The sequence below is a fragment of the Apium graveolens genome, chromosome 10, assembly GCF_009905375.1.
Source record: "Apium graveolens cultivar Ventura chromosome 10, ASM990537v1, whole genome shotgun sequence".
NCBI classification, from domain to species: Eukaryota; Viridiplantae; Streptophyta; class Magnoliopsida; order Apiales; family Apiaceae; genus Apium; species Apium graveolens.
This window is the reverse complement of record NC_133656.1, coordinates 178,461,547-178,603,982: the sequence shown is the minus strand read 5'-3', so window position 1 is coordinate 178,603,982 and position 142,436 is coordinate 178,461,547. Positions and strand designations below refer to the sequence as shown.

The window sequence follows — 142,436 nt, the reverse complement described above, 5'->3', positions numbered from 1 at the left end:
ATCAGCTTTTAGATCAAATTTTGACAGCTATTCAGGATGAGTCTTAAGAACAAAACACTTGCAGCAAAATACATGAAAGTATTTCAGATTTGGCTTCTTTTTCTTCACCATCTCATATGATATTTTTCCATGCTTGTTTATGAGTGTAGCATTCTGTGTAAAACAAGCAGTCTGCACAGCTTCAGCCCAAAAATAGGTTGGTAGCTTTGCTTCATCAAACATAGTTCGTGCAGCTTCAATAAGAGTCCTGTTCTTTCTTTCTACAACTCCATTCTGCTGTGGAGTTCCAGGTGCAGAATATTCCTGCTTTATTCCTTGCTCTTTGCAGAACTCTTCCATGATTGAATTCTTAAACTCAGTGCCATTATCACTTCTTATTATTTTAACAGAATCTTTGACTAACTTATCCAGCTGTCTAACATGATCAGTTAGAGTAGATGCAGTTTCATTCTTCTTGTGCAAGAAATACACCCAAGTGTATCTTGTGAACTCATCCACTATAACCATAGCATATTTCTTTTTTGCAATACACATGACATTTACTAGACCATGTTAGGTCACACAACACTGTAGAAGGGGGTTGAATACTGTGTAGAATACAATAATATCGATTTCAAACTCAACTAACAGTAAATAGATATATTCGATATAATAAACTCTGTTACAATGGAACTGTTCTCTCTCAGTGATGAACAAATATCACGAGAGCTGCTAGGTTACAATGTATGATCTTCTCGATAATGATAACACATATAGTGTAAATCTATGTCTGTGTTTATATAGTACACAGTTACAAGATAACTTCTAATTGATATGAAATATAATTCTGTCTCCTAAAATATATCAATCAGATATCTTATACAATTCTTTAAGTCCTCTAACTCTTTCCATGCATATCTTTTTTTTGTATTAGTCTCGATCTTCTTTCTTGTAAATCAGCTTCCTTCCTTGACTATTAGTCCTCCCGTACTTAAGTTCTGATATCCATATTCTGATATTTATCTTCTGATAATCTAAGTCCTGATATCCTTAAGTTCTGACTTCCAGTAAGTACTGATTTCAGTAAGTACTGATATTTCCTGTTTGTTAAGATCTGAAAACTAAACATGAAACATATTAGACATGACATCTCAAATATATCTAACAATCTCCCCCAACTTGTAAATTGTGCAAAAAAATACAAGTTAATAGAATTGATGATGTCAAAAACATTTAAGTTTAAATGCAATAAGAGTTTAATAAGACTATTAACTACAACTTACAGTCCTTGTAGCTTTACCAACTTCACTGGATCAATCTGAATCCATAATGATTCTTAACAAAATCTCTTACCAGCTTGTCTTTAGCTTTCTTCAGAAATTCAACTAACTGTGCTTTCACCTGCATCAGTTCTTCATCTTTACTATCACCAATTTGATAAACGGCTGTTCTGAGAGCTTGAATTGATGTTCTTACAAGTCCATCACCAAATCTGATAACTCTAGGATGTGAAGAGTTTTTATTATAACATAAGCATCTTCCTTTCAGAATAACTTCCACCTTAGCAGAATTCTTCAGCATAGGAATTTCTCTTCCATCATCTTCAGTAATCATTGGTATATACTGAGAAGTCTTTGTACCAAAGATTCTAAATAGATCTCTTATAGCCTTCACAATATATTCTGACCATCTTCTTGTAACATCAGATTTTACTTCCAGAAGATAGTGAATATGTTGAAGTTCTCTGACAGACTTCTATAGCACATCAGTATCAGCTAGTCTGTAAGTTAATCCGTCATAGAGAAATAAAATCAATTTCTCCTTTAGATTTTCCTTATCATGAGCATCTATCACACTTTGAGCAGATAACACTTTGTCAAGGTGCTTTTGTTTGATTTGTTCATATGGTTTGTCTGTCAACATGAAAGGATCTCTTAGAGTAACTTCTACTCCTGTTTGTATCTTCTCTTCATCAGAACCTAATCCAACTTTATCTCTAGGTTGCTTGGATCTCAACCCAAATGTTGCGAGTTGATTCATCATAGGATTGGATTTTGGTTCAACTGGAGTAGCTTTCTTCCATAACAGCTTCTTCTTATCATCAATTGTCATCTTTTCCAAATTAACCTGATCAGAATTTGTTGTTTCTTCTGTATCTTGCTGTTCTCTATTCTGAACAACTTGAGCAGTGTTAGAGGTTGTTTTAGATTCTTCAATTACCTTTCTTCTCTTCAGAATTTGAACAGTTTCATCTTCTATCAAATCATCATCATGCATTGTAGTTTGATAGACTGGAATGAAAGAACTTATCTTTTTCTCAATCTTTAAAGGTTTACTAACCTTTTCTTTTCCTTTTGATTTAGGATCAATCTCAGTTTGTGATCTAGTCTTGGACTTTGAAGTCTCAGAATTTGACTTTTCCCTGATCACAATGTCTTTTTCCTTAGGCCTTGGAGGTTTCTTTGCATCAGAAGCTTTAGACTTAAGATTTGTCTTCTCAGCAGCAAATCTAGCTTCTTCCTCCTTGGGAGTTTCCAAATCCATTCCTGGATTTTGTTTCAGAAATAATATTCTAGCTATCTCCTCATCAAGTGTCTGGATTTTAGGATTTTTGTAATAAACAGTAGTTTGCTTCCCCTTTAGCTTCAGAGTTTGTAAAAACTTCTGAGAGTCTTTAGATCCTGACTAGATCAGAATATCAAAACTTGACATCAGACTTTGTTTATCAGAACTTGACTTCAGACTTTTAGCATTCACAGCATCATAACTTGACTTGTTCTGTATAGAAGATTTTCCTTGAACTTTTCCTTGACCTATACTCTTATCAGAGTTTCCCTGGTCATCACTTTTATCATCCTTTTTCTTCAGTATTTCAGTAGGTGAGCATTTGGACTTAACTACTTTCTCCCCCTTTTTGGCATCATCAGGAAGTAAGAGAGAAAGAAGAAGTTCAACTGAAGATTGAATTTCTTCCAATTGAGCTTTCTGAGAAACTTGGTTATCCAGGACCTCATCAATTTGGGCATGTTGCTTCTCTTGAATCTTCTCAATGGCTTCAATTTTCTCAAGAGTAGGTCTGCTATATCTATTCTTGTCAAGCTTAAGCTGTAGATCTAGCTTATCAGCATGTTCCTTTAGTGTATCAACCTTTTCATAAGTAGAAGAATGTAGACCTTGAAGATGTTTGGTAGATAGAGTAGTGATCTTGAGTTGTGTCTTTAAATCATCATTTGTGAGCAACTCATCAGCTTTAGCAATATGCTATGTCAGAATGTTAGAACTTGGAATAAAATCAGTGTCATTCCACTTCTTGGTCCACTCCACACCTTTGTGAGTATCCTCCCAAGGAATAGTTGCTTCCTTTTCAACAAATTTCTTCACCAATTCTTCCTTTCCTAGTATAGGAACTGGAGTCTCAGCAGAAACACTGTCTTCAAAACTTGAGGAAGACTCATTATGTTTTGACAGCAGAACAGTGTGTGACAACTGGAGATTTAGGAACAACTTCATTTAAATTCTGAACATCAGAATTTATCTCCAGAGCTGGTGTGGTTGATGTAGATGGTATCTCAGCATTTAAAATTGGAAAATGAGTTGGAGATTGCTGAGCATCTGTATATGGAGCTTCCAGATAAAGAACATTTAGTATATTCAAATTATGAATATCTATTTCAGAGTTTTCAGTTTGTTCTTTAGCATCATCTGTAGCTTTAATAGGTGAGACATGAGGGGTTACAACTGTATCAGTAGCAGTGTCTTTGGCTTGAGTTGTAAGGGCTTCAATGATAATCGGTTCTTGTGAGATCAGAGATTCCTGATCCCCTTCCTCAGCTTCTTCTGTATCTTCTGATGGAGCCTTAGCCATATACCTCCTAGCCTTCATTTTCTTCAATCTCTTTGCAAATGAAGGAATTGCTTTAACAGCTTCAGAACTTATAGATTTCTTCTTCAAAGTATCAGAACTTTGAGCTACAGTTTCTTTCTGAGAAGTAACATTCTCAGCTTCAACTAACACAGGTTCTGATGCATGAACTTGTGCTTTAATTGTTTCCTTATCACTAATAGATTCATCTATGAGAATCATCTTCCTTCTCTTTTGTGGAGGTTTAAATAGCCAATGGAATACCAAGGGATGCCAGGACTGTTTAACGAGTAAGAAAAAATAATGATGCCTCGTCTCCCTAGACCGATGTGTAATAATAACAGTCAGTAAAAATTAAAACAAGAGTTAATGAGCACATAAAATAAAGAATAATTACTATGCACATGCAATTTTTCAAGACAAACACGTTTATCACTAACCCATAATGATTATGACTGTTTTTATCTTACCCAAATATATTCTGATTTGATATGACCATTTCAGTTTTTATCACAAATAAGTCAAGTAAATAAAAATGCCACGTAAGCATCAAGGATTCCATCAGGATTTAATATCAGAACTTAACTTATATTAGATTTTAACAGTCATCAGAATATGGCTTCTGAACTCAAAAGTGAATATCTTTTTCTGTGATTCTTCATACAAATACTGACTTGTTTCCTTCAGAGTTTAATCATCAGAACTTCCATCAGAACTTGTCCTCAGAATTTATGCAAATGACACTTAACTGTTTGTCAAAAACAACTTAATCACCACATTAATTTTCATCATTCATATGGAGTGAAAGTGTGTGCATTCAGCAAAATATCAGATAAAGATTAAAGTCTGATAAACTTCAGTACATCTTAGAAATAAGGCATAACTAAGAAAAGTGCTTAAAGTCTGTCATCAATCACGAAGTCTACTATAGAACAAATTTATGCAAGAGCCCACCTCAACTGTTTGTGCTCATTTTATGCATCTTTTGAAATTCCTTTTTACAGTGGCTTCTCAGTGTAAGTGAGTCATGACTGCTTATCAGAATTTATGCTGTTGTCAGAGTATTTCTCCAGTAATTAGAGAATGTGAAAAGTCACCAAGAAAATTTATTTGTTTTTCTAATGCATATTACTTAATACCAGCAATGCACTTGGGTCTTCCCTTCCACATATTTACTCTAGATCTCAAAGGAGTACCTGACTTTTATTTCATTTTCTTTTCTTTTCTTTTGATAAGTGGGGCTTATCAGCATTTAGTTCATCCTTAAGATTTACTGACATCAGAATCTAACAGATAAGAAGCAAGAATCTCGTTTGTGACTTAGTAATAAGATACACAAAGTAAACTTGACTAAGCTCAAAATCAGAATTTGCTTGTGTTAATGAGTTTCCACATAAACAACTAATTCAAACAAGGGATTTCTAGTATGTTAAAGACTACTAGGTCAACATCTAGCACATTTATCCTCATTGGATTGAATAGTCACAGAACATTCAAAATACTATCAGAGTTTAAAGATCCACATCAAATAACAATCAGTATTTAATGAATTTCAATTAAAGAACAGATTTCATGAAGATAAGACAATCTGTAAACACTGATCATAAAGTCTGATGCATGAGAACAAAAACTAAGCAGATTTAGAGAAAGAACCTGAAACCATTCCAAGTTCATTTACCATTCTTGTGAAAGTAGCTTCACATAGTATTTTTGTGAAGATATCTGCTAGTTGTTGATCTGTTGGAACAAAATGCAATTCCACTGTACCTTCCATCACATGTTCCCTTATGAAATGGTACCTAATGCTGATGTGCTTTGTCATTGAGTGTTGAACTGGATTACCTGTCATAGCAATAGCACTTTGATTATCACAGTAAATAGGGATTTTAGAAAATTCTAACCCATAATTCAGTAACTGATTCTTCATCCAAAGAATCTGTGCACAACAGCTTCCTGCATTAATATATTCTACTTCTGCAGTTGATGTGGAAATTGACTTCTGTTTCTTGCTAAACCAAGCAACCAATCTGCCTCCAATAAATTGGCAGCTTCCACTAGTGCTTTTCCTGTCTATTTTGCATCCTGCAAAATCTGCATCTGAGTAACCTATTAGCTTAAAATCTGATTCTCTAGGATACCACAATCCCAGATCAGCTGTACCCTTAAGGTAGTTGAAAATTCTTTTCACAGCTTATTAAGTGAGGTTCTCTTGGATCAACCTAAAATCTTGCACAAAGACAGGTAGCAGACATGATATCAGGTCTACTTGCAGTTAAATAGAGTAAAGAACCAATCATACCTCTGTAGTTAGTAATATCTACTGGTGAGCCAGTATCTTTATCTAACTTGGTTGCAGTGGCCTTGGGAGTGGATGCTGTTGAACAATCTTGCATTCCAAATTCCTTCAGTAAATTTATGGTGTACTTGGATTGACAGATAAAAGTACCTTCTTCATTCTGCTTGACTTGAAAGCCCAGAAAATATCTAAGTTCTCCCATCATACTCATTTGATATCTTGACTGCATTAGTTTTGCAAACCTCTCACAGAGTTTGGCATTTGTAGAACCAAATATGATATCATCAACATATATAAGTACCAAAAGTAAGTCCTTTCCATGGTTGAGGTAGAACAGTGTTTTATCAATTGTACCTATGTGAAATCCACTTTCCAGAAGGAATTGAGCTAAAGTCTCATACCATGCTCTAGGAGCTTGCTTAAGGCCATAAAGTGCTTTGTCAAGCTTGTAGACATGATTTGGAAATTTTGAATCTATAAAGCCTGGAGGTTGTTCAACATAGACCTCTTCTTCCAGTTCTCCATTAAGAAAAGCACTTTTCACATCCATTTGAAAGACTTTAAACTTTTTTTGAGCAGCATAAGCCAAAAAGATTCTTATGGCTTCTAATCTAACAACTGGTGCAAATGTTTCATCATAATCAATACCCTCATGTTGAGAGTAGCCTTTAGCAACCAGCCTTGCTTTATTCCTTGTAATTATGCCATCACTTTCAGTTTTATTTCTGAACACCCATTTTGTGCCAACAACTGATCTGTTCTTTGGTCTTGGCACTAGGGTCCAAAATTTATTTCTTTCAAATTCATTTAACTCTTCCTGCATTGCTTGCACCCAATTAGCATCTTGAAGAGCTTCTTCCAAATTATTTGGTTCAGTCTGAGATAAAAAAGAATGATAGAGACATTCATTTGATGTTGCAGTTCTAGTTCTGACACCTGCTTCAGGATCTCCAATAATTAAGTCAGGTGTATGTGATTTGGTCCACTTCCTTGCAGATTGAAGTTGACTTCTAGAACTGGATCCTCCCCCATGATCCATGCTGTCTTCATCAGCATTTTCTGATGCTTCCCCTGTCGTTATGCTCTCCTAGATCCTTCAGGATTTGAAGTATCAGAGCTTCCAGAATTATCAGAATTTGGCTCATCCGAACTAGATGAATCAGAACTTGAAGAACCAGTGACAGGTTCTGATGCTTCTTGAGAGTCTTGAGATGTGGTAGGATCTTCAGCTTGCTCCCCATGGACAGGTGCATTTTCCTTTGGAGTTGTTACCACAGATTCAATGACATCAATACTTACAGGTTTAGAGTTTAAGTCATCAGAATTTACAGAATCAGAATTTAAGTCTTCATTTTCAAATCTCAGCCGATCGTGATCATTAAAATCTTCAAGTCCAGTAATCTTCTTATCATCAAAATATACATTGATAGATTCCATGACAACCCTTGTTCTTAAATTGTAGACTCTGAAGGCTTTTGTGGAAAGTGAATATCCAACAAAGATTCCTTCATCAGCTTTTAGAACAAATTTTGACAGTTGCTCAGGATGAGTCTTAAGAACAAAACACTTGCAACCAAATACATGAAAGTATTTCAGATTTGGCTTCTTTTTCTTCACGGACTCATATGGTGTTTTTCCATGCTTGTTTATGAGTGTTGCATTATGTGTAAAACAAGCAGTCTGTTCTTTCTTTCTACAACTCCATTTTGCTGTGTTCCAGGTGCAGAAAATTCCTGTTTGATTACATGCTCTTTGCAGAACTATTCCATGATTGAATTCTTGAACTCAGTGCCATTATCACTTCTTATAATTTTAACAGAATCTCTGACCATCTTATCCAGCTGTCTGACATGATCAGTTAGTGTAAATGCAGTTTCATTCTTCTTGTGCAAGAAGTACACCCAAGTGTACCTTGTAAACTCATTCACTATAACCATAACATATTTCTTCTTTGCAATAGACATGACATTGACTAGACTAAATAGATCAACATGCAGTAGGTGATAAGGCTCAAGAATTGATGACTCGGTTTTGCTCTTGAAAGAAGATTTTCTTTGTTTTACCTTTTGCAGAACCATCAGAACTTGTTGAAAGTCTGGCTTCATAAATGTTACCATGCATGTATCCTTTCAGAAACACTTTGCCTGTAGAATTGCTTAAAACTTCACAGTGTTCTTCAAAGAAATCCACATGATAACCTCTGTCACAGATTTGACTCACACTCAGCAGATTGTGTTTAAGTCCTGAGACAAGAGCTATTGTTTCAATGATGACATTCCCAAGATTAATATTGCCATATCCCAAAGTTTTTCCCATGTTGCCATCTCCATAAGAAACTCCTGGGCCAGCTTTCTCCACAAAGTATGAGAGCAGGGCTATATTTACAGTCATATGTCATGAACATCCACTATCCAGTACTAGGATATTTTTCCTGTTGCCCTGCAATCACAAAGACCACTAATGGTTAGTTTTAAGGGCCCGGACTTGCTTGGATCCTTTGGCCTTTTTAAGTTTGTTAGTATTTGCAGTGGATTTAATATCAGAGTTTATGCTAACATGTTGTTTATCAGAACTTATATCAGACTTTGCATCAGACTTTACACTAGAAGGAATTAAAGCAACTTTCTTCAAAGAAGGTTTTATTTGATAATAATCATAGTACAAAGTATGATATTTCTTACAAGTATAAATGGAATGCCATAAATTACCAAAATGAAAACAAGGATTTTGTGGCTTAAACCTAACAGACTGACTCTTAACTCCTGACTTATGAGGTAAAGAGTTTATATTCTTATTCTTCCTGCAAAAAGAAGCAAGATGGTTAGAGTTTCCACAGTTATAACATTTCTTTCTAGGAGCATTAGGAACATGCATATAATTATTTCTTTTATTCACACCTTCCTTTCCATTCCTATTTTTCCTAGCTGCCTTAACCTTGTTGACATTCCTTATTTCTTTTAGCTTATGCTTAAGCTGCTTCTTTGTCATTAAGCCTATGTTGACTTCAGCTGGTTTATCCTGTTCTAATTTATCAGAAGTTGACTTCTTCTTAACTTCTGTCAAAGACTCTTTCATTTTTTTAGAATCAGACTTTACAGTTTTAGCTACAAACTTAACAGGATTACCTTTTTCTTAATAGTTTGTTTAACAACAATTGGCTCAATTTGTTTAGTTCCTTTTTCACTTTTATCATCTCCATAACCTAAGCCCTCTTTCCAGTTTCCACTACTTAATAAATTCTGAGTTGTTCTGCCAGAGTTAGTCCAAGTCCTGATAATCTCTTTTTCTTTTCTAACTCAGGTTTGAGAGATTTATTCAATTTTAGCAATTTATCTCTCACATAAAAAGCATCATCTCTCTCTTTCTGAGTTTGATGGAACATAACTAACTCTTTTTCTAAATAATCATTCCTTTTCTTATAAGCAAGATTTTCAGAAGTTCATCTTTCACATGTTAAAGTTTGATCTCTGTAGCTAATAAACATGGTTTTAATATATAATCTCAACTCAGTAATATCATCAGTATGAAAGGCATAAGTTGTTTGAGGTACCTTTAATTCAGCAGTTTCAGGGCTGCCATCAGCATTTTCCATTAAAGCATAATCCACCTCGTCTTCAGAATCTGAAGAGTCTGTCCAGCTTTTCTTCTTTGTGACAAGTGCCTTACCTTTGTCACTCTTTCCTTTCTTGCAGTCAGGAGATATGTGGCCTCTTTCACCATAATTGTAGCATTTGACTTTTGAGTTGTCTCCTCTGTCAGACTTTGCACTTTTGCCGTCATACTTTCTGAAACCTTTCTTATCAGTACTTCCACCTTTCTTGAAAAACTTATTTCCCCTTCGGAATTTCCTGTAGGCTATCTTTGTGATACCCTTCACCATAAGAGCACACAATTTCATCATCTCTTCATTAGCATCTATTTCAGGTAAACTTTCAGTTTCTGAATCATCATCATCAGAACTTGATGATTCTGAATCAGACTTTATGATGAGAGCCTTTCCTTTGCCTTTCTTTGAGACAACCACTTTAGGGAATTCCTCTTCAGCCTTAAGAGCAACTGTCCTTGACTTTCTCCCTTGTCTCTTGCTTCTTTAATCCATCTGAAGTTCATAAGTCTTGAGCATACCATAAATTTCATCAAGAGTAGTTTCATCAAGAGCATAGTTATCTCTTATAATAGTAGCCTTCAAATCCCAAGTTTTAGGAAGAGCTAAAAGGAATTTTAGATTTGAATCTTCAAGATCATATTCCTTGTCCACTAGTGACAGATCATTCAAGAGTTTGACAAACCTGTCATATAAGTCAGTTACTGACTCATCACTTTTTGAGTCAAAGTGCTCATACTCTTGAGTGAGTATAGTCCTCCTGTTCTTCTTGATTACATCAGTTCGCTAGCATCTTGTCTCTAAAGCATCCCATATCTCCTTTGCAGTCTTGCAATGAATTACCATGTTCGACATGACATTATCAATGGCACTATGCTGGAAATGCCTTACCTTTGCATCCTTGGAAATGGATGAGATATCTTCAGCTGTATACTCACTTTTCTCCTTTAGTATGGTCTTTGATGGCTGATCTGCAACTACAACAGAGAGCTTGGTTGGCTTATGCGGTCCTTCATTAATTCTGTCAAGGTATTCTGGATCTGTAGCTTCTAAAAACATAGCCATCTTCACTTTCCATATGGGGTACTCAGAAGGTCTCAGTATGGGAACCCTAATAGTCTCTTATCGACTGTGGATCTGAGACTTTTGAGTTTCTTCAGTTTTGGCGGGCTTGGTTGGATTTTCTGCTTCTTCAGACATGATTGTTTTGGATCTTTATTGTATGTGTGTTAACAGATAGGCTCTGATACCACTTGTTAGGTCACACAACACTGTAGAAGGGGGTTGAATACACTGTAAAATACAATCAAATCGATTTCGAACTCAAGTAACAGTAAAAAAATATATTCGATATAATAAACTCTGTTACAATGGAACTATTCTCTCTCAGTGATGAACAAATATCACGAGAGCTGCTAGGTTACAATGTATGATCTTCTCGATAATGATAACACATATAGTGTAAACCTATGTCTATGTTTATATAGTACACAGTTACAAGATAACTTCTAATTGATGTGGAATATAATTCTGTCTCCTAAAATATATCAATCAGATATCTTATACAATTCTTTAAGTCCTCTAACTCTTTCCATGCATATCTTCTTTTTGTATTAGTCTCGATCTTTTTTCCTGTAAATCAGCTTCCTTCCTTAACTTTTAGTCCTCCTGTACTTAAGTTCTGATATCCATCTTCTGATATTTATCTTCTGATAATCTAAGTCCTGATATCCTTAAGTTCTGACTTCCAGTAAGTACTGATTTCAGTAAGTACTGATATTTCCTGTTTGTTAAGATCTGAAAACTAAACATGAAACATATTAGACATGACATCTCAAATATATCTAACAGACCAAATAGATCAACATGCAGTAAGTGATAAGGCTCAAGAATTGAGGATTCAGTTTTGCTCTTGAATAAAGATTTTCTTTATTTTGCCTTTTGACATGAGTCACAAAGACCATTAGGAGCAAATATTAATTTTGGCAGTCCTCTCAAAAGATCTTTCTTTACTAGCTCATTTATGTTGTTGAAATTTAAATGAGAGAGTCTCTTGTGCCAATTCCAGCTTTCTTCAATTGATGCTCTGCTTAACAGACAGATTGCAGAACCATCAGAATTTGTTAAAAGACTGGCTTCATATATGTTACCATGTCTATAACCTTTCAGAACCACTTTTCCTGTAGAATTACTTACAACTTCACAGTGTTCTTCAAAGAAATCCACATGATAACCTCTGTCACAGATTTGACTCACATTTAGCAGATTGTGTTTAAGTCCTGAGACAAGAGCTATTGATTCAATTATGACATTCCCAAGATTGATATTGCCATATCCCAGAGTCTTTCCCATGTTGACATCTCCATAAGAAACTCATGGGCCAACTTTCTCCACAAAGTGTGATAGCAGGGCTTTATTTTCAGTCATATGTCCTGAACATCCACAGTCCAGAACCAGGATGTTTTTCCTGTTGCCCTGCAATCACAAAGACCACTATTGATTAGTTTTAAGGACCCAGACTTGCTTGGATCCTTTGGCCTTATTAAGTTTATTAGCATTTGCAGCGGATTTAGTTTCAGAGTTTATGCTAACATGCTTTTTATTAGACTTTATATCAGACTTTGCATCAGAATTTACACTAGAAGGAATTACCGTAACTTTCTTTAAAGAAGATTTTATTTCATAATAATCATAATACAAACTATGATATTCCTTACAAGTATAAATAGAATGCCATAAACTACCACAATGAAAACAAGGATTCTGTGGTTTAAACCTAACAAACTGACTCTTGACTCTTGATCTAGGAGGTAAAGAGTTTATATCTTTATTTTTCCTGTAAAAAGAAGCAAGATGGTTAGAGTTTCCACAATTATAGCATTTCTTTCTAGGAGCATTAGGAACAGGCATATAATTATTACTTTTATTCACACCTTCCTTTCCATTCCTATTTTTCCTAGCTTCCTTTACCTTGTTCATATTTTTAATCTCTTTCAGCTTATACTTAAGCTGCTTCTTTGTCATTAAGCTAATGTTTACCAAAGCTGGTTTATCCTGTTTTAATTTGTCAGAAGTTGACTTTTCTTTGACTTCTATTTTAGAGTCTTTCATCTCTTCAGAATCAGACACAACAGTTTTTGCAATAAATTTAACAAGATTTACCTTTGGCTTTTTAGTCTGTTTGATAGCAATTGGCTTAATTGGCAAAGTCCCTTTCCCAGTTTTACCATCTTTATAACCTAGCCCCTCTTTCCAGTTTCCACTACTTAGCATATTCTGAATTGTTCTGCCTGAGTTAATCTAAGTCCTGATGATTTCTCTTTCTTATTCTAATTCAGTTTTTAGAGAATCATTCTGTTTAAGCAATTCATTCTTAACATACACATCATTATCTCTCTCTATCTGAATAGTGTTCATCTTGACTAACTCTTCTTCAAGATAGCTATTTCTATTTTTGTACTTTAGATTTTCAGATTTTAATCTTTCATTCTCTAAAGTCTGATCTCTATAGCTAATATAAATGTTTTTCAGATCATTCAACAGCTTTTTGAATCTTTCATATGTATTAGTTAATGACTCATCAGATTTTGAGTCAAAGTGCTCATACTCCTGTGTGAGTATTGTCTTCCTGTTCTTTTTTATGGCATTGGTTCCTTGACATCTCACTTCCAATGCATCCCATATTTCTTTTGCAGTCTTACATCCAATCACCCTGTTTGACATGACATTGTTAAGTACACTATGAAGCAAGTGTCTTACTTTTGCATCCTTGCATAGTGAAGAGATGTCTTTAGTGGTGAGTTATCTCTTTTCTTTAGGAATTATCTTCTATGGCTCATTCCCAACTGCAACACAAAGCTTTATGGGCTTGTGTGGACCATCATAAATTCTGTCTAAATAATCTGGATCTGTAGCTTCCAGAAACATGGCCATCTTCACACTCCATACAGGGTACTCAGACACCCTGAGCATAGGAACCCTGATGGTTTCATATCTACTGGTGTTTTGAATGGGTTGAACCTTTGCAGGTTGTTAAGGGTCTTGTGTTTTTGATTGATTAGACATGATTGATTTTTTATTTGGATCTTAACTGTTTGTAAGCTTAACAGATTGGCTATGATACCACTCGTTAGGCCTCAATAATACTATAGAAGGGGGTTGAATATAGTATCTACAATCAATTCAATTATGAACACAAGTATATAACAGAAAACAAGTTTATTCAATATATCAAACTTTGTTACAGTAGGTTTAATCTACTCTCTCAGTGATATATAATATTACTAAGAGCTGCTAGGGTTAAAATGAATAATATTCTCGTGAATGATAACACTTATAGTGTAAATCCTAATTTGTGTTTATATACTACACAGTTACAAGATATCTCCTAATTGATATGATATGTTCTATTTCCTAAAATACATCAATCAGAGATTATCTACTGTAGTCCTTTAGTTGTATAACTCTCCAAGCATATCTTCTTTTGTTTAATCCAGATCCTCTCTTGTAAATCAGCCGCTTTTCATCCCTAAAGTGTATCCGCACTTAAGTTCTGATGTAAGTTCTGATGGCTTAAGTTCTGATAACTTCCTGTCTTCAGTAAGTTCTGATTTCCTGTTAAGTTCTGACAATAAGTTCTGAAACTAAACAAATCAGATTAGAAATGACATCACAAATATATCTAACATCCTCCAAGACCAGGACGTGTCCTCACCTTGTGGAGTACACACATTCTCCCTTTTGTGACCCAAATATTCATATCTTGTATTTCATCTCACGAGGGTGCATCCCTAGGATGCGCCATAACTCTACAGGATGCACCCACTTCCTCATGCTTTGCCATCTTACTTCCAAACGACCACACCATGTATTTCACCCAACAAGGGCGGGTCCTCCCGCTACAGCGCATCCACACTTCATGCATGCGGCCTAAAACCTAGTTCTTCATCTTTTTGCCCCATTTTTATTTCAATTGACCCGTCCTTGACCCGACATGATCCAATACCAAATTTTGGCTATAACAGTTATCATTCGCGTACTATCAATTTAGTATAGACCGTTATATTTTTAAATAAATTGATCATATCAGTTGGATCTAAAATAAAGTAATATTCAACGATAAATAGGTATTCTAAATTGAATAGAATATTCCACTATTTCGGTGATTTAAACCAAAAGGAAGTAGATATCTTAAACCGAATAGAATAATAATGCAAAATTCATAAATATTTATTTCTTCAAATTCTGGAAAATATCAGGATAGAAACTCAGTATTTTTTTATTTTTTGAACTTTAATTTTTTTTTAACTATTTCAAATTAATAAACATTTGTTAAATAAAAAATAAAACATTTGTACCTTGCACGCCGAAACATTAAAAATTTGGTAATCGGTACCGTATTTGAATTTATATAATACTTGTGTTTATGTTATACACATGATTGCTTTTGTATCTATGTTATTAATGTTCTTTTTTTTCAAAACTTAAATAGAGATAATTCGATCGTTGGTATAATGATATTGAAATAAGATAAAATAATATACACTATTCATCTTGACTAAAATAAAATTATATAATTGGTCTTGGTTAAAATAAATTTAAAACAAACTAAGTATAATCAGTTGAATTTAGTCGGTGTAATGAATTTCGGACTGAAACAAAATCATAACTACAATTGATTCGGCTAAAAAATTATATTAAAGACTTCGTCGATCGGAATAATATCATCAAGGTAAAACAAAATAATATAAACTGTTCATCCAGGCTAAAAAATTATAGAACTAATCCATGGTAGAACAAAATTAAAATCAAAATAAATTTTGAAAAGCCAAAACAATATAATATATAATAATTATCCGAGTTAAACAAAAATATATTTTATCCGATTTTAAACAAAATAAAAAATAAAAATAAATATTATTAGTTGGATTTGATCAGTATAATGGGTCTTAACATAAAAAAGTTTAAAATAAAACTAAATGTGATTCGTATATTATTGGATCAGGATAAAACTTATGGTTTAAATTAAAAAATAATTATATTTCGTAAACACATATATAAATAACAATAATACTATGTATTTCAATTAGTAATATATATTTTTTTCAAATTTAAATACCTCTAAATAAAAATATCAAATTATATCATTATATTATATAATATGCAAAAAGAGAATCTTATCCAAATTTTCACGTAATGCTAATTTAATATGTATCGTTAGATCTTTTTCCAAATATTTGTGTTTATGTATAATTATTATTAAATCATATCATATAAATAATTGTGTATAAATAAACTACGCATATTAAAAATTGAAATTTAATTTATATTTTAAAAATTATGTAATATTAAAAAAAATATGTGCATTTGCACGTATTTTAAGCTAATAAACAAAATGAATAAATAAATTCTTCGAATTACTATGTGCACAGTGCAATGTGCAGGTATGCAACTATTAAACAAAATCAAACGTTATTGTATTTCGCCCACTTCGTATTCAGGGTTCTAGCCGCCACTCCTTCACACTCTGATCTCTCATCCCCTACCCTCTTCGTTCTTCTCCACCCTCATCTATTTATCAATATTTTCAATAAAATTGAGATATATTTTTTTGGATGAAATTTTGTTGAGTACCTTAGTATCAAGATTGTTATTCGTACTCATCTTTTTTGGATGTTAGTGTATTTTGTTTTGATTTTTTTGTGTGTCATGTTACGGGTTTCGATAGTTCTTCTGAGAATGATTTATTTGATATTTTAGAAGATCTGTAAGACTCGTATCGAATCTGGGACGGTGATGGATATCGCAAGAGCTCACTTCACAATAAAAAATTATGCATATTTTGGGTTATGTTACTCCAATAACAGTTGATGTAACTGATAGTTCTGAAAATTGGGTTACAGATAATGCTTATTTAAAGGCTAATTGTGATTCTACTAGTTTTACAATTGGTGTAGGTCAGATTACTCGAGATATCATTGTAATACTTTTTAGATAGAAAAATTTACAAATTCTATGTGTTAAACGATCAGAAATTAAAACGACTACTTGTTTAACTTGTTTTTTGTTTCCCAATCAGATTGTAGTTGACAGTTCGAAAGTTTGTTACAGTTGGTTTCTAATATTTTAATAAATTTTTCGCTTGTTCATAAAAGGGCGTAATAATACTTTGTTGGGATGAATTTTGATGTTTGATTGTTATGCATAATATATTTTTTAAGTCTTCCTGCATAGCTAATTTTTTTTTTATTATATTATGTTAGGTCCCAATGTGTTTGTAAAGGGGGGGTTGAATACAAACAGTACCAAATAATCGAATAAATGCGGAATAAAAAAATGTGAAACAAAATTCAAGTTAAATAAAAATATTATTAAACTTAAAAGGTGTTACAACAACTGTATCGATTACAAGGAATTAATCTCAAATTAATTATCACAAATTTAAAATAAATTCGACATGAACTTTTTCTATTTTTGTAATAATTAGAATCAAATGCTAAACGCAATTTGAGATTAAGTTCTAGGGATTTTGATCCGCTAGATTGTTACACAAGAACAAGATAAATAATTCTAGTGGTTTGGATTTAACTTTATAAACTAGAAATTTGATCTTGAAGTTTGCAGAGAAAATGAAATATTGTTCTGCTTCTTTTTCTTTTGTTCTTGGGTGTTGACTTCTGTTTGATGTGTATTGGATGGATTGATGAACTGCTGCTTGTCTGCTTCTTTTTAATCAAGAGAATAGAATTGAACTGGCAAGACAATCCTGAGCTCAGCAAGACAATCGGTAGGACTATCCTTAGAACTAGCAAGACAATCAGAATGAACTAGCAAGACTATCAGAATGAACTAGCAAGACAATCCTCTTAGCTGCTAGGACATTCGGTGAGACTATTGAAAATGGCCTAGCATGACAATCGGTATGACAATCCTGATTGTCATGCTAGTTCATTTTCAATTGTCTTGCTGATTTAATGCAGATTTTAATCCAATTAAAATTCTGAAAAACCTTAATATTAATTCAGAATTAATTAATCAATTAATTCAATTAATCAATAAATTAATCTTTGCAGATATAATTTATTTTCTTAATTAAATTATATGACTTAATTAATTAATAGAGAATTAATACTAATCTTGAGCAGCAACCATTCTTCTGAAGATCTTCTGAAAATCACTGAAATATATGAATCAATTCCACCACTTCAATGTTGACACTCGATGTACTGTCTGGTTCATGAGTGACTAACTTCCGTGACGTTTCTTCATATCTTGACTTTGATACTCTGATTTTCTTCAGATTAAATCCTTGTAATTAATGATACTCTGACGAGATCTATGTCACTTGATTAAATCCACACTCTTGATTTATATCACTGAGGCATGATCAATTTCTTGAACTTCTTCCAGTGAATTAATTCCTCAAGTCTGTAGATAAACCTTATTTCTGAATCCTTTGACAGATATTACTCTGTGAGATCTCTTTTGACGGTAGATCCACTATTTACTTATTACATTCTTATTTGAGTTGAGTTGAATCCTCGAATATACAAATAGGCTATGACATATGACTTACAATCTCCCCCTATTTGTTTGTTAGACAATAACACACAAATACCTAGAGGATAACTCAACTAACAAATAAGAAAAAGATATAAACAGAGATGCAAAGTAAATAGCAGAAAAGTTCTGGATAACATTTAACCTTTTCCAGATTCCAAATAGATGTTCCTCTAGACTGAACATATCTTCAAGTAGTTCCATCTTCATTTGTACAACCACATTTCCTGTTGAGAAGCCCATATCTCTCTTGCTTCTCCCCCTATGAGAATCAACTGATTAAAGAAGATCACCTTCGTTAACCACCTCTCCCATACAATAGGATCCGCAGATAAAAACCAATGGTACTCCCCTTTTGAAAACAGCTTCTTCCCTTACTAGAAAATCACCTTGTGTTTACCACCTCTCCCGTACAATAGGATCCGTAGTTACAAACAACAATGGTGTGGTGTAGTGTACATATGTAGGATCTTTTTCTTACTCCCTGCTATTTCTCCCCCTTAGTTGAGGAATCCTCCAAACTATAACTTAAGCTTTTATCTCCCCCTTAAAGAAGGAATGTATGCCGTCGTCTGAAGGAGTTCTCATATTTCACTAGGTTGGAACAGAAATAACAAGTAGTTTCTCTTTCTTCCTCACTGTGAGTGTGTGATTCTGTTTAGTGTACCTCACATGTGTTTCACTCTTCTCTCCACTCGTGTTTACACTCTTTCTCACAAGTGTATCACTCATCTCATAGCTCCATATTCCAGCTGTACCTGCAAGGAAAATCACCTTAGTCATCCTTAAGGAGGTCATAGGTGGTGCAATGGGAGTTCGCAAATCCCCATCCTTGTTAAACTCGTCAGATGAATCTGAGTCATAATCTACAAGTTGCTAGTTTCCCTTTTAGGGTTCCAGATTTGAATTCTGGGAAGGTAAACAATGATCCAAAGAATTTAGCATAAAGATCAAAGTTCCCTTCTAATGCCTGTGAAGACATTTCCTTGTGACTCATCTGGTAATATCTGAATCATTGTCAACAAGTTGCTGATCTGCACCTATGTCAGATCCACTATCCGCAGATGCATCCAGGGGATTTAAGCCTGGGGAGGTAGACACTGACCACTGACATATGGCTTTTGGATCAGTATCCTCTCCCAACACTTGTAAAGGCAATTGGTCCATTAACGAACCTTGAACAATCGAATCTGACCTTAAAATGGTCGAAACTCTTGTTTCCGTCAACTCATCCTTTGTGTGTGTAACCTTTCCTTGTGCATCAAGAATTATTTATGTTTGAAGTGGTGACACTACATCGGATACCCTGGCCGACAGGCAAATTTCAATAGACACACCCTGTTGAGAGAATGATTCTAGTAACTGTTTTTGTGCCTTTTCAGCCATTACATCTTTTTGAGAAGATATATGGGGGTTAGCAGTTGTCTCGGTTTAAATACTACTCATCTATGTAGGAGACAGAGCTACTGGGTTGACTACAGAACCTTCCTTATGTGGTGCACTAAGGCACTATCTCCCTCACGCTCATTCATACTACATTTAGTGGTAAGAGAGTGTTGGTTGGTTCTGTTTTTGTGATTGTCTTTACAGTTTGGGATAGACGTTGTGGGTTTTCAACCTCATGACTGTCAATGAAAGAAAGTCATTGGAGACTGAACCTGTAACACAGAACATATGGTAATAGAGAGAAAATGATTTACAATAGTGATTTCAAAAGATTTTTCATGAAATAAGAAATCACTAATGTAGAAAGAAGTTTGATTTTGTTTTTCAATATGAATGAGTTTTTGATAAAACATTGATCACTTAGGGTAAAGTCTAAGTAATTCTCATTCATGTCAAAAGCTTACAAATATCTGCAACATAATGTTAACAATATATCATTAACCGATACTTGTCAAGTACTTTAGATACTAATTGTTATGTTGCATAATATTTAAAATAAAATAAAAAAAAAATAAAAAAAATAAAAAAAATAATACAATACAAATAATAATAATAAAAACAAATATCAATGAATTAAATACCAAATATATATCAACAAGATATCAGCATTCAATTTCATATATCATACAATTTTTACAATTATATAAAAAATACAAATAAAAACTTATATAAATATAGCAAAAATATAGAAACTATTTACAAGTTCAAGATAACATTACCAGCTTGCAAACAGCCATATCCCTCGGATAAACCTTTGCTGTTATCTCCAAAGATAACCAGGAGGCCAGCTTTCTCAATCCTCATTTGATAGCAGGGCTCTATCTCCGGTCATATGTCTTGATGATCCACTGTCAAGAATCCACACTACCGGTTACACTTGTTTAATGCCCTGCACTTCAAATGGATTAGACCTTCGGAACCCAAACTTGGTTGGGCCCGGCATACTTGTAGAATTGTCCTTTGTCAGGCAAAACAACATTTTTAATTTTAACGATCTCAACATCCTCAATGACTGAACATTTGACCTTGTAAGGCTTAGGCACAAATGTCTCCTTTCTAGCCTTAGAAGGACTAGCAGTCTTAGACCTATCATGCTTCTTGTTATTCACATGCTGACGAGGAGTAGTCTTATCATTAGACACATGCTTACCATTAAAATAAGCATACATCATATTAAAAGCACAAGACATACAATTAGCAACACTACATGCTTTATGAGAGTGATTAACAGCAGGAAATTTATGCATGGTAGACATGGCATTATTGTTATCCAACTCATGTGTGTCTGAGTTAGTCTCAGTTGCTTTCACAACTTTGACTGGAACTTTCGACTCACATGACTTGGAAACAATCTTCTCATAAGCATGATCTTCAGCACGTATTTCTTCTTGAATAACAGAAGAGGTCGCATCAAATGGTTCAGCAATTGATGGTTTATAGAGGGGTTCATTAACACCCTTAAGCATATGTGGTACTTCCCTCCCTTTTGCACAGACATGAGGAGGGGAGTTTATGCCTAATTCTCCAATAGCAACATTGTAATCATAACCTATTCCAGATGTTTGATTAACAGCTTGCTTACTGTAGAACTCTTTAGCCTTCGAACAAGAATTGAAGTAGGCTCTAACCTTAGTCTCAAGACCAGTGATCTTGTCTTTGAGAATAGTTTCGAGTTTTCTATAACAGTCAACTCTATTCTCTAGAAAAGATACTTGTTCTTTTAACTTGTCTTGATTAATATGCACACGTCTTAATTCATTGACCTCTTTCTCAAGGTCTTTGATCTGTAAACTTAACAGTTCATTATCACGATGTGCATTATCTAAGTTGCCTCCTAGATGATATACTAATTCAGCATCAGTATATTTTACCTCTTTTCTTGACGATGAAGCTTTTCCCTCAATAGCCATAAGAGCAAGATTCCCTTCTTCTTCATCTTCACTATCAGTATCATCCCAGCTTCTTCCCTTTGCCAGATAAGCCCTTTCAGAGTTACTCTTCTGATTGGAATCATAAGAGTTCTTCCTTACTTGCTTTGGCTTCCTGCATTCTGTGGCAAAGTGTCCCAACTCATTGCAGTTATAGCATCTAATGGTGCTCCGATCAACCATCCCTGTTTTGTATCCACCACCGCTGGTGTTAAAGGATGAATATCCACCTTTCTGGAATTTGTTGTAGTTGGACTTGTACTTAAGCTTGGGATTCCTCCTGAATCTGACATTAGAGAATCTCTTGACAATTTGGGCCATTGATTCATCTTCCAATTGCTCTAGCTCTTCCAAGGAATAAAAATCATCACTTGATTGATTTGTAGTAGGAGGATCATATATCGCTACTAACTCATTTTCCTCACCCTTGGAAAACTGTACCATTCTTTCTAACTGTTGAGATTGTTGTTGTGGTTGACCTTCAGCTACAAGTGCAGTAGATGTGCTGACCATTCTATCTTTCCCGTAGACTTCCTTCTGTTGAATCTGCTCCAACTCATAGGTTTTTAACACTCCATAGAGCCTGTCCAAAGAAATCTCACTCAGATCTCTAGCTTCTCTAATGGCAGTGATTCTATGTTCAAGATGAGCTGACAGTGTTAAAAAGAACTTTTTGTTGACCTCCCTGATTGAATAATACTTTCCATTGATGTTCAGGTTGTTGATCAACGCATTGTACCTCTCAAACACTTCAGTAATTCCTTCTCCTGGATTTGATTTGAAATGTTCATATTCAGAGGTTAGAATTTCCAACTTGTTCTCCCTAACTTCCTCTGTACCTTCATTAATTACCTCAATAGTTTCCCACATGTGTTTAGAATTTTTACAGTTCATCACATGTCTGTTCATCAAGGGATCAAGGGAATCAATTAATATTAATTGAAGGCTGGCATCCAAGGAGGCTTCTTCCTTCTCAGCAAGAGTAAAATCTTCGGGCTCTTTTGGATAGGTTCTAGCTTTAGTAGTCACCACATCATCTATTATCACCTCCGGTTCAATAACCATCGGAGTTTTTATACCCTTCTTTAATAAGATTGAATATTTGGGATTTGCAACTTGTAAAAACAAGAGCATCTTCTTCTTCCACATAATATAATTCTCTTTATCAAATTGTGGAATTTTAACGGTTCCAACTTTTTGTGAAGTCATTATGAATTTTTGAATGAATAAAAATTCAAAGAGTTGAAAAATCACAAAAGTCTAGGATCTTGATTTGTTCGTTAATCAGAAGGCTCTGATACCAATTGTTAGGTCCCAATGTGTTTGTAGAAGGGGGGTTGAATACAAACAGTACCAAATAATCGAATAAATGCGGAATAAAAAAATGTGAAACAAAATTCAAGTTAAATAAAAATATAATTAAACTTGAAAGGTGTTACAACAACTGTATCGATTACAAGGAATTAATCTCAAATTAATTATCACAAATTTAGAATAAATTCGACATGAACTTTTTCTATTTTTGTAATAATTAGAATCAAATGCTAAACGCAATTTGAGATTAAGTTCTAGGGATTTTGATCCGCTAGATTGTTACACAAGAACAAGATAAATAATTCTAGTGGTTTGGATTTAACTTTATAAACTAGAAATTTAATCTTGAAGTTTGCAGAGAAAATGAAATATTGTTCTGCTTCTTTTTCTTTTGTTCTTGGGTGTTGACTTATGTTTGATGTGTATTGGATGGATTGATGAACTGCTGCTTGTCTGCTTCTTTTTAATCAACAGAATAGAATTGAACTGGCAAGACAATCCTGAGCTCAGCAAGACAATCGGTAGGACTATCCTTAGAACTAGCAAGAAAATCAGAATGAACTAGCAAGACTATCAGAATGAACTAGCAAGACAATCCTCTTAGCTGCTAGGACATTCGGTGAGACTATTGAAAATGGCCTAGCATGGCAATCGGTATGACAATCCTGATTGTCATGCTAGTTCATTTTCAATTGTCTTGCTGATTTAATGCAGATTTTAATCCAATTAAAATTCTGAAAAACCTTAATATTAATTCAGAATTAATTAATCAATTAATTCAATTAATCAATAAATTAATCTTTGCAGATATAATTTATTTTCTTAATTAAATTATATGACTTAATTAATTAATAGAGAATTAATACTAATCTTGAGCAGCAACCATTCTTCTGAAGATCTTCTGAAAATCACTGAAATATATGAATCAATTCCACCACTTCAATGTTGACACTCGATGTACTGTCTGGTTCATGAGTGACTAACTTCCGTGACGTTTCTTCATGTCTTGACTTTGATACTCTGATTTTCTTCAGATTAAATCCTTGTAATTAATGATACTCTGACGAGATCTCTGTCACTTGATTAAATCCACACTCTTGATTTATATCACTGAGGCATGATCAATTTCTTGAACTTCTTCCAGTGAATTAATTCCTCAAGTCTGTAGATGAACCTTATTTCTGAATCCTTTGACAGATATTACTCTGTGAGATCTCTTTTGACGGTAGATCCACTATTTACTTATTACATTCTTATTTGAGTTGAGTTGAATTCTCGAATATACAAATAGGCTATGACATATGACTTACATATTATTTTCCAAAAAAAATATACACTGAGAATTATAATTTATAAAAATAATAATTTTCGTGGTCAATAGAATTTGAAAAATTAAATGTCAAATATAAATAAGCGTGAGGAAATATTATTTGGTAAATGAGAAAAAAAGGGAGATATGTGACAATTCGGGTAAAATCTCGAGTATTTTCCGAAAATTGGGTCTTGTCCCGATTCTGAATCCGAAATAAGTCGAAGATTATAAATCAAATATAGGCAGGTAAACAACAATCCCACCACAAGCCCCCAAAAAGATCATGATACTTAAACTCCCTACGTCCTCGTCAAACGAGAACATACAACCCATAGGTCCGGATCATTCCTCTCTAGCCATTATGGGATAATACCGGCTGGCTTCGTGTCCCCACCTCCGGACCTCTCTTTATTGTAGGATAATACCACCAGTCTTCATGTCCTCACCTCCAGCTATTTGAAGTATCAATTATCAGGCAATTTGAAGTATTTTTTGAAAATGTGGTCAAGTTTCGATTTCGATTCTGAAATAAGTCGAAAACTACTGGATGAGGAAGCCAATTTGGATAAAAAAAATAAGCCCATCACAGGCCCTAAAATATCATGATTTATTGATGTACTTACTAATAATACTTTGACTTATATACTGAACAAAAGTATCAAATCTTATCAATGAGGGAGTGGGGTGTTCAGGGTCAGTGCTAGTCGTGTATTATTTAATCGTGGAAATGCCATGTCAGGCGAGGTGAATCTTAAATATGAGGCCTTATTGTAATAACTGGGAATTTCGCGACGTAATTAAATGAATAAAGTATGATTTTGTGGTGTAATTATAATTTATGTGATCTAATAATGGGATTAAATGATTTTGATGGTTAATTATCTTTATTATATATTAGTAACTGGGAACGTAAAATGACGCGTTCCAATTGATGAGTCAGCTTAGGGGATAAGCTGTGTTGTCGGGCCGTCAGGTAGAACGGGACCCATTTTAAAAGAGAATAAAAGTATTTAAATGTGAACTATGTATTGTTATGTGAAATGGAAATGTTTAAGTAAGTCTTTCAGTGACGTGTCAGTTGGTATAAAGGATTAATTGTGAAGCGTAAATGAAACGCTCAGCGTCGGGCCGTCAAGTAGAACGCAGCCTGTTACGCGAAAAGGGGAATAATAATAAAAAGGGAAATTTTGTGATCAAATATGAGTTGTGATGTGTGAATATATGTGTAAAGTTGTCTGTATGCATGATTACGTGATCTGTTGATTTTTCTTAAGTGATTTAAGGAATTTATTTGATTTAAAATGAGGTTTATTGAACCTTTATATATTTTTATAAAATTATCCGAGTATGGTAAATATGTGAAATTTATTTTGTTATCTTCAAAATAGTCCTAGAGACTTTCTAAAAATGATAGAAGGATTTATTTCGTGATCGGTGCATTTTAAAATGATTTTATGGAGTTTAAATGCTATTTTCAACATAATCTTGTAAAATCCGTATTAAATCAACCGTTCGCTCAAAAATTATTTTTAAAATATGGCTGAAAAGCTAATTTCAAGATCTTTATTCTAAAATTGTTATTTGTGACATTTTCATTTTTACTGAGAGAGCTACATAATATTTAAATTCGTTTTTGAGTAAGAAGAAAAGAAAATTTGAAACTCATTTAACCAAATTACCAAACTACCCTTCCTTTGTGGTCATAAATCCCCACACCCCCACCCCCTTCGTTTCTTTCCTCACCATCGACCTCTCTCTTCTCTCTTTCTTTTCTCTCACTCTTGAAGCTCTCTCTCTCTCACATGTACTCTCTCTCTCTCTCTCTCTCTCTCTCTCTCTCTCTCTTTAATCTTTTCTTCATTCTTCATCATTTTCCGATTATAAGACCATGAACATGCAAGATTTTGCTTCCTCTATTCAGATATGTAGATGCATGTTGCTATCTCCAAAGTTTTTGAAAAACCCAAAGTTGGATTATGTGGTTTTGGTTCGGTTTTGATGAAAACATAAGGGGTTTTTTATTTTCAAATGATTTTGAAAGATGATATATGATTGCATGCATGTTTTTGATGTATAAATTGGGGGTTTGGGTTGGAAACCCCCGAGTGGGGGCACCACCGTGAAGCCACCGCCACCGGTGATGAACTCCGGTGAACCGGTGGTGAGTGATGATGTTGAAACTGAGCTCTAGTATCCCTAAACTACATTTTTATGTTTGCATGTGTTGATTTCCTAAAACCCGAATGGGTTCTTGATTTTGAGAAAATGAAATTGATTGTTCATTGATGAAAATGACTTGTTGATGTTTATTCTTAGAAGTAATTGAGAAATTAGATTAGTTGATGATTTAAAGAATCAAAATTGATGGTTGCATGTGTTGATTTTGGAAAAATTTGAAGGTTATAGGTTGAATTTTAAGATAATAAGTTGAATTGTGTGTTAAGGTGAAAGATCAATCTTGTAGATTCCAAATTATGTGTTTAAATGAATTATAGAGTTGGTTTTTGGATGAAGTATCAAATGCATGTTAAGTTATAGCTTTGCATGTAAAGATTTGAGTTAAAAATGATGTAAAAGGACGAGTGAAGGCTTGATCTCAAGTTTATATATGATTTTATTACTTGCATGTCGATGTTCGATTTTTGATTGTGTTTTGTGATTATAGACGAATGGAGTATATGTATAAAAGGTAATTGATTTGATTCCAATATCTTACCAAGTGAATGTATGTGAGATTTCTAAGAATTATTTGGTTTATTTGGTGGTTTTGGTTCGAATTAAATGAAATAAAAGGAAGGATTGAGTCTCTTGATATGAGATTATACAATTGTTAATATAACTCGAGTATAGAGTTTGAATACAAGGATTATATGCTATGTGTCGTAATTGCGTCGCAATATGTGATTTGATGGCTATTTGGTTAAATTATACGAGTTTTGGTATAAACAGGCTTTGTGTTTATAATTTAGTATGTATATATATACTCTTAGGGTTTCTCGATAAGGGTTAATTGTTAAGCATTCTGGGAACGTCGAGTGAGAATCTAATTAGGGTTTGATTGTTGAATTGTAGATTCGGAGCGAGAAGGCATTCGGGCTTGGAATGGGAAAAATGTACTAGGTGGCAGTAGTTCAACCCTTATGAAATAGGAAAGCGAATTCAGGCAAGTAACTCTGCTTACTTGTATAAATTGTTTATAGAGATGATATTGTTCATGCCATGATAGAGTATTGAACTTTTATAGAACTTGTGAACCTGTTATTGTTCCTTGTGAACCTATTATTGAATTTTGAGATACCCTGTTATTGTTCCTTGTGAACCTATTATTGATTCTTGAGATACCCTGTTATTGTCCTTGTGAACCTATTATTGATATGATTATTGTTCAAACCTTTATAGTAACCTTTTTTATTCATATCCTGATCACCTGTTGATACCTTGAATTCTTATAAACCCTATAAGAACCTTTATGAACCCCCTTGCGTAATGGTCCTTCATTCCTTTGTTTATCTTATTCCATGATAATCCCTGGAACTGTTTTGATTCCCTAACTTGTATACCTTATGATCATTTGATCAAGATCCTTAGTGTTGAACCTTGCTTACCTTTGATTCATTCACTTTCTTTGAATTCTTGAAATTGAACTTAAGAATGAGTTTCGACTTGAAAGAGTCTGAATGATTTCATATTCTTGGTAATGTTAAAACGAACTTAGTAATACCTTTCTATTCCAACACAAGGTTTTCCAAATGAATTCCTGATGGATTGGATTGAGACGTAAGAGACTAGTGGGACTAGTCCGGTCATATAAGAGACTAGCGGGCTAGTCCAATTTAAGGCTGAAATTATGCCATAGGTACCTTAAAGACCAGATGGAGGTCGGTACGGGTTGATCACCTATATTATTATTATAAATTGAAAGTTAAAGTAGTCCAATCAAGGATTCCATATCATTTAATAAAGATAAATTGAATTCCTTATTTAACAATTAATTCTTTGAAAATGAAATGGTTTAAAATGATTTGTGATGAATTGATTGAGATATTTTTTGGTATTCAGTTTTGAGAACCCTGATTCTATTATGATATTGTTATTAATCATATAATTGATTCCCAGAGTTGAATAGATTCTTGCTTTCCACTTGAAAGTTCCTTTGAGATCATGTTAATGATTTGTGATGAATGTCGGCTTCCACCCTATCTTGAGCTTTGATTCCTAAAAACCCAAATCTTTCTTCATAACCCTTTCATAGCCCAAAGACATAAATCTGTCACCTAGAGATTTGAAGTAGAATGCCTTAAAAGCAGTATTGGTATATTATGGATATTGTATCATAGAACTGTCATATAGTTACTTGCTGAGTTTTATACTCATATGTTTTGTTTTGTTCTAACCATGTCAGTTAAGCAAGAGGATGTTCAGACTTAGGCACACTGCTCGTAAAAGTGTACCTGGTGGCCCCTACCGTATTGCAGGCTTCCAGATGCCAGAGCAGGTAGTATAAGTTATGTGTGAGCAAGCGCTTAGTCGGAAAGTTTGTAAAGATACAATGGGTTATATGTCGGTTCCAAGTCGTAATCGATTGTGTAAATTAAATATTATTTTGGGTTATAATTTATATATTATGGTTGGTAGTTGTAATCTTGTCTCAAATTTTATCTTGTTTTTTTTTCTGTTAATAGTTAATCGGGGTTTATGCTTATTTATTGTTAGTCTAATGTTGTGTGGGTCCTCAATTCCTAACCCCGAGATTAAGGGTGTCACACTTATTTTAAAAAATATATATTAATTTAATGATAATCTGTATCCCATTTAACTAATATTTGAATTTATGAGACATATTTTAAAGTGACAAAAAAACAGGTATACTCGATATTATTTGTAATTTTTATGTCAAATTAAGGCTTAGATTCTGAACTTTAATTTAATATAGGTATTAAAAATGACAATTATGTTTACGTATAATTTTTTTAACATTAAAAGTCATTATTTACTTAATATTTTGTAATAAAATTTTTAGGTTATTCTTTTGTATTTTTTATTATTAATAAATTTTTCTCTCAAATATTTTAAATTCTTTAGGTTTTAATTATATATATATAGGCATACGAGTAAACAATTTTAGTTCAAATATTTAATAATTTTATAATTTTAAATTTAACAAATATTTTAAAATAAAGAATACTAAATACTATTTAGAAGTACTTATCAATTGAAAGTGCAACATTGAAATAAAATAAATTCTAATAGACCTAAAAATAATGTTAAATTATTTACATTTATAATAACTAAAATTATTTTTTAGGGCCTTCAAATATAAGTATGAACATAATTTTTTAAAGTTTAATTAATAATTAAAAGTATAGATATAAGTTCATATTTTTTTGGGACCTTTGAAAGTTGAGGCGTTAGGCTTTTGGGGCCTTTGAAAGTTGAGGCGTTAGGCGACCATGTAATGCGCCTGCGCTGGCCATGTGTGTGTTACAAGATCGACCTTTCATTTTTTTTTCTTTTTCTTTATTGGACCAAAGTAGCTAACTTTCCTTTTGTTAAGAATTGAGATTGAGGGTAAACTGTCCTACACTTTGATAATTTACTTTAATATTTAGGGTTATTTGCACTTTGTACACTCTTATTTTGTTGCAAAAATAAATGTGTATCAGGACTTTGCATAACTTAGGTTGCACCCATCAATTTCAACCCGTCATTTCAGCTTGCACCCCTTACGTCAAATCTCGTGGTTAACGTTAAATTCTGCAGGGGTATAATGGGAATAATTTTTATAACGGTTATATTGTCTATATAACCTCTTCTTCGTCTTCTTGTTCTTTGTACCCACATATGCCTCAATTTAATTCCCCTCCCTCACTATTTTCATAATCTAGTTTTGGGTGATTTTTGTTATTGCAAAAAATGGTCGTAATTCAAACAACATGGAAATACACAAACGCAGGCCGACGATTTCTTACTTGTACTGACCTGAGATGCCATTTTTTCAGGTGGTTGGATGCACCCCTTTGTCCCTGAGCTGCAGTGATTATTCCAGGCCTCTTACGAATGATTAACAACATGAAGCTGAGTTGAAGTCCGTTAAAACAACTAATATGCAATTGGTTCAAACATCTAATTCTCCTAAAATGTCAAAGTTACTACTAGCAGTGACATGAATTATGATTTTAGCCTATATCTTCTCCGCAAAAGAGTGATGGGAAAGTAGAATATCATATTATAGCTTATGGAAATGTAATGTCATCTTGGTTGCAGTTGTAAAGCTTATTATGTATGTTTATTAGTTATGAATATCTTGTTTTGACAAGTAATGTAATGTTTTGATCCGGTATTATTAATTTTACTTTTGTTGGATGCAATATAAATTGAAATTGGGATAACAAATGCTAACAACAAAATATAAAGCAAGTAAAACAATAAATTTGGCACCAACCAGAATCTTCATTATGGCACATAAAAACTAAGAACAGAGCAGTAATTGTGAGTTTACAAACACCAAAAGACCCAAAAGAGAAGTAGTTGTGCCCTTACATACTTGTCAAAATATAGAGTAATGGTTCAACTACTTGCCAACAACCATTGTGTCACATACATGGATAAAAGTTAAGGTCAAACAAGACATCCATAAATAGACATAAAGAGTGAATATCTAAAACATAAATAAACACCAGGTAATGCATCATCTTAGTCTTTTTTTAGACATGGCCATTTATTTCTTCAATCATGCTTCTTTTAGCTTCTTCAAAGAGGTAGACTGTTGTCCAGTCCTTGATTTCCAATTTTCAATCTCAACCATTTCATCTGTTGTTTGTGCTGGTGCTTTGAGCTGATTTATGATTCCACCATGACTAGTTTTTAGTTTCTTGGAACTTTTCTGGACATCTGAGTCAGACTCAGCCATTGGTACCTGCTTTGTTGGCTCTTTTATGGCAACTTGAAGTTATCTTGAAAGTCAGAATCAGATTTTATTTGTCTGTCCATTGCTTTCTTCTTCAACTTTTCTATTGCATCCTCCCTCCTTTGAACAATCTCAACTGCTGACCTTTTCTTTTGTGGAACTTCTTGAGTCTATTCATCAAGTTTCTATATAGACAAGTAAAGAATAACTGAAAAAGAGTATTTTTCAAATACTCGTTTAACAAAGTCTAAAAGTCCAAATAATGACTTACTTTGGATTCACAACCCCTTCTTGTATGACCAATCTGCTTGTAGTAGGAACATTTAATTAATTTTTGGCTTGTGGAATTTCTGATGTGGTTGTGTTTTCTTTAGGACCTTCTTCTTGTTCCTTTTTTTTGGTCAATTTTATGAAAATTAAAAGTACATGTAAGATAGAATACATACACTACATATAATATTGTTGAAAATTGAAATAAGCTATAACATATCAGGTACCTTATTATTGCAGGTTCTTGTGTTATGCCCACGTTCTCCATATTAAGAGCATCTAAGAGATGTTCCTACCCTCTTTAAAATGGTGGGATCCCTTTTTCTTGTTTTAACCTCATCATTCTTTGTATCTCTTTTCTTTTTGGGCCTTTCAGGCCGAGTCCTTTTTATGGGAGGCAAGGGACGGGCAATTTGAGTTGTTTCTTCCCAATATTGTTCTCCATTCACAGGTTCAATGAAATGACTGTAAACATTCAGAAAATTTGATCTTCTGTAGCAGTCATGAAGGTAATTCTCTAGATTCTCAGGCTTGAAGAAGATACAGGCACAAGCGTGGAAGCATGAAATCTCGCTTAATTGCCACTTCCTACATGCACGGGTCTTTTCTTCAAGGTCAAAAACAATTTCATGACCATTTACTGACATTGTAACAAGGTATTTGGTGCCACCGTATTGGACTTCATTTGATGCCTTTAATATATACCTAATTATATACACAAAAAAGTATACATATTATATGCAATCAGATGTGAATTTATAGACCATATTTGAATAATAATTACTTACTTTTTGAGGGGTTTCATTGCATTTGGACACCATGTACCAGTTCTTTTTTCCATTTTCTGTATCTTTTCTGAATCCTATACATGCAGCTATTGTGGATGCCTTTAATTACTAAAATTAGTCCCAGCTCTCTATACTTATTGATAGCCTTGTTACATGATTCACAATTATTGTTCACAAAGGTATCACTTTTACAAGTGAACCTAAACCCTGACCTACTCCATTGAGAAATAGGCTTGGCTGACAACCACTGATGTGCCCTAGGTATTATCTATTAATGATAAATGTAATCATATGAGTGAATCATACCTTAGCTGATACATAAAAAAACTGAGTTAGTAAGAGCATATCTTCTTTAAATGATCCATATTCTTGTTACAAAAATAAGAAGTATTAGACTTGGAAGCTGACCACATAAGCTTTCCAATGCCCATACCTCTATATTCATTGGCTAAGTTTTTTGACAGGTGCATAGAATAAAACCTGTGCTCAGACTGTGGAAACATGCTCTTAAATGCATTAACCAACCCCTGTAATGGAAATCAAGAAGAAAGTCAATCAAAGCTATGTAGGAACAAGTAATCTCAAAAATAATTGAACAAAGTAAAGGAACATCACCTTTTGTCTATCACAAATAAATGTAAAAGCTGTAGCATTACTTAGAACATTTTTCAACAGTTCAAGGAACCAATCCCAACAACCTTTAATTTTTACCTCCACCTGGGCCCAAGCAAGTGGATAGATTCCATCATTAGGATCAGTTACAACAGCAGTTAGTAGTATCCCTCCAAATGGTATCTTCAAATGGCAGCCATCTAGGCCAATGATTGGCCTGCATCCATGCATGAACCCTTCTTTTTAAGGACCTAAACTGACTTACATTCTTTTAAATCTCATTCCAACTAATCCAAATTCAGCTGGTTCTGTTATGATTTTAATAGTTGAAGTTGGCATGACTTTGAGTATGTCATTGCCATGATCATAAACCTTCCCAAATTCTTCCTCATGTTTTCCAGTGACAGCCTCCATTGCCTTTGTCAAAGCTCTATACACCATTGAATGACTTACATTACACTTCAAATCATTTATGACTTTTAATTGAAAAGCTGCAACTAGCCATATGGGATTCATCCTAATTTCTTCCTCATATTGACTAGTTAACCAAGTTGAATTTACTTGCTTTTGATCCCAAATCGGAGTACATGTATGCTTATCATTCTGTCTTTTAATCTGAATTGTAGTTGATCGTTGTTGTTGTCTTTCATAGCATTTCCACTCACAATCTTCCATACCTATCCACTTAATCTTATCTGACAAGTTCATTTTCAATCTAACACCTCTTTGATGAATTATTGCATGCTTCCTTACTGCTGCTCTGAATACTTGACCACTGTTAAATAACAATCCTAACTTGAATTGGGGATCATCCATGTCTGTAAACTCATTAAATTCTGGAAATTGGGGATCAGCTTCATCACATGAGGAAACAACCATTCTTTCTTCATCACTATTAAATAAGCTCTCACTACTGCTACCATCATCTTTCCATTCAGGATTTGTTTCTCCATCACTATCTACAACATCTTGTTTATTACCAACATCATATTCTTCTTCCCATGGATTATTTTCATAATCAGACCGGTCTACTTCACTCTCCATATTATCAGTATAATCCCCTCTGCAATATTCTCTCAAGTGTGCTTCCTCACTAACAGCTTGGTCTTTTTTCACACCACTTCTTCCAACATCATGACTATTTACATTCTCTTTCAAACCACTTTCACCAACATCTTTTTTCAGACCACTTTCACCAATATTAGTAGTAGGGTATTCACTATAGACATGTTTCTTACCTTTCTTAAATCCTTTAGCTGCATCTTTGTCATCTTTGTCGAGTTTCTTTGTCTCACCTTCTTTAACTTCCTCATCATCCAACACCACAGGTGCATTCTCTGTGTTTTTGAACAATCCCGGCAAATAGCCATATACATTTATCAGATAAAAAGTCATATAACACTACAAAAAATACGTAAAGTTGCCAAAATTGCTTACTCTTAACATTGAGTATCTCCCCATTTTTCTTGTTCTATTCAGAGGATTTGGTGGAGGTACTTTTTTTTATTGTTCTTTTTGACAGGTACCATTGTCTTAGTTTCATTAAAATCCCCCGAATGATATACTTTAATTGAGAAGTGTTCATAATCAGCCGCTGTAATCGAAATATAATAGAGATACAAATATGAAAATACACCCACGACATTTTGGGACCACATCAATAAACAATGGCAATAAAAATCCTAGAATACTAAAACATGCATGCATACATATACACACAAAACTAACAATAATATGTCGATTTATAAACACTAAAATAACAGATTAGACAAAACTAACAATCATAATTAGGGCATTTTTTATTGGTGCCTTTGTTAACACCATTGGGAGGGTCTGGGCCAACATCAGAAGCATCTTGAACTCGTAATCGACCTCTAACCATCTCAACAGCTGCTATGTAACTAGATTACCTGTCATTTTTATCATTCAATTTTAGGAATTTTTAGGTGTTTGATGGATTATAGGGATTGAGCAAATGAAAAAGCAGTAATGTATAGTCCTAAATCCTGTCATTTCTTTTATAATTGGAAAATACTCAATTACCCCTAAAAATTAACGGTAACGGAAGGAATTAACAGGAATTCGGGAAAATGAGTGCAATTGTTGAAATTGAGGGGTGCAACCTGGATTATCAAAAATCCTAATATATATTTATTTTTGCAACAAAATAAAAGGGTGCAAATGTGTAATTAAGTCTAATATTTAACGGTGACATTATTTAGTTTTTTTATTGACGGAACGTGACATTATTTAGTTGACTTGTATAATAAATTTTGAAGTCATGGGAGTCTATGCTAAATGCTGAACTAGATTTATCTGCTTCAAGTCTTCAACGATAAATCCATCCAAGTACAAGGGCTTCGTTTCATCTCACTACTCAAGCAATACATATATGCTTGCAAACAATTTGTGCTAGTTCAAGAAACTTGTCTTAACAATATTTCAAGTAAAGGTAAGTTCCTCCTACTGTTCATTTTCTTGAAAATGTCTACTAAAAACTTGATTCATATCTGCACTCCATTTTAAATTTGTGTGATTGTATCTATCATTGAGGAAATGTGTTTGCATATGCTTATGTTGATCAAATAGGATAAAAGATATGAAAGGATCAAACTCAGCAGCTGAAATGGAACTACAGCAACATCACTCTATTCATATCAACACTACACCACCCCATCCTCATCACCCTGTCTCTCCTTCTCCTGCTTCATCGCAGCATCACCGCGCTGGTCCTAGTTTGCCTTCTGCTGTCTATCTTTCCGGTTAGCCCCTTTTTCTGTTTGCATTTTTATATTTTATATCTATGTATGTTCGTGTCATTGTAGAGATTCTTCGATTTAGTACAGTTGCATTATTAGTGCGCTAACGAATGAATTACAAAGCTAATTGATCTTGCGATTATTAGGTAATAGGCATGGACTTTATGCAATGTTGTAAATGTTTCCTAAAAGTCAACACGGATTGGATGATTTAGTTTTTGTCAAGTAACCACCTTCCTCTAGAACCTTAATTAAGGGTGTTGAAGGCATTAACCGGATCTTATAGTTTCATTTTTTCTACTTGTTTCATGATTATGTTTGTATTGATCATTTGATTATTTACTATCATTTTTACTTTATATTTATGAGATTAAGCTAGTGAAGGGTAATATTAGTTAAATATAAACAAATTAATGAAGTAGAAAGTAATTTGTAATATTTGTGACATAATTTTAAGTAATTAGGTGTGGTAACTGAGTACAAATCATAGCCTAGGTGCATCAAGGTTTCCTTAATAATAAACAATTTTCCTAATAATGTCCAGCTCGTTATATTTGATTGATATATACAGCAACATGATATAAAAGAAACTGAACTACCTGTGTAATGTGTTGGGAGAGTCGGTCATTTGTCATTAAGAATGTACAGCGAGATGACATAGATTTAACTGGAATTTCAAGTTCTAGAGGAGTCGGATATTCAATATAGTTTACTTGCAGTAAGGTTTGCCAGTTACATCCTGAATTCCTGATCCTTCAGCTCAACATGTAAAGACTTTTACAAGCATAAAGTTAACTGTGAGAGATAACACAAGTGAGAGAATGAGAGCAACTCTGCATTAACCAAAGAAACAATGCATACTCAACATTGAGGACCACAGTCTACACCCCTGTGTCCTTTTATCGTGGCTACCAACCTCTAGCCTAACAACCTACAGCTTGACAAAATACTATAACGCCCTTATAGCACTGGTGGACCATGTACAAGTCTGGCCAGTAACTGCAAGTACAATCCAACTGCTTATTGCAGTGATTCATTATTTTACATGAAGGTAAAAACTGAAAGTAAACTGTAAAAGTAAATAGCTTCCATTAACATGTAATCACAATTATATAAGGCGTTATGTCTAATCTATGGACAGTGCTAACTTTACACCTAAAATACACAATTGAAATGAGTCTATTTTAGGAATATTACTATCTGAGTGCGTACATCAGTATGAATAATACAAAATATAAGGTATGCCTGAGGAAATTGGTGAATTATTTAATTTGGAGCTGAGTAAGTTTCAAAGGCATCAAAATTGAATTGATGTTTACTACTACTATTATTATTTTTAATTATGAAAAATACTTTAAATATACTCAACAGAAGTAAATACAAGATGGGAATCTACTCATAACTTCTTTCGTAACAAGTTTCGGATTGTGTACTAAGCTTTTACTCTTGACCTTTACACAGAGGAACAAAGAGAAAATTACCTAGATATTTGTTTGCCACTCTATGAAGCTGCACTGAAAGGTGACTGGCAAGCTGCTCAAGCAATCATAAGCAAAAATCCACAGGTGATTAATGTGAGCATTACCAAGAATTATGAGACTGCTCTTCACATTGCGTCGTCAACAAAACACACTCACTTTGTGGAAGAGCTGGTGAAGTTAATGGAACCTGAGGACTTGAAACTTCAAAACAAAAACTGGAACACGGCTCTCTGCTTAGCAGCAGCAGCTGGAACTGTTAAAATTGCTGTTATTATTGTGAAAAAGGAACCTAAACTTCTTCAGAAACGTGGAAATAATAATATGTCACCACTTTTCATGGCAGCTTTGTTTGGACACAAAGACATGGTCACCTATCTTTATTCAGAGACTAATGACATGAAAGATGACGACTGGACTGATACGGATAGAATAATGCTACTGCATGCTTGCATCAGCGCAAATCTATATGGTAAACTTTCTCTTAGTAGTAACATACTGATTAGTAAGTAGTAAAGATCCAAGTTATATTATATATGTCGTAAGATTTCTATGTCATTCGAAATAGATATGAATTTCATTATCCTTCTTCATTTCACTTTTTGTCCAAGTGAACAAATAAAGAGGTGCAGAATAAATGCATATATCATTTTTCAAATGTCTTAACTCTTGTTTTTGAAATTAGTAATGGTCAACAATTCATCACATGGAGCACAACAGAACCTTTGTCTAAATATTGAACCTGTTATGTAGCACATCTGGTTAATATGAGAAGTTGTGTTTTTTCTAAATAAATCTTTTAAGATAACTCTGCCAGAGGAGGATTTATGGGTTCTTCAAGCCAAGGGTGCTACACTTCCTCATTGGCTATATTCAGAATCAGCTGATTACAATCTTCTTTTACCTGTTTTTCTTTCCATTATAGATATTGTGCTTTACATTTGGAAAGTTCAAATATCTTGATGCACCTCATCTGGATTCTAAAGTATCCCTTAAATAATTATGTTGTTTTAAACAGGTTCATTGCTCCGTGCTTGATCATAGTATCACTCATTAACCAAATTTGAAGTTCAGCCTAGAATTTTTGCATGTTTCCTACTTTACTGAACGTCTTAAACTGTATTGCTGAATCTTCATAATTTGCTTGTTTAGAAAATTAAATTCAATAAGTTGTTATAACAGTTTATAAAATTTTGTAGATGTTGCATTGAAATTATTGGACCATCACAAAAAGGAACTAGCTCTGGCAACTGACAAGAATGCACTCCATGTTTTGGCTAAAAATCCGTCAGTATTTGATGGAACAAGGCAGCCCATTTTTTGGAGACTACTTAACAAAGGTAAGTTATCCGTTGTAAATGCGCCATCTTTTGTTGCCTGACGATGCATGTAATATTTTCTCAATTATATATATATATTGAAATTAAAAAAAAAAATATATATATATATATATATATATAACATTGTTAATTTAGGAGGTAAATTGCACTTAATTAAAAGTAAAGAATGTGAACCTATTCTATGTTTTCCATAGCATATGCAACATATATATAATTTTGTCTAATATTATTAATTCTTTTGACAGTACTTCCTGGACCTAGAATAGGACCTGGTGAGAAAAAGTGCCAAGCACTTGAAATAGTCCAGATAATTTGGAGAGAGGTTGTTAAACTGAAGGATGATGACATATGGAACATAATCAGAGGACCTCCAGAGATGATAAAAGTTAGAGAAAGCAACCACCCTGCTGCTAAGTACGTTGATAGATTCGCTGGATATCAATCTCGACTTTTGTTTGTTGCTGCTGCATTAGGAAACACTAAATTTTTGATCGAGCTTCTTCGATTGTGCCCTGAGCTGATATGGAAGATAGATGATAATGATCGAACAATTTTCCACGTTGCAGTCTTGCATCGTCAGGAGAGCGTCTACAATCTGCTATATGAGATAGGCTCAATTAAGGACCTTGTAACTTCTTTTAAGGATACAAATGAAAACAATATACTACACTTAGCTGCCAAGAAGCCAGAACAAAGTCGACTTCATATTGTGTCAGGAGTAGCTCTTCAAATGCAGAGGGAAATTCTGTGGTTCAAGGTACATATTCCTTCCTTGTAACTTTAATTTCCTAGTTTTACTATACAATAATTTCCTAGTTCTGATCTGCACCTGCTTTCTCAACTTTACATTTATTAAAGTCGAGATACTCAAATCTTCAGTATTATATACCCCCTCCTAAATAAATAATGGTAATTTCTGTGTTTTATATGTATTTACTCTTGTAATTTTATAACATTTTTGAAACGATAATACGATTAGGAAGTAGAAACTATGGTGCATCCTTCTCTAAGAGAAAAGAAGAACAAACAAGGGCAAACTCCCCATGATTTATTCACTGAGGAGCATGCAGACTTGATGGAGAAAGGAGAACGCTGGATGAAGGAAACAGCAGCTCAGTGCATGGTTGTTGCGGCCCTTATAGCCACAATTATGTTTGCAGCAGCTTTTACTTTACCAGGTGGCAACGATCAGAACAGCGGGCATCCAATATTCAAACATAAAAGCGCCTTCATCGTGTTTGTAATAACGGACGCTGTATCATTGTTCAGCTCTTCAGCTTCCATACTCATGTTCTTGGCCATTCTTACAGCACGTTATGCAGAAAGAGATTTTTTGGTGTCTTTACCTATAAAATTGATGATTGGACTCCTAGTACTTTTTATCTCAATTACTACAATGATGATAGCTTTCAGTGCCAGCTTCTTCCTCGTTTATACCAAAGGAATGAAATGGGTACCTTATCTAATCACTGGCTTAGCTGGAGGACCAGTTCTCTTATTCGCTAGACTTCAGTACCGTCTATTTTTTGATGTGGTTCGGACAACATTGAGTTCTAGGTTTCTGTTTAAACCGAAGAAACACATGCTTTACTGAAGAATTCCATATTGTATCTTTGTTGTTATTCATTATGTTGTCCACTTTTATGTTCATTTCCAAACGTATTCAGTTCCTCTTCGTCTTTTGAAATGTACGAGTTTATATATTTTAGGTTGTATTCCGAACTAATGAGTAAGTTTATTTTGTTTCCTACTATTTTGTACGTACAGAAAGGGACCAGTATGTATATGTAGACAATAGCAACTACAGAAAAAAAAGAAAAAGGGATTGAAATCATTTTAATTAATAATAAATGTTATCAGAAGTAATTGCCTTAATTACTAATCTGATTTGAACTTTGGTTTAACCGAACTTGTAAGCTTACATCAAGCCAAACACTTGTTTGTTGGATAGAATACAAGAGCATTTGGTTTGTAAGGGCGGGGATAAAGAGAAGAAACAACATGTACAGGACATTTGAGGAGGAAACAATCTACTGTTTATAAAGCTTTGCTTGCTAATTACACGTCTTACGTCTCCGGTGGAACCAGCAGTGTGATGAGCAACCTTCCAGCATGGTCTGAAGTAATCAGTATATCTCTGTCATGCAAAAAAAGAACATATCTTTTATTTGATCGTTGGTCGGAAGAAGTAAATATGCTTCTTAAGTATCCTTTTTGGCTGCCTATAGAAAGATGTCAAATTACTTTCTATTCTGAACAGCTAAGGTCCTCTGCAGAAGCATTTCAATTTCTTACAATCGAAGGTAATCCTTTTTCATACATGTCGATAATTGACAAAAAACTAAGTCAAGCTGCTATGAGGATATATTATTATAAGGATCATTTGATGAGAACAACGGTTGGCTTGGAAAATCATAATGACCCTGTGGATTTAAACAGTGTTGGAGACCAACTAGTGCTGGAAGTGGCTGCAATTTATGAAGCCTCCTTGCAACTTTTTGGGAAGACAGAAGAATGTGTTTCCCAAGACTTTGCTTCGTACTTTTATTTTGACAAAAAGAAATTTCAGGAACAACTCGACGAGGAAGTTTTTGTTGGATTCCAGGAGGAGGCAAGTAATTTACTCAAAAAACTTGCATGTATCACAAAGAAGAAGCTTGAAGCGATCTCAATTGTAGGGATGGCTGGACTTGGTAAGACGACATTAGCTAGAAGACTTTATAATGATCTCTATCTAGTATCTTACTTTTATGTTCGAGTATGGGTCTGTTGTTCTCAGGATTATCAAAAAAGGGATTTGTTGCTTGGCATTTTACGGTCTGTTGTTGAGATTACTGATGAAGTTTGTAGAATGAATGATAACATGTTAGAGCATGTCTTGTACCGTGCTTTAATGGGTCGGAGATATCTTATTGTAATTGATGATATGTGGAGTTGTAAGGCCTGGGATGACTTGAAAAGATGTTTTCCAGATAATAACAATGGAAGTAAAATCATGTTGACAACCCAGCTCAATGACGTTGCTTTGCATGCACAATCTGATGGAAATCCATTTTGTTTGCGTTTCCTTACAGAGGAGGAAAGTTTTGATTTGTTTAGAAGAAAACCTTTCATAACTGGAAATCTTTTTGAATACTTGAGTTTGACTGGAAAGAGCATTACAAAAAAATGTCATGGTTTGCCTCTTGCAATTGTCGTAATTGCTGGACTACTTAAAAACAACCTGAAGATGGATTGGTGGCTGAAGGTTGAAGAAAGCGTAAGTTCGTACATTGTAATTGATAAAAATCAATACATGGATACGCTAGCATTGAGTTATAATCACCTGCCTACGCACTTGAGACCTTGTTTTCTCTACTTCGGAGCATTCCCAGAAGATAATGACATTCCTGTAAGTAAGTTGCTTAGGTTATGGATTGCAGAGGGATTCATTTGTCAGGATGGAACAGGAAAGAGATTAGAGAATGTTGCAATGGATTATTTGATGGATCTTATGAGTAGAAGTCTAGTTGTGGGTACAAAAGGGTCGAATGGTGCAATCAAAACATGCCGCATTCATGATCTCTTGCATGACTTGTGCTTAAGAAAATCCCAGGAAGAGAATTGTTCACCAAATACTTTCTGCAACAAACATTCTTATATTTGTCCTCATTCCTCAGCAAATCCTTCCAAAAAATCACAGCTTATGCTCAACACGAATGTTCTTACTATTCCATCAAACTGTTCTTGCTATTCTACTGAAGTATCCTATTCATTTTTTAAGGATGTAGCAATTCTAGGGAACTTGTCTGGACTTACCAGGGCTTTGGATATATCATCCATCGAATTTTTCGTATTTCCAATTGAATTATTGCAACTAGTACACTTGAGATACTTAGAACTTCGGTTCAGGTCGGGTAACCCTCCGGACTCTATATCTCAACTTACAGAACTCCAGACACTCATCATGACATCAAGGGTGAGTATGGTTGTTCCAGAAAACATGTGGAAAATAATACAGTTAAGGCATCTTCGTATCAAATCTGGGGAAAATCTCGTGAAATTCTATGATGTTGAAGAACCTAGCTTATTGGAAAACTTGCAGACAATGTCACTGGTGAGCCCAACCAGGCAATGCCAGCATATCTTAGCTAGAGCCCGTAATTTGCTGAAGCTAGGTTTTTGTGGATCACTGACAACAAAGAGTGGAGAATTGAAATTTCCCGATATAGGTTTTTTAATGCATCTGGAAACACTGAAATTGCTAAATACAGTTCCTTTGTTCAAAGCTGGAAGATTAAGCACTTCAATTTTATTCCCTGAAACTCTTAGAAGTCTGACGATTTCAAATACTTATTTAGATTGGATGGAAGCCTGGGTCTTTGAAATGATACCTAACCTTGAAGTTCTCAAGTTGAAACTACATGCCTTTGTTGGTAAAAACTGGGAAACAAGTCCAGAAGCCTTTCGCCGTCTTAAATTTTTGAAATTTGGTGAATTGGATATTGTGACCTGGACAGCTTCTCGTAATCACTTTCCAGTGCTTCAACGCTTACAGGTGTACCGATGCCCATATCTGATGGAGATACCGGAAGACTTTGGTAATATATGCACACTTGAGTGGATTGAATTAAGTGGTTGTAGTAATTCTGCAACAGACTCTGTGAGGGACATCCAGAAAGAGCAAGAATGCAATGGAAATGATTGGCTTAAAGTCCTTCTCAATCCTGGACTAACTCCTACCTAAACCATGCTCAAAAATGCAGGTCAGGTTACTTGCCGATTATTTTAATGAAGTTCAGTAGGGGATATGATTGAGGGTTTTTTCTTTTGGAATACTCGTTTAGAAAAAAAATTCCTTTGTTGCAATTTTTATATAGATATTTCCATAATGAAGTTTTCAGATTTAAAGAATAAATTTGAATTTCAAGCACTATTGCTGCACTTAACTCCTTCTAATTTTGTTTACAGAGGACCATGCTCTTGAAATAAAGGGAACTGGCGTGGAGGACTTTCCATTTTGTACTTTTATACTTAATGTGGCCTCTTTGTGTTTTCGAATTTACAACAGAGAGGTATTTGCAAAGATGACTTTAACTTTTAATATGTATCGTGAGTTGGTAATCAGAATTTATCTCGATATCTACAAACCTTTTATATTTGTTTTGTTCATGGAATAAATCTGTATAGTAGAAGTATTAATTCTACATTTTAGTTATCAAATATTTAAAGATAGTTAGTTATTAATGTGCTCAAAATGAGAAGGCAGGATGACCTGACCAGGTGAAAACTTGTTTTGCTGCGTGCTGCTGCCTGAATCAGAGTTGGACTGCCAATTCATATACTCTAGACTATTGCTTTCATTATTTCTGTTAGTCCCATTTCTGAGTTTGAAAACTTGTTTTGTTGGCATTGTATGTTTTTGTTTCTTTTTCTGTCCATGTTGGTTTACGTGAACTGTTTACTGCTACATTGATTTTGCTTTCAGCTGCACTGTTCAGAATTCCGTATTAACAGCAAACCTCCCCAACTAGTTTATCAAACTTGTAATTGAGATATGGAATGGTAGATATAACCTTATATGTCTCCTTGTCTTTCTTATCTTCATAAGCTTCCTTCTGTTGCTTGTCATACTTGTTTTCTTCCTCCACTTTAAGTATCAAATTCGTGTCCTTTCCAGAATTCAAGTACCAAACCCTCTTCTCTGTATATTAGAATATGAGAGGCTTCAGCATCCACAGATGGAAAATCCTAACCTAACACGATATCTTGAATACGTGTAAAGCCTAAACAAGAAACCAGATTATATATTGAAACTGTCAAACAAGTCAGGTTTCACTGAATTGACCACAGTACTTGCTCTCTAATTTCAAAATATATGACAAAATTGAGCAGTAGAGCGTTATTAGTAGGCCACTCAGACAGTTTTTTGTATCATTTTCTATTAATGTAATAACATTACGTTTTTGATAAATTGCATGACAACCACAAATTCCTAATCCTTAACCTTACACATAAATATTCTGAATGAGATGAAAAAAGGCAAATGGTCTTTACATAATCTTCTTAGAGATAGGAGAGCTCAGTTCTCAGCATGGCTAAGGGAAGGGGACAGTAAATGATATGACTAGCTAACCACTTTTGTATATTTACTGAACTTAGCCTTGGATCATGTCATCTTTTGAAAAGAAGAAAGAAGGTATTCTCTAAACATTTTGGGGTGGCAATTGCTCCTTCGTAACATTCTTCTCTGAACAAGCTGTATCATGGTGGGAGACCTTGCATCATACGAACAGCGATCTTCCAAATTGTTAGTACATCAGCTGTTTGGTAATTGGATAAGAAAAGTGAATATGCTTCTCAGATATCCTCTTTGGCTTCCTATACAAAGATGTCAAATTATTTTTTATTGCGAGAAGCTACGATCCTCCTTGCAAGCATTTCGAAGCTTCACACTAACAGGTGGCCTTGATTACAAATATTTGTCTCTATTTGACCAAAAAGTAATGAAGTACATGAATCGTACTAGTATTATCACTGGGATAGTAATCAAGTGCACCATTCATTTTTTTAAAGATGTATCAATTCTATGGAGTTCCTCTAGACTTATTAGGGCCTTGAATGTATCATCCATAGAGTTTTTCCAAGTGACTTATTGCAGCTAGTACACCTGAGGTACTTAGAACTTCGATTCAGGTCTGGTAACCCTCCGGAGTCTATATCCAACCTTACAAAACTCCAGACACTCATCATGACATCAAGGGTGAATATGGTTGTTCCAGAAAGCATGTGGAAAATGATAAAGTCAAGGCATCTTTTTATCAAAACTGGGGAAAATCTCGTGAAATTCTCTAATGTTGAAGAACCTAGCATATTGGAAAACTTGCAGACAATGTCACTGGTGAGCCCTACCCGGCAATGTCAACATACATATCTTAGCCAGAGCTCGTAATCTGCTGAAGCTAGGTTTTTGTGGATCACTGACAACAAAGAGTGGAGAATTGAAATTCCCTGATATAGGTTTTCTAACGCAACTTGAAACACTGAAGTTGCTAAATACAGTTCCTTTGTTCAAGGCTGGAAGATTAAGCAATTCAATTTCATTCCCTGAAGGTCTTAAAACTGTTTCTATTTCAAGTACATATTTGGATTGGAAGGAAGCTTGGGTCTTCGGAATGATACCTAAACTTGAAGTTCTCAAGTTAAAATTGCATTCCTTTGTTGTTAAAGATTGGGAAACAAGTCCAGAAGCCATTCATCGTCTCAAAATTTTGAGATTGGATGAATTGGACGTTGAGACCTGGACAGCTTCTCGTAATCACTTTCCAGTGCTTCAGTGCTTACAGGTGTACCGATTCCGATGTCTAATGGAGATTCCAGAAGATGTAGTGATGCTGCAACTGAGTCTGCGAGGGATATCCAGAAAGAGCAAGAGAACAATGGTAATGATTGGCTTAAAATTCTTCTCATTCCTGGACTAACTCCTACCTGAACCAATGCACAAAAAGGCAGGTCAGTTTACTTGCTGATATTTTAATAAGGTTTAATAGGAAATATGATTGAGGTGTTTTTCCTTCAAATACTTAATCAGGGAAATTTTCAATATTGTTATTTGTCGTATTTATGTTTTCATGAAAAGTTCTCTCATTAATAGAATATGTGTGATGTAAAGTTCCAGCACCATTGCTGCACATTTTATTCCCTTTTGAACTTGACATCACAGATGCCTCAAATATGTTCTCAGTTCCATCAAGTGACCTTATCTATGCTCTTGAGATGCTCTGTAAACTGGTGTTAAAGCCTTTTTCTTCTGTAATTTAGAATTTACTGGGGTCATTTTCTTTTTCAATTTATAGCAGAGGGGTGTTTGCAAAGATGACTTGCTCTTAACACGTATTGAAACTGAGAGGTAGAAATCTAACAATTTTTTCTTAAATTTAAAAACCAAGTTTATTTTCATTCATGGAATAATAATCTCAAAATAAGTAATTGTTGATAATCTGGGATTAGCCTAGGATTACTGCAAGTCCAAAATCCTGAGCTACTGAGCATGTTTGGCTTATATGGGCAAAAATACATGTTTAGTTCAATTATAGAATTCAATTCACATGTAAATTATATTGATATGTACTAATGTAGTACGAGTATAAGATAAATCCCTACTTTTTTATTTACTAAATATTTAGAAGTACTTGTTCATGTCTCTGGTTTCGATTAATTATTATGCGTTGGTCTTTTCTGTTTTTGGTTCTTATTCTGTTGGTCGTGGTTTGAGTGATTAGCTATATACTACTTCAAGAACTTGATTTCAGCTGCATTGTTCTGAAATCCATATTAATGACCAACCTCCACAACTAGTTCTGACTCAAACCTGTAATTGAGATATATTGAAGTAAAAGATAAAACCATATATAACTCCACACATAAAAAGATACACTGTGCCTTCAAAGACTAAACTGATCGGATGATATTTTGAAACCGGCTGAAGTGTCGCTGCCTTGACTACAATTAGTTGTTCAATATTATAGGAGTATCAGATATATGTGAATGTCCCTTATCTTCATAGATATAAAGAAAGCCCGAGAGTTCTTTTTTTGACAGTTCAGGAAATCAGGATTTCAAGTTCAAAAAGAACTATGTAATGATTTCGTTTATCGATAACAACCTCTTACGTATAACTTCGCGATAAAGGGAACGCAAAACACGAGACCGAAGGCTTAACTTTAAACAGAAATATGACTATGCAAAAATACTACCATAGCAGTAGCATCTTACTTTGATTCGAGTGGAAGTAGCATCTTACCTTGATTCGAGTGGATTTTAAAATTACATAAATGAACTGAAGACAGGGAAGAAAAATTACCTTGCTATACTCAGGTTGAATCATGAAAAACAACTTTTAAATTGCAAGCCATTGTAATATAGTAAGATGTCATAAAAAAGGTTACCGATTACAAATTTATAATGATTAGTTATTAACATAAAATACTACATTCCAATAACTGCAAAAAACATAGTAGAGAGTATTGCCATTTGATTTATTTACAATTGCTGGTCACTGGATGCTGACGATTTGTATCTGCATGCAACTTGGAACCCTCATCTACAAGATGTTACACAGGTGTGTTTGGTCACAGAAAGTGATTAGTTCACGTATCAGATATGGATATATCGATATTCCCTAATTGTTCCAAGTAATCGGTATCTAGAACTTTTGAACTGATAGAACCTTTTGCGAAGCCTTCAGTCTGCAGTTTAGAAGCTGATGGATCAGAACGATACTGTAATTGGTCAGGCATTATAGACTTTTCAGCTGGACGCACATCAGACATTGACGGATTTGAACTACTAACTTGTGTCCAGCTCTTGCAATCTAGTTGTTCGGAGGCACAACCTAGAGATTCCAGTTGATAACTTGATGGTTTTACGGGATATGACACATTTGAAACTATAGATTTTTCAGATGAGCGCACATCAGAAATAGATGAATAAGATAGATTTGAAATTGTATGATTTCCTCCAAAACTTAAGGACTGAGATGCTGATGGATTTGAATGATAGGAATGTAATATGTATGGCTCTATAGACCTCTCTGCTGAACGCACATTAGAAATCGATGAATCCAGTAGCTTTAAATTTGTAGGGATTCCTGCAAAATGTTCGGACTGGGATACTGCCGAGTCTGAATGATAGGAATATAATTGGTTTGGGTCTATAGACCTTTCGGCTGAACGGACATACATTGATGAATCTAATAGCATTGGAATTGTAGCCTTTTTTGCATAATTTTCTGACAGTGATACTGCTGAATCTGAATGATAGGCATGCAATTGATTTGTGTCTGTAGACCGCTCAGGAAAACGCAAGCCAGACATTGATTGATCAAAACTTGTGGCTGCAAGTGGTGATTGAACTGAATCTGAATCTGTATGATTTTTCCATCCAAAGCCTCCAATTGAAGTGGAAAGTGGAGGAGGAATCCTGGCTTCTCCCACAATTTTCATGATGTCGTCTATACTCTGGAGAGGAGACGTGTAGTTACTTCTCCTGTAGTGTATGGCTTGACTTGTATTAGATAGCTCACGTGGCAAGTTCTTCAACAACCATGGGTGGTCCTGGATTTCTCGTATTGTCAATCTCTGCAGGAATAACAGGCTTTTACATTAAAAATTGAACAGGAACAACTGAAATGGTAAGTACATCACATAGAAGTATTTATTTTATGCCTGGTCATTAGATACAAATTTTCTTCTGCAGGAAAAGTCAATTGGATTCTTTAGTAACACAGATCATTATAAGTACTAATTTATCTGTTCAACTTCGTAAGTTTGACATCTACCGACAAAGCCCATAGTCAGTGTCTGAAGAGGTAAATACTTCCTGAGCTATTATTAACTCTAGTTTAAGCAGCACAACATAAAATCGCAGTCCAGCTCTGACAGAGATATAAGAACCCGAAAAACTAATTCGAAGATCTAGGTGAAACAGTCAAACATGTCATCGCAAACCATGTTAGTTCTGAGCCAATATCATATGAGAAACATATTTTTTAGGATGTAAAAAGTTTTATAAGTTACCGTAGTATCTTGCAAATATCTGCACTGCAGGCTTAATGAAGTCAGAAGGTTGAACATCGTGAGAAGAAAGATTATGATATTAATTTGTGACAAAAATTGTTCTAAATTAGAGCTAACAAATACAGTAACAAACTTTGCAGGGCTACGTAACTATTGATTTCTGAACAACCACACAAAAAATGAAGGGGACTTGGAAAAAATTGTCACATTAGTTATCACTCGGCTACAATATGAAGCAAACTAAAACTAGTATCATTGTGTATCCTTGCTAATATAAGTTACTTGACTGCAAAATATGACATACCCTGCTTGGACGAGCAACAAACATGCGAGAAAGAAGATTCCTACATTCTTCCGATAGGTGAACATAGGCAGGGATCTCGTATTTGGCACCCAGTATACGCTGGAGAGGAGAGGGATGGAAAGATTGGACTCTAGGACATTAAAATATGATATTATGTATTGATGATATACTAAAAGAACCTTTTAGGAATATTTACCTGCATATTTTCCTGATGATTTCCGGGCTCTTTTCCGTCTTCAAATGGGTATGCACCAACTAGCATGACATATAATATCACTCCACATGACCAAACATCTGCCAACTGGAAATAGATAGCTTCAAATTAGGTATACCTGGGTTTGTTTCAAGGAATTCTAATCCCCAGACTAATACCTTATTCTTCTAAAATTCGAACAACTATTATCCCCGTGAAACTATCTTTCAAACAACTTTTTGATTTATTTCTATGGGATTGTAATTCCTCCTGCAACTGGGTATTGTATATCCACAAAAATGAACTAGAAAGATGACAAAAATTTAGATCTAAAAGATGGATACTCTGCTATGTTATACATGCATTTTTCGATTATTACAGGAGCGGGATTATATTCTAAGACATACTACTACATAGCCTACATATATTTTAATACATAATACATTCGAACTCATCTATTTACCAGAAAAAAGAAGTCCAGAACAACATATAATATACAGTGAAGATACAATAGATGCAAGTATGCAACTATTGAATGAGGTGATGCAAGATTAAAAGTTTACTTGCAATCCATTCTCATTTAACATTACACAACAGTGCTCAAACCGAAAATCTTATACAGCATTGGACAAAATTATATATTCTAGCACAATGTAGACAGAGGCTTATGAGGTTCTCAACAGGGCCATCTTGATTTCAAACTTGAAAGGTTTTAATGAAAGCAAAAGTTGGTCAGTTGCGCACAGATCGACATTTTTCCTAGTATAGGCGTGCGATGCTTACAGAAGATTAAACAATACTGTTTTTAGCTGAATTTGGTATACTGGAGAAGTAAAAACCTATCTAGTAATCAAAGACTTATACCGAAGAATATATATTTATTATAAAGATTCCTAGATAAAGTGAGAAAAGCTGCTTTTCGGATCCATGTTCAATGTCTCTGAATTCTGAAGTGTTGCAAACTCTTAAGATTGAACAAATGGAAACACAATATGAACATTTTAAGCATGATGATCCTACAGACACAGTTTAATGTTTACCTTGCCATCATATTCTGTACCAGATAGAACCTCTGGAGCAATGTACCTCAGTGTACCAGCCACTGATTTAGGTCTTGAATGGAGCACATATGACTACATAAAGATATAATAAAGCAAGTGTGAAAAAGTTTTAAAGGATAGGTCAAACTACAATCTTTTTTGCAGAAGTTTTACCGTCGAGAAGCCAAAATCACATATCATTAGTCTCCCTGTAGGGCTTCCATCCAACAGAATATTGGTTAGCTTCAAGTCCCCATGGGATACTTGCTGCCAAATAGAACAGGTAATCAACATAATATATTCCATATGGAAGACATTTCCTCTAGAATATTATAAGTCTCGCAAAGTAATGATACATCAGTTTGCCCCTTGGATAATATGTGGACTAAATGGCACAACCTTTCGTAGAGAAACACTGGGATTGTTGTTTCAGTGCTCAAATTGGAGCTATGCTTACCTTTTCTAAGTTCAAAATCTTATAAATTATCCACATACTGACCATGTTACAAAACACAAGGCTACTATGCAAAACCATATCTCGACATTCTCGCCAAAACTTACGCATGCATAAGCGGATGAAGACGGGTATAGTACAGGCAGTTCCAATAAGATTTTCTTACCATAGAATGACAGTAGCTTACTCCTGAGATTAGCTGCTGAAAGAAGTGTCGAGCCTGAAAGTTTCCCACATAAAGAGTAGCTGATCGAATCTTAATGGTAACTCTGAAGCCATATTCAGTCAGTTGACTAGAAGTATTTCAAATTTCAATTTAACAACAACAAACAACCTCATTTTCACTAAATCTCCCTGCATTTGATGTGCGTTCAAGGAGCTCTCCTCCAGCAGCATATTCCATCACAATCACAAGGTGGGTGGGTGTAAGTACCAGCTGTATATATTATACAGCCCGCACCCAGAGTGAGTGAAGTAGATAACTTATTGCCATCACAACATGGAACCATGAGATATCAAGATTTACAGAACAAGAAATGATCAAAGAAACTTGCCTGGATGAATCTTGTTATATTTGGATGCATGAGTGACCTTTGATTTATGATCTCTTTGGCAACATTCTCATTTATCTGAGTCAAAGAACAAATTATTGACACATATGTGAGTTAAGATTAAAAAGAAAGTACTATCCCGCTCAGATTAAAATTTAATTCAAATGTAAAAGAACGCCTGCCTTTGGTCCTCTTTCAATAAATTTTACGGCAACCAGTTCTTTAGTTTCCTTTTTCATCATAAGCTTCGCCAAACCAAAACTCCCTGACCCAATATCCCTCACAAACTCATACTGGTCCATTTTCTTTTACACTATTAAATTCAAATCACTAACCTTGTTACCAAAAGTTTCTTGGAAGGACAGCTCATACTTGTACCTTTTCATCAAAAAAAGAAAAGAGGCAAAAGAGGCAGAGCTTGAAAAAAATTCTGGCAGTTCAAGAAATCAGAATTTCAAGTTAGAAAATAGTTGAATGCCAAATGAGAAACATTTTTATCAACACTCACATAAACTTCGTGAAGGTTCTTTCCAACTAACTTATAGTCTAAATCATACTAATAAAGATGGACTTACTGAGATCGTAGTGGAAAAGGATAGAAAAAATCTAAGATGAAGAGCTCAATCATCTCAGCACATTGTTATCATTGCACTGGATTTGCATGAGAGAATTTAGGTAAAAGCACCAATCAGTTGCTGAATATAGATCCTCAAGATAAGATTGATCTGTCTTTCCTTACATAGTAGGGTCCTTAGTCCATCACAAAGAATATAAACTGAAATGAAAATGACATAACCTAATTTGAACTTTTTGTAACAACCTTTTTTTAGAAATTCTTTAAGAGCATATCCACCGGGTTAAACAAAAATGATTCATGAGCATTATTCATTCTACTCCTAAAATAATATGCACCCATATCTCTTTTTCACTACATCAATTATCACTCCTCCATCGGTTCATAAATTGCTTCATAAATTTTTCATGGACTTGTGTTAAATTGATAGATTTTAAGCTCTCAGTCAGTTCAATCAACCATTACTAATTAATGAAGAGGACAAGTAAATGAATTGAGAGAAAGAAAAAAATGTTTACAGAATGAAGGAACTACCGGTCTTTTCTGAATGAGGTCAACTTAGGGAGCTTATATACAAAATGAGGCTAATAACTAAAAAAGAAACATAACAGAATGATGAGCTGTAACTAAGCTGGCAACTGGAATGTATGAAGACTGGACCAGTGTGATCATTTCATGACATACTGATGACAGAAGCAGAAGATGTACCAATATTTTCAACATCCCCCCTCAAGAGAGGAGGTGGAAAAACTCTGATCTTGGATTATAAAAGACGAAACTGAGAAGATGGAGCTACTTTGGTTAGAACATCTGCTAGTTGAGAACGAGTAGGCAAGTAAGTGAGTTGCAAAAGACCTTCGAGGACCTTGTCACGAGTAAAGTGGCAATCAAGTTCAATATGTTTAGTACGTTCGTGAAAAACTGGGTTTTTAGCTATATGTAAGGCAGATTGATTATCACACAGGAGCTGGACAGGTAATAAATCAAGAACACCTAGCTCAGTAAGCAAACGAACGACCCATGTAACCTCAGCAGCAGCGGATGCCATAGCTCGATATTCTGCCTCAGCAGAAGATTTAGAAATGGTCGTTTGTTTCTTAGATTTCCACGTAATCGGGGAATTGCCGAAAAGTAAGATGTAGCCAGTTACAGAACGACGTGTATCAATGCAAGACGCCCAATCTGCATCGGAAAACGCCTGAAGTTTGAGCTGATTGGAAGCATGTAAAAGTATGCCTTGAGTGACTGTACCAGCTAAGTAATGCAGAGTATGATGCAGAGCTTCCAAATGAGAAGAACGAGGGGCATGCATATATTGGCTCAATGCTTGAACAGTGTAAGAAAGATCAGGGCGAGTGTTAGTTAAATAGTTCAGCTTCCCAACCAAAGAACGATAAACATCAGGATTAGAGATAAGAACCCTATCAGTAGTGCAGAGTTTGAGATGCAGCGGAAGAGGTGTACAAACAGACTTAGAGAAAATAAGACCTGAGTCATCTAGCAACTCCTGAGCAAATTTTTTCTGACACAAAATGATACCTTCAGGTGTATGTGTAACTTCAATTCCTAAAAAAAAATGCAACAGACCAAGATCTTTAATACCAAACTTAGTATCCAAATGTACTTTCAGAGAAGAGAGCATTAGTATCATCACCGGTTAAAATAACATCATCTACGTAAACAGCTGCAATACAAATGGCAGAACCATTATGTTTAATGAACAAACTGTAGTCATTCTTCGATTGAACGAAGCCTTGACAAATCAATTCTTCAACAAGTTTGGCATGCCATTCGCGAGAAGCTTGCTTAATGCCGTAAATAGATTTTCTGAGTAAACAAACCAAATTATGGGGATTAGGAAACCCTTCTGGAACATGCATATATACCCCCTCCTTCAAATTTCCATGTAAAAAAGCGTTATTTACATCAAGTTGATACAAAGACCATTGTCGACTAGCAGCTAAAGACAATAAGATGCGGACAATGCTCATCTTGACAACCGGAGAAAACGTCTCCTCATAATCAATACCAAACTTTTGACTGTAACCCTTTGCAACAAGTCGTGCCTTGCAACGTTCTAAACTCCCATCAGACTTGAGCTTGACTTTATATACCCATTTCGAACCAATAGCTTTCTTATTTGGTGGCAAAGACACCAAGTCCCAAGTATGGTTGAGATATAATGCCTTGAGTTCAGTTTCCATGGCACTGACCCAAAGGGGATTAAGCACAGCTTCTTGATAAGATCGAGGTTCTGAAATATTGCACTTAGGAACAGCTGTGGGAGAATGCACCAGATTACACCAATGGAAAGATGTAGTAGCAGCATTACATTTATATGAAGACATATAAGATGGTGGATTATGAACCCTGGTAGATTTCCTAACAGGTAGTTGAAGAATGGAAGATGATGATACATCAGAATCAACATTAGTACTAAGATCATGAAGTGCAGAAGAATCAGAAACAGTACTAATAGCAGCATTCGGATCAGTGTCAGATTGTGCAGATGGAATAGAATCAGGAGAAAGAGTAGGATTTAGAAAAGTAGGGGAATCATCAATACTATCCAATGAGGTAGTAGATGGCAAATAGATTGCAGTAGGGAACAAAGTAGGTTGTGTAAGAGAATGAAATGGAAAATGGGTCTCGTGGAAAATAACATCTCGAGAGACAAAAAACTTGTTATTAGTAAAATCAAACACTTTGTAACCTTTTTGAGTACTTGAATAACCCAAGAAAACACAAGACACGGCTCGTTGGTCAAATTTATGTCTATCACACTCAACTGTAGAAGCAAAACATAATGTACCAAAAACTTTTAAATGAGACAAGGAAGGTTGGTTACCAGTGAGCTTATGGTAAGGAGTGTCATTTTGTATACTCTGTAAAGGAACCCTGTTTATCAAGTAAGTGGCACATAAAACACTTTCACTCCAAAACCTATCTGGAATTCTTGACTGAAAAAATAGAGACCTTGCCGTTTCCAGTAAGTGTCTATGTTTGCGCTCCACAACTCCATTTTGTTGTGGAGTGTAGCTACAAGAAGTCTGATGGAGTATCCCTTTTCGCAGAAATAAATCTTTCATCGAGCCCTGACATAACTCAGGAGCGTTGTCTGATCGAATAGTAAGAATTTTAGCCTTATATTGAACTTCAACATGTATAATGAAATCCAACATCACTTTTACACAATCAGTTCTATGCTTTAACATATGAACCCAAGTAAAACGACTAAAATCATCTACAATCGTTAAGAATTGGTTGCATCCAGTGTGAGATTTAACCCTATAGGGTCCCCATACATCAATATGAACTAATTGAAAAGGTACAGTAGTTTTGATACTACTACTTGAAAAAGGAACTCTACATTGCTTTGCCTGTGGACATATCTGGCAAATAACACCTTCAGTTGGACATTGTAAGCCTGACAAGTCTGGTATGAGCTTTATTCTGTTGACAGGTAGATGACCAAGCCTCAAGTGCCAAATATTCAGATCTTCTCTAATAGTAAGGAGACTCTTGCTGGAAAAAAATGTATCACCAACTCCTGTAGTACTGTATAAACCACTCTGAAACTTACCAAGAAGAATTGGTTTCTCTTTCTTCAAAAGGTCCTGAGATATACATTCATGACCATTAAAACTTACGACACACTTTAAATCCTTGCATAACCTCTGAACGGAAATCAAATTATATTGAAAATTAGGAATATGCAGAACATCATGAAGAACCAGATTTTGATTGACTTTAACAGTCCCTATATGCATAATAGGAACTTGCCTTCCATCAGGAATCACTATATATTCAGTCTTACCAGTTATAGGTTTGTAAGACTGAAAAAGACTAAGATTGGAACAAATGTGGTCGGTTGCACCACTATCAATTAACCAACCTGTTTGAAAATGATTATCAGCCAATAAGCAAATCTTACCGGCCAGCATAGCATGATCAGATTGATGAGAAGAATTCTGATGTGTGGTAGAATCAGAAATTGACTGCTTATTCAACAACTCCATTAGTTGATTGTACTGTGCAACAGATATTGAAAGAGAATCATTCTTGTTGTCTGCAGAACTAAGAGAAACAACGGCATTAGCTTTCCTGTCCTTAAAACCTTTGAAATTTGGGGGATAACCATGTATTTTAAAGCATCTATCCATACTGTGGCCAGACATCTTGCAGTGAGTACAATAATAGTTAGTGCCTTTCTTTGCAGATGCACTGAGATTTGCAGCATTGTTAAAAGTTGTAGCAGAAGCACCATTGCCTCTTCCAGTACTATAAGGCTGCCTCTGTGAATTATAAAATCCTGGCTTTCTTTTGTTATCAGCAAGAAAAGCCAAGTTTTCTGTTTGACTCCCTGAATGAGACAACTCTTGATGTCTTTCTTCTTGAGAAAAAACTCTAAAAGCATTAGATAGATTGGGTAAAGGCTGCTGCATTAAAATGTTCCCTCTCACTATTGCAAACTTGTCACTGAGTTTCATCATAAATTGTATGAGTCGTTGATCCTGCTGCATTTGCATAACTCTTTGAGTAACATTGCAAGTGCATTTAGAACAGGTACAACAAGGCAAGGGGCTTATATCGCTCATAGCATCCCACAATCCTTTGATCTCAGTAAAAAATTCAGAAACACTCTTAGAACCTTGATTAAGATCAGTCAACTGTTGTTCAAGAGCATATATCTGTGCCATAGAGGCGTAGCCAAATCTGTCTTCAAGATCAAGCCATATCTCCCTGGCTGTCTTGAAGAATAACACACTTTTCGAAATTGATTCATCTAGGTTACACAGCAACCATGAGCAAACAAGATCATTACACCGTTCCCAGGCTTTACAATCAGCAGAAGTGATAGGAGGTTTGACAATGGATCCATCAACAAAGCCTAGTTTATTTTTAGCGGATAGACTAAGCATAATAGATCGTTTCCAGTTGCTATATCATGTTCCATTGAACTTCACAGAAACCAGCTGCGTCGTGTTCGCATCAGATGGATGTATATAATACACACTTGTTGCATCTTGATTAGTATTAATCAATCTAGACCAGTTATTAGTACCGCTACTTTCACCTTGAACCATGACTTAATGATGTTTGACAAAATGACAAAGAGATATGAAGGAAATGGAACTCTGATTCAAGAGATCAGTGAAAAATCAAGAAGATATGAGAAAGATAAAGCTTCGATTGAAGAGATTAGCGAAGATTCAGAGAGATTATGACTTCGATGTGGAAAATTTAGAAGAAAAAGAGTACAAGCTAATCATGTTAGTTTGCAAACAGTAAGACATTTAATCGAAACTTCATAACAGATTATACAGATCGAAACTATTAGATCGAAATGATGAACACAAACAATACAACCAGATTTAATACTATGCAAACAAACTCACCAAAAAAAAATCGAAGGAGATGAAGACACATGGAGAAGAACGATATAACCGAATAAGATCATCGCCATGGATGCTCTGATACCATGTTAAATTGATAGATTTTAAGCTCTCAATCAGTTCAATCAACCATTACTAATTAATGAAGAGGACAAGTAAATGTATTGAGAGAAAGAAAAAAATGTTTACAGAATGAAGGAACTACCAGTCTTTTCTGAATGAGGTCAACTTAGGGAGCTTATATACAAAATGAGGCTAATAACTAAAAAAGAAACGTAACAGAATGATGAGCTGTAACTAAGATGGCAACTGGAATGTATGAAGACTGGACCAGTGTGATCATTTCATGACATACTGATGACAGAAGCAGAAGATGTACCAATATTTTCAACAACTTGTACATGTCCATCAATTGGTGGGTCCGCAGAATAAAACTACTTTTCATTACTTTTTATGCTTTTTCTTTAAATTTATGATGTAGAATGTAATTTTTTTATTCGATGAATAGTAAATGATGAATTGATATAGTTTTATGGGTGCATAAAAATTAACAAAAATAATTGATTCATCGTGAACAGTAAACAACTCCATCCATTCAATCCATGAATGTGAGAATTTTATTAGGTTTCTTTCTTTTACAGGAACCTTTCTAATATGCGGGAATTCGACAAATGCTTCTTCCTACATAAATGAATTCAACAAAATCAATATTTACTGAACGAATAACTTTGCTAGTACTGCCCTGCTATTATTTTTAAAGAATGGAATGTTATCAGTATTAAACCTTTAGAAATTAAAAAAACAATAAGACTCCCTTGTCGACCCAACCTAGCACTTAGCCCCACACTGTGTATGAACACGACACGACACACACAAGAACAAGTAGATAGTAAATTGAACAAGCACCTGCAATACACAATCAACACCTACAATAGTGAAGTAGTTACCTGTATAACACAATCAACACCTGGAATGTCAAGACCTCAGCTGCAACATCAATGCATAGAAGAATGCCACTTGAAAAAAATGTAAACGAAGCCAATGCTTTCTCCCTTGCAGCCTACAGAACTCAGAATTAAGCAGAAACAGAGGAGCTTGTTAAATCTTAGAGTATATTTGCAGGGAAAGTATAATACTAATATCTTCCACATATGCAAAAAGTACCAAACTTCTAATAAGAATGTGCATTGTCTTTCAAGTACACAAACATAAAAACCATAGTTGTTTGATTTTGAAACCATATTACAACTTCATATCTAGATTGAACATTTGGAGATACTTTAATTATTCTTCTCAATTAGCACCCACATCCTCAATTATCTTCATGTCTGATTTTACTTCTGCCCCCGCCAACGAGAAGAATAGCTTTCACATTGAATTAGTAGTTGTATGCCTCCTTGACTTGCTTATCTTCATAGACCTCCTTCACTTTGCCCTTTTACTGGCAGTAGCTGATGGGCATCCATCATTACCCCTCTTCCTCTTTCGAGATCCCCCATCACACAAAGGTTTCCCATCCTTAATCCCTTGCAGCTTCTGTCGATGAATCCCATTTCTGTCTAGTAAAATTCCAAGAAGCTCTTCCCCAAAAATATTGTAGCGCTGAAAATACGATTTGTGTACTTGTTGAAGTAGTCCCAATGCACGACTCAGCGGTCCTGCACATACACTTTCATCCATTCCCTCTTGACATAATGATCTAGTACCATTACGAGTATCAAAAAAATAGTATCGTTTAATCACCATCAGGTTACTTCGATCACTTGTTGCCCACACATTCTCGGTATCGTCAAGTATAACAACACAGGTTTTATTAACAGGCACAACATCAAGTCCCTTTTGGCCATTCATAGTAGAATCCTCCTTGGATAAAATTCTGGAGCCGAAGTAAATACCGTGAGGGTCAAGAAAGCGAACCATGGTCCTAGCATAACTGCGGGTTCCATGCGTGTACACGTACATTTCATACAACTTACTAGCTTCATGTAAGAATTTGCGCACACAGGGGCGTAACTTTGTCAAATAAGTATCGCCCCTGGTTTTCGAGTTCCAACTATATAAATCATTCTTTATCGGAGAGTTAGATAAACTAGTTTGTTCTTCAGGGGAAAGCTTGTGAAATTTGGTGTCGAGGAGAGTCTGGTCCAAATCTAAAACCAAACAGAGTCGATTTCGTAGTGGCATTAGCCCCATGATTATTACAATTGAGTTTAGAGATTAGTATTCAACGTATTCTCCTTATTTCGAACATGAAATAGCTGAGTGTTTGTAATCAGAGTTGTCCGAGGTGTGGAGTTTGTAGTTTGTGTGAGGTGTTTGTCTGTTAGAAAATTGGTCGCTTAATTCCTGATTCCTGTTGTAATACCAAAGCTTACAGAGCACGCTGTCATGCCATGGTCAAGTAGAAAGCTTCGATGTTAAGCTTGACATCTCGTTAATATTTTATATATTTTTATTTTTATTTTGTATTATATAATTAAAATTTTAATATAAATAATTAAATACTAAATTTAATAATTTATAATTATAATTATAATTTGATTGTATATGATAGGGATAAATAAGTCCTGATTTTATAATTAATGGGCTGCTAGGCCCAATATGAAGATGTATGATATTCAGACCAGAAAGGTTAAGCCTGATGGATCAGATCAGGTCTGGTCGAATAAAAATGGCCCAAAAGCCCTGATTATTAATTAATTTCGTAATTAATTAATAAGGGAAAAATCAGCTGTTGAGAAGAGTCCTGATAAGGATATAAATCCTTATAGATAAGCCTCAAGGGGACCTAAAAGGATAAGGAATCAGTTTCCTACTATCTAGGACTCCAAAGTCCATTCTAATTATGAGACTTGCCCACCAAGTCTCCTATACCAAGTCCAATTCAAGGACCACCAACATCTATATAAGGGGTCTCACCCCACAAATCAGAACTACGTTTTTTGGCTTGATTCTCTAATTCACAGAGATACGTAGGCATCTCGTAAAGGCAGAATTAAGCTACGAAATACGAGAGCAGCCATTAAAGGCCTTGAGCTCCCGAATCTTAGTATTAAATACAGCAAGTAGTAACCTTAGCTTTTTATCCATAACATTTGGCGCCGTCTGTGGGAAAAACAACAACCATGGCGAGAACACGGAGAACAATTGGAGCTCTAGAGGAAGGAACACCATCAGAGACAACCCAGGTGATTTCATCAACCGTGGAGGTTCCTCCCCATTCAACTTATGCATCTACTCAGGGGGAAGCCCAGACAGGGGCAACTCAACCTCAGCCACAAGGGACAACTCCCCCGACTATTCAAGGTATGAATCCTCAAGTTCAACAAGTACATATACCTGTGAATTCTCGACCCGTCGGGTATGAATATTCAACTGTTGTTACTACTAACCCCCCTTATGGGATGCCCCTTCACCCTGAGGTTGGAGGAAGCGGATATGCTGGGCGAAGTGAAGCACGAGGGCGGTCGCCCCCCTATATACGAGGTTTGGATCCTATCCCTGAGGATCGGGAATTTTCTGGTCCATACACTGAGAGAGACTCCGAATCTTCGGATGATGAAGTGGCCCCGAGAAGGAGGCGTCCTGGAAAAGAGCCAATGGCCGATGGAAGGCAACGCCCCCAAAGCACCCCAGGGGCGAATCCCCAAGAAGTGCAGGAAAAGATCAGGGCTCATGAGGCTGAAATCCAAAGGCTGAGGCGTGACTTGGAGGCTCACCAAGCCACCAGAACCCACATACCTCCTAGGGGGAGAAATCCTCCTCCTATCATAGACCTGGATGGTCCGGTAAGAAGAAGGGCTGCTGTCCCAAGAACTGATCCAAGCAATCTCCTTCCCCTTGGAGATCCTGATGATCCAACTCCACCCTTCACAGAAGAGATAATGAATGCCCATATCTCAAGGAAATTCAAGATGCCCACTATCAAAGCCTATGATGGCACGGGAGACCCCGCTAATCATGTTAGGACATTCTCTAATGCACTGCTGCTGCAACCCGTGAACGATGCTATAAAATGTCGGGCCTTTCCTCAAACCCTGTCGGGTATGGCTCAAAGATGGTACAGTCGCCTACCCCCAAATTCTATTGGATCATTCAGAGAATTAAGTCAGGCTTTTATTAAGCAATTCATCAGTGGAAGAGTCCATGAGAAAAGTTCAGCATCTCTTATGAGTCTTGTGCAGGGAGCTAAGGAATCCTTAAGAGATTACCTGAATCGTTTTACAAAGGAGGCTTTAAAAGTCCCAGACCTTTATGATAAGGTAGCCATGATAGCACTGCAACAAGGAACTAGGGATGAGTTTTTCAAGATGTCTTTGGCCAAACGACCCCCTGAGAGCATGTTGCAGCTCCAAGAGAGGGCAGGGAAGTATATCAAGGTTGAAGAAAGTATGAGGAAGACCGTAGTAAGTAATGAGCCCACTGGAGGCAAGAAACGAAAAACTGATTTGGAGTATATCGCTAAGGATAAATATCCTAGAACTGAACAAAACCCTGATTCAACCCCCAAGAAGGGAGGACCTGGGCAAAAGTTCACTGAATACGCTAAGCTGAATGCTCCCAGAAGTCAGATTTTGATGGAGATTGAGAAAGACAGAGATATTCGCTGGCCTAAGCCCTTGAAGGCTGATCCCGCCAAGCTAGATAAGGGCAAGTATTGCAGGTTTCACAAAGATGTTGGCCATGACACCGATGAGTGTAGACAGTTGAAAGATGAAATTGAGTTTTTGATTCGAAAAGGAAGATTGAACAAGTATACTGGAGATGGAGGAGACAGAAATAATAATGGAAGGAAGAACTTTGAAGATCGTAGGAGGGACCAAGATGATCAGGGGCGGAATCCCCAACCTAGAGGACCAGTTATAAACACCATTTATGGAGGGCCGAGACCTCGAGGGCCTGTGATAAACACGATCTTTGGAGGTCCAACTGCTGCTGGATTGTCCAAAAATTCCAGAAAGGCATATACTAGAGAGGTTATGCATATTTTTGGAGAAGCCCCGAAGAGGGCCAGGACAGAAGTAACATTGGCTTTTGATGATTCCGACCTAGAGGGTGTGAAGTTTCCCCATGACGACCCGCTGGTCATAACGCCGATAATAGGAAATAGCCCGGTTAAGAGGGTCCTTGTGGATAATGGTGCTTCTGTGGATATCTTGCTCCACGACACCTTTCTAAGGATGGGGTATAACGACTCCCAGTTAACACCAACCGACATGCCGATATATGGATTTGCTGGAGTAGAATGTCCTGTGGAAGGGATAATCAAGTTGCCAACCACCATAGGTACGGAGCCAAGGCAAGCAACGCAGATGCTGGATTTCGTAGTGGTAAAGGCTAGTTCAACCTATAATGCTATCATGGGGAGAACAGGGATACATGCCTTCAAGGCAGTCCCCTCTTCCTACCATTCAGTCATGAAGTTTCCCACCCGAAACGGGATTGGAGAAGAGAGAGGGGATCAAAAAATGGCTAGAAGCTGTTATGTGGCCTCTTTGAGGGCAGATGGAGTCGGGGGGCAGGTTCTTCCTATTGAAGATATGGATGTTCGAGAAAATGATGAGAATAGAGGAAGGCCAGCAGAAGAATTGGTTTCGGTTCCTTTAGATCCCAAGAATCCTGAGAGGATGACTTTCATTGGAGCTACATTAGAGGAGCCCCTTAGAGGGAAGTTAGTGAAATTTTTGCAAGAAAATAGTGATGTGTTTGCATGGTCAGCAGCTGATATGCCAGGCATAGACCCGGAGTTAATTACTCACAAGTTAAACGTGGATCCAAGCCGGAAGACAGTGAAACAAAAGAAAAGAAATTTTGCCCCGGAAAGACAAGAGGCTATAAAGCAGGAAGTGGAAAAGCTCTTAGAGGCTGGTTTCATTGAGGAGATTCAATTTCCGGAGTGGTTAGCAAACCCTGTAATGGTGAAGAAGGCTAATGGAAAGTGGAGGATGTGTATAGACTTTACCGATCTGAATGATGCATGCCCCAAAGACTATTTTCCGCTGCCTAGAATTGATACTTTGATTGATGCCACCGCTGGACATGAAATGCTGAGTTTCATGGATGGGTTTAGCGGATACAACCAGATCAAAATGCATAAGGATGACATTCTAAAGGTATCATTTATCACTGACTTTGGTGTTTATTGTTATCTTGTTATGGCGTTTGGTCTCAAGAATGCAGGAGCCACCTATCAAAGGTTGGTGAATAAAATTTTTAAGGATCTTATTGGGAAGACTATGGAAGTCTATGTTGATGACATGCTAGTCAAGAGTCTAGTAAAGACTGATCATATAACCCATTTGAGGGAAGCTTTTGAGGTCCTGAGGTACCACAAGATGATGTTGAATCCTACGAAGTGTGCTTTCGGAGTAGGATCTGGAAAATTCTTGGGATTGATGGTCTCAAAGAGGGGAATTGAGGCTAACCCTGATAAAATAAAGGCAATCCTGGACATGGAACCCCCAAAAACTGTCAAGGATGTTCAGAAACTCACAGGAAGGGTTGCTGCGCTAGGACGATTCATCTCCAAGTCAGGAGACAAGTGCTTGTCATTCTTCAAGTCATTAAAGAACATTAAAGACTTTGTATGGAGTGAGGAAAATCAGAAGGCATTTGAAGAGTTAAAGAAGTATATGGGCCAGGCCCCGTTGTTGGCCAAGCCAGTTCTGGGTGAAGTTTTATTCTTGTACTTGGCTGTTTCAGAAAGCGCCTTGAGCGCGGTGTTGGTTAAGGAGGAACTGAAAGTCCAGAAACCCGTATACTATGTCAGCAAAATTTTGCATGGTGCTGAGTTGAATTATTCAGCCATTGAGAAATTCGCTTTAGCCTTGGTAATGGCTTCAAGAAAGCTGCGTCCTTATTTTCAAGCTCACCAAATTGAAGTGCTAACAAATCAGCCACTGAGAAATATCATTCACAGTCCCAAGGCAAGTGGGAGACTGATTAAGTGGGCAATAGAGTTGGGAGAGTTCGATCTCAAGTATAAGCCACGTATGGCCATAAAAGCCCAGGCACTAGCTGACTTCGTGGTGGAATGTACCATACCCAACCAAGAAGTCGGGGGGCAGGAAGATACCATACCTCAAGACAAGGGAGTCGACAATAGGGACAAGGAGAAAGAATATTGGGTTCTCTATTTTGATGAAGCATCAAAAACAAATTCCAGTGGAGCAGGGTTGGTTTTGCAAAGCCCTGATGGATTCTTAATTGAGTATGCCATGAAGCTAGACTTCCCAACCACAAACAATGAGGCAGAGTATGAAGCCCTGATTGCTGGCCTTGGTCTAGCTGGGACACTTAGAGTCAAAAACTTAAAGGTCCGTGGAGACTCGAAGTTGATCATATCCCAGGTAAAGGGAGAATTTGAAGCAAGGGATGATACGATGGATAAGTATGTTCGCCTAGTAAGGGCTGTGATGACCCAATTTAATGAATGCCATGTTGAACACATTCCAAGGGAAGAAAATGCTAAAGCAGATGCGCTATCAAAGTTTGCTTCATCTGAGATTGAAGAAAGTTCAGGAAGTGTGTACTTCCGTGTTTTGAAGACACGAAGCATAGATGTTAAGCTTGTGGCTCCCGTAGGCTTGGGGACATCATGGATTGATCCCATCAAGGCTCACATTCAGACCGGTTGGTTGCCAAGCGATGCAATTGAGGCACGGAAGTTAACTGTTCGAGCACTAAGGTACTCTTTGATAGATGGGATTCTATATAAAAGATCTTTCGTGGTTCCTTACTTGAGGTGTCTCAGGCCCGATGAGGCACGCTTAGCTCTTGAGGAAGTGCATGGAGGTATTTGTGGGCAACACTTGGGGGGCAGGGCCTTGGCTCATAAGATAACTCGTTTAGGCTTCTATTGGCCAGAAATGATGGCTGATGCCAAAGAATATGTAAAGAAGTGTGACCGCTGTCAGAAGCATGCACCAATTGTTAGACAACCCCCTGAGATGATGACCTCTATCAACTCGCCTATTCCCTTTGCCATGTGGGGGATGGATATTATAGGGCCTTTTCCTATGGCCACGGCACAAAGGAAATTTCTGATTGTAGCCATTGATTATTTCACCAAGTGGATTGAAGCCAAACCCTTGGCCAAAATCACTACTAAGCAGGTTGCACAATTCCTGTGGGAAAACATTATGTGCCGATATGGAATTCCCCGTATCCTTGTCACTGACAATGGAACACAATTCAACAATGAGGAATTCAAGAAGTATTGTGAAGAAAATGAAATCGAGTTACGATTCACCTCTGTGGCTCACCCGCAAGCCAATGGACAAGCAGAGGTAGCAAATCGGATAATCCTAGATGGACTAAAGAAGAGGATCGAGAAGTCAAGAAATAATTGGGTAGATGAGATACTTCCAATATTATGGGCCTACAGGACTACTTGTAGAGTCACGACAGATGCAACTCCTTTCATGTTGGCGTATGGGGCGGAAGCAGTAGTTCCCGTGGAGATATCACATTCCTCTCCAAGGATTCAGGCTTTCGATGAGAAAGAAAATGAGGAAGGGCAGAGATTAGCCCTGGATTTAATTGATGAAGTGCGAGACAAAGCACATGCAAAGATAGTAGAATATCAGAAAAAAGCTTCATTCTACTACAACCTAAGGGTTAAAGAAAGGTTTTTTAAACAAGGCGATCTAATCTTGAGGAAGATAGAAGCATCTGGTGTAGGACAAAAAGGGAAGCTTGCCCCGAATTGGGAAGGGCCGTACAGAGTCAAGAGTGTTCAAGGTAGAGGAACCTACAAGCTAGAGACTATGGATGGTTTTGAAGTCCCGAGAACTTGGCATGCACAAAACCTGAAGGTTTACTATGTGTAGGGAAGCCGGATACGATTCTCACTCGTCAGGATGGCGAGTAGGTTGAAAAGCACCTTGAAGCTTTGCTTGCTTAGGATTTATATGTTTTAGCTTTATTACGAAATTTATTAAGACTTGTGTAAGGGACGAATCCCAGACAATTTTATGAAATTCATAAGTTCTTCAAAGTATGTTTGTGGCCTAACAAATAAAAATCAAATGCATGGATGCAAGCATAAAAGGTGATAAATGAAATAGATCTGATAGATGTTACAAAAGTTTGATAAATAAAGTCTCGAAAATAAAAAAAGCCACGCAGGACTGAAAAAGCTCTAAGGAGCTGAAGTACCCTCGGCATCCATATCATCGTCCTCTCCACTCTCGCTGGATGTCTCTGTCGTCTCGGAGGAGGAGGAAGAGCTGTCGTCCTCAGCAGGTCTGGAAGAAGACTCGGGAGGAGGAAGGAGTGGATCCTGAGGAACATGGTCCGAGACAACTACTCGGGTACGAAACCTCTGTAGCAAAGCCTCGTCATCAGGGCAGATGTAGTCCGCCGGGTTAATATCAGGACAAGCCTCGTTCACGGTCCCAAGGGCCGTGTCCCAACCAGTCCTAAAAAACTCGGGAAAGACTGAATCATCCCTAATCCTCATGGATTGGGCAAACTCCTCCGAGTCCAGATAGTTGTCTATAGCTTTATCCTTCTCCGCCCGAAGTACCACCAGCTCGGCGTTAGACTCTCCGAGTTCTTCCTCCTTGCGCTTGAGCTTCTTCTCCAGGGTAGCATACTTCTTCTGTTGCCTCCTGAGGGCATTATCGGCCTTATCAGAAGCCCGCTTCCATGATTCGGCTTGCCTCACAGCGCCTTGAAAATAGGCGTTAGACTGAAACAAAGCAATTAAAAAAGTATAAGGCAATGCTACAAGAACGAAAAATAAGTTCAAAAAAAGAGAAGGCATACCGAAGCCAGAGACTGAGCTCCCATGAGCTTGATCCTCTCAAGATCAGGGGTGGCCACCACATCAGTAAAATCCTTGGGGGTCACGCTATGGTAAGACCAATCCCAAGCATGTTTCGTGGAACCAACTACGGTGTCCCCTCGGCGGAATCCCCAGAGAGGCTGAAAGGCGCCTGTGGCAGCAGCAGTAGGGGCAGCAGCAGTGATAGGAGTACCATGGCCTCCAGCTCCTTCAGTTGAGGCCTCCCCTATAGGCTCTTTGTGCTTCTTCAAAAAGATAGGCTCCGTGGCCTTTCCCCGGGTGTCTAGGCCTGCGAGCCGAGCTTTCTTCATCCTAGCTGTTTCCTCAACCAAAGGAACATTGTCCTCGTTAATCTCCTTAGCAGCTGAAACAAAGCAAAGGACAAAATAAGTGAAGTTAATAATGCATGAAATGAAGTAAAATTGAGAAGGGAAGAAAAATACCCTGTTGAGAAACAGAGGATAGTCCCACATGAATCAGGGAAAACTCCTCTAAGAGAGTCCAGCTGGTGGTCGTGCCATCATCCTGAGTAAGCCCATTATAAATAATAGTTTCTTCAGGAGTTAAGTGAATGGATTTGAGGCTAACATCACTGACCTTCCCAAAGAAAGATCAAAAAAGTGTGCCCCAGTCACCATTCTCCCAACGTAACCCGACGAAACTATTTCTCCAATTTTGATTATTATCAGGAATAGAGGCACTGTTAAAAATATGTTTGCTTTTGGGCCTTTGCTTGACATAGACCCAACCGCAGTTATTGGAAGAACTATTGTAACACTGAAAGACTTTCCTAAAAACAGCTACAGAAAGAGGAAAGCCCTCCCTAAGACAGCAGACCATAAAACATAGAATGTTCCTCCAGGCGTTTGGAGGAAGCTGACACGGGTTGATTTGTAAATCAGCCAAAAGATGAGGAATGAAGGGGTGAAAAGGAAACCTAAGCCCAGCATTGAGGGCATCTGTGTAAATGAAGAGAGTATCGGGTCTCCAGTGGCAAGTACGATCACCACCAGAGACTGGAACTAATCTAAGAGGAGGAAGAACGTTATAACGAGCATTTAGTTTATTGAAATCTATGTTGTGCCAAGTATTACAATGATTAAAAGAGTCGAGATGTGCAGTGGAGGGATATTCATCCCCCCTAGTGTTAATCATATCAATTAAAGACATATATGAAGAGCGGATCTCGATATCCTTACCTCGTTTTGAAGCCGAGGCTATCTTGGCCGCCCTCTCAGAACTCTTGTCAGCCATTAGTAAAGCTGGGAAAAGCCTGGAAACTGTGGAAGGAAGGAGGCTGAAAGCTAGGGAAGGAAGGTTGAGAGAGTAGGAAGTTGGAAGGAATGAGGAATGAAGAGTGTGAGTAGGAACACTCCCCCCCACCCACCTTTATATAGCCAAAGAAGAGGTGGTTTGGGCCTCAAAAAGCCCATTTGGGCCCAACAAAGAGAAGGTTCTGGAAAATCCTGGAAATTCCTGGAAAGACCAAGTAAAGAATTTTAATTTTTCAAAGATTCTAGAAGAATCCAGAAAAACCTTAGAAGAAAGAACCTGGAATTTGGACTTAGAGATAAGGCCCAATTTTATAAGAATCTTGGAAAATCCAAGTGTGTAGGGCTAAAAAGGCCCAGAGCTAAGGCCCAGGTATAAAAGCCCTGTTTGAGGCCCTAATATCTTTTTGAGTGGGCCCAAAGATTAGCCCAATAAAACCAGCCCAGAAAAGGGCCCAAATAGTTGAAAATCAAAGGCCCAAAAAGGAAAAACCCACTGAATGGTTGGCCCAAAAGAATCTAGGCCCAAATCAAAAAAAGAGAGAGTCCAGCCCAAACATATGGCCCAACTTCAAGATAAAAGGATATGAAAATGATCATTTCTTACTCATTCGACTAGAAATCAATTGAAAACCCTGGTCGAATCAATCCTGCTCAAAAAAGCTTCGATCAAGGCACAATATGGAGGTTAATTCGGTCAAGAAAAGAATCCTGACCAAAAATTCCTGATCGAAAAAGGAAGAAAAGAATATTTTGTTTCATTCGACCAGAATGCCTGAATGATTTCTGACCTTTTTTCCTGACCCTGTCGACCAGGAAGCAAGGTAAAAACCTGGTCGAATAGAACCTGCCCGAATTTTTGTCGATCTGGGCTTAAAAGAAAGGCTAAATCGGTCAAAAAATGTATTCTGACCGAAAATCCTAGTCGAAGATTTCTGTTCAAAAAAAAAAAAAAAAAAAGGGAAAAAATCCTGGCCGAAATTCGACCAGGACTTCTGCTCGAAACACTCCTGCTCGAAAAGCTGTCGACCAGGGCAATATGGGGGTTAATTCGACCAGGATCCTGGTCGAATGGATTCCTGGTCGAAAATTATATAGAAAAAAGAAAAAAAAAAAAAAGGAAGAAAAATCCTGGAAAATCACAAAAAAAAAAAAAATAAGGAAATTCCTTAAATAATTTCTGAAAAATATTAATATTTTCAGAAATAAGGAATAAATCCAGAAAATTAGGATAAATCCAGAAAATTAGGGAAAAATCCAGAAGATTAGGATAAATCCCAGAAATTAAGGGAAAAATCCAGAAAAATTAGGATAAATCCCAGAAATTAAGGGGAAAATCCAGAAAATTAGGATAAATCCCAGAAATTAAGGGAAAAATCCAGAAAATTAGGGAAAAATCCAGAAGATTAGGATAAATCCCAGAAATTAGGGAAAAATCCCAGAAAATTAGGGAAAATTCCAGAAAATTAGGGAAAAATTCCTGGAAATTAAGATAATTTCTGAATAAAAGGAAGATTCGTTGTAAATGTGTAGGTCGCTCCACACTTTACGCAAAAACGAAACCCTGTAAGGGAACGAATAGATTTAACTTCTGCGAAACCTAATCAATGTTTCCCAAAAGTTGGGGGGCAAATGATAGGGATAAATAAGTCCTGATTTTATAATTAATGGGCTGCTAGGCCCAATATGAAGATGTATGATATTCAGACCAGAAAGGTTAAGCCTGATGGATCAGATCAGGTCTGGTCGAATAAAAATGGCCCAAAAGCCCTGATTATTAATTAATTTCGTAATTAATTAATAAGGGAAAAATCAGCTGTTGAGAAGAGTCTTGATAAGGATATAAATCCTTATAGATAAGCCTCAAGGGGACCTAAAAGGATAAGGAATCAGTTTCCTACTATCTAGGACTCCAAAGTCCATTCTAATTATGAGACTTGCCCACCAAGTCTCCTATACCAAGTCCAATTCAAGGACCACCAACATCTATATAAGGGGTCTCACCCCACAAATCAGAACTACGTTTTTTGGCTTGATTCTCTAATTCACAGAGATACGTAGGCATCTCGTAAAGGCAGAATTAAGCTACGAAATACGAGAGCAGCCATTAAAGGCCTTGAGCTCCCGAATCTTAGTATTAAATACAGCAAGTAGTAACCTTAGCTTTTTATCCATAACAGTATATAACTGAAGTTAATATCAAATCCTTATAATTGATAAGATTTTAATCATTTACCTTACTTATAAATATTAATTATTTAATTTTTTGTTATTTGTAGGATTCGACCTCAGAAACAAAGTTAGAGTATTTTTTAATAAATAACAATATAAAATATTTGTCGTTGGTATAATTCGACATGTAGTGCATATCTTTGGTGGTAAACCATCCTTTGGATCTTTCATATTTAGATCTAACGATTCCGATTATTTAACTAAAAAGATTCGACGATTGAGAGACAACAAAAAATAGAAATTAATCGAACTACAAAATATATCTCATTCTGATTATTATAGTTTAGTATAAATTATATTATATTATTGTTAGTCTAAGAGGCTTACTTGATATGCTTTGTAAATTGCTTCCTCAAGCCACAAAAAATACGAGATATCATATATGTATTCATTTACATAATGAACCAAGGCTTTGTTCGAAAATGTTTTTAAAATTTGTTGTACTATTGATAAAAGTAATATTTTAAAATTTAAATTAGTAATGTTCTTGAGACGTATATGTCCTGATGTTAAAAATTAAAAATATTAATATTTTTAGTTAGATTTGATAGTAAAATCAGGATCTGTTTTTTAATAATATTTTTAATATATATATATATATATATATATATATTGATTTAAAAGGTTAAAAATAATAATATTTTTGGTAAAATTTGATAGTCAAGCATTGTAAAGGTATTGTGGCCTAACTCTGCCGGATTTACAGTAGCGAGTAGCACTATCGATCGCTTAGACGACTGATATGAAAGTTCTTTTAGACATCAGTTATTTTTAAAATGATGTTATTGCATTTATTAGACATCGGTTGATAAAATAACCATTGTCGATAGTAATTTTATAAAAATGAAAAACGTTAACTTTTTTAGAGATCAGTTTGAAGCTACAACCGTTGTTAATGATTAATTTTAAAAAATTAAAAAAACACGCGTATACTCCCCCGTTATTTTCCAAATGTCCCCCCCCCCTTAACAACAAAAATAATTCCCCATTTATTTCCCAATTATTTCCCCAGCACCAAGATCTATTACCCTCTCTGACAGCTCTCTTCCTCTCCCGTATCTCTCTCTCATTCTCTCTCAGCTCTTTTCCTCTCCTGTCTCTCTCTCTCTCATTCTCTCTCATCTCTCTCTCTCTCTATCTCTCTCTCTCTCTCGTTCTCTCTCATATCTCTTTCAATGTCTCTTTCTCGTCTCTCTCTCTGACCATATTTCCATAGTTAAAAATCTAATTTATATCACTATTTCACATTGCAAGTAATTAGGGTTCCAATTAAACCCAAATTGTAGATCTTTAATTAATCATACTTCTGCTATGAGAAACCCTAATTTCTCGACCCGACTTGGATTATTTTGTTCAATTGGGTTTTGTTTTCTTTATCAAGAATGGGTTTTCTGTGTTCTTACTTTTTATTTGTTTTTTCAACAGGTTTTGAAACATCAGTACCCATCTCAAATTGGAGCTTTCGAAGCTTGTGGATGAGATTTACGAGAAAGTGAAGGAGAAAGAGAGTGGTGTTAGTGTTGCTTTGGTGAGGAGTTATGTGCTTCTTATTGGTCAAAGATTTTTTAGTATCGGCGAATGTGAATGTGGATGTGTTGGAGGATGATTCTGAGGCTTGCCTTTGGTGTTGGCAGGTGAAATTTCGTACCTTTAGTAACTATTATGGTATGAAATCTGATTGTTTCAATGGCTTTAGTAACTATTATTATTTTAAAACCATAGTTACAATTGTAGCTATTGTTAGTACAAGTAGTTATTGGAAAATACATGGTATCTGATTTTGAGGTTTGCATTGCTGACAACCATTTCTCGATTCATCCTTAAGTTGAATACTTCACCATGACTTCGTGAGCTTTAAACAATTAACCTAATCAACTATGTAAAATTTAAAACTCTCCAACCGAGAGATTGTGTTCTTATTTGTGGTGCTCTCCAGCCTCCTTTAACTGAGAAAGCTTATTCTACAATTGTCACTTTAAGCATGGACTAATACCACTTGAATACTTACACTCTAGTTTGTCATATAAAGATTGCATATATTCTTCTTATTCTATCGATAACAAAAGATCTCAGTTTTCCTACTTCTGTATTTTAAAGGTTCGGGTGATGGAACTTTGCATGCTTGGGGCATCAACAGCGGCAGTAAGGTATAACGTTTTTTCATTACCTCCTAAAGATACTTTTTAGTTGAGCAGTATGTGAGCTACACTAAGATATCACATATAAAGTTTTATAAAATATTTATGTCTTTTTAGCTCTACTTTCTAACATAGTAAACCATTTCACTCAGGTAAATTATATTAAAGGCCGCGAAAGAGTTGTCAGCATTTACTTAACTGGCAGTCCGGTTTCATCATCTTGTATGATTGAAGTTTGGTTACATTATCTCTGTTATAACGACTCGTGTATTTTCATATTATTTAAATGTGTAACTAGGGAATTATTAAATAAATAAAATATGTGTATAACTTCTGTCAGCTATGTGTTATTTATTATCAGCCATGTGTGATTTTTGGTGTATAAGTTTGTTCGCGTAATTAATTATTGAGTTGTACTGAATTGCTTTCACTTTTAAAAAGTGAATTTAATACAAATTTATTTGCATAAATATTTGGAATGTCTTTAAAATTATTTTTATGATTTTAAAATTACAATAATTATTTTTGGGATTTTATAAAATTTAGAAATTAATATTTTATCAATTATTTAGCCCTGTATGATTTTCTAATTGCATTTATTTGTAAAATCCGTATTTAATTCCAGAATTTTTTAACAAAATTATGAAACTCATATTTATTTAAGTTTGGAATATTCTGAGAATTTCAAAATTATTTTAGAAATTTTTGGGATTAATTTCACCCGCGCGTTGATTCGTTTAATTGATAAAAGTGGGTATAAATTGCGTTTCAAAAATTATTTTAAAATTACAAAATTTATGTTTTTATAAACTTCGGGATATTTATAATATTTTAAGACTATTTTCGTGATTTTATGAAATTATTTTAAGTGCAACTCGGTTCGTTAATTGTGAATTGCGGGTACGAGTTGTGTTTTAAAAATAATATAAAAATTTTGAAAAATTTGGTTTTATTAGTTTCGGGATTTTTAGAAAATTAACTTGGTAATTTTCGGGTTATTGTCACCTGCGCAATGGTTCGTTAAAATCAGAATGCGGTGTTAAATTACGATAATTCAAAACAGAAAAAAATAGATAAGCACTATTATTCTTATCCTCTTCTCTCTCTCTCTTCTTGTAACAGATCTCTCTCGAATTTTTTTTTCTCTGCTCCTCTCGCTCCTAATCTCTTTGTGAACTCTCCTCTCTCTCTATCTCCTTATCTGTCTCTCAATCTCTTATCTCCCCTTCTTCTCTATTGTTTCGGTTCAGGTGAGTCCTCCTGGTTGTTGTGTGATTTCCGGCCATTGCTTTTGGCCTCTGCTTCATTCGGCTCTTTATTTGGCTGTTTATATATATGCTTATGTGTATGCACCTATGAATGTTTTGTTGTTGATTGTCCCCTCTCCTGAATAATTCTTCAGCTATGGCCGTGTATTGCCGCCCTTTCCCGGTTTTCTGGCGAGGTGGTGGCGGTGTGTCCGTGGCTGTGTATTCGCTTGTGTGTGATTGTGTATTTGTGTGTGTGTGGTCCGAGTTTGTGTGCGTGTGCGCTATTGTGCTCCCCTGTTTCTGCCGTGCTTTGTTTTTCCGGTTTGTTCGTCCCCGTGTTCTGTTGGATTTTTTTGTTACTATTTTATTATCTCGGCAGAAAATAATTGATTGGTATTCATGAAATAATTTTCGTGCGGGATCTATTAGTGATTAATCGGTAAAATTTCGTGTGGAAACCCGAAATTTATTGGGTACCGACGAATTTTTCCGCCGTCGGCGATGAGCCTCGGCAAGCCGACGGTGGACTGTGATGAATTAATTATGAGTCCTATAAAATAAAATATAAAATATGAATAAAAACATAAAAATGCGAATATAGTTAATAATTAATAATTGGTTTGAATTAGTGACGGGGACTTGTGAAATTTGATTATGATTGGTTGTTGGGATTGTTGTGATTGACGTCGAATTGTTTCGACGGGTAGGCCGATAAACAGAGGAGGTGCTGCCCGAATTTTGGGAAAATTAAATTCAAAAATACGGGGACATATCATGTGATTATCGGGGTTACTAGTCGAATATATATGTACGTATATAATTAGATATAATTATAAATACTTTACGAAATATATTGGTATGTTGTGATAAAACATTTTATAACCAGTGAACAACCCTACTTTGCAAATATCAGATATACGTATTTTCCGACAAAGGTTATTGAACCGAGTTGTGAATATATTGAACCTTAATTGTTATGTGACTTGTAACTAATACGTATATTTACGAGTCGGGAATTGTTATGGTTTGGGTAGAAGTCCTAGCGAGCATATGTCAACCATAGCTGGTCATCTAACTTAGGGTAATTTGACTCCTGTAGGCTTTAGTCGGAGAACCGAGAATTAATGTCGGACTAAAGATAACCTAGTAATCGATTGGCAAGTTCAGCAAGGTTCAAAGCGAAGGACCTGAGTGTCAAAGTCAGATCCATGATAGTTTGATAGTAAGGCAATAAAGCCGAACGTCCGAGTCGATACAAGATCAATCAGTGATTGTTGTAGGGCTCTACAAGGAAAGTACCCTGACCATTCCTTTATGGTACTGCTGAGCAATTGATTGCTCACCCTTGCCGAATGTTTTATATATGTATTGCAGATGCCTAGGAGTTTCTTCCGCGGTAATCAGGGAAGAGTTCCAGATCCTTCCGTACCAAGCTCCTCCGAGATAGTTGTGTTAGACCAAAGTTGGTCTGTTGAGTTGCTGTATTAAGACAGTATTGTCAGGATTGCCTCTAGTAAGTTGGTTTTGTGATGATTGTAACCTAAATTATACTTAAACTTGGAAAAGGTATTGGTAAATGGATCATGGTTATGTATAATTAGTGATTTGGATTATATTATGTTTAATATAAGTGTTGTTGATGACGTCAACTCCTGACTCCGGGGTTGAGGCCGTCACAGTTGGTATCAGAGCTACAGGTTTGAGTCCCTGATTTAGGTTAGAAGTAGAGTCAGAAGAGTGTAGACAAGTTTTGTTGGGTCCCAATGTGTTTGTAGAAGGGGGGGGTTGAATACAAACAGCACCGAATAATCGAATTAAATGCGGAATAAAAAATGTGAAACAAAATTCAAGTTAAATAAAAATATTATTAAACTTGAAAGGTGTTACAACAACTGTATCGATTACAAGGTATTAATCTCAAATCAATTATCACAAATCTAGAATAAATTCGACATGAACTTTTTCTATTTTTGCAATAATTAGAATCAAATGCTAAACGCGATTTGAGATTAAGTTCTAGGGATTTTGATCCGCTAGATTGTTACACAAGAACAAGATAAAGATTTCTAGTTGATTGGATTTAACTTTGCAATCTAGAAATTGATCTTTGAATTTCAGCAGAGAACAATGAAATATTTCTTAGGCGGCTGCTGTGTTCTTGTATTTTTCAGTGTATGAATGTCTTCTGCTTCTTTTTCTTTTTGTATGCAATCCAACAAAATTACTTGAACTGCAATGACAATCGGTAGGACAATCTCTTTGGCTCAGCAAGACTTTCAGTAGGACTTTCAATTGTACTAGCAAGACAATCTGATTGAACTATAATGACTATCGGTATGACAATCAGTTGAACTAGCAAGACAATCTTCTTCCTAGTGTAACTTTCGGTATGACAATTGAAATGACTTGGCATGACAATCGGTATGACAATCCAGATTGTCATGCTAGTTCATTTTCAATTGTCTTGCTGATTTAAGACTGTTTTTAAACCAATTAAACTTCTGAAAATTCCTAAAATTAATTCAGAATTAATTAATCAATTAATTCAATTAATAAATAAATTATTCTTCGCAAATATAATTTATTTTCTTAATTAAATTAGATGACTTAATTAATTAATAGAGAATTAATTCTAGTCTTGAGCAGCAACCATTCTTCTGCAAATCTTCTGAAAATCACTGAGAATTATGAATCAATTCCACCACTTCAACGTTGACACTCGATGTACTGTCTGGTTCATGAGTGACTAACTTCCGTGACGTTTCTTCATGTGTTGACTTTGATACTCTGATTTTCTTCAGATTAAATCCTTGTAATTAATGATACTCTGACGAGATCTCTGTCACTTGATTAAATCCACGATCTTGATTTATATCACTGAGGCATGATCAACTTCTTGAACTTCTTCCAGTGAATTAACTCCTCAAGTCTGTAGATGAACCTTGTTTCTGAATCCTTTGACAGATATTACTTTGCGAGATCTCTCTGACGGTCGATCCACTATTTACTTGTTACATTCTTATTTGAGTTGAGTTGAATCCTCGAATATACAAATAGGCTATGACATATGACTTACAATCTCCCCCTATTTGTTTGTTAGACAATAACACACAAATATCTAGAGGATAACTCAACTAACAAATAAGAAAAAGATATAAACATACATGCAAAGTAAATAGCAGAAAAGTTCTGGATGAGATTTAACATTTTCTAGATTCCAAGTAGATGTTCCTCTAGACTGAACATATCTTCAAGTAGTTCCATCTTCATTTGTACAACCACATTTCCTGTTGAGAAGCCCATATCTCTTGCTTCTCCCCCTATGAGAATCAACTGATTAAAGAAGATCACCTTCGTTTTACCACCTCTCCCGTACAATAGGATCCGCGGATAAAAACCAATGGTACTCCCCTAACTGCTTCTTCCCTTACTAGGAAATCACCTTGTGTTTACCACCGCTCCCGTACAATAGGATCCGTAGTTAGAAACAACAATGGTGTGGTGTAGTGTACATTTTTAGGATCTTTTTCTTCCTCCCTGCTATTTCTCCCCCTTAGTTGAGTAATCCTCCAAACTATTTCTTAAGCTTTTATCTCCCCCTTAAAGAAGGAATGTATGCCGTCGTCTGAAGGAGTTCTCATATTTCACTTGGTTGGAAAATAAATAACAAGTAGTTTCTCTTTCTTCCTCACTGTGAGTGTGTGATTGTGTTTTAGTGTACCTCACATGTGTTTCACTCTTCTCTCCACTCGTGTTTACACTCATTCTCACAAGTGTATCACTCTTCTCTCATAGCTCCATAATCCAGCTGTACCTGCAAGGAAAATCACCTTAGCCATCCTTAAGGAGGTCACAGGTGGTGCAATGGGAGTTCACAAATTTCCATCCTTGTTAAACTCGTCAGATGAATCTGAGTCATAATTTACAAGTTGCTAGTTTCCCTTTTAGGGTTGCAGATTTGAATTCTGGGAAGGTAAACAATGATCCAACGAATTTAGCATAAAGATCAAAGTTCCCTTCTAATGTCTGTGAAGACATTTCCTTGTGACTCATCAGGTAATATCTGAATCATTGTCAACAAGTTGCCGATCTGCACCTATGTCAGATCCACTATCCGCAGATGCATCCAGGGGATTTAAGCCTGGGGAGGTAGACACTGACCACTGACATATGGCTTTTGGATCAGTATCCTCTCCTAACACCTGTAAAGGCAATTGGTCCACTAACGAACCTTGAACAATCGAATCTGACCTTAAAATGGTCAAAACTCTTGTTTCCGTCAACTCATCCTTTGTGTGTGTAACCTCTCCTTGTGCATCAAGAATTGATTATGTTTGAAGTGGTGACACTACATCGGATACCTTGGCCGACAGGCAAAATTCAATAGACGCACCCTGTTGAGAGAATGAATCTAGTAACTGTTTTAGTGCCTTTTCAGCCATTACATCTTTTTGAGAAGATGTATGGGGGCTAGCAGTTGTCTCGGTTTAAATACTACTCATCTATGTATGAGACAGAGCTACTGGGTTGACTACAGAACCTTCCTTATGTGGTGCACTAGGCACTATCTCCCTCACGCTCATTCATACTACATTTAGTGGTAAGAGAGTGTTGGTTGGTTCTGTTTTTGTGTTTGTCTTTACAGTCTGGGATAGACGTTGTGGGTTTTCAACCTCATGACTGTCAATGAAAGAAAGTCATTGGAGACTGAACCTGTAACACAGAATATATGGTAATAGAGAGAAAATGATTTACAATAGTGATTTCAAAAGATTTTACATGACATAAGAAATCACTAATGTAGAAAGAAGTTTAATTTTGTTTTTCAATATGAATGAGTTTTTGATAAAACATTGATCACTTAGGGTAAAGTCTAAGTAATTCTCATTCATGTCAAAAGCTTACAAATATCTGCAACATAATGTTAACAAGATATCATTGACCGATACTTGTCAAGTACTTTAGATACTAATTGTTATGTTGCATTATAAAAAATATACCACTGCACATATAAAACAATATGATTGTGCCTAGTGATAAGATAGTTATTAATATGACGACTCTACTTATTCATATAAAACTGTAGCTGCAGTTAGAGTGCCATACCATGTCGTTGACGATTGCTTGAGCAGTATACTAGTTCATACCAACCTGAAGTGAGATTGTGAAGAAGAGATTGCATAGTCCAATAGATCTGCTACTGCAAAGTCCATGAACTGTGGTGCACTGACTTCCTCTTTTAACTCACCAACCAGGAGTACACTTCTACACATCTTACTAGAGTACAATTCCAAGTGTAATGTGCAGCAGGTGCTTGATATGTCGTAATATTCCCAAGTCTCGTCACTGATGCTATATGTTGGATACTGCTTCCTGATAATAACCTAGCACAATATACAAAATTACAATGATAACATTCCCAGCTTACAAACAGCCATATCCCTCAGATAAACCTTTACTGTTATCTCCAAAGGTAACCAGGGGGCCAGCTTTCTCAATCCGCATTTGATAGCAGGGCTCTATCTCCGGTCATATATCTTGATGATCCACTGTCAAGAATCCACACTACCGGTTACACCTGTTTAATGCCCTGCACTTCAAATGGATTAGACCTTCTTCAGAACCCAAACTTGGTTGGGCCCGGCATACTTGTAGAACTGTCCTTTGTCAGGCAAAACAACATTTTTAATTTTAATTGTCTCAACTTTCTCAATGACTGAACATTTGACCTTGTAAACAGCCTTAACAAATTTCTGTTTAAGCTTAGGCACAAATGTCTCCTTTCTAGCCTTAGAAGGACTAGCAGTCTTAGACCTATCATGCTTCTTGTTATTCACATGCTGACGAGGAGTAGTCTTATCATTAGACACATGCTTATCATTAAAATAAGCATACATCATATTAAAAGCACAAGACATACAATTAGAAACACCACATGCTTTATGAGAGTGATTAACAGCAGGCAATTTATGCATGGTAGACATGGCATTATTGTTATCCAACTCATGTGTGTCTGAGTTAGTCTCAGTTACTTTCACAACTTTGACTGGAACTTTCGACTCACTTGACTTGGAAACAATCTTCTCATTAGCATGATCCTCAGCACGTATTTCTTCTTGAATAACAGAAGAGGTCGCATCAAATGGTTCAGCAATTGATGCTTTATAGAGGGGTTCATCAACACCCTTAAGCATATGTGGTACTTCCCTCCCTTTAGCACAGACATGAGGAGGGGAGTTTATGCCTAATTCTCCAATAGCAGCATTGTAATCATAACCTATTCCAGATGTTTGATTAACAGCTTGCTTACTGTAGAACTCTTTAGCCTTCGAACAAGAATTGAAGTAGGCTCTAACCATAGTCTCAAGACCGGTGATCTTGTCTTTGAGAATAGTTTCGAGTTTTCTATAACAGTCAACTCTATTCTCTAGAAAATATACCTGTTCTTTTAATTTGTCTTGATTAATGTGCACAAGTCTTAATTCATTGACCTCTTTCTCAAGGTCTGTGATCTGTAAACTTAACAGTTCATTATCACGACGTGCACAATCTAAGTTACCTCTTAGATGATAAACCATTTCAGCATCAGAAAGTTTTACCTCTATTCTTGACGATGAAGCTTTTCCATCAACAGCCATAAGAGCAAGATTTCCTTCTTCTTCATCTTCACTATCAGTATCATCCCAGCTTCTTCCCTTTGCCAGATAAGCCCTTTCAGAGTTCTTTCTTACTTGCTTTGTCTTCCTACATTCTGTGGCAAAGTGTCCCAACTCATTGCAGTTATAGCATCTAATGGTGCTCCGATCAACCATCCCTGTTTTGTATCCACCACTGCTGGTGTTAGAGGATGAAGATCCACCTTTCTGGAATTTGTTGTAGTTGGACTTGTACTTAAGCTTGGGATTCCTCTTGAATCTGACATGGGAGAATCTCTTGACAATTTGGGCCATTGACTCGTCTTCCAATTGCTCCAGCTCTTCCAAGGAGTAAAAATCATCACTTGATTGATTTATAGTAGGAGGATCATATTCTGCTACTAACTCATTTTCCTCACCCTTGGAAAACTGTACCATTCTTTCCAATTGTTGAGATTGCTGTTGTTGTTGACCTTCAGCTACAAGTGCAGTAGATGTGCTGACCATTCTATCCTTCCCGTAGACTTCCTTCTGTTGAATCTGCTCCAACTCATAGGTTTTTAACACTCCATAGAGCCTGTCCAAAGAAATCTCACTCAGATCTCTAGCTTCTCTAATGGCAGTGATTCTATGTTCAAGATGAGTTGGCAGTGTTAAAAGGAACTTTTTGTTGACCTCCCTGATTGAATAATACTTTCCATTGATGTTCAGGTTGTTGATCAACGCATTGTACCTCTCAAACACTTCAGTAATTCCTTCTCCTGGATATGATTTGAAATGTTCATATTCAGAGGTTAGGATTTCCAACTTGTTCTCCCTAACTTCCTCTGTGCCTTCATTAATTACCTCAATAGTTTCCCACATGTGTTTAGAATTTTTACAGTTCATCACATGTCTGTTCATCAAGGGATCAAGGGAATCAATTAATATTAATTGAAGGCTGGCATCCAAGGAGGCTTCTTCCTTCTCAGCAGGAGTAAAATCTTCGGGCTCTTTTGGATAGGTTCTAGCTTTAGTAGTCACCATACCATCTATTATTACCTCCGGTTCAATAACCATCGGAGTTTTTATACCCTTCTTTAACAAGTTTGAATATTTGGGATTTGCAACTTGTAAAAATAAGAGCATCTTCTTCTTCCACATGATATAATTCTCTTTATCAAATTGTGGAATTTTAACGGTTTCAACTTTATGTGAAGTCATTATGAATTTTTGGATAAATAAAAATTCAAGGAGTTGAAAAATCACAAAAGTCTAGGATCTTGATTTGTTCGTTAATCAGAAGGCTCTGATACCAATTGTTGGGTCCCAATGTGTTTGTAGAAGGGGGGGTTGAATACAAACAGCACCGAATAATCGAATTAAATGCGGAATAAAAAATGTGAAACAAAATTCAAGTTAAATAAAAATATTATTAAACTTGAAAGGTGTTACAACAACTGTATCGATTACAAGGTATTAATCTCAAATCAATTATCACAAATCTAGAATAAATTCGACATGAACTTTTTCTATTTTTGCAATAATTAGAATCAAATGCTAAACGCGATTTGAGATTAAGTTCTAGGGATTTTGATCCGCTAGATTGTTACACAAGAACAAGATAAAGATTTCTAGTTGATTGGATTTAACTTTGCAATCTAGAAATTGATCTTTGAATTTCAGCAGAGAACAATAAAATATTTCTTAGGCGGCTGCTGTGTTCTTGTATTTTTCAGTGTATGAATGTCTTCTGCTTCTTTTTCTTTTTGTATGCAATCCAACAAAATTACTTGAACTGCAATGACAATCGGTAGGACAATCTCTTTAGCTCAGCAAGACTTTCAGTAGGACTTTCAATTGTACTAGCAAGACAATCTGATTGAACTACAATGACTATCGGTAAGACAATCAGTTGAACTAGCAAGACAATCTTCTTCCTAGTGTAACTTTCAGTATGACAATTGAAATGACTTGGCATGACAATCGGTATGACAATCCAGATTGTCATGCTAGTTCATTTTCAATTGTCTTGCTGATTTAAGACTGTTTTTAAACCAATTAAACTTCTGAAAATTCCTAAAATTAATTCAGAATTAATTAATCAATTAATTCAATTAATAAATAAATTATTCTTCGCAGATATAATTTATTTTCTTAATTAAATTAGATGACTTAATTAATTAATAGAGAATTAATTCTAGTCTTGAGCAGCAACCATTCTTCTGCAAATCTTCTGAAAATCACTGAGAATTATGAATCAATTCCACCACTTCAACGTTGACACTCGATGTACTGTCTGGTTCATGAGTGACTAACTTCCGTGACGTTTCTTCATGTGTTGACTTTGATACTCTGATTTTCTTCAGATTAAATCCTTGTAATTAATGATACTCTGACGAGATCTCTGCCACTTGATTAAATCCACGATCTTGATTTATATCACTGAGGCATGATCAACTTCTTGAACTTCTTCCAGTGAATTAACTCCTCAAGTCTGTAGATGAACCTTGTTTCTGAATCCTTTGACAGATATTACTTTGCGAGATCTCTCTGACGGTCGATCCACTATTTACTTATTACATTCTTATTTGAGTTGAGTTGAATCCTCGAAAATACAAATAGGCTATGACATATGACTTACAAGTTTACATAATGGTGTGAGTCAGCAACTCAACCAGAGGAGCAAGTCTATGAGTTCAGTCGAGGGTTTTGAAAGCGTAACCTTGACGTCTATGGAGGATTGGCTGGAACTGCCCTAGCTTTTAATAGGTCTCCCTCGTATATATGTATCGTTGGCAATGCCGATAGAGGTTTAGATATCCCTCTCGAGAAAACGAGTCTGATTGTGAGAATTTAGCTTCCGAGCGGACCTTGATATGCCAGCTGAAGAGAAACCAACGTCATTCTTAAATATCACATTTTCTATGTCAAGGAACGTTACTGGACCGAGTGTGTGACCCCGGTGAGTTCGGATAGTATGATAATAGTCGATGGCTGCTATGACAACCAAGTTTCGTGAAGTATGGGGATCAGTACTGTTGTATAATCTTGAACCTTTCACACCTTTCTTGAAATGCATTGTATTTCCTAAGTAATTGTTTACCTTTTTATAAGTTGCTTGTTTTCCCGTAAGAAAGTCAAAGCTCGAGTTAAGCAACTTAAGGTCTTGTTGATTTCATTATAAATCAGATTTTCCCTTCCTATTTCTGAATTTTCTATCTAAATATTGTTTCTCTCCTCAGTGATTCTTTCGGTTGATTGGGGAAAACAATGCATATAATTTGAATATTTGTCTGTGTGACAAAGGGTCTGGTGGGACGCCATCGAATTATGTGTTGTAAGCTATGCGGTACTAAGACTGGCCATCATATGTACTTGTATGGTTGCTCTCAGTCATACCTACATCTTCTTTCTTGTTCCTTCTCATTTGATTTCCTTGATTTTGAAATTTCATTTGGTATTCCATTATAATGAATTTCTCCAGTGACTTCTGTAATTAGACATTCCTAGTTATTGAAAGTAAATAAAAGTTGATTGTCGGAAAGAATGAAAGCCCTATATCCGAATGTTATTTACGAATAAGGGTAGTAGCGAAGGTTCAAAATCTATCAGTGAAGTTATAGCCTCGGGAAAAGTAATTCAGTGGTTGATGATTACTTGCGGGTGATAAGAAATCATCCTTAGAGGAATGGTTGGTTGAAATTGAGACTAAGGTGCCTAGAAGAGTCCAGTGTTCCTTAAGTTGACCTGATTTACTAGTTTGTTCTATATAATTGATGGTTAATATAGCCAGCCAAGTTTTGTAGTATATCAGATTAATGATGCTGTGGCAATTGAGTAGTGATGGGAAGTTAGTCGGTTGATGTTATATTGAAAAGTTATGCTATAGTATTTAGTTTCTTTATAATTCAGTTTTCCTGTACTATTGATGATTCTGCTACTGTCATCGTTGCTATTGTTGCTAGTACTGTTAATCTAGATCTCAATTATAAATGCACCCTGATATTAAGAACATGGGTATGTTGATTGGGCAGCAGTTTCCAGATACAGATGCACCGTTTAGACGGTAATATTTTCTGTCAGACATTCTTGTTATGTTTTGAATAAACTCATCTTCATATTTCAAGAAGATTCCACCCAAGAAAGATAGCCAGTCTAAAGGAAATAGTAGTAGTTTTGCTGTGGCTCCAGTTATATATGAGACTCCGGATTTGTTGCGCCTGCAGCAACAACAACAGCAACAGTTAATCCAACAGGTTCAGCAGCAGCAACTACTGTTGCAGCACCAACAGCAAGGAGTGAACCAAGGTGTTAATTTCAAATCCTTTCAGAGTATTAAACCCCCCTGAGTTCAAAGGTGAATCTAATCCAGTGGCTTTTGGAGCATGGTTAAAAGAGATGGAGAAAGCTTTCAACCTTGTCCAAGTAAGCGATGATTTTAAAACTGATTATGCAGGTTATTTCTTGAAAAATGAAGCGAATTACTGGTGGGAATCAACCAGAGCGTTAGAAGGAGAAGGCCCTGTTCCATGGGCTAGATTTACCGAGTTATTTTTTTTAAAAGTATTTTCCTGACTGTGTGAGGAATCAAATAGAGATTGAGTTTCTGGAATTGAAGCGAGGTGAAAGAAGTGTGATGAAGTATGAGGCCACTTTTACAGAATTGGCGCGATTAGTTCCGGAGTATGTAAGTACAAAGATCCAGAATGCAAGGAGGTTTTAACAAGGATTGAAGCCTGAAATTTATAGTGGAGTTGTGGCATTGCAACTCAAGACATATCCTTCCATAGTTCGGGCCGCCTTGGTAATTGAGATTGATCAGAATTTAGCCGCTAGGGAAAAAAGAAGATAGAAGCAAAAGATAGATGATGTGGAAGAAACATTAGGTCAAGAAGGATCCAACCAGAAGTCTCAGAAAAAGGTTGGAAGGAAAAAGAATAAAGAACTTAGAGGACAAAGTTTTCTTTAAACAGGCTTAATAACATCCAGTCAGCTCTAGCCAAGTTAAGTCGGTCAGGTCACCTATATCGGAGTGAAAGTAATGTGGTAAAAGCCATGTTGGAGTGTGTAAGGCAAATAGTGAATGTTTCAGATGTGGACAAAAAGGGCACTACGCATCGGAGTGTAAAGTGGAAAATCTAGGAGTCACATGTTATAATTGTGGCAAGGTAGGGCATATTGCCAAGAACTGTAGAAGTGTTTCTCAAGATAGCATGGGAGGTAGTGCACCAAAAGGTTTGATGTCCAGTACACCCAAGGCTAAGACTTATAATTAAAAGATCAGCTGCTCAAGACCCTGACAAGGAACCTGGGCAATGATTGATTACCAGAATAAGCAAATTATAATATTAACGGAAGCTAATATTAGGATGAGTATCCGGGGGCATAAGCAAGAATGCAAGGCATAGATAGCGCATGTCGTAGATATCAAGAAGGAAGCACCTAAGTCGGAAGAGATGCAGATAGTGAGTGAAGTCCTAAAGGTTTTACCAGATGACTTACCGGGATTACCTCAGAGCATGAGATAGAATTTCTCATTGTTTACTGCACATAGCCGGCCTGGTGTCAAAAGCCCCGTATTGTAGGGCTAGTAGGAATCAAATAATTAGTTAAGGAAACTCTAAGATTGTCGGATGGTGGAATAATGAGACAAGGTGTATTCTGTGTTGTGCACTAATGTGATTTATAGAAAAGAAGAATGGGTATATGAAGTTACGTACTGACTATCGGAAGTTTGAAAAGTTGATAAACAGGGATAAGTAACCCCTGTATGAAATTGATTATCTATATGACTTAATTAGAAGAGTGTGTTGATTCTTGAAGGTTGACCCATAGCAGGTTACCGTCAGTTGAAGGTTAAGCCTGAGGTCATACTAAAGACCTTGTTCAGAATAAAATATAGACATTGTGAGTTTTTGGTGATGTTATTTGGATTGACAAATGCACCAGTCGTCTATAGGATTATACGGACGTAGTGTATAAGGAGTGCTCAGGTAAGTTGTAATTGTATTTATTGATAACATCCCCGTCCCTTCAGGACTAGGGAAGATCAAACTGAACACCTGAAAATTTCCCTACAAAAAGGTTGAAAAAGCATCAATGGTATGCTAAATTTCAAAGTATGAATTCTAAATTGAAATTGATGAAGGATTATGATTGTTCTATTAATTACATCCAGGACAAGCCAATGTAATATCAAATGCCTTGAGTAGAAAAGAAAATTGAATATTATTAAGATTATTGAAGAGTTAGCAAAAAAATGGAGAAGTTAGAAATTGAAATTCAAGTACCTAGAGGTAATAAGGAGTAATTGCATGAGATTACTTTTCAGTTAGAATGAGTGGAAGGAATCAAGAAGTGTTAAGAAAAAAGTATGAATCAAGAATTGGATAGTTTAAATGGAAAGGAAAGTTGCACCCAAAAGGACAGTAGATGAATGTTTGGGGATTGAGTGAAATATGAGTATCGCTTACCATCCCCAGACAAATGGTAAAGGTGAGAGGACGACTCAGGTAAAGGAAGTTATCATGCTAGTGTGAGAATGGTACCCTATGAAGCCTTATTTGGATGTAAGCATAGAACCCCGCTTTGCTGGGATGAGGTAAGAGAGAAGAAGTTGTTAAGTCTTAAGTTAGTGCAGCAAACCGAAGACACAGTGGTGTTGATTCAGACAAAGAACACGGACTTGTATTGAAATAGTCTGAATGATAGAAATAGGATCGATGGTATCATTAAAAGTGTTACCTTGAAAAGGGTTGATTAGGTTCGAACCAAGGGGCAGCTGAGTCCTAAATATAGTGGACCGTTTAAGATACTGAGAAAATCAGGTAAAGTCATCTAAGAGCTAGCATTATTGCCATAGCTGCAGCATACTCCTAGTGTGTTTCGCGTCTTTGTGTCGAAGGAGTATATCCTCGACTTGAATCAAGATAGTATGTACGAACAAAATTAAGAACCTAGATCAAAACCTCAGGAATGAGTTTATATCTATAGTAAGTACGCTTGAATAAGTTTTCAAGTAGAAGAGTCTACTTAGGAATTAGAGTCAGATATGCTTGACAAATATCCTCACTTGTTTAGTTAGACCAAATTCTGAGGACAAAATCTTTTTAAGGGGGGAAGAATATAACGGCTCGTGTATTTTCATATTATTTAAATGTGTAACTAGGGAATTATTAAATAAATAAAATATGAGTATAGATTCTGTCAGCTATGTGTTATTTTATTACCAGCCATGTGTGATTTTTGATGTATAAGGTTGTTCGCGTAATTAATTATTGAGTTGTACTGAATTGCTTTCACTTTTAAAAAGTGAATTTAATACAAATTTATTTGCATAAATATTTGGAATGTCTCTAAAATTATTTTTATGGTTTTATAATTACAATAATTATTTTTAGGATTTTATAAAATTTAGAAATCAATAATTCATCAATTATTTAGCCTTGTATGATTTTCTGATTGCATTTATTTATAAAATCCATATTTAATTCCATAATTCTTTAAAAAATTATGAAACTCATATTTATATAAGTTTGGAATATTATGAGAATTTTAAAATTATTTTAGAAATTTTTGGGATTAATTTCACCCACGCGTTGATTCCTTTAATTGATAAAAGTGGGTATAAATTATGTTTCAGAAATTATTTTAAAATTACGAAATTTATGTTTTTATAAACTTCGGGATATTTATAATATTTTAAGACTATTTTTGTGATTTTCTGAAATTGTTTTAAGTGCAACTTGGTTCGTTAATTGTGAATTGCGGGTACGAGTTGCGTTTTAAAAATAATATAAAAAATTTTAAAATTTTGGTTTTATTAGTTTCGGGATTTTTAGAAAATTTTAAGACTAACTTGGTAATTTTCAGGTTATTGTCGTCTGCGCAATGGTTCGTTAAAATCAGAATGCGGTGTTAAATTACGATAATTAAAAACAGAAAAAACAGATAAGCACTATTATTCTTATCCTCTTCTCTCTCTCTCTTCTTGCAACAGATCTCTCTCGAATTTTTTTTTCTCTGCTCCTCTCTCTCCCAATCTCTCTGTGAACTCTCCTCTCTCTCACTCTCTTCTCTCCCCTTCTTTTCCCCTTCTTCTCTATTATTTCGGTTCAGGTGAGTCATCCTGGTTGTTGTATGATTTTCGGCCATTGCTTTTGGCCTCTACTTCATTCGACTCTTCATTCGGCTGTTTATATATATGCTTATGTGTATGCACCTATGAATGTTTTGCTGTTGATTGTCGCCTCTCCTGAATAATTCAGCTATGGCCGTGTATTGCCGCCCTTCCCCGGTTTTTCGGCGAGATGGTGGCGGCGTGTCCGTGGCTGTGTATTCGTGTGTGTGTGATTGTGTATTTGGTGTGTGTGTGGTTCGAGTTTGTGTGCGTGTGCGCTGTTGTGCTCCCCTGTTTCTGATATTACTCTATATAACTCTATAGCATTTTTTTAATGAAATAATAAAATTGTTAAAATTATTATTATAATCCGTTTTATTATAATTTTAACGCAAATAATGTATTTATCACATGTTTATTACAATTTTTTACTTTACTTAAAATAATTTTAATTAAAAAATAAAATTCACAATAACTTTAATTACCAATTTGTTCTAACCTTATTTCACCTCTAGATTGTGCAGTTCTTAATTTGTTTTTTAATAAATTAATATGATTATTAGAATTATATTATAATTTTTTAATAATCAATTATAATGTAATAAATAATATATTCAGAAAATAATGGTGATGTATAATGAGAAAATGCACGGATTATCCCACTTTTAAAACCGGATGCCCAGAAATACATATTAACGTGGAATAGTGGTTAAAATACCGGTCAACTTATGCTTACTAATATTTCGTTTGAATTATAGAAATGTTTCTAATGCACAATTAAAGTTTTGAGTTTGCTGAATACTAATGTTCAACAAGCTTATCATATATTAAAAAAATTATAAAAACATGCATGTTCGACATGTGTATATCTAGATATATACAAAATATACATCTTCGTGATGTATATTCAGTACACGTATTACCCATATTCGTGTTTAGTGGGTATCTTGGTCAATCCTTTCCACCAATGGATAGTTTAGGTTGGGTTTTTCTAGTAGAAATTGAACATTTTGACATAAAATAGCACCCATATTATTATGATTTTTAGAAATTATTTAAATAAATTAACCTGGTACGTACTTCGTACGGGTTATTAACTAGTTGATAATAATTAAGATAATTAGATATATGTAAAATGGCCAAAAAGCTTAGGCATTTTTACTAAAATTGTTTCCAGTGACAGGAAACAAATAACAACAAATGCATGGCATTTAACTATTGAGTTCTGAGCAAGTGCATAACATAGGAGACTTGGAAAGAACTTTTTCACATCAGTCACTACATGGAACTAAAAATACAAGCGAAATTAAACTTGTATAAGTAAATATCCTTTTAGAAATTACTTTGTAATTCAGATTACTTGACTGAAAAATTGGATGTACCTTTGCAGGGGTAACAAATATGCGAGAAAGAAGATGCCTACATTATTCAGATATGTCAATATTGGCAGGGATCTTGTATTGGGCACCCAGTATACGCTGGAGAGGAAAAAACTGCACTTGATATTATGTATTTATATTACTCAATGAACCTAAAGAATAATTTACCTGTGTAGTTTTTTCAATATTTTCAGGCTTTTCTTCATTTTCAAATGGATATGTAACAACTTTTGTACTATGACATTAATGGAGTTAACGGCTTATATCAAATATATCTGTAGAGCAAGAAAATGTATACATCTAACCCATAGTAAAATGTTTGTTACAAGCTTGAAAATGAAGAGACTACAACTAAATTATATATATACTCTAAAATGATAGCTAGCTTTCTAACAGAATTTTGTCAAGTAAATAAGGCTTTGTTTGGCTAAAAGGAACTTGCAACTTATTGTTGACTTTCATCTTGTCGACCAGAATATTCTCATTAACCCCCCATAAACTGAAGCATCTGCACATGAAATGTTTGCCATCTGTTGATTGTATTACATGAGCCCCTCCACAAATTGAGGACGAATTAAGGAAGGTTAGTCCCAACTTTGCTGAACAAGACCAATGTGGCATTTTGCCTAGGCCTTTAGTGAGAATATCAGCTGTGTTATCCTTTGAAGTGATCTGGAATACATCAACCAAATCAGACGTTATTTTTTCTCTGATAAAATGACAGTCCAGCTCGATATGCTTAGTACGAGCATGGTAGACTAGGTTTGCAGCAAGATCTAAAGCTGCCTTGTTATCACAATGTAAGTGAACAGGTGCAGTAATCTTGACTCCCAATTCTTGAAGAAGGCTTTTGAGCCATATAATTTCACAAGATGCATCCGATAGTGCCCTGTATTCAGCTTCACATGTGCTTCGAGATGTTAACGACTGTTTCTTGGATCGCCAGGAAATGGACACAGGTCCAAGCATGAAACAATAACCACCAACTGATCTTCGGTCACCCGGATCCCCGGCCCAATCACTATCACTATACCCTTGAAAATGGAGGTTATTAGTAGCAGGGAAAAATAGACCATGGTCAAAAGTAAGTTGTAGATAACGAAGAACCCTCTCCACTGCTGCTACATGAGCAAGTCTAGGTGCATGTAAAAACTGACTCAACAGTTATACTGAAAAAGAAATATCAGGTCTGGATGAAGTTAAATAAAGTAACTTTCCCACAAGTGCTCTGTAAGAAGATGCATTCCCAACAATTGGACCTGACAAAACATTATCATACAACTTAATATGTGGATCAACTGGAACTGACAAAGGTTTGCAATTCTCCATATTGGCAGACTTCAATAAATCGACAATAAACTTGTGCTGACTAAGAAATAGGCCCTGTGCAGTTCTATGCACTTCCAATCCTAAATAAAATTTTACTGGACCTAAATCTTTGATACTAAACCTCTAATGTAAGAGAGACTTGAGGGATTTAATCTACTCAAAGTCATTTCCAGATAACAGAATTTCATCCACATAAACCACAATTGCAACATAACTAGAATCAGACTTGAAAGTATACAGTGAATGATCTAGCATAAATTGAACATAACCTGCCTCCAATAAGCATGCATCAAGCTTTATGAACCATTATCTAGATGCATGTCTAAGTCCATAAAGAGACTTGTTTAGCTTACAAACCAGATGTCTTAAGTCAGTAAAACCAACTGGAAAGTATCCTTGTGGAATATCCATGTATACCTCCTCACTTAGGTCTCCATGTAAGAAGGCATTATTGATATCTAACTGCTCAATATGCCAACCTTTTACAACAGCAACAGCCAACAAACTTCTAACAGTAACAAGTTTAACTACAGGTGCAAAAGTGTCATAAAAATCAACACCTGCAATTTGGGTATATCCCTTGGCAACCAAACGAGCTTTAAACCTCTCTATTTCACCATTTGGTAAATATTTAACCTTAAAAACCCATTTACAACCAATCTTAGTTTTATTTGGAGGTAGTGGCATAATGGTCCAGGTGTTATTTGCTTCCAAGGCTGGCAATTCCTTGTTAATTGCCTCCACCCACCTCGAATCTTTAATAGCTTGATGATAATTATGAGGTTTAAAAATCACAGTAGAATTGTGAGCATAAGCAGAAGTCTCCTGGGAATCAAAATCATAAGAATGATTTGTAAGGTGTAAAGACAGAGGATCCAAAGAATCATTGACAACTGAAGGTGTTGGATGAGACACAGCTGAAGGCACCTCCAATTTTGTATAGTTTACTTGATAATTTGACCACCATTGTGGTCTAGTCACAATTCTAGTAGATTGCCTGATCACAGGAGGAGTAGGATGTGTATTTAACTGTAATGAACCACCCTCAAATTCTAAATTTTCTGACTTATCATGAAAAGTAGAAGAATAATTTGGTGTCAAAAGATTGAGTTCATTAGGTAGGTTAGTAGGAATTTCTGGATTTGTTGTAAGGGACATATCAATATTTTGTTCTGGTGACTCATGAGAAAGCCAATTCATGAATGTGTAAGAAGTACAAGGACTGGTAGAAATTTGAGAAACAGATGTGGAATTTTCGAGATGATAAGGAAATATATGTTCCATGAATTTGACATGCTGCTAACAAAGACAGAATAATTGTCCAATCTGAGGAGTTTATATCCTTTTTACAAATAAGGATAACCAATGAATACTGATTGAATAGCTCTTGGAGCAAATTTATCCCCTGAATGTAATGAAGCATAGCATAAGAAGCCAAAAGATCTTAAGTGTAAATAATCTGGGGGTGATTTGTGAAGAATCTCATGTGGACTTTTATTGTTCAGGACAGGTATTGGTAAAAGATTTATGAGATAAGTGGTTGTAAGAAGACACTCCCCCCAATATTTGAGTGGTAATGCAGATTGAAACCTTAAGGATCTAGACATCTCAAGTAAGTGTTTGTGCTTTCTCTCTACCCTAGCATTTTATTGTGGGGTATAAGTACAAGATTTTTGATGCAATATACCATGTATAAGAAGAAAATGGTTGAAATCTGCATTCACAAACTCACTGCCATTATCAGTCCTTATGGCTTTGATGGAAGTTTTAAAATCATTAGTCACATAAGCAACAAAATTCTAAAATTTTGGAAACACCTGCTGCTTACTAGACATCAAAGCAGTCCAAGTAATCCTACTACAGTCATCTACGATAGTTAAGAAGTATCTGCAACCTTCATTTGTGGCCACATGATATGGACCCCAAACATCCATGTGAATTAACGCAAAAATAGAAGCAGCATGAAAAGAACTACTATGAGGAAAACTCAACATGGTTTGTTTTGATATAGGACAAACAGGACAATCTTTATTACAAGAACTGAGTTTGTGAATATCAGAAATGTAACTAAGTACAGAATTTGGGGCATGACCCAATCTCAAATGCCAAAGTTTACTACAGGTATCTGATTTTTGTGACATAGAATTCATGCAAGTTACAGAATAAATTTGGAAAAACAGCAGATGAAGAAGGTTGAGTGAAGTAGTAAAGACCATCTTTCTCAGCACCAGTGGCCAAAGTTTTCAGCTGGTGCTGGGCCTGAAAAATGCAATGGTCTTTTGAGAAAATGACTTTAATTCCAGAATCATGAGTGAGTTTACTCACAGAAAGCAAATTGCAATTAAATGCAGGCACAAACAAGACATTACGAAGAATGATATAAGAGGTGACCTTGACAGTTCCTACATGATTCACTTTAATAATTTGACCATTTGGTAAGGCCACATGAATAGGATTTAGAGAATTATGAACATCTTGAAATAGAGACTTATCACAACTCATATGATGAGAAGCACCGGTATCCATGACCCAAACATTCTTAAGGCTTATAGCAGAGTAAGATAGCATTGAACAAGCCAAACCTGCCATACTGTTAGATACATGATCCTCTGGAGTGAAACAATTTTTGTTGTTGTTGTTGACCATCTGTGTCATCATATTTGCCATCTGATTAACCTACTGCTGAAGTTGTTCAAAAGAGGTCTGTGACTGTGACTGATAAACATCAGCATTATTCCCACCATTGGATCCATTGTTACTAGGTGCATTAGTTGAAACAGTTTAATTCTGCAATTTAGTACCAGAGGAAGCAACAGATTGACATTATTAGTTGATGCAAACTTTCCTCTACCTCTTTCTTTTGGTGGATACCCAATTATTTTGAAGCAATTTTCCCTCAGATGACTTTCCTTCTGACAATAAGAGCACTTCAAGACAGGTTTTCTAGGTACAGAACCTTCAACAAGTGGATTGTAAGAATTTCCAGTATTATATTGGCCAAACCTAGCATTAGTAATAAAAGATGTAGGAATCTGAGCACCCTGTCTCTGTCTTTCTTCTTGCTTGATCAAAGAAAAGGCTTGGGCAATGGATTGTAAAGGACTCATCATCAAAATTTGTCCCCTAGCAGATGAGAAACTCTCATTTAATCCCATTAGAAACTGCAAAAGCTTCTTTCTCTGTTCCCTTTCCTCTTGAAGCTTGTGTGTCTCACATTTGCAACCAATCTTACATGGAAGTACCGGCTCTAAGGCAGTGTATTCATCCCACATATTTTTCATCTTATGATAATAAATCTCTACAGACTTATCTCCTTGTTCCAAAGCATGAAGATCCTTCAATACTTGATAGACCCTATGACCATTGATGCTTGAAAACTGATCATTCAGTTCATTCCACATTTCTTCAGCAGTATTTACGAAATCCATTCCATTGTTGATTTCATCTGATATGGTGTTTAAGATCCAACTAATCACCATGTCGTTTACACGATCCCACTGAGAATGAAGTGGAGAAGACTCATATGGTCTAGGAATTGTTCTATTAATGATCTCAATCTTATTCTTTACTGATAAAGCAATTGAAAGAGATCTTTTCCGTGGATTAAAATTCTCTGTACCAGTGAGCTTTTTGGAGATTAACAAGAGTCCAGGATGATCCATATTTTGTAGATAGAGTGGATGAGAATTATTCTTGAGAAAATTCTGATCATTTACTTCAGCAGTTTCTTCACTATTCTCCTCCATATTTTCATTTATCACATCATTCACATTATTATTGGAATTATTGTTCCTCATTATACTAGCATAGCTTCGACTACTACTTGAAGCCATTGATAACAGTATGCAGATGATGTTCCAAGGTACGATATATCCACAAAACAACACAGTACTCAAACCTAATTGTGATCTATCACAAGAACACCAATCTGACTCATAATTGATAAGAAACTTTCAAGAAGAACAAGAGATTTTGTGAAGTCAACACAATACTCAGACCTAATTGCGATGTATCACAAGAACAACAATCTGATTCGTAATTGATTAAGAAACTTCAAGAAAAACAAGAAATCTTACGAAATTTGCGATGCGGAAGTGTAATGTTGCTTCGATCGTAAGCTTTGATACCATAACAACTTTTGTACTATGATATTAATGGAGTTAATAGCTTATATCAAATATATTTGTAGAGCAAGAATGTGTATACATCTAACCCATAGTGAAATATTTGTTACAAGCTTGAAAATGAAGAGACTATAGCTAAACTATATATATACTCTAAAATGACAGCTAGCTTTCTAACAGAATTTTGTCAAGTAAATAAGGCTTTATTTGGCTAAAAGGAACTTGCAACTTATTGTTGACTTTCATCTTGTTGACCAGAATATTCTCATTAGTATGCACCAACTAGCAAGACAGATAATGTCACACCACATGACCAAACATCTGCCAACTGAAAATAAAATGGATCAAAGTGAGATAATAATCTTGGGTGAATGCATTCATCTCATGCATTATAAGATATGAAAAGAGTTCTATTATATATGCATGTTGCGTTTATGACAGGAGCAAGCAAGTCTTTATTTACCAGAACAAAATGCCCAAAAGATGCATGAATATACAACCCGTTCCTGTCTAACACAATACAACATTGCTCTAACTACGCAGCATTGCTCAATATTAAATATTTGGCTCAATGACCTTTGAACCTCAAATTTTGCACCAATATATTCATATGTCCCTATGTTACAAAAATATTTATTCTTGCCCATGAAATACTGAAAATGTACATTTTTAATCATTAAACGGGGAAAAACCGATGGATCGGGATAAAAAAAAACCAGTGTAAACCGGGCAGTCCAAGATTTAAAAGATACGTTTCAGTGTACTTCAGAGCAACCGCACTGTTGGGGTCACTTCCCCTCCCCAAACTGACATAATTTGCACATCATCCCCATGTGGGTTTATGGAAAAAATGACCCCCATCCCTCTAGTGTAAAGCCTATTTTCCAGATTTCGTAGGACCTCTAATATTATTATTATTATTATTATTATTATTATTATTATTATTATTATTATTATTATTATTATTATTATTATTATTATTATTATTTTATATATATTTAACAAAATAATTTCATAATTTGATTTTTAAATTTACTTTATTAATATTAAAATTGTAATAATTAAATTAAAGTGATTAAATTTTTTAAAAATATTATTAAATAAAAAAACATGTCCCAATAATTAAATGCATCATATTATTAAAAATCATGAAATAAAAAATAGCATACAAAAAAATATTAAATTTTAAACGTTATAATAAAAAAATTAACGATTCTCTTGGAATTGCGAGATATGTTCAACCAAGTCATTTTGTAGCTGACGATGTGCCCGTTTATCACGCATTTGTATGTTGTTTTGAATATATGTTTCATACGGCACATAAGGGTCTTCACCTAAGTTTAGTTGTGATAATCCATTTGTTGCATCATCATAAGTCGGTAATGGACCAAATCGAGTGGTATATGTGTCCCTTTCATCTTCGACAATCATATTATGTATTATGATGCATGCCCTAATAATTTTTCCAAGATCTACTTTGTCCCAAAAGCGTGCCGGACTACGTATAATTGTAAAACGGGACTATAACACACCAAACGCTCGTTTACAAATAAATAAAAACAACCACTAACTTCGAATGGCTAGTTTACAAATAAATAAAAATAACTACTAACTTCCAACATCTAGTTTACAAATAAATAAAAATAAACAAGAAAAGATAAACATTAGTTTTTTGCCATAATTTTCTCAAGCAATTTTGCATGAGCCTTTCGTTGAGTATCATTCATCTTAGTAGTATCCGCCAAAATGACTTGTAAATCCATCTCAGTTTGCTTCGCCTCAAGCTCCTTTTGTCGCGTCTCAATTTCTTTTTGACGAATTTAATTTATTGTAACCATTATGTTCATCTTTCTCAAGTCATTAACTTGTAAAGATTCATACTCTTCAACTTCTGCAGTTGTCGCCTTCCCCCTTCCCTTCCTTTTAGAAGCTTTTGTACCTTTAGGGAACCGGTTCACAATCATCAGATGTTGGTGTATCATTATTTCCCTCTGATGAGTACGCTCCAGAACTACTTAATTTAGTTCTTTTAGAACTTGCACTAGTTGCATGTTTTCTCCATTTGGGATGTTTACGAAGCTCACGCCAATGACCCTCAAAGTTACACTTCTTCTTGTAATATTTTAAATGACGTGCATGAGCATCTTCAATTATGTTGTCCAAGTTTGAACCGCTTCCGATATTTCGTTGAGCCTCATTATAACACGATCCAAATTTTTGAGCATCTTCATTTATTTGTTGCCATCTTTTTTTTCATTGCCACAATTCCTCTCTTAATCACCAATATTATATTCTTCACAATACTGATGAATTCGGTCCCAAAATGCTTCGGCTTTTTGATCAGTACCGATTAGTGGATCAATTGACACATTCAACCATACACTGATTAAGAGTTTATCCTAAACCCACTTCCACTGACCAGTAATTTCTCGTACCTCTTCGATTTCCTCACAATCATCATTTAGATCAATAATATTTTCGTGATCAAAGGCCGGGACTTGCGTTGCGGGAGAATTTTGAAAATTGATAGGTGTTTGTTGGGTTTCAAATTGTGAATTTGAAAACGAAGGAAATGGAAATTGATATGGAGAATTTTGAGGATATGAAAATAGATATGGAGAATTTTGAGAATGTGGAAATTGTTATTGAGAATTCAGATTTTGAGAATTAAAGCTTAAATTTTGTGGGTTTGGAAAATAAAAATTTGGATATGAATATGGAAATTGACGGTTTGGATTTTGAGGATTTGAATTTTGATTCGAAGATGTGGTATTATTTGGATTCATATTTTGCTAATAATTTTTTGAGAAGGAGTGTGAATAATAGGGGTTTGAGAAGTGGTATTTATAAGAGAGAAATATTACAGTTTATAAGTAAACGTTATAATAATAACGTTAACATTATTTTTTGACAGTAAAGAAAACATGCAAAAGATATGCGGTAGGATAAAGATAATAATTAAAAAACAAAAAACAACAAAAGTAGTCCGGCCTGGGGTGGTTGGACGAGACTGCTTTTCTAAATTCACTCCAATGTTGTGGGTCTCTACTTCTTTCTTTCCATGACATATTGCGCATCTCAAGAACCCAAATGGGTCTGCCGCTGCATGTGCTCTCAGGGACAAACAGAAACGTTTTTATAATACAAGAGCATATGAGTATATTGGTGCAAATCTTGAGATTCAAAAGGTCATTAAACCTGAATATTTTAGCACAATGTGTACAGAGGTTTACAAGGTTTGCAGTCGGGCAAGGTTTGTCGTCCGGCAGCTTGACTAAAAATTTTGAATGGTTCAAATGCAAGCAAAAGATGGTTCAGCAGGCATGGGTTGAAATTTTTACTAGCATAGACATGCCACACTTACATAGCAGATTAAACAATGACCATGTAGCAAAATTGGTTGAAACCAATTTTGATAAATTTAAAGTGATACCGGTAAATAAGGAAAGATACCGAGAGAAATAGATGTGTGATGACTAATATTGCGGATATGTGGAGGGAAGCTTTATTTTTTGGATTATGCAGTGTAAATGTTGCGCACTCTAAAGAATAAACAACTTAAAAAACGTTATAATATACAAATAATGCGCCTTATGTAGTAAGCTTTAAACTACTACATGCATAGTTTAAGGTTTACCTGGCCATCATATTTTGTACCAGAAAGAACCTCTGGAGCAATGTATTGCAGAGTGCCAGTAATTGATTTAGGTTTTGAATGGAGCAGAGATGACTTCATAAAAGTAGGTGTGTAAAAACTTTAAATAACAGGTCAAGTAATAATTCTCTAATCATTAGTAGATTATTTACCACCGAGAAGCCAAAATCACATATTTTCACTCTTTTCCATCAAGTAAGGTATTGGCCAGCTTTAGGTCCCCGTGGGATATTTGCTGCCAAACATAATGCATAACCAACATGATCTATTACATATGGAAGGTATTTCCTCTATAAAATAATAAGTCTCTTGATGTACTGATTCATTAAACTGCCCCTTAACTAAATAGCGCGAGCTTTGAAGAAACATCAAGGTAGTTGCTTTTAGTGCTCAACTTGGAGCAGCATTTACCTTTTCTAAGCTCTGTATCTATTAAAGGATCCACATACTGACCTAGTTACTAAACACAAGGCTACAAGACAACCATATTTTGATATTAATGTGAGAATTTATACATGAGAGAATGAACATTTGCACAGATACAGGACGCTCCTAATAGATTTTATTTACCATAAAATGACAATAGCTTACACCTCATATCAACTGCTGGAAGAAGTACCTAGCCTGAAAGTTCATACAAAACCACTTGCTGATTAAAAGTTGAAGATACTAATATTGCAAACTAGATTCAGGCAGCTGCTTAAATGTTGAAATTTTAATAAGAAAATTTAACATACCTCATCCTCAGAAAATCTTCCTGCATTTTTAATGCGTTCATAGAGCTCTCCTCCAGAAGCGTATTCCATCACAATTAGAAGGTGGGTGGGGTGTCAGTAACACCTGTAAAATATAATCCACACGGTGAGTAGAGTAAATAACATTTTACCATGAGACCTGGAAGTATGGAACCATGACATATTAAGAGTTAGCTTGAAATGATAAACAAACTTGCCTCCTTAAATCTTACTACATTTGGGTGCCTGATTGACATATGATTAATGATTTCTCTCGCAACATTCTCATTCACCTAAGTGCAAACAGATAGTTGAGCTCAATCCAAGAAAACTTATTAAGGCTGACAAATATAAGGTGTAAAAGTATTGTGAACCTTATTCATTTTTTTTAGAGATGAAAGTATTGCGAACCTTGCCTCTCACATTTACTAGGGTAAAGATTTCAAATCAGCTACCACTAAATTATTAATTTTTAATATGAAAAGGGTAGAAAAAGATAGCTTACCTTTGGTCCTCTTTCAATAAATTTCACGGCAAACAGTTCTTTGGTTCATTGTTCCTCTTAAGCCTGGCCAAACCAAAACTCCCGACCCCTATATCCATTACAAGCTCATACTTGTCCACATCCATTGAACTTTATAAAAATTGAATCCCTGATGCTGATTGACAAATGCGGCTAGATATAGATATTGACTACACAAATTCACAATCACACCAATAAAAACTTACTGAGATTGGGAAGGGATAGATGAAAGTTAAAAGAAAAAATGATAATGTTAAAACACCAGATTAGATCTCAGAAGATGATGAACCATAACTTACTGAGCTTGCAGGAGTGAATGCACAAAGCAGGTGCAGAATATTCTTGCTTACTTGAAAGGATTAAATCGACTTTCTGTTTTTTTATTGCATTAATTCAATCAACTTTAGGAATGGGAGTGACATTGTAAGTTGGTCTTCATTACTTTAATGAAAGATGTATGAACATGAAAACTAGAAAATAATAATATTCACGAGTAACACTGGCAGGACTAGAATTTCAAATGATCCGGAATTGAAAATTTATATAAACATGTACAAATCTTTCAAGTATAAATTTAGTTAATTTGTCAAAACCAGCCGAAGCTTTAGCTTGATTAATCCCTCACCAAGGACAAATATAGTACTTCACCACTGACAAACTTAGGGGTACTGACATAACCAAAATACCTAAATATCGGAGTTTGAAATATTTTAAATCGAAAAAAGTTTTTGCTGTTTTTCATCTTGTCATGTTGACCGTGATATAAGTGCATTGTTCCGTACTCCAACGATATGCTTTTCTTGACCAGAATGGATATCATTTCCAGAGTTCCATATGGACGATATCACCAACCTACCTCCACAGTAAATTGAACTCAAACCTGTAATTAAAATACTAATCACTTGAGAGCCATAATTATACAAAACACCTTCAAGTCCCCACAAACATACGCTGTCCACAGAAGCGTTTGACCCAAAACATTCTGCACCAAAGAATTTTACTTGCCTATTGATACCCCGGAAATAAACATGTTTCATACAACAATTTGACAATTTTTCAGGGATAACCCTTGAACCTTTTGCCTACTTGACTTTGTTTTCTTCCACCACCTCAGGTTCCAGATTATCTTCTTGGTCATCTTTTTGCTTTTCCTTTTCCCTTCCGACCCCTCCGATCAGAATGAGAACTGGAGACTACAGACTTTTCTGCAGAACGCACATCAGATATGGATAAGTTTTCTAAAGAACCTCTGGCGAGACCTGTATCATGCAGCTTAGAAGCTGATTGATTTTGAGAGGAATGCGATTGTTTAAGTCCTATAGACTTTTCTGCCTTGCGCACATCAGAAACCGACGGATCCAACCTTGTCACTTTTTCCCAGCTTTGTTTGTATGATAGTTCGGAGGCAGAATTGGGCTTTATAGACTTTTCAGTTGAGCGCGAAGTAGAAATAGATGGATATGGTTGCTCTAAAAAATAGGAATGTGAAGTGTTTGACTCTACAGACCTTTCGGGCATACGCAGATACATTGACTGAGATACTCCTGAATCCAAATGATAGGAATGTATATGGTTTGTGCCTGTCGACCTTTCTGCCGAACGCAAACCAGAGATTGATGGATCAAGTGGTGATGGATCTGTGTGATTGGAATGGAGCTGGTTTAGTTCTAGGGACCTTTCTGGCAATCTCACAACACCAGACATTGATAAACCCTCCGATTTGTGATGGAACTGGTTTAGTACTAGGGACCTTTCTGGCAATCTCACAACACCAGACAGTGATGAACCTTCCGTTTTGTAAATCTCCTTCACTTTCTTATCATAACCATTTTCTTCTGCCACCTCCAACTCGTCCTCTTCCTCTACCTCTTCTCCCCCCACCTCGATTTCCGCATAATCTTGGTAATTATCGTACTTTTCTTTGCCCCATGTCCATCTAATCTCTCCATGCGAATTGGAAACTGAAGGAAGATATATCTCTGGCTTCTTGGCTTCTTCCACAATTTTCGTGATGTCATCCGCAGTCTGGAAGAAAAATGGTATGTTAATTTTTCGTGTTTCGGGGGCTGCATCAGATAGCTCCCGTGGCAAGTTCTTCAAAAACCATGGGTTGTTCTTGATTTCCTGTATTTTGATCCTCTGCAGGAATAACAGAATTAACAAAATAAAAGAACAACCTTAAAGCTACGCTACAGATGATAGCGAACAGGAACAACTGAAATGGTACATATATCAAAGAGAATAGTGAGAATACTAAAAGATACTGATTTGTTCATGTAATTGTCTGCTACTACAAACCCCAAGTTCGATATCTCAAGAGGTAAATCATTCCACCTGTAATCAACTTTAGTTCATAAAACACAGCATAAAATCATTGTCCGGCTTCTTAGGAGCCATAAGATCCACAAAACCTATGTCGAAGATCTTGGCAAAACAGTCAAAATGTGATGGAAAATCATGTTGCCTTGTGCCAAAATCATACGAGGAACATATTACTCTGTATATAAAAAGTTCTGCAAGTTACTGTAATATCTTTCAATTCTCTGCACATCAGGCCTAACAAAATCTATTAGGTTAAATATTATGGCAGTCACGCTTGTAATATTATGGCAATTCCCACCTTATTTTCGTATTGGAAACTTTTGATGGTCATTCATCAGTTTTTATCTCTCTTTCAGCTTTTTAAATGTAACTAGTAGATAAACCGTGCTCAAAGATCAAAATATCAATATTTAATAATGATTATAGAAATTTATTTTTAAATTTTTTATTAAAATATATAATAAATAAAATTATACGATTATTGCAATTTTCATTTTTAAATTATATTTAGCTTTCATTAATTCAAATCTTATTATAACAATAAACTCAACGTTATTATGTATATATTGTTCAAAAAGATAACTAATATTTTCCATCAAAACTTTAGTAGCGACATGATTGATTGATAATTTAACAAAAAATTAAATCAACAACACCAAGTAGTTGCATATTAAATTTCTTATTGTTAGCTGAATTTGTGTTTTTATATAGTTTGTGATTGCATAATTTTTTCTGATAAAATATTCATTATATATGTATAAATTTGCAATTGGTGCTAAAATAGCATTCTCTAGGTATGAATCTAGAAATTACAATGTATATACGATTTTGTTTATATAAAATAATATAAATATGTGGTATATAAGAATCAAAAAACGGGTAAAGTATTACATATAAAATTATAACTCATATATGATTAAAAAAGAATAAAAATGGTATATTTAGAGCTATAGCAAGATTTAAAAAAGGGTGAAACCAAAAGTTCGTAAAACCGAAAAGAGGTGAAACCAAAGTATCCCTTAAAAGATGATTTCCTTATTAATTAATAATAACACTGTTTAAAACGATTCCATTTTATTATTTTAATAAAAAATAAAAAAAATTCTACGAAAAATAGAAATATCGTAATTATAATATGATTCTAATCTATATTTTGTTAAAAAATAATTTAAAACTCTACATGAAAGAGAATATACGAGTGAAACCAAAATACGGCGCAACCGTACTAAGATGAAATCAAGTACCCTAACAAGAAATAATTTGGAGTTCTACAAAAATGGAATTGTATTCATATTACGGTTTGAACAATTTTATTATTTTCTAGTGGTGAAACCAAAATACAATTTTTTATAATATTCATACCATTTTATTAAAATGGAATTCTACCAACAAATTAAAAAATTCTAAATTAAAAAATTTCAATTTAAACACATGAGTTATTTACTTGGTCGTGATTTATATTTCTCGGAACCTATTTAGTTGAGCCAATTTATGAACTTATTTACTTTAAAATATAATTAAAAATAGGATTCAAACCTATAAAAATATTAAAAAATTATTGCTTATAAAAAATTTAAAAATGAGTAAAAATAATACATATACAATTATAAGTCATATAGGAATATAAGGGGATAAAAATAATAAATTTGGAGTTATAAAAGGTGAAACTAAAAGGTGGTGGAACTAAAAAATAAGTGAATATGTTTCGTTTATTAATAAAGAAAAACGGGTAAAAATAATACATATAGAATTATAAGTCATATTAGGGGTGTCAAACGGATAATTCGGATACGGATATGCCTATATGCCTATATCCGTATCCGCAATCATCGGATTCGAATACGGATAATATTCGTTTTATTTCGGATATGGATAATATTCGTTTTTTCTCGGATACGAATGCGGATATTTCGGACGAATATCGGATTTTTTGAATTTTTTTGTTTTCCGTACCGTTTTAACGACGATTATAGAACATTTTCTACTATTAAATACACATAATATATTTATATATGTATAAAATAAGTGTACAATTATATAAAATTTGTATAATCGTATTATTTAATACATTTACAAACACTATAAACTAAAAAAATAAATTTTAAATTATATATAATTTTATATTTATATAATTTAAATATCATATATGTATTTAGTTTTGGATACGAATATCCCGAATTCGGATACAGATAATATACGTTTTTTCTCGGATACGGATAATATCTGTTTTTTCTCCGATACGGATGCAGATTTTTCGGACGAATATCGGATTTTTCGAATTTTTTTGACAGCCCTAAGTCATATAGGAATCAAAAAGGATAAAAATACAACACCTAGAGTTACAACATAAATCATAAAAACGAAAAAACAAAAGGTGATAGAACTAAAAAATAAGTGAAAATAAAGTATCACTTAAAAAAATTATTAATAAAGAAAAATGGGAAAAAATAATATATATATATATATATGTATAGAATTATGTGTTATATAGGAATCAAAAAGGATAATAATAATAATACAATTACAGTTAGAGTTATAACATAATACAATTAGAGTTAGAGTTATAACATGAATTATGAAAAGTGAAATCAAAAAGTGCTGATACCAAAAAATAAGTGAAATCAAGTACCACTTGAAATAAAGAAGGTTTGGCTTATTAATAAGCGTTATTAATTTGTAATCGACACTGTCTGCAATTGAATAGCCCTTAAAGCTTAGGACTTGTTACTAAACTTGTTCACTCGGTGACAGGAAACATTAACAACAAATGCAGGGCATGTGTAACTATTGACTTCTGAGCAAGTGCATACCAATTGAGACTTGGGAAAAACTTTTGCATCAGTCATTACCCGGACTAAAAATATGAGCAAACTTCAACTAGTATAAGTAAATATCCTAATTCAATTAATTACTTTGCAAAAAGAGAAAACAAATTCTTATATAAATTACTTGACTGAAAAATTGAACGTACCATTGCAGGGGTAACAAATATTCGAGAAAGGAGATCCCTACATTCTTTAGATATGTTAATATTGGCAGGGATCTTGTATTGAGCTCCCGGTATGCGCTGGAGAGGGAAAAACTGCACTTTAAGACAGCAAATATGATATTATAATGTATTTATGATACTGAAAGAACCTATAGAAAAATTTACCTGCGTAGTTTTTTTAATTTTTTCTGGCTCCTCTTCGTTTGCGAACGGATATGAACCAACTAGCATGACATATAATATCACTCCACATGACCAAATATCTGCCAACTGAAAATAGATGGATCAAAGTGAGATAATAATATTGGGTGAATGCATTCATCTTGTGCATTTTAAGATATGAAAAGATGGATGATTTATAGTATACATGCAGGAGCGAGCAAGTCATTATTTACCTAAAAAAATGCCCAAACGAAGTATAATAAATAGAGAAGATACAATGGATAAATTATCGCATCAAGAGATGCATGGTTAAAGCTTTACTCACAGTCCTTTCCTGTCTGACATTATATAACATTGCTCGAATTGAACATCTTTATGCAGCATTGCTCAAAATCAAATATTTTAGCACAATTTATACAGAGACTTACAAGGTTTTCAGTCAGACAGCTTGACCAGAAACCTAAACGGTTTTAATGCAAGCAAAAGATGGTCTGATTAAACAATGACCATGTAACACAAATTGTGATGTATCCAATGTACCACAAAAATTATATGTTGAATCAATTTTAATAAATTTAACTAGTGTTTTGAGTTGAATTTTTTACACTGTGAAGTAAAAGAAATGTGATCCTGGTAAGTAAAGACAGATATTGAAAAAATAAATGCTATGTCTAGTATCAATAATATATGTCTCTTAAATGTTGTGCACCCTTAAGAATGATAAACTGGAAACACATTACAATTTACACATGATGTGCCTACATTCATAGTTAAGGTTTACCTTGCCGTCATATTCTTTACCAGAAAGAACCTCTGGAGCAATGTACCGCATAGTGCCAGTAATTGATTTATGTTTTGAGTGGCGGGAAGATACCTTCATAAAGACATAATAAAAGTAAGCGTGTAACAGCTTTAAAAAGCAGAACATTTAATAATTTATTTGATCTTTAGCAAACTATTTACCAGCGAGTAGCCAAAATCACATATTTTCAGTCTTGGTGCAGGGCTTCCATCCACCAAAACATTGGCCAGCTTGAGGTCTCCGTGGGATACATTCTGCCAAAAAATAACGGGTAACCAAACTGATCTATTACATATGGAAGACATTTCCTCTATAATATAATAAGTCTTATGAAGTACTGATTCATTAGATAGCCCCTTGGCCAAGAGGTTGACTAAATAGCGCAACCTTTAAAGAAAACATCAAGGTTGTTGATTTTGGTGCTCAACTAGGAGCAGCGATGACCTTTCTCAGCTCTGAATCTTATAAAGTATCCACATACTGACCTAGTTACTAAACACAAGGCTACAAGACAACCATATCTTAATATTAATGTGAAAACTTGTGCATGCACAAGAGGAGGCAGCTCCTTAAAGATTTTATTTACCATGGAATGACAGTAGCTTACTCCTGATATCAACTGCTGGAAAAAGTACCTAGCCTAAAAGTTCAAACAAAAACAATTGCTGATTAAAAGTAGAAGATGGTAATATTGCAAACTAGTTTCACGCAGTTGCTTAAATATTGAAATTTTAATAAGAAAATTGAACATACCTCATCCTCAGAAAATCTTCCTGCATTTATGACGCGGTCATAGAGCTCTCCTCTAGCAGCATATTCCATCACAATTAGAAGGTGGGTGGGTGTAAGTAACACCTGTAAAGAAAAATCCCCCAAGTGAGTAGAGTTGGTATCATACTATAATGATACATGGAATTATGGTGTCTTGAAATGATGAAGAAACCTGCCTCTTTAAATTTTACTATATTTGGGTGCCTCATTGACCGATGATTAATGATTTCTCGTGCAACATTCTTAGTCACCTAAGTACAAACAAATGATTGAGCTCAATCCAATGAAAACTTATCGAGTCTGACAAAGTTTAGGTGTAAAAGTATTATGAACCTTGTCTTTAACAATTTTTTCAGTAAAGATTAAACCAAAAGTTCAATGGAGCTATAATTCAATTATAAAATTTAACTTAAAAACAAAAGATGGCCTACATTTGATCCTCTTTCAATGAATTTCACGGCAACCAGTTCTTTAGTTTCCTTGTTCTTCATAAGCTTTGCCGAACCAAAACTCCCAGCCCCAAGATCCTTCAAAAGCTCAAACTTTGTCATTATCTTAACACTTTGCTAAAGTAAAATCTCTCACCTTGCTTCCATAAACCACCTCGTGGAAGGAGAGTTTGCACTTGTACCTTTTCATCACAAACAGTTTAGAAACAGAGCATAAATAAGTTCTCACAATTTAAGAAATTAGGATTTCAAGTTAAGAAATAGTAAATTGACAAATGAGAAATAAACATATGACTCGAACAATGTTAATTTATCAACATAACTGTAGTAAAAGGTTCATATCTGAGTAGTTGATCATAAGAAAACACACAAATTAAACAATTTATTAACAAATAAAGAGGCGCCTCAACCGTAATAATGCACCAAACTAAAGACTGAATTAAACTAGTCTCTGTATCCTGATAAAAACATAATACGAATTATACAAGACATGATGTATACTACAGTCTACACATGCAAATTTATGTACTTTCCTTAACAAGTTAACTGCCTGTATGTACTCTGCTGTAAAGAACAGAACTTGTAATGAACTTGCAAAAATGCTGCTAAATATAGATATTGACTACACAAATACACAATCATATCAATAAAAGCTTACTCGGATTGCTGTGGGAAGGGATAGATGAAATTTAACAGAAAAGTGATAATGCTAAAACACCAGATTATGCCCAGAAGATGAGAACCGTATGTTAAATTATAACATAAGATCCAACTTTCCTCTAACAATATGAGGTTTTAGAACGGCTGATTATTCATCAAGGCATCGGAGCTCTGGTTGGCGGGGTGCTTGCCTTCCTCTAGCAACAACTTGAAGTTTTAGCGACTCAACAAACTGTCATTCAGTAAATTTGCCGGAGCGAATTTAGGTAAAGGCACAAAGCAGGTGTTGAATATTACTCCTGCTTTATTCATCAAGGTGTTGAATATTGCTTGAGAGTTGAAAGGATTAGGTAGACTTTCTGTTTATATATATATGGTTTAGGTTATATGGAGTCTCTCGTTGAAATTCATATATATTCTGCAAGTAAAATATAGGTTAAATTGTTGGAAAACGTATTATTTTTCGAATGATATTCTACAAATATCACTATTTTATTGAAAATCTTGCAGATTGCATAGATTTTATAAGTAGAATTTTGTAAAATATATTATTTTATAAAATATGTTTAGTTTGCAGAACATAAATATTAATGTTGCAGAAAATACATATTGTGCTTGTAAATATATAAGATTTGCATGATTTTATTGAAGTAATGATATATTTTATTTGCAGAACATAAATGAACTCTGAAAACTCTGTAAACTCCATTGAACTTTTGCTCTACTGGGTTATGATGAACGGCATGATCCCTTTTTCAACAAAACAAGGCATGTACAGGGAATTTATTTAATAAAAAATAGGAATGAATATAACATTGTAAGATGGACCTCATTTCTTTAATGGAAGACGTATGAACATGAAAACAACTTAAAAATAATAATATTCATGAGAAATCACAGGCGGAACCAGAACTCCTAATGATCCTGAACTGAAAAATAATATCCAAAAATTCGACAATTCCTCGGAGATGAGCCTGGACTTGTATTTATGTTTATACAAATTTTCAAAACATTTAGAGACCAGAAAAAAATTTATTGATGCAAATGGTAAAGAACAGCTCATGGTCACCATTAGCTTATGACATTTTTCAGTAAAATTCTACAAACACCGTCTCCCAGTACGAAGGACTCTAAAATCAAACTCTTCTGCTGATCCTCCTATTTCTGGTTTGGTTGATCATATATGCTGTTATTTTCTGTTTTTATATCGTATTCTGTTGATCAAGGTTTAAGTGATCGGTTTCATACAACAATTTGCTTCTCTTGACCAGGATAGTTATCATTTTCCACAGTTCCATATGGATGATATTACCAACCTAACTTGGCAGTAATTTGAACTTAAACCTGTAATTGAGGTACTAAACAGTTGCGAGCCATAATCATGCAAAACACGTCCCACGGCCCCTCCAGCATTATATGTAAAGCTTTCCATGCACCCATGCCAATGACGTTTTACGGACCTACTGATTCCATGGAATTTGCAGAAATTGGCGCGCGAGAAATAAAGATGTTCTGTACAACATTTTGATCATCTTGTAGTTATAACTCTTGAATTTGTTTCCCTCCTTGACTTGATTATCTTCATGTACCATCTTCACTAGCTTATCTTCGGCAACCTGCTTAACTTGTTTATCATCATAAACCTCCTTCACTTTGTACTCGTCTTCTTCTTCCGCCTTATGTTCCACACTGTCTTCCTGATCATTACTTTGTTCTTCCTTCGCCAATCCAAGCCCTCCGGTTGAGCTAAAAACTGAGGCACGATTCCTCGCGGGATTATTTCTGGATTCTACTACAATTTCCATGGTGATCTCCAAGCGCTGGGGAAAAAGAGCTGAGTTTTCATTCTTGCAGCAAGTGCTTTGAGCAGCTTCTGGCCCCTCCTTTGCCAAGTTCTTCGAAAATTGTGGGTGATTCTTGATTTTTTCCTTTACCTGTCCAGACCCTTTAGTCGAACTAATAACTGGAGGAGGATTCAGTGCTGGCTTTCTGGCCTTGTCAACGATTTCCATGATGCGCTCCAAACTCTGGTCAGAAAATTCTGGGCTATTATTCCTGTAGAAAATGTCTTGGCCAGCTTCTGATTCTTTCCAGGGCAGATTCCTTAAAAACCAGGGGTGGTTCTTGATTTCTTCAATTGTGATCCTCTGCAGGAACAACAAAATTTCAAAAGTGATACGAATAATTCTCAGCTGCAGTAGAATTGAAGAAGAAAAAGAACTTTCTGCAGAAGTACTTCGACTGTATAATGTCAGATAATCAAAGGTACTGTACCTACTACTATTTCGAAGAAGGTGAACATTCAAAATCACAGCCAAGGTTTGTTGGTTTTGAGCCAAAATTATAGGAGAAACATACTTTACTTGATCTGAAAGTTTCTTCATTTAGTCACTTGAAATATTTTTTCCAATTCAGGCTTAATATCATGTGTAAGTAGGGTTTAAGTATCCCTCAACTTTTAAATGGGTATGGCCTTCTATACTCATGCTTAACAGTGTCAGCATGTCAATGATGATGATCAGAGACCGGAAGATCTTAAATAGCAGTTAAAATTAGACATATATGACCAAACTCTCTTCTATGGCAGCAGCAAATAACAAACAACGCAGGGCTCATAGCCTCATACTAAGTCCTTCAAAGGAAATGAAGGAGACTGGAAACGATATTGTCACAAGGCTTACACCACACATAATAAATTCAAAGCCTCTACAATATCCTCGTGTATTTAAACTACTTAATGCAACAATAAGACTTACTCTGCTTGCAGGAGCAACAAGTATGCGAGAAAGAATATGCCTGCAGTCTTGAGATACGTAAACATAGTCAGGGATCTTGTATTGAGTACCTAGTATACGCTGGAAAGGTATAAACGTGCTATTAGGGTAGGACAGTAAGCATAATCTCATGAATTTACTATACTTGAAAGAACCTGAAGGAAATTTTACCTGCGCAGTCTTCTGAAAGTTTTTCGGCTCCTTTTTGTCTTCAAAAGGGTATGCTCCAACTAACATTACATATAATGTCACTCCACATGACCAAACATCTGCGGACTGTAAAAAGAGTAGTTAAAGCTGAATAAAAACTTCCTTGAATATATGTTTTCATATTCTCCATTTCTGGACAGACATGGATGGATGTAAAATTCTTTTATATTTACATTCTGCGATAATTAAGGGAGTGGGGAGTTATTTACTGCATTTATCTGCCCAAAAAAGAAAATCACACATCAGGAAGTTACAAAAGAACATATAATCAGAAAAGAGGATGCTGGATAAAGGGTTCGCTTACATTCCATTCTCGTCCTTAATAGTGAACAACATTGCTCAAGTAAAAAATCATAGTACAACATTGCTCAAAAGATAACATCTTAGCATAATGCGTGCATAGGTTTACAAACTTTTCAGTATGCGTAGCTTGACTTGTAAATTAAAAGGTTTTGATGCAAAATGGACAGAGGGATTGGACTAATATTTCAACACCATAGGCTTGGCATACTATAGCTAAATCAAGCAATGCAAGCAATTATAACAACTGTAACGAAATCAATGTGATACAAGACATATATACTGCATATTATATTTGATAAGCATATATATCAGCTGAAACTAATACAATGTCTCTGAATATTGCACATCCTTGAGAATGGACAACACAAACACAATAGAACTCACTCTGATGTGAGACATTAAGCTAATTACATATATAGTCATCCTTTGTGTGACAAATCCGATTCATATTCTTCCCACACTTTTAGCATAATATGCTTACACGCAAAGATTAGAGTTTACCTTGCCATCATATTCTGAACCAGAAAGAACCTCTGGAGCAATGTACCGCAAAGTACCAGCAATCGATTTAGGTCTTGAATGGAGCATAGATGACTGCAAAGATATAATAAGCTAGGCATTTCAAAGCTTTATAATTAAATAAACTTCAAGTCATAAATTTTTAGCAAAATCCATGCCTTTGAGAAGCCAAAATCACATATTTTCACGATTGGCACAGGGCTCCCATTCAAGAGAGTATTAGCTAGCTTCAAGTCCCTGTGGCATACTTTCTGCCAAATATCAGCCAAAATCACAAAAAAAATCAGGACTGGCGGATACATTTTCTAAACTGCGGGTCTTGTAAGGTATCCACATAGTGATCTAGCAACTAAACAGAAAACACAACTACCACCACACATGAACTCATGCATGAACTAGACAGTTCCTTGTAAATTTTATTTACCCTGAAATGACAATAGCTTACTCCTGAGATTAACTGCTGGAAGAAGTAACGAGCCTGAAAGTTTAATATAAAATTAATAGCTGATAAAATTTGAAGATAGAACAAGCAAGATTCAGGCAACTGAGTAAAAATGGTGAAATTTTAGTTATTAAAATTAAGAAGACCTCATTTTCACTGAATCTCCCTGCAGTTACAATGCGGTCAAAGAGCTCTCCGCCAGCAGCATATTCCATTACAATTGCAAGGTGGGTAGGTGTAAGTAGCACCTGGGGAAAAAAACTAAAGAGTCAGTTGAGTAGATACCCTATTACCATCACACACGGAACCACGAGATGGTAAGAGTTACAGTAGCAGTAAATGACCAAAAAAAACTTGCCTTTTTGAATCTTACAATATTTGGGTGCATGAGTGACCTATGATTAATGATCTCTCGCTCAACGTTGGTATTTATCTGAAATTGAAGAAATAAAACCGAGTCCAGTCCAGAGAGAACCCAATAGGTAAGTAAAATGAAAAAATTACCAACTTTGTCTCTAACAAATAATTTAATAAAGATTTAAAGTAAGAAGAGGTGAGCTAATGTTAAATGATCAATTCGAATGTGGAAAAGGTAAAATTATACAAAAAAGATATCCTACCTTGGTTCCTCTTTCAATGAATTTCATGACAAGCAGTTCTTGAGTTGCCTTGTTCCGCATAAGCCTCGCCAAACCAAAACTCCCAACCCCAATATCCTTCAAAAATTCATAATCGTCCATTTCTGTACACTTGAAAACCAAATCCTGAAAATCAGTCGTGTTAATTTCCTGGAAGGAGAACTTGTTTTTGTGCCTTCAAGCATAATGCAAATATCGGAGCATAATCTATCTTGCCAAGCTCACCAAATATCTTAAACATATACATTTACATTTCCATTTGCAACTAGCTAAATACTATTCAACAAGTTAACTGGTACTATGAATTAGTGTATGCAGAATGTAGAAAACTAACTCAAATAAACAAAAATTCATTTTGAACTTCCTGCATATCTACTTTGCATTAAAATTCCAAGAGAACACGGAGAAAGGAAGCACCACATTCGCAACAGAAATGCAATGCTGCAAAAAACTAAGAATATTGACTTGACAAGATAATAATCGAACTAAAAAAATAGCTCACCGAGAATGGAGTTAAACTTAAATATATAACAATGAAGTTATATAGGCATTGAGTTGGCGTCCGACGACTGATAAGTCAGGAGAGAGTCATCTTCTGGCGTTGATTCTTAAATTTAATTTGAAAATTTAAGTGCATGACAAAATATAAAAATAAAAATTATAGATTTTGAATAAAATTGTAAGATGATGGAAGGCAGAAGTTTAATGGATCAATGAAACAGAACCTCTGGTGTATCAGTTTATCTACCACCACCGCCCCCTTGAACCGACCAAAGAATTCTGGACAGCATAATGATTATAGATTTTTCAACTAAGCCTTACCACTTATTTTCCAACTTTTTAGTCGGCTAATCTATCAGTGCAAGTCGGCTAAAAATATTTATGCCCACAGTGACACCATTACTTCTATCTATTATTTTCAGAGAGTATTCTAGCTACCTACTTTTTTGCTCACATTAACACCATTATTTTTTAACGTTTCTTTTCCTAGAGTACTCTGATTATCTACTTTTCGTAAAAATAGACAAATTATTTTCGTGCTAACCTAGGCTATTTGCGACTGCCTTTTACTAGAAATGCATTTATAGCTTGTAAAAAAAATTTAGGTCTTAAAAAATGCATTGCATGCTTGTTCAGAAAATTTTTCTTGCAAACAAATTATTTACTAGTCAAATTTTCGCAAACAATCTTAGACAAATTATATAATCTTAGTTAAGACACTATATTTTTTAGACCGAACCGACATTAATTAGTGCTTACTGGTCTATTATAACAAAATTAAATGTTACGCGATCTTACAAGATTCAACCATGAAACAACATAATTTCCCCTTGAAGTCGAAAGTAATTCTGATTTTAGTTGCGCAACTCTCGTTGTTTCGTTATTTAGGAAGGAAAGAAAAAAATTACAATTTCAAAAGTGACTACTACCCCCTCCCTCTACTAAGTAACACTCGATTACATAAAGGAAAACGTGTCATCTCAAACTATGTAATAAAATGCATTTGAAAATTTGTAAACTAATTTAACAAAGAAAATATGTAATTAATCTCTTAAGCTCTTGAAACTTCGAGGGCACAGAAATAAGCGGTAGCATATAGGCATTTTGTTTACTTTGCCTTGATATACTTAGAAGAACGTGATTAGTTTACTAGGACTAGAGACCTTTCTGCTGAACGAAGGTCAGATATGCATAAATCAAATTTTCCATTTTGTTCTGAATAACTGGATTCTAAAGCATTTGAACTTAGAGAACCTTGGGAGAGATCTGCAGGCTGCATTTCAGAAGCTGATGGACAAAAGTGATAGTAATGCAGTTGGTTAAGCTCGATAGACCTTTCTGCCGGACGCACATCAGACATCGATGGATTAAAATTTGTAACCTGTGTGGAGGCTTTGATATTTAATAGTGAGTTGTGTGATTCATTGGGCTCTATAGACCTCTCGGGTGAACGTACGGACATCGACGACTGATATGCTGATGGATTTGGATGATAGGTGTGTAGGTTTAGCACATTCGACTCTATAGACCTTTCAGCTGAACGCACAGACAAGGATTGAGATGCTGATGGATGTGAATGATAGGAATGTAATATGTTCAAGTCTATAGACCTCTCAGCTGAACGCACACCAGACATTGATGAATCTAATATCTTCGTAGTATCAGTAGTCTTTTCTGCAAAACTTACTGGATACAAGTGTTGGTCAATCGACGAATCTGAATAACAGTATTTTGTTTGGTATGAGTCTTTACGCATTTCAGCCAAATTCAAACTAAAAATAAATTGATCAAGACTTGTAGCATGTACTGGAAAACAATTTTCTAATCGCTCTGTATATGGGGACGTATGTTGAGGATTGGGCGTAATCAAATGAGACCATGATGAATCTACATGCTCAGAATGAAATTGGTTTAACATTACGCTAGGGACGGATGGTACATAACCTTGAGTATGGCAGCATGAATGTAAGTGGTTTACATTTACAGAGTGTTTTCGCTGTAACATCAACTGAGGAGTGGACGAGGAATGAGCAGAATTTGCAGTAGGTTGAAATCGTGCAACTAATCCAATTCCATCAGTTGTATTCTGCATATAATTTGATCTAGTTGTAGCAACCTTTTTTCTAGACATTCTTTTTCAAGAATTATAAGAAAGAAGGCTTTCTTTCAGCATTCTAGTCTAATGGTATATATGTAAAAATGGCCCAATCATGAGTGGACGGTGGAAACTAGAGAACTTGACTTGGTGAATCCGTGTTGGGTTTGAACTGGAAAGGAAAGTTCCGAGCGTATAGCTCAAATATCTATTCCACAAATTTATTCAATTACATCAAGTCAATGATATCAACAAATTCTAATTTACAAAAAAAAAATGGTCATCCTGTATATACATTAAAATTAATTCGTAATGTTAATAATAACAAAGGCCCCTCCAAATCCTGTTTTTTACATGTCTGATATGTGCCTGACAGATGTGAGAAAGCAAGCTTGTCTAGGAAGATTAACTCTGTTTATAATTTCTGTTTTCGCATCGTGTTGGTGCTAAAATTCATCTCCAAAATCATGTATCCACCTGTGGAGAAGCATTGCCAAACGGACAAAAAACACGAATTTATCAAAAAATGATCACAAAACCAAATAAGTATCAGAACAGATCGAAAATTTTTCACTGGATCAGGATTTAAGAGATGATTAGATGAACACTACCCTACCTGTCCCTGTCTGCATTGCCATTGTCAGTGTCCTCGTCCATTTCGGTTGTTTCATCTACAAAATCTTCATACCCTCGAGCCCTCGCTTGCAACTAAAATAAAGTATTTTAATATAATGTTAAAAAAATACTACTTGATCTGTAGAAAGATTTTACTGATTTAATCTAATTTTTCACCTCTTGTGTACGCGCTACGTACTTCTCGTAGATGTCAGCGAGTATGTTTCCCACCACTTCAATAACCTCTTCAATAATATCAGCCGAAAATGTGCGTGTGCTTTGACTATCTGAGTCCCCAATCTCGAGAGCAGCCCGAGCGAGTGTTGTAACTTGCTTGTACGATGGCGGCTTAGAGTACATAGGCAGGTTAGCTTGGGCATTTTGGAGAACTTGGCAAACCACTTGCACAAAAATTATGTCTGGAATAGCAGATGGTTTGGCCCATCCAGTAGCTGTACTCGAAGAGCTGTCACTGCTCTCGGAATTATAACGAGCTTCTAGGTCGGTAAGGAGTAGTTTTGCTGGAACTCGAGATGAAGCAATGCGTAGGTTCTTGCTCGGTTTATGATTCTCAGGGACTGCTGCAGGGATCCACCATTCTATTAACTTTGTCATATCCTCATAATTACCAACTTGAGTAAAATAGCTGCGATTTTGGTCAAGAATGTTGGCATATCGAATCTGCACTTTTAAGTTTCAATATTAGCAATGACAATTCATGTCAGCCATACAAAACAAAAACTATGCAAAATGTACTAATTTATTCTACGGTACCGCAATTTCCATACTAGCCAGATTCGTGAATTCTGCAGGTACAGTTTGGTCTGAACTGTATCTTGACCTCTTTCTTGCATGTGTCATGTAGAGCTCTGGCCGGACCAGCTTCTGCCCACTCGTCTGCATCATCTTAAGCACTTTACAATCACGCAGACACGTGTTAATCTTTGAATTTAACTATATATTCTAAATTCTACCTCCTTGGCATGCCTATCTTCGTAATCCTTCTTTAAATTCTGTTCTTCGTCATTATTGTACTCTCCTTTTTCCCTCTCAGACCCTTCAAGTGAATTGAAAAGTGCATAAGGATACATTTCTGGCTGCCTGGCTTCCCCCACAATTTCCATGATCCCCTCCAAAGTCTGGGAAGAAGATGCTGAGTTTTCGTTTCTGTAGTAGATACTTTGAGCAGCTTCTGATTCCTTCCATGGCAAGTTTTTCAAAAACCATGGGTGGTTCTTGATTTCTTCAATTGTAATTCTCTGCAGGGACCATAGGATTGGAAGCGCGAGACCAGAAGTTCTCTTTTCAGCTACAGATGAAATTGAACAAGAACTATGGAAATGCTACTATATTAAATTAAAAAAATAGCTCTGCAGAAAAAGTTTTTATGGCTAGAAACAATGAGGGTATAACTATTAATCTATTAGCAAGAATTCCATAAATCAAAACAAAGGAGACATGAACAACGTGTCAAATCACCCAAACCATAAATACTTAAATCAAAATACTTGATTCCATGAAAAACTGTACCCTGCTTGCAGGAGAAACAAATATGCGAGAAAGAAGATGCCTGCAGTCTTGAGATATGTCAACAGAGTCTGGAATCTTATATTGAACACACAGTATACGCTGGAGGGATGAAAAAGTGCATTTCAGACAACATAGTATGATATTATTAATTTATGATGAACTCAAGAACAGAAAAGAAAAGTTTACCTGCATTATCTGGCTCCAATTTGCCGGATCCTCTTGGTCAGTAAAAGGGAATTCTCCAACAAGCATTGTATATAATGTCACTCCACATGACCAAACATCGGCCAACTGAAAATCAACATAACTTTAAATTTGATTAATGATCTCTTGTTGTCAATTGACTTTGACAATGTGGAGAAGTAAAAAACAATAACGAAGAAGAAAGACTAACTACAAGCAACAAAAACAGGTTGAGGATATAAAATGTTATGCCTTCCATTCTAGATAAGGAGAACGAGTTAGGCAAGCTATAATTTTGGGTTCATGTTTAATGTCACTGAAATTTTGCACATTCCGGAAAAATGGACAACTAGAAAGACACTAATCTTCACTCTGTTTTTGTGTCTAAAAGCTAATACTGGACCAACACCGAGTATTCACATAAAATAGCCGGGGGTTTTTGTGTATGAAAAATTCAATTCTTACTGATCTCACAATATGAGCACGATGTTCCTACAAAAATAGTTCAATTTTTACCTTGCCATCATATTCACTACCAGACTCAATGAGCTCTGGAGGACTGTACGCCAGAGTGCCCACAGGTGAATCAGGTGCTGAATGGAACTCAGATGACTACGCGAGGATGTAAAAAAGGTAGTGACTAAAAGCATCCAAGGAAAATGTCATTTACAATTTTTTAGAATTTTTTTTTTTACCTTTGAGAAGCCAAAATGACATATTTTTAGGATTGGCACAGAGCTCCCATCCAAGAGAATGTTGGCCAGCTTCAAGTCCCTATGGCACATTTGCTGCCAATATAACAGGTAATCAACATGAACTATTACTCACTGGAGATATTTTACACTATAATTTAACTCTCACCAACTAATGATTCATTATAAACATCGAGGTTGTTGGTTTTAGTGCTAAACTTGGAGACAGACATACCATTTCTAAGCTGTGGATCTTCTACAGTAACCACATACTGATCTAATAATGTTTTTTCGGAAAGGTATTTCATTAAACCTAATAATATGTGGCCAATAAGGCAGACCAGAAACTTATCAAGACCAAAAAGGGGCACCAGTCATACACGCCTGGACAACAACAAAGAAAATTTTTACCCTCTAATGGATTCTAAATAAAAGAGAAGCAAGAGAATGATCGAGACACCTCTGAGAGGGGGAAAATGTGAGTGTCTAATTTTTAAGCCCAATGCTATCGGAAAAAACCATTTGTGAATAAATGTGAGTGCCAGAACTTATATATTAACTAATAAGAAGTACATGAACACATGAATGCAGGCAGAAATATATGAAGTTCCTTGAAGATATTATTCTTTACCATGTAATGGCAATAATTTACTCCGGAGATTAATTGCTGGAAGAAGTATCGAGCCTGAAAGTTTCATGCAAAAACAGTAGCCGATGAAAAGTTGAAGATGGTAATATTGCAAGCGAGATTTAGGTAGTTGCATTCATGTTGAAAATTTTCAATAACAAAATTGAACATACCTCATCTTCACCTAATGTCTTTGCAGTTATGATGCGTTTATGGAGCTCTCCTCCAGCAGCATATTCCATCACGATCACAATGTAGGTTGGTGTAACTTGAACCTTTTTATTAAAAAACAACGCCTAGAGTGAGTACTGCAAATAACTTTCTCTGATTCTGTCACTTTATTTAGGACCAAAACGAGTTGTGTAAATAATCAATGAAACTTACCTCGGTGAATCTAACTATATTCGGGTGTCTGAGTGACCTATGATTAATGATCTCTCGCTCAACATTCGCATTTATCTACAAGCAAAGATCAGAAAATTTAGATCGAAACCAGTCTGCCAAATTTCAAGTGTGGAAAAATAGGAAACCTTGTCTCTTTGTATAAACTTCATGGCAACAAGTTCTTTAGTTATCTTGTTCCTCATAAGCTTGGTCAAACCAAAACTCCCAGCTCCAATATTCTTCAAAAACTCATACTTGTCCATTTCTTTGCAGAACTCAAATCCTCAACCTCAGATGGATATATGGAATCCGAGAACAAATTGATAAAAATTTACATGTATGAATATAAAATAATATTAAAAAAAAGTAGTGGTAATTTTAAATAGAGGCAGGCTGCTGTTAAAAAATATAAAAAAAATTACAATGAAGTTCGGTAAGCGTTGACTTTGGCACCAAGTCAACTGATAACATTGTGAACAGGCAAGGGTAAATGGAGAGAGGCAAGTGTCAGAAAAATATGCATAACAATGAGGTTATATAAGCGTTGACATAAGCAGGCGCTTAAATTGGCATTGACATCATGGTATGTTAATTCCTTGTCTTATGTTAACCACTGAGTTTTGGTTCTTTAACTTTTGTTTTGCTTCCATTTAAGTGGATCAATGCAGATGATGTTTAGTTCAAAGGGAACCTGCAAGATTAGAGTAAACCAGAGTTTGTTAATTAAGTGATAACCGTTGTTCTAAAGATTCAAAGATGAGTGTTCTTTCATTACATAAAATTTTGAATTTGAAATAATGATTCAAATCTACTTCTGGTTTATTCAGTTTAACAGTAGTCAGTACCTCATCCTATCATCTTAATAACTACGCGTTTTATTCTAATAGTTCAATTAGAAAAGCTTAGAGCCAGGTTTTTGTTGGGATTTAATTTGAACAAAAGAACTGTTGCTGTGTTTGTGCGAGTCTTTAGCTACTGGCAGTTGTGGTAATCCAGCATGGAGATAATGTAGGAGTGCTGCAGAATAAATATGTTAGTGATGTAGTTTGTTCAGGACTTTCTGTTTAGATCCTAGTTTGTAGGAGTCAATTATTAATCTTTGTTATTTAAGTCTATATAATGTAACCGTAGTAGTAATAAAAGAAGAAGTTCAGCATTATTTTTGTTTTCTCCAGTTTATATAAACACACAGCTATATATATATTGTATACGATTCATAACAGACCTTCAATCTGGTATCAGAGAAGTGATATCTATAATGAAAGTGAACCCATTGAATTGGAGGACGAAGAGTTGTACTTGATGGGTTTAGATGAACCTGTAAATTATACTCAAGCTTCAAAGGGGACTGAATGGATGGAAGCTATGAAAGTTGAGATGAATGCTGTCGAAAGAAATGGGACTTGGAAGCTAACGGAACTGCCTCCAGGACGTAAACCCATTGACCTGAAATGGATTTACAAGATTAAGAGAGATGCAAATGGGAAGATTGTCAAGCATAAAGCCAGAATTGTTGCCAAGGGATATGTACAGAAACAGGGCATTGATTTTGATGAAGTTTTTGCACCAGTTACTCGTATCGAGACAATAAGGCTACTGCTTGCTCTTGCTGCAAAGGGTAATTGGGAGGTGCACCACCTTGATGTTAAAACGGCCTTTTTAAATGGTGAAATCAGGGAAGAGGTTTATGTCAGGCAACCTGAAGGATTCGTTAAGCCAGGCAAGGAACATCTGGTTTACAAACTTGTTAAAGCCCTGTATGGCCTTCGTCAGGCACCAAGAGCATGGTACGCAAAGTTAAATAAATGTCTAGAAGAACTGGGTTTTGTCAGATGTGCATACGAGCAAGCTGTTTACACCAAAAGTGTGGGAAATGAAGCTTTGGTAATTGGCGTTTACGTAGATGACATTCTAGTGACTGGAGCAAGTTTGGCAGCCATCACAGAATTTAAAAAGCAAATGGCTCAAGTCTTTGATATGAGCGACTTAGGAAAGCTAAGCTACTATCTTGGTATAGAAGTTGAGCAGGGAAAAGGCTACATCTGTTTAAAACAGACTGGTTATGCCAAGAAAATACTTAATAAAGCTGGTATGTTGCACTGCAATCCAACTAAGGTTCCTATGCATCCCAAGGAAGTCATAAGCAAGGACGAGGGAGGTACAGAAGTAAATCCCACTGAGTTCAAAAGTGTAATTGGTGGCCTGAGATATCTCGTCAATACCAGACCAGACTTGGCGTATGCGGTGGGCATTGTGAGCAGGTTCATGGAAAGGCCAACTATACTACACCAAGCTGCAGCAAAACGCATACTTCGTTATGTGAAAGGGACTCTCGAGTTTGGCCTGATGTATTTGCACAATAAGGAGAATGAGGTGTTGATCGGATACTCAGATAGTGACCTGGCCGGCAACGTGGAAGATAGGAGAAGCACAGGAGGCATGGTGTTCTACCTAAATAATAGTTTGATAACGTGGGCGTCTCAAAAACAAAGATGCGTTGCACTTTCTTCATGCGAAGCCGAGTTCATGGCTGCGACTGCTGCAGCATGCCAGGCAGTTTGGTTAAAAAGGCTGTTGTCTCAGATTGCAAAAATTAATGTTGGTCCAGTTACTTTGTTCATTGATAATCAGTCTGCGATTGATTTGGCTAAAAATCTGGTATTCCATGGTCGTAGCAAACATATAGATATCCGGTATCACTACATACGCGAGTGTGTGGAGAATGGAGAGATCGAGGTTAAGCACGTAAGAACGGAAGAACAACGTGCAGATTCACTTACTAAACCACTGGCTGCTGTTAAGTTTGAGTTTATGAGGAATTTGCTTGGAGTCTACAATTGTGCTCAGACATGTTCAAATTAAGGGGGAATCTGTTGGGATTTAATTTGAACAAAAGAACTGTTGTTGTGTTTGTGCGAGTCTTTAGCTACTGGCAGTTGTGGTAATCCAGCATGGAGATAATGTAGGAGTGCTGCAGAATATATATGTTAGTGATGTAGTTTGTTCAGGACTTTCTGTTTAGATCCTAGTTTGTAGGAGTCAATTATTAATCTTTGTTATTTAAGTCTATATAATGTAACCGTAGTAGTAATAAAAGAAGAAGTTCAGCATTATTTTTGTTTTCTCCAGTTTATATAAACACACAGCTATATATATATTGTATACGATTCATAACAGACCTTCAGTTTTAGTATACAACTGCATGACGAGAGGCTGGGGATGTGATGCAATGAAGAGGGTATCGTGGAAAAAAGCATGCCAAGTAGATCTAGAAGTTAGTCTTTCTGCTTCAAAGATATAAACATTTCTATATGTTTTAATTTTTGTTCTGGCGCGCTTTGCATTATTTCTAGCTAAAGTGCTGCGAGTGACTAAGAAATGAGACATATATTTGATTAAGATTTTGAAGTAAGATGCTACAATTGGAACATGTTTTTGCTAAATGAGAAGAAGATTTCATACATTGATCTAGTACTTAAATACAAAATAACATATATGAAGATTTTATGAACTGGATCTAGTCTTTCACCTCTTGGATAAGGGTTTCATACTTCTCGTGTATGTCACTGAGTAGGTCTCCCACCAATTTCATAACCTGTTCTACGATATCACCAGAAAATGTGGATGTACTCTCGCTATTTGGGTCAGCAATCTCAAGGGCAGTCCGAGCTACCATTATAACTTGCTCGTACAAAGGTGGCCTACGATACGTGGACATGTTAGCTTGTGCGTGCCTGAGAACTTGATGGACCACTTGCAAGAAAACTAGGTCTGGAATAGTAGATGATTTGGCATTTCCAGTAGCTGTCTTTGAAGAGTCGTCGCGGCCACTGCACTCTGAATCATAACGAGCTGCTAAGTCGGGCAGGAGTTGAGTCACCGGAACTCGAGGAAAACCAATTTTGCGATATTTATTCGGCTTATCACCTTTTGCTTGAACCCACCATTCAACTAACTCTGTCATTTCCTCACAACTACCAACTTCACTCAAATAGTCTCTATTCCGGTCTAAAACTTTAGCATATCGAGCCTGCACATTATAATTTCAATATCATTAGTCATATCTCTAAAAATGATCAGAAATAAGACAAAATATACAGAAAAACTAATGTTATAATTATACCGCAATAACCATGCTAGCCGGACTTGTAAATTCTAGTGTTCCTTCTGATCTATCTTCTGAGCGGTTCCGTTTATGTATCTTGATGACAGGCATTTCCCCACTCTTCTGAATCATCTCCTACGAAAATAAACATGTTAAACACATGAGAATTATGCACAAGTGTATTAATCCTTTTTGATAGCCATATAATGATTACATATTTTTTTGTACTCATGCACCTCTGTTACTCGCTTATCCTCGGATTCCTCTGTCACTTGAGTATTATCATAAACCCTCGTCACTTGCTTATCATACTCGTCTTCTTCCTCCCCCTCAAGTTCTACACTCTTTCCTTCCACATCGTCCGCATTCTGCTCTTCATCATCATCCAAATTCTGTTCATCATCATCATCATCCAAATCATCGAACTCTTCTAACCATTCAGACCCTCCAGTTGAACTGAGAACTGAAGGATGATTCATCGCTGGCCTCTTGGCATTTCGAAGAATTTCCATAATGCTCTCCACACTCTGGTGAGAAGCTGCAGAGTTTTCTTTTTTGTAATAAATGCCTTGAGCAGCTTCTGATTCCTTCCATGGTAAGTTCTTCAAAAACCAGGGGTGCTTCTTGATTTCTTGGATGGTGATCCTCTAAACCATCATCAAAATTTCAATTGTGATAAGAATAATTTCAGACACAGCATACATTGAAAGAAACGATTGAAATGCTATAATATCAAAGAGACAAACAGTTCTGCAGAAAAAAGAATTCTGAATTTTTAGCGAGGCAGATGGTTGGAGATACGGCTTTGTGTATAAAATTATGTGCCATGATCTGCTAAAAAATTGTAATTGAAACCATCTCCTCATAAAATATCAAATATAGTGCAAGTACCATGTTTGGGGAAGCCACAAATATGCGAGAAAGCAGATGCCTACAGTCTTGGGATATTTCAACAGAGTCAGGTATCTTGTACTGAGCACCCAGTATAAGCTGGAGATGGATGGACAAAAGTGCATATTAAAGACACCAAAATATGATGTCAATTCATGATAATTTTTAATAACTTAAGGTTAAATTCACCTTTATAGTCTTCCTAAAATTTTGGGGCTCCTCTTGGTCAACAAAAGGGTATTTTCCCACTAGCAAAGCATACAATGTCACTCCACATGACCAAACATCTGCAAACTGAAAAAGAAATAACTTAAGATTTATTATTAACCACACAGGCAATTAGCAGCAAATAAAAAAAAAACTGTTAGGCCATGGCAAAGGCAAAGTATATGATTTTTAGCAGATCAACTACACTTAATAGATATTGAGACCTATATTAATGTTATGTCAATAATCATAGACATAGGGAGCACTATGATTTCAAATTCATGTTCAATGTCAAACTGCTGCAAACCCTTTAGAATGCAAAACAAAATTCTCTTAAGTTAAAAAAAAAAACAATAAATAATCTCTGCTGTTTGTTCATTTAGCTAATACTGGATCAAAAGTTTGAATTCACATATCCGGTTTTCATTCTGTATGACAATTCCAATTCTTTTCAATCCTGCATTTTCAGCAAAATATTCGTATAAGCAAAGTTCAGAATGTTCGTACAAGCACAGTTCACGGTTTACCTGGCCATCATATTCTTTACCTAAAAGAACCTCTGGAGCTATGTAAGGTGGAGAGCCAACAGTTGATACAGGTGTTGCATGGAGCATAGATGACTACGTGACAATATAGAGACGTAAGCGTTTATAAGCTTTACAAAAGAAGGTCAATCTATTATTCATTAGCAAACCTTTTACCTTGGAATAGCCAAAATCACATATTTTCAGGATTGGCACAGGGCTTCCATCCAATAAAGTATTCGCCAGCTTTAAGTCCCTATGGCATACATGCTGCCAGATATAACAGTTAATCAACTTGATCTGTAACTATGAAGGATTTTTCAGATTTATGTTAAATTTCACCAACAGTGATTCTTTCGGAACAATCTGTATTTATTTCCCCTTTGGGCACTAGGCGGAACAGACCCCCTTTAAAGAATCAACGAGTTTGTTGGTTTCAGTGCTTAACTTGGAGCCAGACTCAAAGATTAATTTTGCTTCTCCAGTTATGAGACACAAGGCTACAAGGCAAAACCATATAAGTTTATCATACAAAAACTCATACCATGAAATGGCAATAGCTTATTCCTGAGATAAACTGCTGGAAGAAGTATCGAGCCTGAAAGTTTAACACATAATTAATAGTGATGAAAAGTTGATCATAGTATTGGCCAGATTAAGGAAGTTGGGTAAATTTTAAAATTACTAACAAAATTAACAATACATGCCTCATCTTCACTGACTGCCTTCCCAGTTATAATGCGGTCAAAGAGCTCTCCCCCAGCAGCATATTCCATTACAATCACAAGGTTGGTGGGTGTGAGTAGCACCTAAATGAAAACCCGCACCTAGAGTTAGTGAAATACCTACACTAACAGAAATCGACTTCACAATACTTGCCTCCTTGAATCTTATTATGTTTGGGTGCACGAGGGACCTATGATTTATAATCTCCCGCTCAACATTCTCATTTATCTGAAATTAAGAAATGAAGAATGAGGTCAGTCCAGTGAACTCAATCGGACAGCTCAAGGGGAACAACAGCTTTGCACCACATTGTCAATAGAATTTGATTAAAAAGGTAGTAGACTACAGACAGCATTCAATGATAAATTTTAAACGTTAAATGAAATAAAATCGCCTACCTTTTCCCCTCTGTCAAAGAATTTCATGGCAACTAGTTCTTTAGTTGACTTGTTTCTCATAAGCCTCGCATAACCAAATGTTCCAGACCCAATTTCTTTCAAATACTCGTACTTGTCCATTTTCTTTTCACTTTAAGCTCAATTCTGTGATTTCATTCACCCAAATCTTTTGGAAGTAGAAGTACCTTTCAGTTAGAAACACGAAAGGGTCTCGTATAAATATGCTCCACAGCAAATATTACAGTTTCATTAAAATTTTGGCACTTGAGGAAATTAAAATAAGAAAAAGGAAACCAATTACGCAAAGCATTACTGAAAGCGGGTATCTAGGCAAGCATGGTATGATTTACGCAGATCTTAAGTTCTCTCCTTGTAGTAAATGTAAGCATTTGCATAAACCAGAATCAAGTGACAATCGAAAATGAGATGAATGCAATCTTCTAAAAAAAGGATAACAATTTAGATGTAAAATGACAGATAAATAGTTGCAAGAAATAGAAAACTTTGTACCACTGATTATAGATGGAGAGAGGCGGCTGTCCACAATGAAGGTAGGTACCTCAAGTCTTCAGCAGATCCACTCTAATCTATTTTAATAACTCGGTCCAATATATTGTTAATGACTGGATCTTGTTCAGAGATCAACTTGTTGATAAACAAATATTTTATTGATTAACTTATTGTTAATAGAAACTAGAGGTTGCATTGAAAAATGTTCTTCTTCCTAACAATTATTGTTCCTTCTTTTACAACTGAAATTACAGTCACAGAGCTCAAAACAGAGCACTTATCAGAACATTAAAAAGCTATAACCAATATCCAAAGAAACTGTCAATAATCGCTAAAGCTTTAATAAATATTACAGCTGTTTTCAAAGCTATGCTAACCTATGCAGAGGCCTGCATATGAGCTTTCTGACATACATGCTGGTCGCTTGATTCGGACAATTTATATTAAAATACCCCTATAACTCAAGAGACCTTTCTGCTGAACGCACTTCCGAGACGGATACATCAACACTTCAGATTTGTGCTGAATTAACGGAACTTAAAACGTTCAAATCTGTAGAAGCTTCAGCTAGATTTGAGCTGTGCAGATGTGAAGCTGATTGATCATAATGGAAGGAAAGCAACTGGTTAATCTCTACTGACCTTTCCGCCGAACGCACATCAGATGTCGAATTTTCCAAACTTGTAGGTTGTTTTCTGGAATTTTCCAAACCTGATGTTTGCAGTAGATCTGCTGATGGATCTGAATGATACGAATGGATTAAGTTTAAATCTATGGACCTCTCAGCCGAACGCACATCAGACATTGATAAATTCAATTTCCTTGAATTTTTTGACTTTTCTGCAAAATTTAATGCTGATGGATCTGAATGATATGAGTGTAACATGTTCAACTCTATAGACCTCTCAGACGAACACACATCAGACATCGATGAATCCAATAACTTTAAATTAACAGAGCTTTCTGCAAAACTTGCTGACTGGGACGCTAATACATCTGAATGATAAGAATGCAACATGTTCAACTCTATTGACCTCTCAGCTGACCGCACATCAGACATTGACACATCCAATATCTTTAGTTTTTCCGACTTCTCTGCAAAATTTTGCGATGCTGTTGCATCTAAACTGTCGAAATGCATTTGGTTCAAGTCTAGAGACCTTTCAGCCAAACGCAAACCAAACATGGATTGATCAAAACTTGTAGCATCAAGCACATGAGACGATGATGGATCCCTATGATCGGAATGAAACTGCTTTAGTACTACAGGCCTTTCTGAAGATATTACGGAATCTTCAGAGCGTTTTCGTTTGAACATCAACTGAGAGGATAAAGGATAAGTAGCATTTGCAATAGGCTGTAGTCCTGCAGCTAATTGTATATCATCTGTTGTATTCTCCATATTATTTGAACAAATTATGGTAACCTTTTCTTTAGACATTCTTCAACAAATGAATAAGAGAGTAGGCTTTCCATTAAGCTACATGACAATCTAATATCATTTTGTTTTTCATATTTTTAATGGAACTAGCTAGACATTGACTTTGTAAATCGAGTTGAATCTGGATGAAAAAGGAAAGTTCCGCACAAAGATGAAGTTATCTCTGAGACACCACTTGCATACTTTGTATTATCCAGTTGCATTTTAAATAGCATTCTCATTTAATAAAATACTATTGAATATGAACTATTTATAGACCATACTGGCCTTTTAAAATTTCAATATATAAGTATGTGTGAATAATGCAATTGCAATATACAGGAAATTGAATTGGAGAGCAGGCTGCCAAGGAACTTCGTATATATTTTCGAGAAACATAATTATCAATATACTGCCTCATTACAAACGATCAAGTTCGTTAACGGACGCCTAAATGCACACTAGCTATATAAGAAGAGCTTAAATATATAACAGAATTTGCGAAAAAGGAAGTAGGAACAAGAATGGAACATTCATTCTCAAATCCAAGGTTTTGAACTCAAATGAGCGAGAATGGAATGAAAGAAGAATTGAAAAACGCTTTTACTCACATAATTAAATAGACAAATTCCATTGCAGCTTATCTCAATTGTATACCTTTGAACCAACCAGAGTAAGATGATGCATTAGATGGGGAACTGGAGATCATTCCAACGTTTCTCTTTCAATATAAGCCGAGTTTTTTCTTGAATCAAATTCCACAATTCATTAACATGCCTTTGTTCAGTTGATGAAGTTCCAAGGGCACAGCGTATCACAAATATATCACCCAACACTGCATGAGTCATATAAGCTCTTCCACTTGAATTCACCGCTTCCATCAATTTCCAGTTCAAGATCTTTAAGCTCTCCTCGCCTTCATCATACGGTTTTAGTCGAAAGCAGACAAGCGAAAAATTTACAGGCACTACGACCTCAAACCTCTTGTCTGACTTCACTAATGCCTCAAAATGCTTGGCTAAGTCAATGTCACTTCTGATATGTGTCATCAGATTTTGTACACCGTATCTACGCAACACAAGCCACAGCTTCAGTGCCCTGAATCGCCTGCCTGAGGCAATTTGCCAGTCCATGAAGTCCACGACTTGCTTAGACTCACTAGCCTCATTTCTCATATAATCGGCAGTCATAGACAAAGAGTCCAACAAAACGCTAGGATTTTTTAGCCACAGGCAACTACAATCCAAGTTTGTTAGTAACCATTTGTGTAGATTCATGCTTATAGAATCAGCATGTTCTATGCCTTTAAGATAATGCCTAAGCTCAGGACAAACGAAAGCACTACCAGCATATGCAGCTTCAACATGAAGCCACAAGCTATATTTTTGGGCCAAAAAGCCAAGTCCTTCAACAGGATCTACGGAGCTAGAAGACGTGGCTCCAACTGTTGCACAAAGAAACAATGGCACTAGACCTGATTTTAAATCGCGTTCTATAGCCATCTTAACATCATTTGGTTTTAGTGCAAAGCACGTAGACAAAGATGTTGGTATGACACGAAAATTTCTAGGAGGAATCCCAACTAATTTAGCTGCCTTCTTGACAACAAAATGTGTTTGATCAGAGGCATAAACGACTAGCTTTGTTATACTATCTTCACCATATTGTTTCAAGGCTTTATCTCTTGCAGCAGCAAGTACACAGACCAGGCCTTCAGAAGTACTTCCTTGTATAACTCCACCACCCTTCCCTGCAAAAAGAAATGATTGCGGAAGGTTAAACATCTTTGCAAGCCAATCCATGACAATCATTTCGAGCTCAGTTGCTGCTGGGGAACAAATCCAGTTGAATCCGACGATGTTTAGAGCAGTGCAAAGCATCTCTCCGTGAAAAGCAGCATTACTAATAGTGGCAGGAAAGTAGGCAAAAAAGTTTGGACTTTGCCAATGAGTAATGCCTGGCATGATGTGAGTTTGGATTTCTTCAAGAATAGTTTTAAGTGAAGTTGGCTGAAAAGGAGCTGCATTCGGCAACAGATCGTGTAGATAACCGGGCTCAACTTGGCTTCGAACAGGGTACTTGTGAACATTTTTGTAGTAATTTGTGATGAACTCAATCACTTTGTTTGATTCACCAGAGAAATCTTTGATGTTTAAGGGGTCAAATGCTGGAACTGAAATGATACCCATGTTATGGAGAATCTAAAGACTCGTTTTTTTTTTCAGACAAAAGATCTATGCTTTGATGAAATAAAGGTGGTATTAGCTTTGTTGCTAATGAAGTTAATATTGCAAGCAACATGGTCTTTCCTTATATAGACAATTGCAGGCTATGTTATGTTAAAAATAGTGGTTAACAATTTATCATTTGTCGTCCAATATTTGGATTCGACCTTCACTCATTTCGAATTTTTTTTAAAATATATACTTTATTTGTAAATATATAAAGCTCGAAAAAGGGTAGTTGGATTTTGTAGATACACTTGTAACTTGACCAAACTGGCTCTGATAAATGCGACTTTCACCGTTAAACATGTCCAGCTCATGCAATGAGACAATGGATTAGGACCCATGTAGTGGCGTAGAGGGATGGAGCCTTGTATTGAGACAATATCATGTCAATTTATAATATAAAGTATCGGTAAGAAGTAACAAGTAACAAGTAATCTAATATATTTATTTTCTCACTTAAAATATAAAAATAACATATTATAATTAATTTAAAAGTGTGAATTAAAATATAGTTAATATTGTAAACTCAATAATTAGTACATAACGCATGTCAAATGTGTAGATATTGTTTAATACCATTCTAATTTCTTTTTTCAAACAAATATTTGACATGTTGATCATTATATAATTATAAAAATTAAAAATAATATTTATATTATTCCGATTAATGTTCCGATTAATCGGTCCGATTAATCCCCGACTTGCCGATTAATCTCTCGAAGGTACCCCGATTTCTGGAATACTGATTAGGACCCATGTAGTGGCGTAGAGGGATGGAGCCTTGTATTGAGACAATATCATGTCAATTTATAATATAAAGTATCGGTAAGAAGTAACAAGTAACAAGTAATCTAATATATTTATTTTCTCACTTAAAATATAAAAATAACATATTATAATTAATTTAAAAGTGTGAATTAAAATATAGTTAATATTGTAAACTCAATAATTAGTACATAACGCATGTCAAATGTGTAGATATTGTTTAATACCATTCTAATTTCTTTTTTCAAACAAATATTTGACATGTTGATCATTATATAATTATAAAAATTAAAAATAATATTTATATTATTCCGATTAATGTTCCGATTAATCGGTCCGATTAATCCCCGACTTGCCGATTAATCTCTCGAAGGTACCCCGATTTCTGGAATACTGATTAGGACCCATGTAGTGGCGTAGAGGGATGGAGCCTTGTATTGAGACAATATCATGTCAATTTATAATATAAAGTATCGGTAAGAAGTAACAAGTAACAAGTAATCTAATATATTTATTTTCTCACTTAAAATATAAAAATAACATATTATAATTAATTTAAAAGTGTGAATTAAAATATAGTTAATATTGTAAACTCAATAATTAGTACATAACGCATGTCAAATGTGTAGATATTGTTTAATACCATTCTAATTTCTTTTTTCAAACAAATATTTGACATGTTGATCATTATATAATTATAAAAATTAAAAATAATATTTATATTATTCCGATTAATGTTCCGATTAATCGGTCCGATTAATCCCCGACTTGCCGATTAATCTCTCGAAGGTACCCCGATTTCTGGAATACTGATTAGGACCCATGTAGTGGCGTAGAGGGATGGAGCCTTGTATTGAGACAATATCATGTCAATTTATAATATAAAGTATCGGTAAGAAGTAACAAGTAACAAGTAATCTAATATATTTATTTTCTCACTTAAAATATAAAAATAACATATTATAATTAATTTAAAAGTGTGAATTAAAATATAGTTAATATTGTAAACTCAATAATTAGTACATAACGCATGTCAAATGTGTAGATATTGTTTAATACCATTCTAATTTCTTTTTTCAAACAAATATTTGACATGTTGATCATTATATAATTATAAAAATTAAAAATAATATTTATATTATTCCGATTAATGTTCCGATTAATCGGTCCGATTAATCCCCGACTTGCCGATTAATCTCTCGAAGGTACCCCGATTTCTGGAATACTGATTAGGACCCATGTAGTGGCGTAGAGGGATGGAGCCTTGTATTGAGGAACAGTATTTAAAGAAGAGCATCAACTTAATCATATTTTTCTCTACTTAAGTTTCGACTGTCATATTTCCAGCTGGTTATAATATACCAAACTCAACTGTGGCATATATCAAACAAAAAAGATTAAGCTTTTTTTACGGGAAAAAGATGTTGACTTTTAAACTGCGAGGCTAAACCCCTTTTAAAATAATATTAATTTTTGCTTTTACCAAATTTTTTATACCATCCACTTTAATTTTCACTGTAATTATATTTTTGTATGTCTTTAAATATTACAAAATTTTTTATTATACCTTTTATTTGTATTATACTTGTCGTATAATTATATAAAGTTTAGCTTTATTTTTTGTTTATTTATACTTATTCTAATTAAATTTGATTTTATTTTTGCTTTACCCTTTTGGCTTTAAGTTTTGTGTTATTTATTCCCTTATGTATTTCTAATTCAATATATTATACATATTTTTTTATCGTAGTTAACGCATAATCATAAATTTTCCTCCCATCAGATTCGAACCCGTGACCGTTAGAATAGTTATCCACTCTTTAACCAACTGAGCCAACCATTGCGAGCATATATTATACATATTTGGTTTCATCAACTTTTGATTTACCCTTTTTAAATTTCATTATAACTCTAAATGTAAAATTTTTATTTCTTTTTTCCTTTTACATGACTTATAATATTATATGTATAATTTAACCCATTTTTTAATTGCAGTTCTTATCTTGATTTTAACTCAGTAATCCTATTTCACATATGACTCAACCGTATATTAATTATAGTCTTTTTATTATAATCATATCACAAATATCGTACTCAATAGTTTGGATTGAATTTTCTGAGCAAAAATTAAAAATTTTGACATAACACTTATATTATTATAATTTTTAATAATTATTTAAATAAATTAACTAGGAAACACGGGTTATCAACTAGTAGTAGGAAATAACAACTTCCACTCAGTTCAGCCGAATTGGGCGAATTTGATTCAGTTTTAAAAAAAATGTTGTTAAATTTAAAATGTTACTAAAATCGGCAGCATAAATGTGATTAGAATTCAGTCACATTACTTTTTTAAATCCCCTATCCATTTATACTATCAAAAATTCAGTTTATTTTTTTAAAAAAAATTAAAATAAAATTAGGATTTTAATTTGAATAATTTTTAATAATTTTGTAGATATAAATGGATAAGATATTGAAAAATGAATAATTTGATTATTCAAGTTTTAAGTTTAAAAATAGGAATTACCTTTAAAATTGTATTTGATTCTTCTAGTTTCAAATATGTTCTTGAGAATTTACCCACATCATTCAAAAACTAACAACTTTCATATGAGTTCAAGGGAAAGACTATGATAGGAAAAAATTAAAAAATTAATTATTTATAAATTTGCATGTATAGTTCAAAGATCTAGGAAAACAATATTTAGAATTCAGGACGTTAGAGTTAATTTTCTCTCATTCTTTGATTTGAGCAAATCGAATATTCTGAGACGACTGTAAAAACGGGGTCAACTATATTTTTTGCTGACAAGTAATTTCGATTGATGTCAGTCGGATTTTCCAATAAATGTATACCAGTTTTTTTTTTAATAAAGTTGACCGCTCACAGATAGAGAAGTATTTATAAACAGCATGATGACTGGTATGCAGCTTCTATTCTCTCAACTACATCAATTAAACTGGCATGCATTCTTCAGGTTTTGTTTTAACTTTTGCAGATGGTTAAATATTAGACATATGAACCCCATTACGTTACACGCATATACACACGTACGTAAGTATTATTTATATCTACTCAACTATATACTAATTTCCTCCTAAGGGTATTAAAAATGAGATAACTATTCTCTTGGTCACATGTTCAAATATCATGGAAGAAGAATTTATGATTATGTCTCATGAACGAATCAGAGGTTGCAGACGTGATTTGCAAGTTATTGCGTGATCCGTGGGGTTTACATAGTGCACACCCGAAGTGTACCGGATGTGGATTTCCTACGAAAAAAAACTACATACTAATTTCGTCCTTAATTACATTCTTTGATCTAATTTTTGATTAAATATTAAAAATTATTTATTTTTAAAAACTAAATGTTGCATTTTCAAATAGATTATATATTTTTTTTGGATTTTTTCAAAACTAACGATTTAAAAAATATATATTTCAAAAATAGTGTCATTTTTAAACTTATTTTTAAAATATATACTTTTTAAGTTTTATTTTGAAAAATACAGTTTGTAACTTCTCCAACCTATTATGTAACTTTTATTTTATTTTTTTAAAGTTGATTTTAAAGTTATAGAGGTTGCAAACTTGAAACCGTTAAATACAACCTTGAAATCAATCTTTTTAAAATTGGAAATTAAGTTGCATAACAGGTTGAATAGGTTGTAAATCGTATTTTTGAAAATGAAACTTAAAAAATTGTAGTTTTGAAAATAACTTTAAAAAATATTAGTATTTTTATAAATAAGTTTAAAAATATCGTATTTTGGATAATTTCCCGATATTTTCTAATGATATAACTTTTTATATATTTACCCAACACATCTTGGTTTACGTGATGTTGAGGGTTCTACTCAGATTGACTAGTTACGGAATTTACTTAGGGATGTAGGAGTATTATTAAGATTATAAATCTGGTCGAACGAGTCGAATTTCGAATCAAATGTAATTGAAGCTGAAATTAATCGAGCTGAGCTGAGTCAATTCGTTTGAGTCGATTCGTTTAAGTAATCGAGATTAAACCTCTGTTTGAAGTTGACTTGCTCAATTTTATGTGTCGAGTAGCGCCGACTCATTTTAATTTTACACTTAATTGAGCGTAAGTTTCTACCAAAACTCGACTCGTTTAATTAAAAGAGTCGGAATCTATACCCGAACTAAACTCATTTAATTAAAAAACCCAAATCGAACAAGTTAAATAAATTCGAGGCGGACGAGTTCGGTCACCTGGCCGAATTACTGTTCTAACTATTATATACCGAAAATAAGCAAATTAAGTTATATATATATAAATGGTATCTGGGTATCCTCTTTTATTTTTATCAGTGTTCTAAAAATCGGTCTAGGCGGCCGCCTAGGCGGCGTCTAGCCGCTAGGCGGTGGTAAAACGCCCCAACTCGGATCTAGGCGGTGATTTAGGCGTTTTTTCAAGAAATCGGGTCAAAATTGGGATTAGGCGGGCTATGCGGTCAAAAATCGGTCCAAGGCGGTTTAGGCGGAAAATAATTAATTTTTTTTTTTTTATGTTTTTATAATTTTAAATCATTAATTTCATAATTTCACACAATATCATGTCAATTTATAATATAAAGTATTGGTAAGAAGTAACAAGTAATCTAATATTTTTATTTTCTCACTTAAAATATAAAAATAACATATTATAATTAATTTAAAAGTGTGAATTAAAATATAGTTAATATTGTAAACTCAATAATTAGTACATAACACATGTCAAATATGTAGATATTGTTTAATATCATTCTAATTTCTTTATTCAAACAAATATTTGACATGTTAATCATTATATAATTATAAAAATTAAAAATAATATTTAAGTACATAACCAAGTACTGATTTTTATACATACATCACATTCAATATCAACGGTCTTACAACTTTTCTTCTTATATAACGCTGGCGACTGAATAGTAAATTATTTAGTCCCAAATTAGTTTGAAGCATGTGGGAGCCAATCTAATTAAATTTGGATGTGCAACACCCGACACAGATTTATTACTTTTCTACTGCACTTTGTGAGTAGCTAGGGCAATTATGGACGGAGACAGAGAGCTTGTAAATGTTTTATACTCCCAATATTTTGGGTTGATCTTGTACCCGTCATGTTAATCAAGTTTTGATAAAGTATTATAGGTGGAATATATTCTACAAATATTATATTATTATATTATTAGAAATCAGATATAATATATATATATATATTTACATATTTTTTCAAATTTCTTATATTAGAAATAAAGAACAATAAGTGTTAAATAAAGTACAGTCAATGACAAATTTTTTGGGACATAAATATATTTAAATAGTTGATAATATTTTTTGAATAAATTAATCATAAATTTTTTTTAAAAATTTCAGTTAAGATGGTGATTTAAGTTATGGATAAAGTTTTTTTTCAATTATCAAACTTATATGTCTTAGAAATGGGTATTTATTTCAATAGGTAATCTAAAAATCGGTATTTGGTTCGAATTTGCAAAAGTATGAAAATACGAGTAATCAAAATTAGTACTTGGTTGTAGGCTCAAATAAGATAATTAAAATATTAATTTTTAATTTAAATATTTATTTAACTTAAATATTTTATACGTAATATACATCATAAATACTCTCTCTGTTTTTTATATATTGTTTGATTTTTTTGCACAAAGTTTAAAGTTTTTTGAATTTTTATTTAAATTTTTAAAATTTTTACATTTGTAAATTAAGGTTTAGTTATATATTTTTATATAAAAGAATAAAAATTTAAAAATTTAAACTCTATATGAGCTATATAAGGACTTAAATATTTGTGCAAAAAACTTATTAAACGTCATATAAAAAATACGGATATAGTATTTATTTTTTCGAATATTTTGAAAAAGTAATCATGTCAATATATAAAACTATCAACTTTTTTTTTAATTAAAACTATCAACTTTTAATTTGACCTAAAACATTTTATATTTTTAATCTTGGCTATCCTTTTACTATTATTTTTACACTAAAAATAAATAAAAGTTGTCTTTTTTGATTAGATACTAGTTGACGTTTCCAGTTTTTCTGGACCGTTCATGTTTTCAATTTTTTATTTTAAAAGTCTATTTTTTCCCAAGTAATCCCAATTTTTGAGGCAGTTGATTAAAAACCAGGTTAACATAGTAGAATAAAACATAATCAGAAATAAGGATCGTGTACGAGTACCGACCCAGTTTTAAAACTTAAAACACATGCTCTTAGCAAATTTCGGATTGCGCGACCAACTTGGGTGCATGAAGAAAGGCAGAGAAGAACTCAATGTACCTCAAGATATTTTATTTTCTTAGTTTTTTTTGAAAGGCTATTTTCTTATACTTAAAATTGAGGATTCTAAAAATTAAAAAAAAGTTGAAGAAGTAATTTCCAAGCATGTAACATTCCGGATTAAATTTTGAGTTTTATTTTTGAAAATCGGGTCAAAATTCGATTACGAGTCTAAAATAAGTCGAAGTATAAATGTAGTTAACTCGGATAAACAACATTAACCACAGACCTCCAAAAAATCTTTATTTGTTGGTACGCATAGTAGTGCTAATTTGCTTTATAAACTGAACAGAATTCTGAAATCTTATCGATATGAACTATCGATTTTCTCTTTATATAATACTTACGACGTATTCATTTTGATTGTCATTATACATAAATTCATTATTTATTTATTTAATTTAATTAAAGGTATAGTTACCAAAATTGTATTAGCTTTCTCAGATATTAACTATTCATCGCTTAATTTTTCATACTACTTGAATGGGAATAAATAAAATAGTTTATATAAAATCAGAAATACGAACAAAATAGATTTGGGGGTTAATATAAAAATGTGTATAACTTTGTAGTTTTAGATAAAATAGTTTTTGTTCTGTCAAAAAATAAAATAATTTAATTCAAGAGTTAGTTTCATATTTTATTCTGTCAATAAAATAGTGATATTACCTATATGATAATTAATAATATTTTAAAAAATAAAAAAAAATTGTATATAAAGAGAAAAAAATATAATTAAGTTTTTATAAAATCCCGCCGAATACTAGAGTATTTTATGTCGCCACAAACTATTAGCGGTCGCTGGCGGCCTAGGATTCACTTAAAATTTGAGGTATTAATTTTTTATTTTGCTATCCGTTGAAATATTAAATTTGTAGGGGGACGTTACTGGTTAGTTATTAATAGTTATACAACTAATTCAGAGCGTTCTATAGATCCAGTAGTCACCGGGTAACCTAGCTGAATCATCAGCCAACCCCATCAATATCCAGCTTATTCAGTAACCTCATCACTGTCGAGGTAGGGTTTCGTATTTTGTTACTGATGTTGAATGGAGCAAAACTTTTCTTGCGTAATAAATAACTCTGTCTCGAGTCTCGACTGCCCACCCACCCCAATCTCTCCATTAATTTGGCAGCCGGGGAAAATATACACTAATTCGGTATTCTACTTAATCTTCTTACTTTAATGGGTTTGTTGGGTGCCATCTCCAATAATTATCCAAAAATTTAAATTTAGGGTATATTATCATAAATTCTCCTCCAACTATTATACAAAGTGATTCAAATTTGGATCAGTAAACAGATCCAAATTTGATCACTAATATTCACCGATCTCATACAAATTTAATTTAATATAAAATAATAGTTCTCTTATTAATATATTTAAGTTTATTAGATTAAAGATTGATTTGTGATTAATTAATGAATGTTAATGATGTTTTATATCTTAATTAATGTTTTATATCTTAATTAATGGAATGAATGTGTGTTTCGTTAATTAAAAATATAATTTTAATTATTTTTACTTATATTAAAATATTTTATCCTTAATCTACAGAGTTAATTGCACTTTGCAACTCCACCTTTCATTTAAAATCAAAATAGTATACCTAATTTGTAAAATATAATTTGTAACCCTCAACTTTCAATACTAACTTCAACATACATCCCTTTCGGTTATAAAATTGAAATTGAGATGTTAATATTAATAATTAAAATTTTAAATCAATAAAATATTTATTTTAATGCATATTTTACATGAAAAAAATTATAAACTCTCCGTACCACTGGATTTTTTACATTGGTTACGGAAGATCGGCACGTATTTTAAAACTTTCATAAATTATGGTTCCCTAGATAATTTTAAATATTGTTTCTTTTAAATAAAAATATAATATTTAAATTTTTATATAGAAAAAGAAGATTCTAAAAATAAATTATAGAAATCTATTTATACTAGCCTTAATGCGTGCCAAGTACGAGGAAAAAATAAGTAAAAAAATCAGGGAGTAGCTATTTTCCATTAGTAATGCTCTAAATTAATCATAATACTAAATACTTAAAATATATTTATCAAGCAAAATATATGTTTTTATATATGATCATAACATTTCAAAATATTTTTATATTTTAAAATTTTAAAAATTATACCGAGTAAAATATAAAATAATTGATATTAATATTATTTTTATAATTTGAAATTTTAACTTTTACTTGAATTTAAAAAAATAAAAATTATTATTTAAATATTTTGCTGAAATTAAATTTTACCCTTCAAAATATAAATATTTTTAACAAAATGGTTAAAGGGATGCATATTGTATTTGATGTCGAAAGTTAGGGGTCGCAAAATGTATTTTTGAAAGTAAGTATATAGTTTTGTTATTGAATGAAAGGTAGGGGTTGCAAAATGCAATTAACTCTAACCTAAATAATCTATCAAATATAATATAAATAGTTGATAGTTAAACATTAAAGTTAAAAATTAAGAGTTTAATATAAAATTTGTGTATTATACATATAAAAGATAATTGATAATTTGGATCACGATGTTCGAGTTTGTCAGAAATTTGAATCAGAGTTTAGATCAATTTATGACGATTAAATTTGGATTTTTGGATCAAAATTATTGGAGATGCCCCAAAAATTATAAGTTTAGCTATCGGTCTAGTTTGTGTACATGAATGACATTATCAATTTCTAAAAATACACACATTAAAATAAATGAGATAAATTTATAAATTTTCGTGTGCAGCTCATGATCACATACCAATTTTTTTTTAAAATTATTGTGGGTTATTTTTATACTTGCTATATCCATGCATCATAAAATAAATGTCTTTTCGCATATTTTAAAATATCAAAAAAATTATAAGTAATGGACAAATAATTTGAAATAAAGAAAACATAATCAAACGGAGTATACATGATTTAAACCTCGGTCGAACTGAAACAAAATCAGAATATGATATATACGACATTATTATTAAAAATAAGTTTCTATAAGTTGGGTCAGAAATCAAATAATAATTGTATGATTTTCAAAAACCACTACCAGGGGACAAAATCTGGAATTATATTTTAAGACCTAACCTAGATATCATCAGCTCATCATGCCACCTCCTCGAATAGGCGAGGAGTACACGGTATGAGTTCCATAAAACTGTGAAGGGATTTTTTATGGTGTGCCTTGGCACACAATAGTCACTAGGTCTGATATAAATGAACTCTTTTTATTGATGGTTCAATAATAAATATTAATGCCCCTGCATTCACATCAATTTCACCAATAAAAAGAGTTTATTTTTATTGGTGGGCCAATGGCACACATTAGAAAGGCCGAATTATAAACTACTATATTACGACTTGCTGAGTTGAAAAATATGGAGAAATATTTATTGCGAACATAACTTGTTCAAACACAGAATTAGATAGGGTGATGCATTAAACACACCAGTCACAACATTTCTCTTATAGTTCCATTAATAACACATATACGATACACACTATGTACAGCACGCAACTAGCAACATCTAAGTCTTCCTATTTTATTATATCAAATATTCTGACTACGATTTCTCTTTGTAATATTAATTAACTTAATGTTGTTGCGAGTCTGCTGGAGATAATGGAGTGCCAAAAGTCCCGCTGCCCCAATTCCCCTGTAAGACTTCAAGTCGAACGTATAATTTGTATTATTGTTAAAATATTCTCCCTCCAATCTCCATCTCATTGTAGTCTCTTTTAAAAATGCTACGAAAGTTGATGTTTTTTACGAATATTTCTTATTCAATTACATTACATGTGCATGACCTAAACGCTAAATAAACTGTATTGTTAAATTATAAATTCTACCCATTTAAATATACACTACAACAAGAAACACTGCTTCAGACAACACTGAATAGACGACATTTGAAAAAAAAAAGCGTCGCCTAATTCTTTTACATAACAGTTATTTTACATCCCAAAAAATATGTTATCACACCTAAGTC

At 34.9% G+C, this 142,436-nt stretch overlaps 12 protein-coding genes, 1 long non-coding RNA gene and 1 pseudogene across 32 annotated transcripts; 3 read left to right on the top strand and 11 right to left on the bottom strand.

Annotated features, from left to right (window-relative positions):
• Positions 1–30,718: 30,718 nt before the first annotated feature.
• LOC141691354 (uncharacterized) lies at positions 30,719–34,759 on the bottom strand. Its single transcript, XM_074496080.1, has 6 exons — positions 34,657–34,759; positions 34,404–34,471; positions 32,881–34,278; positions 31,705–32,792; positions 31,479–31,597; positions 30,719–31,392 (listed from the first exon to the last, which is right to left on the bottom strand). The coding sequence occupies exons 1-3, from the start codon at positions 34,757–34,759 to the stop codon at positions 33,139–33,141; spliced, it is 1,311 nt and encodes a 436-aa protein (XP_074352181.1). The 3' UTR covers positions 30,719–31,392; positions 31,479–31,597; positions 31,705–32,792; positions 32,881–33,138.
• On the bottom strand, positions 31,747–33,108 carry LOC141691355 (uncharacterized). The gene is made up of 5 exons (XM_074496081.1): positions 32,977–33,108; positions 32,699–32,792; positions 32,572–32,576; positions 32,266–32,339; positions 31,747–32,182 (listed from the first exon to the last, which is right to left on the bottom strand). Exons 1-5 carry the CDS (start codon positions 33,106–33,108, stop codon positions 31,747–31,749), a joined length of 741 nt encoding a protein of 246 aa, XP_074352182.1.
• Positions 34,760–35,165: 406 nt separating the features above from the next.
• Positions 35,166–40,217, top strand: LOC141688810 (uncharacterized). Its single transcript, XM_074492920.1, has 6 exons — positions 35,166–35,329; positions 35,467–35,639; positions 37,098–37,586; positions 38,314–38,454; positions 38,700–39,211; positions 39,434–40,217. The coding sequence occupies exons 2-6, from the start codon at positions 35,477–35,479 to the stop codon at positions 40,046–40,048; spliced, it is 1,920 nt and encodes a 639-aa protein (XP_074349021.1). The 5' UTR covers positions 35,166–35,329; positions 35,467–35,476; the 3' UTR covers positions 40,049–40,217.
• Positions 40,218–40,774: 557 nt separating this feature from the next.
• Positions 40,775–42,674, top strand: LOC141691353 (late blight resistance protein R1-A-like). The gene is made up of 2 exons (XM_074496079.1): positions 40,775–42,550; positions 42,666–42,674. Exons 1-2 carry the CDS (start codon positions 40,775–40,777, stop codon positions 42,672–42,674), a joined length of 1,785 nt encoding a protein of 594 aa, XP_074352180.1.
• Positions 42,675–47,316: 4,642 nt separating this feature from the next.
• On the bottom strand, positions 47,317–52,263 carry LOC141690056 (serine/threonine-protein kinase SRK2A-like). Of its 8 annotated transcripts, none has more exons than XM_074494641.1 (10): positions 52,128–52,263; positions 51,888–51,982; positions 51,556–51,630; positions 51,336–51,437; positions 51,168–51,221; positions 50,722–50,814; positions 50,548–50,640; positions 49,511–49,615; positions 49,315–49,413; positions 47,317–48,572 (listed from the first exon to the last, which is right to left on the bottom strand). In XM_074494641.1, the coding sequence occupies exons 2-10, from the start codon at positions 51,936–51,938 to the stop codon at positions 47,583–47,585; spliced, it is 1,662 nt and encodes a 553-aa protein (XP_074350742.1). In that variant the 5' UTR covers positions 51,939–51,982; positions 52,128–52,263; the 3' UTR covers positions 47,317–47,582. The 8 variants fall into 8 exon arrangements, with proteins under 8 accessions (XP_074350742.1, XP_074350743.1, XP_074350744.1 ...); XM_074494642.1 differs by having other exon boundaries at positions 52,061–52,163; XM_074494643.1 differs by lacking the exon at positions 52,128–52,263 and adding an exon at positions 52,061–52,102 and having other exon boundaries at positions 51,888–51,970.
• A 6,684-nt stretch (positions 52,264–58,947) lies between these two features.
• On the bottom strand, positions 58,948–59,715 carry LOC141691352 (RNA polymerase II C-terminal domain phosphatase-like 4). Its single transcript, XM_074496078.1, has one exon. It carries the CDS (start codon positions 59,713–59,715, stop codon positions 58,948–58,950), a length of 768 nt encoding a protein of 255 aa, XP_074352179.1.
• A 6,885-nt stretch (positions 59,716–66,600) lies between these two features.
• Positions 66,601–67,950, bottom strand: LOC141691351 (uncharacterized). The gene is made up of 4 exons (XM_074496077.1): positions 67,910–67,950; positions 67,756–67,817; positions 67,294–67,676; positions 66,601–67,216 (listed from the first exon to the last, which is right to left on the bottom strand). The coding sequence occupies exons 1-4, from the start codon at positions 67,948–67,950 to the stop codon at positions 66,665–66,667; spliced, it is 1,038 nt and encodes a 345-aa protein (XP_074352178.1). The 3' UTR covers positions 66,601–66,664.
• Positions 67,951–71,821: 3,871 nt separating this feature from the next.
• LOC141693871 (uncharacterized) lies at positions 71,822–73,303 on the top strand. The gene is made up of 3 exons (XR_012563295.1): positions 71,822–72,449; positions 72,913–72,962; positions 73,106–73,303. It is a non-coding gene; the product is annotated as an uncharacterized LOC141693871 (long non-coding RNA).
• Positions 73,304–90,059: 16,756 nt separating this feature from the next.
• Positions 90,060–100,877, bottom strand: LOC141691350 (serine/threonine-protein kinase SRK2B-like; annotated as a pseudogene).
• A 689-nt stretch (positions 100,878–101,566) lies between these two features.
• LOC141689901 (serine/threonine-protein kinase SRK2B-like) lies at positions 101,567–109,192 on the bottom strand. Of its 4 annotated transcripts, none has more exons than XM_074494412.1 (10): positions 108,837–109,192; positions 108,161–108,360; positions 107,906–107,980; positions 107,712–107,813; positions 107,545–107,598; positions 107,120–107,212; positions 106,938–107,030; positions 106,160–106,264; positions 105,977–106,087; positions 101,567–102,822 (listed from the first exon to the last, which is right to left on the bottom strand). In XM_074494412.1, the coding sequence occupies exons 2-10, from the start codon at positions 108,278–108,280 to the stop codon at positions 101,818–101,820; spliced, it is 1,758 nt and encodes a 585-aa protein (XP_074350513.1). In that variant the 5' UTR covers positions 108,281–108,360; positions 108,837–109,192; the 3' UTR covers positions 101,567–101,817. The 4 variants fall into 4 exon arrangements, with proteins under 4 accessions (XP_074350513.1, XP_074350515.1, XP_074350516.1 ...); XM_074494414.1 differs by having other exon boundaries at positions 108,952–109,192; XM_074494415.1 differs by having other exon boundaries at positions 105,977–106,072; positions 108,837–109,191.
• A 511-nt stretch (positions 109,193–109,703) lies between these two features.
• On the bottom strand, positions 109,704–116,374 carry LOC141692952 (serine/threonine-protein kinase SRK2G-like). Of its 5 annotated transcripts, none has more exons than XM_074497920.1 (10): positions 114,227–116,374; positions 113,707–113,850; positions 113,460–113,519; positions 113,233–113,334; positions 113,069–113,122; positions 112,803–112,895; positions 112,627–112,719; positions 111,784–111,888; positions 111,595–111,693; positions 109,704–110,985 (listed from the first exon to the last, which is right to left on the bottom strand). In XM_074497920.1, exons 2-10 carry the CDS (start codon positions 113,824–113,826, stop codon positions 110,299–110,301), a joined length of 1,413 nt encoding a protein of 470 aa, XP_074354021.1. In that variant the 5' UTR covers positions 113,827–113,850; positions 114,227–116,374; the 3' UTR covers positions 109,704–110,298. The 5 variants fall into 5 exon arrangements, with proteins under 5 accessions (XP_074354021.1, XP_074354018.1, XP_074354022.1 ...); XM_074497917.1 differs by having other exon boundaries at positions 109,705–110,985; positions 113,445–113,519; XM_074497921.1 differs by having other exon boundaries at positions 109,705–110,985; positions 113,090–113,122; positions 113,445–113,519.
• A 194-nt stretch (positions 116,375–116,568) lies between these two features.
• On the bottom strand, positions 116,569–120,698 carry LOC141692341 (serine/threonine-protein kinase SRK2B-like). Of its 4 annotated transcripts, none has more exons than XR_012562806.1 (13): positions 120,499–120,698; positions 120,353–120,427; positions 120,142–120,243; positions 119,972–120,025; positions 119,344–119,436; positions 119,165–119,260; positions 118,652–118,756; positions 118,466–118,564; positions 117,910–118,194; positions 117,710–117,832; positions 117,135–117,616; positions 116,937–117,028; positions 116,569–116,797 (listed from the first exon to the last, which is right to left on the bottom strand). XR_012562806.1 is itself a non-coding variant. In XM_074497142.1 (13 exons), the coding sequence occupies exons 1-13, from the start codon at positions 120,613–120,615 to the stop codon at positions 116,767–116,769; spliced, it is 1,776 nt and encodes a 591-aa protein (XP_074353243.1). In that variant the 5' UTR covers positions 120,616–120,698; the 3' UTR covers positions 116,569–116,766. The 4 variants fall into 4 exon arrangements, 3 of the variants coding, with proteins under 3 accessions (XP_074353243.1, XP_074353244.1, XP_074353246.1); XM_074497142.1 differs by having other exon boundaries at positions 117,113–117,616; XM_074497143.1 differs by lacking the exon at positions 119,165–119,260 and having other exon boundaries at positions 117,113–117,616.
• Positions 120,699–123,726: 3,028 nt separating this feature from the next.
• LOC141689402 (serine/threonine-protein kinase SAPK3-like) lies at positions 123,727–127,891 on the bottom strand. 3 transcript variants are annotated; one of them, XM_074493680.1, is made up of 11 exons: positions 127,204–127,891; positions 126,959–127,033; positions 126,787–126,888; positions 126,624–126,677; positions 126,257–126,349; positions 126,083–126,175; positions 125,538–125,642; positions 125,349–125,447; positions 124,694–125,104; positions 124,476–124,592; positions 123,727–124,382 (listed from the first exon to the last, which is right to left on the bottom strand). In XM_074493680.1, exons 1-11 carry the CDS (start codon positions 127,321–127,323, stop codon positions 123,870–123,872), a joined length of 1,782 nt encoding a protein of 593 aa, XP_074349781.1. In that variant the 5' UTR covers positions 127,324–127,891; the 3' UTR covers positions 123,727–123,869. The 3 variants fall into 3 exon arrangements, with proteins under 3 accessions (XP_074349781.1, XP_074349783.1, XP_074349782.1); XM_074493682.1 differs by lacking the exon at positions 125,349–125,447; XM_074493681.1 differs by lacking the exon at positions 126,959–127,033 and having other exon boundaries at positions 123,728–124,382.
• A 1,588-nt stretch (positions 127,892–129,479) lies between these two features.
• On the bottom strand, positions 129,480–131,421 carry LOC141689403 (tyrosine decarboxylase 1-like). The gene has a single exon (XM_074493683.1). The coding sequence runs from the start codon at positions 131,320–131,322 to the stop codon at positions 129,820–129,822; it is 1,503 nt and encodes a 500-aa protein (XP_074349784.1). The 5' UTR covers positions 131,323–131,421; the 3' UTR covers positions 129,480–129,819.
• Positions 131,422–142,436: the final 11,015 nt, after the last annotated feature.

What these genes read in the sequence shown, in the direction of transcription:
- LOC141691355 (XM_074496081.1), bottom strand. Translation starts at nt 33,108, where the DNA reads ATGCATGGATGCAGGCCAATCATTGGCCTAGATGGCTGCCATTTGAAG. An exon ending in TTGCTTGGGCCCAGGTGGAG is followed by an intron (nt 32,793 to 32,976) that starts GTAAAAATTAAA and finishes TTTCCATTACAG; the next exon opens with GGGTTGGTTAATGCATTTAA. An exon ending in GCAATGAAACCCCTCAAAAA is followed by an intron (nt 32,183 to 32,265) that starts GTAAGTAATTAT and finishes GTATATAATTAG; the next exon opens with GTATATATTAAAGGCATCAA.
- LOC141691354 (XM_074496080.1), bottom strand. Translation starts at nt 34,759, where the DNA reads ATGGTTAGAGGTCGATTACGAGTTCAAGATGCTTCTGATGTTGGCCCA. An exon ending in AAAATGCCCTAATTATGATT is followed by an intron (nt 34,472 to 34,656) that starts GTTAGTTTTGTC and finishes TTTCGATTACAG; the next exon opens with CGGCTGATTATGAACACTTC. An exon ending in TTAATGAAACTAAGACAATG is followed by an intron (nt 34,279 to 34,403) that starts GTACCTGTCAAA and finishes TATTTTTTGTAG; the next exon opens with TGTTATATGACTTTTTATCT.
- LOC141688810 (XM_074492920.1), top strand. Translation starts at nt 35,477, where the DNA reads ATGAAAGGATCAAACTCAGCAGCTGAAATGGAACTACAGCAACATCAC. An exon ending in TTGGAGACTACTTAACAAAG is followed by an intron (nt 38,455 to 38,699) that starts GTAAGTTATCCG and finishes TTCTTTTGACAG; the next exon opens with TACTTCCTGGACCTAGAATA. An exon ending in GGGAAATTCTGTGGTTCAAG is followed by an intron (nt 39,212 to 39,433) that starts GTACATATTCCT and finishes TAATACGATTAG; the next exon opens with GAAGTAGAAACTATGGTGCA.
- LOC141691353 (XM_074496079.1), top strand. Translation starts at nt 40,775, where the DNA reads ATGTCGATAATTGACAAAAAACTAAGTCAAGCTGCTATGAGGATATAT.
- LOC141690056 (XM_074494640.1), bottom strand. Translation starts at nt 51,854, where the DNA reads ATGGACCAGTATGAGTTTGTGAGGGATATTGGGTCAGGGAGTTTTGGT. An exon ending in ATATAACAAGATTCATCCAG is followed by an intron (nt 51,438 to 51,555) that starts GCAAGTTTCTTT and finishes TAATATATACAG; the next exon opens with CTGGTACTTACACCCACCCA. An exon ending in GGAGATTTAGTGAAAATGAG is followed by an intron (nt 51,222 to 51,335) that starts GTTGTTTGTTGT and finishes GGAAACTTTCAG; the next exon opens with GCTCGACACTTCTTTCAGCA.
- LOC141691352 (XM_074496078.1), bottom strand. Translation starts at nt 59,715, where the DNA reads ATGGGGCTAATGCCACTACGAAATCGACTCTGTTTGGTTTTAGATTTG.
- LOC141691351 (XM_074496077.1), bottom strand. Translation starts at nt 67,950, where the DNA reads ATGGTGACTGGGGCACACTTTTTTGATCTTTCTTTGGGAAG. An exon ending in ATCCTCTGTTTCTCAACAGG is followed by an intron (nt 67,677 to 67,755) that starts GTATTTTTCTTC and finishes GCTTTGTTTCAG; the next exon opens with CTGCTAAGGAGATTAACGAG. An exon ending in GAGCTCAGTCTCTGGCTTCG is followed by an intron (nt 67,217 to 67,293) that starts GTATGCCTTCTC and finishes GCTTTGTTTCAG; the next exon opens with TCTAACGCCTATTTTCAAGG.
- LOC141689901 (XM_074494412.1), bottom strand. Translation starts at nt 108,280, where the DNA reads ATGACAAAGTTTGAGCTTTTGAAGGATCTTGGGGCTGGGAGTTTTGGT. An exon ending in GAAGATTTTCTGAGGATGAG is followed by an intron (nt 107,599 to 107,711) that starts GTATGTTCAATT and finishes TTGAACTTTTAG; the next exon opens with GCTAGGTACTTTTTCCAGCA. An exon ending in GTGATTTTGGCTACTCGCTG is followed by an intron (nt 107,031 to 107,119) that starts GTAAATAGTTTG and finishes GTCTTTATGAAG; the next exon opens with GTATCTTCCCGCCACTCAAA.
- LOC141692952 (XM_074497917.1), bottom strand. Translation starts at nt 113,826, where the DNA reads ATGGACGATTATGAATTTTTGAAGGATATTGGGGTTGGGAGTTTTGGT. An exon ending in GGAGATTCAGTGAAAATGAG is followed by an intron (nt 113,123 to 113,232) that starts GTCTTCTTAATT and finishes TTAAACTTTCAG; the next exon opens with GCTCGTTACTTCTTCCAGCA. An exon ending in TTGTTGCTCCTGCAAGCAGA is followed by an intron (nt 110,986 to 111,594) that starts GTAAGTCTTATT and finishes TTGTTCCTGCAG; the next exon opens with AGGATCACAATTGAAGAAAT.
- LOC141692341 (XM_074497142.1), bottom strand. Translation starts at nt 120,615, where the DNA reads ATGGACAAGTATGAGTTTTTGAAGAATATTGGAGCTGGGAGTTTTGGT. An exon ending in AAGATAGGCATGCCAAGGAG is followed by an intron (nt 117,833 to 117,909) that starts GTAGAATTTAGA and finishes AAGATGATGCAG; the next exon opens with ACGAGTGGGCAGAAGCTGGT. An exon ending in ACGTAGCGCGTACACAAGAG is followed by an intron (nt 117,029 to 117,112) that starts GTGAAAAATTAG and finishes ACTTTATTTTAG; the next exon opens with TTGCAAGCGAGGGCTCGAGG.
- LOC141689402 (XM_074493680.1), bottom strand. Translation starts at nt 127,323, where the DNA reads ATGGACAAGTACGAGTATTTGAAAGAAATTGGGTCTGGAACATTTGGT. An exon ending in GTGATTTTGGCTATTCCAAG is followed by an intron (nt 126,176 to 126,256) that starts GTAAAAGGTTTG and finishes ATTGTCACGTAG; the next exon opens with TCATCTATGCTCCATGCAAC. An exon ending in TTGTGGCTTCCCCAAACATG is followed by an intron (nt 125,105 to 125,348) that starts GTACTTGCACTA and finishes ATGATGGTTTAG; the next exon opens with AGGATCACCATCCAAGAAAT.
- LOC141689403 (XM_074493683.1), bottom strand. Translation starts at nt 131,322, where the DNA reads ATGGGTATCATTTCAGTTCCAGCATTTGACCCCTTAAACATCAAAGAT.